At 40.2% G+C, this 144,179-nt stretch overlaps 4 protein-coding genes and 1 pseudogene across 4 annotated transcripts; 2 read left to right on the top strand and 3 right to left on the bottom strand.

Annotated features, from left to right (window-relative positions):
- The first annotated feature begins 8,250 nt into the window (after positions 1-8,250).
- LOC139449946 (uncharacterized) lies at positions 8,251-17,946 on the top strand. Its single transcript, XM_071231558.1, has 7 exons — positions 8,251-9,334; positions 9,589-9,840; positions 10,790-10,915; positions 12,610-12,758; positions 13,707-14,164; positions 15,854-16,091; positions 16,285-17,946. The coding sequence occupies exons 1-7, from the start codon at positions 8,345-8,347 to the stop codon at positions 16,688-16,690; spliced, it is 2,619 nt and encodes an 872-aa protein (XP_071087659.1). The 5' UTR covers positions 8,251-8,344; the 3' UTR covers positions 16,691-17,946.
- A 43,311-nt stretch (positions 17,947-61,257) lies between these two features.
- LOC139450529 (uncharacterized) lies at positions 61,258-67,820 on the bottom strand. Its single transcript, XM_071232260.1, has 2 exons — positions 67,681-67,820; positions 61,258-61,618 (listed from the first exon to the last, which is right to left on the bottom strand). The coding sequence occupies exons 1-2, from the start codon at positions 67,779-67,781 to the stop codon at positions 61,330-61,332; spliced, it is 390 nt and encodes a 129-aa protein (XP_071088361.1). The 5' UTR covers positions 67,782-67,820; the 3' UTR covers positions 61,258-61,329.
- Positions 67,821-78,376: 10,556 nt separating this feature from the next.
- LOC139449376 (neutral amino acid uniporter 4-like) lies at positions 78,377-139,952 on the bottom strand. Its single transcript, XM_071230733.1, has 10 exons — positions 139,853-139,952; positions 107,133-107,401; positions 97,428-97,518; positions 96,199-96,287; positions 93,531-93,623; positions 92,244-92,328; positions 91,024-91,299; positions 89,104-89,282; positions 86,167-86,339; positions 78,377-83,681 (listed from the first exon to the last, which is right to left on the bottom strand). The coding sequence occupies exons 2-10, from the start codon at positions 107,369-107,371 to the stop codon at positions 83,443-83,445; spliced, it is 1,464 nt and encodes a 487-aa protein (XP_071086834.1). The 5' UTR covers positions 107,372-107,401; positions 139,853-139,952; the 3' UTR covers positions 78,377-83,442.
- Positions 115,403-119,470, bottom strand: LOC139450987 (uncharacterized). Its single transcript, XM_071232807.1, has 3 exons — positions 118,405-119,470; positions 116,467-118,310; positions 115,403-116,023 (listed from the first exon to the last, which is right to left on the bottom strand). Exons 1-3 carry the CDS (start codon positions 119,468-119,470, stop codon positions 115,403-115,405), a joined length of 3,531 nt encoding a protein of 1,176 aa, XP_071088908.1.
- LOC139450986 (uncharacterized) lies at positions 137,120-138,498 on the top strand (annotated as a pseudogene).
- Positions 139,953-144,179: the final 4,227 nt, after the last annotated feature.

Below are 144,179 nucleotides of genomic sequence, written 5' to 3'. Positions count from 1 at the left end.
CCCCGCCAATACCACCTCCACCCCAAGTACTTACACAACACATGTGCACCCCGCCAGTACCACCTCCACCCCAAGTACTTACACAACACATGTGCACCCCGCCAGTACCACCTCCACCCCAAGTACTTACACAACACATGTGCACCCTGCCAGTACCACCTCCACCCCAAGTACTTACACAACACATGTGCTCCCCGCCAATACCACCTCCACCCCAAGTACTTACACAACACATGTGCACCCCGCCAGTACCACCTCCACCCCAAGTACTTACACAACACATGTGCTCCCCGCCAGTACCACCTCTAACCCAAGTACTTACACAACACATGTGCACCCCGCCAGTACCACCTCCACCCCAAGTACTTACACAACACATGTGCACCCCGCCAATACCACCTCCACCCCAAGTACTTACACAACACATGTGCACCCCGCCAATACCACCTCCACCCCTAGTACTTACACAACACATGTGCTCCCCGCCAGTACCACCTCTAACCCAAGTACTTACACAACACATGTGCTCCCCGCCAGTACCACCTCTAACCCAAGTACTTACACAACACATGTGCTCCCCGCCAGTACCACCTCCACCCCAAGTACTTACACAACACATGTGCACCCCGCCAGTACCACCTCTAACCCAAGTACTTACACAACACATGTGCACCCCGCCAGTACCACCTCTAACCCAAGTACTTACACAACACATGTGCACCCCGCCAGTACCACCTCCACCCCAAGTACTTACACAACACATGTGCACCCCGCCAGTACCACCTCTAACCCAAGTACTTACACAACACATGTGCTCCCCGCCAGTACCACCTCCACCCCAAGTACTTACACAACACATGTGCACCCCGCCAATACCACCTCTAACCCAAGTACTTACACAACACATGTGCACCCTGCCAGTACCACCTCCACCCCTAGTACTTACACAACACATGTGCACCCCGCCAATACCACCTCTAACCCAAGTACTTACACAACACATGTGCACCCTGCCAGTACCACCTCCACCCCAAGTACTTACACAACACATGTGCACCCCGCCAATACCACCTCCACCCCTAGTACTTACACAACACATGTGCACCCTGCCAGTACCACCTCCACCCCTAGTACTTACACAACACATGTGCACCCTGCCAGTACCACCTCCACCCCTAGTACTTACACAACACATGTGCACCCCGCCAATACCACCTCTAACCCAAGTACTTACACAACACATGTGCACCCTGCCAGTACCACCTCCACCCCAAGTACTTACACAACACATGTGCACCCCGCCAATACCACCTCCACCCCTAGTACTTACACAACACATGTGCACCCTGCCAGTACCACCTCCACCCCTAGTACTTACACAACACATGTGCACCCTGCCAGTACCACCTCCACCCCAAGTACTTACACAACACATGTGCACCCTGCCAGTACCACCTCCACCCCTAGTACTTACACAACACATGTGCACCCCGCCAATACCACCTCTAACCCAAGTACTTACACAACACATGTGCACCCCGCCAATACCACCTCCACCCCAAGTACTTACACAACACATGTGCACCCTGCCAGTACCACCTCCACCCCAAGTACTTACACAACACATGTGCACCCCGCCAGTACCACCTCTAACCCAAGTACTTACACAACACATGTGCACCCCGCCAATACCACCTCCACCCCTAGTACTTACACAACACATGTGCACCCTGCCAGTACCACCTCCACCCCTAGTACTTACACAACACATGTGCACCCTGCCAGTACCACCTCCACCCCAAGTACTTACACAACACATGTGCACCCCGCCAATACCACCTCCACCCCTAGTACTTACACAACACATGTGCACCCCGCCAGTACCACCTCCACCCCTAGTACTTACACAACACATGTGCACCCCGCCAATACCACCTCTAACCCAAGTACTTACACAACACATGTGCACCCTGCCAGTACCACCTCCACCCCAAGTACTTACACAACACATGTGCACCCCGCCAATACCACCTCCACCCCTAGTACTTACACAACACATGTGCACCCTGCCAGTACCACCTCCACCCCTAGTACTTACACAACACATGTGCACCCTGCCAGTACCACCTCCACCCCTAGTACTTACACAACACATGTGCACCCCGCCAATACCACCTCTAACCCAAGTACTTACACAACACATGTGCACCCTGCCAGTACCACCTCCACCCCAAGTACTTACACAACACATGTGCACCCCGCCAATACCACCTCCACCCCTAGTACTTACACAACACATGTGCACCCTGCCAGTACCACCTCCACCCCTAGTACTTACACAACACATGTGCACCCTGCCAGTACCACCTCCACCCCAAGTACTTACACAACACATGTGCACCCTGCCAGTACCACCTCCACCCCTAGTACTTACACAACACATGTGCACCCCGCCAATACCACCTCTAACCCAAGTACTTACACAACACATGTGCTCCCCGCCAGTACCACCTCCACCCCTAGTACTTACACAACACATGTGCACCCTGCCAGTACCACCTCCACCCCAAGTACTTACACAACACATGTGCACCCCGCCAATACCACCTCTAACCCAAGTACTTACACAACACATGTGCACCCTGCCAGTACCACCTCCACCCCAAGTACTTACACAACACATGTGCACCCCGCCAGTACCACCTCCACCCCAAGTACTTACACAACACATGTGCTCCCCGCCAATACCACCTCTAACCCAAGTATTGGTACCATGCTCCCCGTCAATACCACCCCTTCCCCAAGTATTGATACCACGTTCCCCGCCAATACCACCTCTAACCAAAGTATTGATATCACCGCTCCCCGGCAAAACTACACATACCCGAAGTCTTGATACCACGCTCCCCGCCAATACCACCCCTGCCCCAAGTATTGATACCACGCTCCCCGCCAATACCATCCCTTCCCCAAGTATTGATACCATGCTCCCCGCCAATACCACCCCTTCCCCAAGTACTGATACCATGCTCCCCGCCAATACCACCCCTGCCCCAAGTATTGATACCACGTTCCCCGTCAATACTACCTCTAACCAAAGTATTGACACCACACACCCCGACAATACCACATCAATACCACAGATCCCAACAATCATGTCAAATAACACTATACCAATGAACAACGAAATTGTATTTGAATAAACTGGTATACCAATTAAAAATAAAAGTTCACAAAGTAAATATATAATTGTGACGTATGTGTATAAGACCTATTTCATATCTGTATGCGTGTGTACACATATTGTCATAGATGGAAAGTACATTCCCTTCGTATCATATATTGTAATTATCTTACCAGGGCAATTGATTTGTTTGAAAGCTATGATATCAGTGGAAGTTTTTCAAAGACATTCAGTGGAAAAATAATACAAAATTGTTATTTCAGACAGGGCCATTATAATGCTTGATCATCATTCAACTATGCGTGCATATTCGGAATTTCCACGTATTTCCACGTGTGTAATGTAACATTCCTTCAGTTAAAGATCAGTATGTTATAAAGTTATAAAGTTGGGTGTTATACCCGGTCTCACATTGTTACTTTCAACATGGAGTCACCTCCAGCTACTTGTAACTTTCGGAACATTCGTGTGAAACGTGACCGCCACATTGTAAATGCGATTTTGAAACAGTGACAAACTTTGCCGGGTCGACCAGAATACACTGTTGACAGAAAATGTCAAAGAAGTGGATCTTAAACTCCACCTGAAACTATCTTCGTGTCTAAATTTTGGCGCCTCTTTTGGCAAAACCTCGCACGTGGTTCTAATTGTTACACCAGTAGTGTCGGATGAGCGCTAGGCAAACGAGGGGAATAAAAGATGCTTTGTGATTGTTTGCGCACACAAACTTGTGTCAATATTGGAAGGCTTAGTTTCAATTTTCGACACGCCTGCTGTTCTTTCAACGGGCAAAGTTTGTTTGTTTTCTGAAAGCGACTTGAATGACAAGTGGTTAAGGAAGGGGCACTGTTTGTTGTTGTGGACACAAGTTGTCTCCCCTGTGTACCTCACCGGAGGTGGCAGAGATGTAGAAGACTTGCGTATGTAGTCAATGAAATAATTAAATAGATGGTGTATCCCCAGCAGACATGTGGAGTGTTGCATCCTCTATGAGTGTCTCTACGGTAGGAATTTATACTTGACTGAACAACCAGCGCAGACAACACAATAGTTAACCATTGGGAGTGATTGTCATTGTCAGACATCGTCAGTGCCTCTATAGTCAGACACAACCAAATGACGCCGCTACAGTGAGACAGCGATGAGTCGATACGATCAGCTAGCCTACAGCGAGAAACAAACAAATGCCTCTAAAGTTAGATACAATCAAATGCTGCTATATAGTAAGACACAATCAAATGTTTCTATACTTAGACACAACCGGTGCCTTTATACTGAAACACAACCAAATGCCTCTATAGTCGGACACAACGAAATGCCTCTATAGTGAGACACAACAAAAGCCTCTGTAGTGAGGCACAAAGATAAGTCGGTAGCGAGAAACAAGCAAATGCCTCTATAGTGAGACAAAACCAACTACATTCAGAGTTAGACACAACAAAACGCGTCTACAGCGAGACACAACCAAACCCTCTATAGTGAGACACAAAGATGAGTCGACAGTGAGAAACAATGAATGAGCCTATAGCGAGAAACAACCGAATGTCTCTATAGTGAGACACAATCAAATGCCTTCATGGTCATACACAACCAATGCCTCCAGACACAACCAATGCCTCCATAGTGAGAGACAACCAGTGCCTCCATGGTCAGACACAACCAATGCCTCTATAGTGGGACACAACCAAATGCCGCTATAGTGAGACACAAACAAATGCATCTGTAGTTAGACACAACCAAATGCATCTAAAGCCAAGCACAACCTATGCATCTATAGTGAAACACAACCAATGCTTGTATATTAAGACACAACCCATTACTCCATAGTGAGACACAACCAATACCTTTATAGTGAGACACAACCTATTACTCCATAGTGAGACACAACCAATACCTTTATAGTGAGACACAACCTATTTCTCCATAGTGAGACACAATCAATGCCTCTATAGTCAGACACAACCTATTACTTCATGGTGATACACATCCAATGACTCCATTGTGAGGCATAACCAATGACTCCAACGGCCCATTACTTCATAGTGATACACAACCAATGACTCCATAGTGAAGCATAACCAATGACTCCGCAATGAGACCCGTGAACATTCCGGGGTAGAATAGGTCTTCAGCAACCGCAACTAACGGGATCGGGTGGTCAGGTTCGTTGACTTGGTTGATGCATGTCATCGATCCCAATGGCGTGGATCGATGCTCATGATATCAATCACTGGATTGTCTTGTCCAGACTCGATTATTAACAGGCCGCCGCCATATAGCTGGAATATTGCTGAGTGCGGCGTTAAACAATAAACCAAACCAAACCAAAGACACAATGAGACACATTCAATGCCTCCATAGTCAGACACAACCTATGCCTCTATAATGAGAGACAATCAATGAATCTGTAGTTAGACACAACCAAATGCATCTAGAGCGAGGCACAACCTACGCCTCTACTGTGAAACACAACCAATGCCTTTATACTGTAACACAACCTATTATTCCATAGTGAAACACAAGCAATGTTTTTATAGTGAGACACAACCTATTACTCCATAGTGAGACACAACCAATGCCTCTATAGAGAGACACAACATATTCCTTCATAGTGAGACACAACCAATGGATCCATAGCCAGACACAACCTACGCCTCAATAGTGAGAGACAACTAATGCCTCCATAGTGAGACACAACCTATGCCTCCATAGTGAGACACATCCTATGCCTTCATAGTGAGAGACAACCAATGAATCCACAGTGAGACACAGACAATGCCTCAATAGTGAGACACAACTAATGCCTCCATAGTGAGACACAACCTATGCCTCAATAGTGAGACACATCCTATGCCTTCATAGTGAGACACAGCCAATGCCTCCATAGTGAGACACAGTCAATGCCACCATGGTCAGACACAACCAATGCCTCCATGGTCAGATACAACCAATGCATCTACAGCCAGACACATTTGATGCCCCTATAGTGAAACACAGGCACCTGGTCCGTGGTGAGACACGCTGCTGGGACTATAGCTGGTACACACGTTACAACACGTACCAATCACCACACAAGACACTCAGTCATTCACCAGTGGTGTAGAGATGGAGAATGTGCTATGACAAAGTAAACTATGATTAATCATAACGCAACATCATGAAGACAAGAGATGAATCCTGGTATATCAGCCTGGAGAACAGAGATAGTACACTGGACGGACTGTCTCTGGGGATTTTATTGACGCTTCATGGGTTGTCTTCTGCTCCGTCTGACAGCTGGCATTGTGACACCCACTCCCCCTTCTCAAACACACACCGCATTTACTGCATTTTTCAATTTTTCTTAATTACTTGATAAACGTAGAGTTGACCGTCGACGTGAAAAAAATGGAAAGTCAAACATGTTTTTAAAATGATATCTGAAAGGATTTTTCCGCTGCATGCAATAATAATAAAAAAATGATTCTTTAAAACAAAATTTACTTCCTAATGTTAAATGTCTTCCTTTACTGAAATTAGCTATTAGGCAGCAAAAGACAACATTCTTTTTAAAATTTTAAATCTGGATCATCGTTTCCGTAAACCAAGTATTAAAAATAATAGTCCTTAGAATTTCAGCTTTATTGCATATGAAGAAACAGACTTAAATATATACAGCAACACCGTGGTCAGGCACAATAACATACAAGTACAAACGCAATAACTTGTTTTGTTTATCGCTTCAATTCCTTGCTATGTTTACTACTATGGTAATTGTGTCATCTTCCTTGCAAATATAAATTGATATGATACTTCTTTAACAAATAATTTTGGGGCTTTTTAAAATATGTTTTCTTAACTGTCCCCAATTAAATTACAAAGTTTAAAGTCTTATGCCCCGTTCACATGCACAACATTTACTAACATATTGTAATTTTACACATGTGTAACTATACGTACGTGCGTATATGTAAATTTACTATGCGTTCACGTGAAAAGCATCTTAGGTGTGTAAAGAAAGCATGTAAATTGTGTAAGGCACACATATTCGTCAGTCTGTTCACGACTTTCAACACAAAACAGGTTGTTTTCCAATCAAAGTTGAATGAGTAGAGGGTTACTTCACCGAAAAGCAACATGTGTTTGATTTAATTTGTACACAAAGTTTTGACTCCTTGAAACCAAAAGAAAACACCCTCCGCTCAACTCTGAATACACACATAAAAGTTGGCAACTGTTGACAATTTGTTTGATGTTATCAAAAGAACAGATATTAATTAGATCATCCTCTTACGTTGACATAAACGTTCACGTTGCAACATATACACACAGTGCAAATTGACATTTACATTTGCACCTGCTCCAGACATTATGCAAATTTGCTCCTGGTGTAAAAATACAGACATGAGTAAACGCGTTTACATGACAAGTATACTCACGAATGTATTTCTACACACGTATGCACACACACACACATACACATGTAGATGTGTAGAGGCGCACGTGAACGGCGTATTAGTCTTCTGAAACTTCCCTGCCTTCTTCCAGTTAACATTCTTTGCTGTCCCTCATAAGTTTAGGAGAGTTGTACCCATTATTTGATTATAGTCTTATGGTAACTTCTATATTGCAGTAAATCTAAGGTATACACAGAGAACAAACTTTCAATTTGCATGTCTTAAACGATGTACACGCCTATCTACTCTACTACTACTCTTTATGATAAATTAAAGGGTATTTAACAGAGAAAATTGGTCACAAAAGAACACTAGGGTATGTACAGTACCTTAATAAAATGTTATTTAGTTTATTCTTTTTAAACCATTTGTCTTTTTTGAGGCAAAAGAAAAAGATCGGTTCGATTGGCATTCTTTTTTTGTAAAGTTGAGACAAATAGTGATATAGAAAAATCAGGGATTCGAACTTGATTATTAGCTTGAATGTATTTCCGTGTCAGAATCCACGCAAGAAGCATCTGATGCTTCAGAGTTATCTCATCTTGGCTACTTTGTCATCACATATTTGATTGGTTGATCTGATGTTTCATGTTAGTTGATTGGCTGACCCTTTCGCGGAATATTCAACATGGTGGCCATGAGTTGTGTTCCGATTTGATGTGAATTATAGAATGCAATTTTTTCAGTCATCATGAGGTGATCGAAATATAATAACACAGTGAATATGTATATTAGGGGACCACACGCGTTCTGTTGGAATGGCGAATTGTATGAAGCCTTTATTGACGAGAAATCGCGAGTAAACATAAATGTTTATTACGTGACCAGGAGCAGGACTTCACCAGCTGGATTGACATTCCGTGAAAACTTCGTGTATATGTCGAAAGGAAAAGATCTCATCATTCAAGAAGTTGGGACTTTCATAGATTCAAACAGTGGAATGCAGAAACCGTTTATACTTGTTCGTGATGCTATGTCTCAAACTCATTACATATTAACCGTTACAAACATTCGAGGTGACACAAACACATCTCCTAAAAACACACTCTCAGCCATACGTTCATTGTTATTTAAGAAGGAAGAGTTAGTAAGTATGATAAAAGTTTTTGATGGTCCTCTGATTGTTTGGACGTGTGATAAAAACGTCAATATAGGATTTACTACGAAACAAGAGCAAACAACTTTTGAGAAAAAGTCATTTCCAGTTTTAGATTTAGATAAAAGACTTGCAAATTTCAGTGTAATCTCAACAGTATTAACTAATGATGAAATTTTAATGTTCATCAAATATTCATGTAAACAGCATCAGGGTGAGGAAGAAGATTTATTCCAAGGGCACGAAGGAGACGACATTGCATTCGAAGTTTGGTCAGTAAAGCCAAATACAGATAATAACACATGGACACAGAGAAAACTAGATTCCTCATGCTTTTTACCAAAACAGTATGCATGTACAGTGGTAGATTGTAAGGTGAAGATAAAATCAAACAATTCGTCAAATGGAGATGAACAGCCCAAGAGTGATGTTGTGTTGTTATTGGAGGGAGGATATATTGTAACACTTGCAAATGGATGTTTGATGAACTGTTGCCATGTGAACACCTCCTTAACAAGTTTCCAAGAATGGAATTTTGTTGGTGTATTTGATTCAACGACTGTTGTGATAAAGACGTCTCAATCCGAAGTGATTGTAGTGGATACTGGAAGCGGGAAGGTAATCAGTTGAAACTAGTTATGAAAGCCATGACATTTTTCATCAAGCAAATTTAAATTCATTTTGATGTCACCATATTATAATTTCAAGAAGACACATGTTCTAGTCTTATGTTTAAGCAGTAGAATGATTTTTTGTTAGTGAATAGTTTGAAGCTCATCTCAGTAACATTCAGACTTAATAAAACTGACTAAATCACACACAGATTGACTAAATGAACAACCAGATTGAAAAATTGTTGTATTTGGTTACAGGTCACAAAGACATGGTCAGAAGTGTCTAACATCATGATTGGGGACTTCCTCCAGTGCGGACATCATCAAATACTGGTCACCTTCACTGAGGAATCATCAGATGATGAAGGCAGCTCCTGGATGTTGACAGATCTAGCTATGTGTGAAATAGACTCCAGTCGGTGGGCATCTGGGATGGAAGTTGACCACAGTGATGACAGCTGTAGTAAAGGAAAAGCATCAGCTCTCAAGGCACTGTCTAACAATCTTCAGGTGGTTACATTCTGGATAATTTTACAGTTAATAAATACAAAAACAATATTTTATTTAAGTGATAGGTATTGACATCAGAATTAAGAAATGATTATCTGCTTTAAATTCAGTTTTCAGTAAGGGTGTCTTTGATTGGAAATTTTAGCATTGCTATCATGGCTATAGTGACTCAAAAGTATCACGATATATACAGCTTACTATACGAGTATGTGTGTCATACTGATTTTACGGAATGAGTGTCAGAATTCTTGTATTTCCCTTGAGAGTGTGTGGGTAGTACATGAATTCTTTCACAAGTTTTGTGAAATCAAATCCTTTTGATCTCCCCTTTTAGGAAAATGCACTGATTATGACAATAGTCTTAGAAAACCACAATTGTTGAATGACGTCAGCAATCTTCAGGTATGACGTCGTTTCTAGTGTGATGTCATTCCAACCTTACGTCAAAATAAGATTCGCATCACGTCGTCAATGTCATCCGGATCACGTAAACAATACACTGGTGTGCATGAAGTGATATTTAGCACAAGCGCACACACAAATTTGATGAATTCTGTTGTTTCTAAAGCTGTGGGTAATGAATTGATGTATCACTTAATGTTTGTGTATGTAATTACATTAATATCATGATATACGATGGCATCACTAGTTATCAGAGATAGATGCAATATTGAAGGAGGCATTAATCCACATGCACGGATGTACTGCATGATTTATGTATGTTTACCGCTGTATGGTGATTTTGTGCATACCCTAAACTGATCATGCCCACAAATTTTGTATCACAGTCTCTTAGATCATTATCATGATTATCAGACTTGGTGAATAGCCAATTGCTAAAATGTTTGATATGTTTTCCTAAAAATAATTATATTTAATATGAACATGAATTGGTAGGTTTGTTATGAAAATGAAGTAATTTATCGTTCTGTTGATGTTGACAAGTCAGAGTTCAACAACAAATCTGTGCAGTGCTGAGCAGCATCTGTCCAACAAGGTCAAGTTCCTGCACAGCACCTGGGCACATCTGCAGCACCTGAGTGAAGGAGGGGAGACAACTCTTCCCCTGCCAGAGGTAAGTTGGCCATATATCTTGTTTTAGGGCTAAATTTGGAAATAAAGTTTAGGCCCCTCACATGATAGGCATCACAGTATCCAGCGCAGTAGTTTCTAAGCGCGTGCATACAATTCAAAGTCTGCAGGGATTTGAAGACTGATGATATTGATGATAGTATGTTTTGTTTTGTTTGTTTGATTGTTTGTTGTTTAAGGCCGCATTCAGCAATATTCCAGCTATATGACGACGGTCTGTTAATAGTCAAGTCTGGACCAGAAAATCCAGTGATTGATATCATGCATGATGAGCATTGATCCATGCAACTGGGATATGATGACATGCATCAACCAAGTCAGCAAGCCTGACCACCCGATCCCGTTAGTTGCCTTTTACGGCAAGCATGGGTTGCTGAAGACCTATTCTACCCCAAATCTTTACGGGTCGACGTTACTATGTACAGATGCATATCAGATTGATAATGTTTGCGTGTATGTATCATTATGTAGAGCATGTCTAATTTCTGTACACTTGAGACGGCTGAGACACTCATGGGCAGGGTGGGCTGTACACATGAGACGGCTGAGACACTCATGGGCAGGGTGGGCTGTACACATGAGACGGCTGAGACACTCATGGGCAGGGTGGGCTGTACACATGAGACGCGGGAGACACTCATGGGCAGGGTGGGCAGTACACATGAGACGTGGGAGACACTCATGGGCAAGGTGGGCTGTACACATGAGTCGCGGGAGACACTCATGGGCAAGGTGGGCTGTACACATGAGTCGCGGGAGACACTCATGGGCAAGGTGGGCTGTACACATGAGACGTGGGAGACACTCATGGGCAGGGTGGGCTGTACACATGAGACAAGGGAGACACTCATGGGCAAGGTGGGCTGTACACATGAGACAAGGGAGACACTCATGGGCAAGGTGGGCTGTACACATGAGACAAGGGAGACACTCATGGGCAGGGTGGGCTGTACACATGAGACGCAGGAGACACTCATGGGCAGGGTGGGCTGTACACATGAGACAAGGGAGACACTCATGGGCAAGGTGGGCTGTACTCATGAGACAAGGGAGACACTCATGGGCAGGGTGGGCTGTACACATGAGACTTGGGAGACACTCATGGGCAGGGTGGGCTGTACACATGAGACGTGGGAGACACTCATGGGCAGGGTGGGCTGTACACATGAGACGCAGGAGACACTCATGGGCAGGGTGGGCTGTACACATGAGACGTGGGAGACACCCATGGGCAGTGTGGGCTGTACACATGAGACAAGTGAGACACTTATGGGCAGGGTGGGCTGTACACATGAGACAAGGGAGACACTCATGGGCAAGGTGGGCTGTACACATGAGACGTGGGAGACACTCATGGGCAGGGTGGGCTGTACACATGAGACAAGGGAGACACTCATGGGCAGGGTGGGGTGCATTGTGTGTCAAAATCTCTTGGTTGATTGTGTGTCAAACGTGGTGACTTGGTTGATTGTGTGTCAGACTTGGTGACTTGGTTGATTGTGTGTCAGACTTGGTGACTTGGTTGATTGTGTCAGACGTGGTGACTTGGTTGATTGTGTGTCAGACTTGGTGACTTGGTTGATTGTGTTAGACGTGGTGACTTGGTCACAGTCAAATATTGCTTACTAGGACAGCCTTCATAAAGCCCTGCTGAAAAGGAAGTTGTTTATCCCATAGGTTCCACTAACCACCTTGAAAGACGATGGTTCATTGACAGCCAACATGACAGGCAAGAAGCCTCTAGGCATAAAGACTACAGTCAGCTGGCAGACATCTGTGGGCTGCCATCGTGTCATCGGAGTTGATGTACACAATACCTCCAACAGGTTAGTCATTGTTTCCACATCCAATAGAAATCTCTGCATAAAGCAGAGTCGATTGTACGATTCTGACTATATCATGAGCATGGGTTTATGAATCACTATCACTATCCTGTTGGTGGCACCTGTCACAAACACATGCAAAAGCAAAGTATAAGGAACATGCAGTGTTTCTTTTCCGTTATAAAATTAGCAAATACAGGTCCATTCACTATTTTGCTTCAAAGGTTTCAGATTTAGATTTATGATAATGTTTTTTATCCCCCGCCCAACAAAGTTGGAGGGGGATATAGAAACGGGCTCCGTCCGTCCGTCCGTCACTTTTCGTTTCCAGGGCATAACTCATAAACCATTCAATATTTTTTCACGAAACTTTGGAGGTCTGTCAAGTACATGCTGAACTGGTGCCTTTTTCTATTTAGAAATTTTAGAAAGTCTTATTTTTTTACGTTTCCATGGCAACAAGATGGACTTAGGTTCTGTGAGGGTAGGGTTCGTTTCCGGAGCATAACTCATAAACCGTTCAATATTTTTTCATGAAACTTTGCAGGTCTGTCAGGTACATGCTGAACTTGTGCCTTTTGCTATTTAGAAATTTAAGAAATTTATATATTTTACGTTTCCATGGCAACAAGATAGACTTAGGTTTTTACAATTTCCATGACAAGTTCCACCTTGGTTAAAAAAGGTTAGGGTTTGTTTTGATTTGATTATGTCATAAATTCTGCAACAGGGGCAGGGGATATAGCCACGTTAGTGGCAAACTCTTGTTCCATTTGTCTTTGAAGTTTTCACTCTATCAATCTTTGAATACTATTGTCACAATCAATTATTTCTCAAAACTGTGGCAGGGATATTACAGAAACTGACTATGTCATTCCTCATTGACTATGTTCACAGTTTTACACATGACATTTTGGCTTCATAATCATTTTGCCTTTTACCATGTTGCAGAACTCTGAGTTGCTGCACTTTGTCACTGGTTCAACATTCAACAATGACTGAAACCCGAAGTATGTCATCACAATCAAAATGGCTGCCACATGAGTCGTTTGAGCAGACAGATGAGAAAAGAACACCTGAAACACATGCATCTAAGAGGCTGAGACTCAGCCCGCTTTTAACTCTGCCTACCGCGCAGCAGAAGGGACAGCCACTGAGACCAGGCGACCGAAAGACTTTAACAGTCAGCTTTGAAGGAGAGCAGGCTGGGGTACAAGATGGCTGGAAGCTGTGGGTGTTCCTGACCACCTTGGAACATTGTCCTACTGGTTCAGAGTCTGGAGATCAGGTGATGGTGGGAAGTCATAGAGAACGGACCATTTGTTGTGGATCTGTGTCCATGACAACAAAGGATTATCTCAAGGGGACATATTCAATTGCACCTGATTTGACACGTGGCAGTGTGAGAGGTAACATCAACTGTGACACAAGGGTTCAGGGAAATCAGCTTTTTGTCTAAACCATCTAGGGTACCGGGGCTGTGCATATTTAAGCCCCTTCCTATTTAGCCCTTGCACTTTCAAACGGAAAAATAAAACACTTGTAAGCCCATGGGCTTAAATTAAATTGAAAAAGGGATTGATCTCCCAAACCAGATAACAAGTGTTGTTGCATGCTTCTATATGGCCATTTACACTTATATGGCAGACATGCATAACTGAGATTTTAGTTTGTTGTTACATATTTGACAGGTATCATAGGTGTTCTTGACTCAAAATTTTCTAGTTGAAAAAGAAAATCCTTTCTTATGTTAAAGTGTTGCTCTCTCATTCCATTTGAGAGTAGTGTTTCATTACACATGGGATATTCATTCGTCCTTTTTTGTTTTTAAGCCCTTGGTTTAAATTTGGATAAAATGTTACTCAACTTCAATAGGCAAAATCCATAATTGACCAAACATGCAGTCCCGATATACTAAAAATAGAGAAAAACAACTGAAACTCATGTAAGTTTGGTTGGACATGGAATTGTATGTCGTTTACAGAAGATGCTAAGGCCAGACACATGTTTCTTTTTCTTGTATCACGGATTCTTTGAACCAAATTGGATGGATGGAGGCGGAATTAAATACAAAAAACAAGAAACTGAATTGAATATGAAAATGTTTGTCAAAATAAAGACAAGATAAACAATGATAAAAGGATTCCTGTCTGTCACCAGATTTTTGTGTATGTCAGTCACATGACAGAAATTAACCACTAGTGATGAATACATATTGACCCTTCATATGGAGCTGTAAGTTGACTATAAAGCATAAAAATACCGATCATATCAGAACTAAAAGTTGTATGGACAAAAAGATGGATGATATTTTATCAGTAGCAGATGGCTTGTTTTTTGGGCAGTATGAGTTGACAGTGGCATAGTACTTACTCTAAACTTGATCTGTGACTATCACTGTCAGTGTCTGATGATACTTCTTGCTCCCTGTAAACATATTTTCACCATATGATCTGTATCGCTGGCCAGCCCTGTGTATAATGGCTGCCGGAGCAGGAGGAAGTGTACTTTACCTTATATTACCTTCTGTACCAACCTTGTGTAGTTGTGACAGCTCATCTTAGTGTCATTGTTGTAGATCGGGGAGTGGGCTTGCATTAAAACTGGGTCTAGATTTTCGAAAAGATCTCAGCTGAGATTATTCTTAACACTTATGTTCACAGATAAGCTATCTTAAGTTTAAGATAAGATACATTTTTGAAACTATCATAAACCTGTCGCAGATCAAACAGAGCTATGAAACCTATCGTAACTCTGACACAGAACTTGTTTGTGTTGGAGATAGAAAAGCAGGGTGTTTCCCAGAGATGTCACAGAGATTTCCCAGCTGCAGACGACAAACAAGGAAATGGAAGACGCATTTGAGGACACAAAAAACAAGAAGCCCCGCAAGGCTAACTTGCACTGCCTCCGAGATGGAGATGCTAGTCTCGGAGGTCAGTTCTTAAAGCTGCAAGTACTGATGAAGATTATCTGCTTGGGCTGGTATCTTTATTCAGCTGCACCACTTGAAATTATTTATTTTGTGGATGAATTTGATTCACATGACTAAGAGAGAAACATGCTTTGTCATTAATGCAGTTGCTCTGATGTTTCAGATCCTGACATAATACAGGCATCGTTGTCAGCTGTCCAGACCTGCACCACTCTGCTGCTGACATCAGTCTTCACAGACCTCACCCATACTGCAGGCATCATTGAGGCTCAGACTGACTTTCAGCTTGCTGTCTCACTAGGCTGTCTGTGTCCTGTCAACTGTCCTCCTCTACAGTATGTCCGGATCACCTCTGTGTGTGTGCTGTCACAGACTAAAGTCCATCTTTGTGTCTGGACAAGGTAGGTGTGATGTGTCAGCTGTCCTCTACAGTATGTCAGGATGTGTGGGTGCTGTCACTTTATTTCTTTTTCTTTTTCTGTGTGATGTAATTGATGTATTTAATTATGTTTATACAGGAAACTGTCCATCCTTCCACCATCATTCTGTAAGACATTCTCCAACTGTTCCTTCATCCTGATGACTTTCTTTCAGAGACTGTAACCAACTGGAGCTGCTTGTGGACTACCTGTCATCACACCTCCCTTACGATGTCATCATCTCACACAGCGAGGATGCAGGCCTTCAATATGCTGTCAATGATACTGTGTCCAGCCTGAGTCAGGAGGTGAAGGCACTCTCCATGATGGTGAAGACACTGTTGGAAGACAGCAGCCAGGCTGTGAAGGAATTGATGAGTTCAAGTGCCTCGGTGGCTGGTGATATGCAGCAGGACCAACTAGCTGACTTCCAGCACAGGTTCCGTGAAGAGCAGGGTGCTGTCCACAGATGTGTCGACACCCGTGTGTCTGTAGGGGATGCCAGGGTGTTGACAGACAACATCCTCAGGCTGGAGAGACTGACAGACCAACACATCGCATGTATGAAGACTGTGGACTGATGCTGCCTTGGTGTGATGGGAACTGTGCGCTGTTGTAGTGACATATATGAGTGAACTGGGTCAACCGCTTTGAACAGTATTTCAGTAGAGAAGAGGCTTGAGGAAAAGCATAGGGCAATGAAATCCTGCATGTCATGAACTACTGATCGTTTTGTGGTAGCATTAACAAATCTTTAAACGATCACATAACTATATTTGAATAATATTTTCACAATAATTTTTTGATGCTAATTACTATTGCGAGTGGGCAATATAACCACCATGCTGCAGTAACTATTGCTAGGTTGGGCAGGACTAGAGAAATCAGTGGTTGACAGCGTGAGCAATAGTAAAGATATTGTGGAGAATATATATTGCCATGGTTTATTGTTGTTATATGTTGTTGTGTTGTATATATGATAAGTTAAATGCGTTGCTGCACCAACCATTGAAATGTGAAACTGCTCAGTTCAACAAAATATTTAATGAAGCATGGAAACCATCTTATATAAATGTACCTTCAACTTGATTTCATATTTTTACATTTTACTATTGATACTTTGGTTACTAGCTTGTAGAGCTAATGTTTAGCCTGATCAATTGAACAGTTTTAATGAGATTACATTGATTTTAGGTGTGATTTTGTGTGTACTGGTGGTGGTGGAAAAAGGTGCTGATTGACTGCTCTGATTCATAAATAAATTTATGCATACAGAATTGTAGTAGACACAACTCATTTCAGAAAAGTGAGAAATCATTCCTTAAAAAATCAGATTAGACTGTCAGAATAGTTAAAAAGTAACATTAATATATACTGGCCATCTGTATTGTATGAACTTTGCCTGATTCAGACTAATTTCTCTTCTGAATTGAACCACAAGAACCACAAGAATGTGTTTTCTTTCTCAAGAATTGTACTTCTTGTGTGGCCTAGGCATTCAGTTAAATAATGTTTTACCCTCTTGGGAGTCTCTTCACCCTTTAGTATGGGTTTAAATTTGGATATTGTTCAGGAATTATTGAGCCAGATTTTGCAAACTGAGCTACAATTTTATTCCTAGTAGTCCAACATGCGATGGAATCCTTGTAATATGCTTTTAGTTCAGATATGTGTCCAGCTTTAAGAGCTCTCTTTCAATGTTGTTTCTTGATCCTTTGGTACCAGATTTTACTGCTGCTATTTGCAGGTGGTCACATGCATTTACCCATCTTAACATTTCAGCTGCAGAAACTGAGATGGAGTCATTATACCTGAACATTGAATCCCTTGACGAATAAGTAAACAGCTTTTATAACATTTGGGTCAATCTTTTGTTGACTATGATCAGAATTCAGATCATACCAAAGTCCAGGTTTCAGAGAAGAGAAAAGCCGCAGAAGTATCCCGAAGTGAAGAGGAATCAACTGGGTTACTATTTGAAACTTCATGCTGTGAAGCAAGTTTCTGAACACCTAAACCAAAGGGACTTTGCCACGAAAACAAACACCTATGGCATTCTGTCATCAACTGCAACATCAGTTCAATGGTATTTGTTTTTAACCCTCATTTTGAGATAGTATTTGAGACATGAGTCTACAACTTGATTCAGTAACATTTCTGAGCCTTAGACCTCTTATAGTTGCCACAGTCATGCATATTCGATAAGCCTCTGATAATGTGATCAATTTTAGGAAGATGACAATTTGCAGCAGACGTCAGACCCTGGCAGTGATAGTCAAGCCTGGATAAACTAAATGATTTATCATACTTATAAACCAATAGCGCTGACGCTTTAACAGCCCCCAATTTGTTTTGTCAATGAGAGTATTTCACATAGTTGCATAAGGAAAGGACCAAATCAATGTTCCAAATTCAGGGTTCATTTTTTAATAGCGTAGCTTAGTTGTCTGTTTAGAGGAAGGCATTTTAAAGGACAAGGATGCCAGTGTAAGGTATTACTGAAAGGACAGGGGTCCCAGTGTAAGGTATTACTGAAATAACAATGATGCCAGTGTAAGGTGATACTGAAAGGACAGAGGTCCCAGTATAAGGTATTACTGAAAGGGCAGGGATCCCAGTGTAAGGTATTACTGAAATAACAATGATGCCAGTGTAAGGTGATACTGAAAGGACAGAGGTCCCAGTATAAGGTATTACTGAAAGGGCAGGGATCCCAGTGTAAGGTATTACTGAAAGGTCAGGGATCCCAGAGTAAGGTATTACTGAAATAACAATGATGCCAGTGTAAGGTATTACTGAAAGGGCAGGGATCCCAGTGTAAGGTATTACTGAAATAACAATGATGCCAGTGTAAGGTATTACTGAAATAACAACGATGCCAGTGTAAGGTATTACTGAAAGGACAGGGATCCAAGTGTAAGGTATTACTGAAATAACAATGATGCCAGTGTAAGGTATTACTGAAAGGGCAGGGATCCCAGTGTAAGGTATTACTGAAAGGGCAGGGATCCCAGTGTAAGGTATTACTGAAATAACAATGATGCCAGTGTAAGGTGATACTGAAAGGACAGGGGTCCCAGTGTAAGGTATTACTGAAAGGGCAGGGATCCCAGTGTAAGGTATTACTGAAAGGTCAGGGATCCCAGTGTAAGGTATTACTGAAAGGGCAGGGATCCCAGTGTAAGGTATTACTGAAATAACAATGATGCCAGTGTAAGGTATTACTGAAAGGGCAGGGATCCAAGTGTAAGGTATTACTGAAATAACAACGATGCCAGTGTAAGGTATTACTGAAATAACACTGGTTGCTGCACCAACCATTGAAATGTGAAACTGCTCAGTTCAACAAAATATTTAATGAAGCATGGAAACCATCTTATATACATGTACCTTCAACTTGATTTCATATTTTTACATTTTACTATTGATACTTTGGTTACTAGCTTGTAGAGCTAATGTTTAGCCTGATCAATTGAACAGTTTTAATGAGATTACATTGATTTTAGGTGTGATTTTGTGTGCACTGGTGGTGGTGGAAAAAGGTGCTGATTGACTGCTCTGATTCATAAATAAATTTATGCATACAGAATTGTAGTAGACACAACTCATTTCAGAAAAGTGAGAAATCATTCCTTAAAAAATCAGATTAGACTGTCAGAATAGTTAAAAAGTAACATTAATATATACTGGCCATCTGTATTGTATGAACTTTGCCTGTCTTACGGATAAGAGGGGGGTGCCAGTGTAAGGTATTACGGATAGGAGGGGAGTGCAAGAGTAAGGTATTATGGAAAAGGAAAGGATGGGGGTGCCAGTGTAAGGTATTACTGACATTCTTTCTTTAGCGTTTACATGCATCAAGATAGCATCCAAGTGTGGTAATAGCCAACAATTTCATTTGTGAATGTAAAAGTTTTTCGAAATCAAATTAATTAACTACAAACGAAAATAATATATTGTTAAGATTTTGTAAATTTGATACTTTGATAGGTTTCACTAAACATTAATGATGCCAAGACATTTCTGAAACTGATTCAGCGAAAGACTTCAGATTGCTGAAACATCTCTAAATATCCGTCAACAGGAAAAACCCAGTATTTTCACGATGAACAAACTCTCTGGAACATTTAACTTTACTAGTAAATACAGTAATCAGATGGCATGGCGAGTCGTAATTAACATAGGTTAAGGTGATATTACAAAGTTGTTGTTTTCCCCATTCATCTCAAAATCGACGTATTAGCTTGCCTTCAAGTCATTTCCATGTACACAACCGTGTCTAGTGAGATGAACTGACAATGACGAAGTTACACATTGACGTAAAACAACACTCCAAAGGAAAAAAACCCACTTTAATAAACAATACAAATAAATAAACAATGAATAATAAGCTCATTAATAACAAAGCCCCCAATAGCAAATATGTTGAAAACTACATCCTTGACATGAATCCTTGACATGAAACCTTCCTGTATAGTATGAAAGGTGGAGGTAACTGTGTTGGGAATGCTCTTGTAGAAAGCTAGAGAAGATGCAGATTAAGACACGTGGATTTACAAATAATACAGAAGTTGAAAGTTTATATCACATGTGAAATAAAAGGAAGTATGATCAACACTACAATTAAATTAACATTAAGAACGGGAGTTACGTATTTCACATGCTTCACGCGATGCTTTAATGACACTGCAAGCTAGGGATGCCATGCGTGCAGCAGATTTAACACATGGTGAGGTCGGAACACTATGGTCTTATGGGATTAGTTTCCCGTGGATGAGACATGTTCCGGGGTGGGTGGAGCTCCTGATGTGGACCCACTGAGACATTCCCATACACATGAGTAAGCAGTCTTCCTCCACGTCAACTCGGCACATTTCCAGGAGTTGGACCTCCTCCTCTAGGCCGTGGTAGAAGGTGCACACTTGAGTGCCTGCTGAAAAACACAGACGCCATTCTATACAGTATACTGGATCATCAACATAGGTGGCTAATGTCTTGTCAACATAGTGCAGTGATACTATTAAAGAAAGACAACAAGTCATATGCCATCTGCAGTGTACCTATTATTATAAACCATCGTATAAATCTGGATTCATGTCTTCTGAATATTCCGAAACTCAATAATCAAAGATAAGATACTGTGGCTTCTATTTATACTGACCCTATGAATCGGCAGATGTCTATTCTGGAATTTCCTTATTCAGGTTATCTGCAGTGAGTATTTATGACCACACGAACATTCTGTAACATTCTGCTTTGTTTTCTGATCTTGTGGGGGTTTATATATATATTACACGGAACTCTTACTCTGATTAGGTTCACAAAATCCATTCTGTCTGTTTCCTTTTGAAAAACTCCTGAAACTGCTTTTCTCGGATGCAGGTTGAGGTAGTTCTGCAGAGAAGTAAATCAACGTAAAAACTTACAAGGTCCAACTCACCGCAGGCACAGCCATTTAATGTCATTCAAAGCGTCGTTTATTAAGATTTGACATTGTCCAGTCAATCCATTCAATTTCGAACAACTCCAGTTTTATCTCTGCAAATTACATGTGACATAATACCTATATGTTTCCACCGTCGGTTGCTATCTTTGCGATATTAGCTCAAACCTATATCTGCAAATTGTATCCAATCAACTATCAAACGATTCAATCAGCTATTGTATTGAATCATTGTGTTGAATACTAGTATCCTATTTGTGACTAGTCGAATTGTAAAATCCTTTCCCACATAGGATCGACCAGCAGACACACTTGGCTTTCTTCATGTTAATCTTGTGGAAGCAGCTTCCTAACTTAAATCTCTATACCGCACAGAACCTAACAGCATTGCTAACAATTCATGAACCCAAATGCGATCAAAGCCAATGACTTTACTTCTGAAAACACATATTTTTCACTGAGGTTATCTTGAACAATGGGATTTGCGGAACCTTTGGGGAGACCTGCGATCCCAACAGCATAAGTTTTCCATCTCCATGATAACCTTTCAATATTTGCAGCCGAGTAAGTACCGCCCTGGAGGCACAGCGATGTGTAAATATATATAACCAGGATGCTATAACATTTATTGATTCTATGGCTGCTGATCGAGCAATTTTATCAGGAACAACTGGGCCAAGAAAGTCTGTCCAAAGTTCGGCAATGGAAGAGAAGGGAGGGCACTGTGGGATAAACGCGTACAGAAGTATCTTTTCCATCATGGTAGTGATAAGATTCTGGAAACTGTATAACACTATTTGTATTGAATGCCCTGCACACAATCATTTCAGACAAAATCTAAGAAGTGAAGCATTGGAGAAACAAGTTACATTTTGTCTTGCTGCAATTATAGGCCAAGTCACATGTATTGGTCGGCCCATAGAGATGCCAAATTGTGGATTAATAGATGTATTATAAACTACATATTTCAAAGGATTTTAATGCTCTTTGAGGATCACATTCTCTTTTATTGAATGTGAATGATAGACGGACAGACAGACAGTCAGAAACAGACACGCGCAGCACACAGACACGACACACACGGAAGGTTACATCCCATTAGTAAGACATCCCATTAGTGAGACACCCTTTGTAAGACAGTGGAGTAGGTGGGATTAATTAATCAAACACAGCCAGTCTACCCACTTAACAATGGTCACAGCCCATGATTAGCAGATTAATTAATATGAGTAGGCCAGTAATTCTGTTTGAATATTTTCAGGAAATAAATGAGTTTATCATGGCAGGTCTGCAGCAGGTTGAGTTCATTACCAGTCAAAGAGGTACTCTCCAGGTCCCCTTTCAGGGATATCTCCACTACAAGAACAAAGTAAGACAAACTGGTACTCACTGGCGATGTACCGTTAAGACCTGCATTGGCAAATGTACAACAGTTGGAAATTTTGTCAGAAATTTCACTGTACACAACCAACCACCAGAAGACACCAGCAGAATCCAGTTCCTTGGCATCTTAAGGAAGAGAGCAAGAGAAGAACCATTAGAGCCCTCCGGACAGAGTTTCAAGGTTCAGACATCAAGGGGTGTTTCTTCCACTTTACCCAGGCGATTTGGCGGAAAACACAGGAGCTTGGTCTTGCTGTTGGATACAGAGGATAACCCCCTTGTGGAACAGTGGATCCGACGAGCTGCTGCCTTGCCTCTGCTGCCTTTTCAACAGGTTCAGGATGCATGGATTTACTCCATGAACCAGTCTCCCGATGTACCGAATGCTGACGAATTCAACGACTACATAGTCACAAACTGGGTGGATTATGAAGCCAGATTCCCTCTTTCACTGTGGAACCATCACCAGACATTCGGCCCAAGTACCAACTTTCGAGTATCGACTTTCAAGACTGAAGGATCAGCTATCCCAGGGTGTCAAGACACCACTCCAGTTCTTGGATGCTGTTGGCAAACTTCTGAAGATGGATTAAGGTTGTGTCAGTGTGACAACATCGATGTGAACTGTGATTTGAACTGTGAAATTAACTTTAACTGAACTCTAAGTGGCGAATATTTTAAAACAATGGATTTAAGGGATGGATGAATTAAAATATTGAATGAAATAAAGTAAAAGAGGGTATCAAGCATCTTGAGTCATTTCTTTTGTCTATAATAAGACAAGTCCATTTTCATGATAGGGGTTGATTACCTGATCAACATGTGCAACCAGGTATGACATTGTTGTTTTAAGGTGTCTCACAACTGGGCTGTCTTACTAATGGGAGGAGACCACACGGAACACGCGCGCACGCATGAACTGTTTTATAGCGGCTGTTTTATTGACTCTTTGAGTGGATCATATATAATAGATTATGTTCTTTGTTTAAAAATACTATATATTCTTTATAAAGTAATGTAACGTTTTACGAATGTTCTTACCTGTTGGTATCTGTCAAAGAATTGGGCGCAAATAGACCTTTTCCCCGTGGCTCAAGTTCGCACAGAACCTGTACTACTACTACTAGAAATAACGTCACATAATGTACTCTCTTATTGGGAAGCCATAACAAAAATAGATGCACTGATTCATTATTGCATGTTATAATTAATAACAATAATTACCATCCTTAAAATATCTACTTTCGGTAAAGGAAATTGACATGCTATTACAGAATGCCATCTGCTGTTTGTCTTGCCATCTACGAGGCACAACATCTATTCATGATGCAATAGGCCTACCGTCTCCTTCACAAAGCACGGTCGAGAAGTTTGAACAGCTTGACATTTCATACACAGCGACATCTCCCGCAAGATTCAGGGTGACACACTCGTACTTGGAGGAGAGATCTGGCTGGCCGTTCGCCCACTGAAGTTCAGTAACGTTGACTGTCCCTCCCCATCCCTCCCACCAGAATGAAGCTTCTCTAATGTCGTAACGCAGACTTGACCAGAACTGCCGTGTCCTAATAAAGGCAAATGAATTGAAGAATTACGCACTGATATATTATCCATGGAGACATGGAATTTAAACGTGTTTTTTGAACAACCAACAACCAGACAATACCCTGCAAGCAGCTGTGTCGGACTCCAGGGACACCCGACACCGCGTCACCATTACTCGCAGGGTTCACATTGGATTAATCAGAAAACAAAAGCAATGAACCAGTGAGTGCTCCTTTTCGTTTGAGCTAGCTTAGACATAGAGCCTAAGCACGTCAAGTCAACTAATACCTCCTGTCAGTGCACTTAGAACCAGAAAACTATACACAAAACATTTGTTTAAAATAATATTATGCACTTCCGTTTTCGGAAGAACACATGTTGTACAGCATTGGATGTTTACTTCAACCAGATACATAGTTCTAGCTAAGTTTATAAACTAAATAGAATTGTATTGGTTTCTTAAACCACATTCTGCAGCATGAGAAGTATAAACCTGAAAGTCTCATGGTTCTAGCATAGTTTATAACAAAGTTATTTGTTCGAATTATTTGACACATCAGTGACAACAGTGATGCCTGGTGCAATTCCTATTTTGACCATCGTGTTCCCGTGTATTTTTAGGTGAACAATTGACGGTCTTTTGAAGGGTTCCATCGGTGTGTGAACCCATGATTTATGGTGAATGCGTGAGGTAAATGCTTCATATATAGCGAGTGCGTGGACCCAGTGTTTGATACATATACTGAGTATGTGCCATACATCATTGATTTGTTGTTGGTGTGTAAACTGCATGCTTGGGATATGGCGAGTGTGTGAACCCAGTGCTTGGGATATAGAGAGTATGTAAACTGCATGCTTGGGATATAGAGAGTGTGTGAACCCAGTGCTTAGAATATGGCGAGTGTGTGAACCCAGTGCTTGGGATATAGAGAGTGTGTAAACTGCATGCTTGGGATATGGCGAGTGTATGAACCCAGTGCTTGGGATATGGCGAGTATGTGAACCAAGTGCTTGGGATATGGCGAGTGTGTGAACCCAGTGCTTGGGATATAGAGAGTGTGTGAACCCAGTGCTTGGGATATGGCGAGTGTATGAACCAAGTGCTTGGGATATAGAGAGTGTGTAAACTGCATGCTTGGGTTATGGCGAGTGTGTGAACCAAGTTCTTTGGATATAGAGATTATGTGAACCCATGTGCTTGGGATATAGAGAGTGTGTGAATCCAGTGCTTGGGATAAAGAGAGTATGTGCAACCAGTCCTTGGGATATAGCAAGTATGTGAAACCAGGTGCTTGGCATATAGTGAATATGTGAAACCAGTCCTTGGAATATAGCAAGTATGTGAAACCAGTCCTTGGGATATAGTGTGTATGTGAAACCAGGGCTTGGGATATAGCAAGTATGTGAAACCAGTCCTTTGAATATGGCAAGAATGTGAAACCAGTTCTTGGGATATAGCGAGTATGTGAAACCAGGTGCTTGGGATATAGGAAGCATGTAAAACCAGTCCTTGGGATATAGCAAGTATGTGTACCAGTGCTTGGGATATAGCGAGTATGTGAAACCAGGTGCTTGGGATGTAGCAAGTATGTGAAAACAGGTGTTTTGGATATAGCGAGTATGTGAAACCAGTCCTTGGGATATAGCAAGTATGTGTACCAGTGCTTGGGATATAGCAAGTATGTGAAACCAGGTGCTTGGGATGTAGCAAGTATGTGAAAACAGGTGTTTTGGATATAGCAAGTATGTGAACCAAGTTCTTTGGATATAGAGAGTATGTGAACCCATGTGCTTGGGATATAGAGAGTGTGTGAATCCAGTGCTTGGGATATAGAGAGTATGTGCAACCAGTCCTTGGGATATAGCAAGTATGTGAAACCAGGTGCTTGGCATATAGTGAATATGTGAAACCAGTCCTTGGAATATAGCAAGTATGTGAAACCAGTCCTTGGGATATAGTGTGTATGTGAAACCAGGGCTTGGGATATAGCAAGTATGTGAAACCAGTCCTTTGAATATGGCAAGAATGTGAAACCAGTTCTTGGGATATAGCGAGTATGTGAAACCAGGTGCTTGGGATATAGGAAGCATGTAAAACCAGTCCTTGGGATATAGCAAGTATGTGTACCAGTGCTTGGGATATAGCGAGTATGTGAAACCAGGTGCTTGGGATGTAGCAAGTATGTGAAAACAGGTGTTTTGGATATAGCGAGTATGTGAAACCAGTCCTTGGGATATAGCAAGTATGTGTACCAGTGCTTGGGATATAGCAAGTATGTGAAACCAGGTGCTTGGGATGTAGCAAGTATGTGAAAACAGGTGTTTTGGATATAGCAAGTATGTGAAACCAGTCCTTGGGATATAGCAAGTATGTGAAACCAGTCCTTGGGATATAGAGAGTATGTGAAAAAAGGTGCTTGGGATATAGGAAGCATGTGAAACCAGTCCTTGGGTATGTGAGACCAGTCCTTGGGATATAGCAAGTATGTGAAACCAGTGCTTGGGTTATAGCAAGTATGTGAAACCAGTCCTTGGGTATTTGAGACCAGTCCTTGGGATATAGCAAGTATGTGAAACCAGTCCTTGGGATATAGCAAGTATGTGAAACCAATCCTTAGGATATAGCGAGTATATGAAACCAGTCCTTGGGATATAGCAAGCATGTGAAACCAGTGCTTGGGATATATCAAGTATGTGAAGCCAGTCCTTGGGATATAGCGAGTATGTGAAACCAGTGCTTGGGATATAGCAAGTATGTGAAAACAGGTGCTTGGGATATAGGAAGCATGTGAAACCAGTCCTTGGGTATGTGAGACCAGTCCTTGGGATATAGCAAGTATGTGAAACCAGTCTTTGGGATATAGCAAGTATGTGAAACCAGTCCTTGGGTATGTGAGACCAGTCCTTGGGATATAGCAAGTATGTGAACCCAGTCCTTGGGATATAGTGAGTATATGAGTGAGTGAGTGAGTGAGTATGGTTTTACGCCGCTTTTAGCAATATTCCAGCAATATCACGGCGGGGGACACCAGAAATGGGCTTCACACGTTGTACCCATGTCGGGAATCGAACCCGGGTCTTCGGCGTGACGAGCGAACGCTTTAACCACTAGGCTACCCGACCGCCCCTAGTGAGTATATGAAACCAGTCCTTGGGATATAGCAAGTATGTGAAACCAGTGCTTGGGATAAAGCAAGTATGTGAAACCAGGTGCTTGGGATATAGAGAGTATGTGAAACCAGTCCTTGGGATATAGCAAGTATGTGAATCCAGTCCTTGGGATATAGCAAGTATGTGAATCCAGTCCTTGGGATATAGCGAGTATGTGAAACCAGTCCTTGGGATATAGCAAGTATGTGAAACCAGTGCTTGGAATATAGCAAGTATGTGAAACCAGTCCTTGGGATATAGCGAGTATGTGAAAACAGGTGTTTTGGATATAGCAAGTATGTGAAACCAGTGCTTGGGATATAGGAATCATGTGAAACCAGTCCTTGGGATATAGCGAGTATGTGAAACCAGTGCTTGGAACATAGCAAGTATGTGAAACCAGTCCTTGGGATATAGCAAGTATGTAAAACCAGTCCTTGGGATATAGCAAGTATGTGAAACCAGTCCTTGGGATATAGCAAGTATGTGAAACCAGTGCTTTGGATATAGCAAGTATGTGAAAACAGGTGCTTGGGATATAGCAAGTATGTGAAACCAGTGCTTGGGATATAGCAAGTATGTGAAACCAGTGCTTGGGATATAGCAAGTATGTGAAACCAGTGCTTGGGATATAGCAAGTATGTGAAACCAGTGCTTGGGATATAGCAAGTATGTGAAACTAGTCCTTGGGTATGCAAGACCAGTCCTTGGGATATAGCAAGTATGTGAAACCAGTCCTTGGGATATAGCAAGTATGTGAAACCAGTGCTTGGGATATAGTAAGTATGTGAAACCAGTCCTTGGGTATGTGAAACCTGTCCTTGGGATATAGCGAGTATGTGAAACCAGGTGCTTGGGATATAGGAAGCATGTGAAACCAGTCCTTGGGATATAGCAAGTATGTGAAACCAGTGCTTGGAATATAGCAAGTATGTGAAACCAGTCCTTGGGTATGTGAGACCAGTGCTTGGGATATAGCAAGTATGTGAAACCAGTCCTTGGGTATGTGAAACCAGTGCTTGGGTATGTGAAACCAGTGCTTGGAATATAGCAAGTATGTGAGACCAGTCCTTGAGATATAGCAAGTATGTGAAACCAGTGCTTGGGATATAGCAAGTATGTGAAACCAGTGCTTGGGATATAGCAAGTATGTGAAACCAGTGCTTGGGATATAGCAAGTATGTGAAAACAGGTGCTTGGGATATAGCAAGTATGTGAAACCAGTCCTTGGGAAATAGCAAGTATGTGAGACCAGTCCTTGAGATATAGCAAGTATGTGAGACCAGTGCTTGGGATATAGCAAGTATGTGAAACCAGTCCTTGGGTATGTGAGACCAGTGCTTGGGATATAGCAAGTATGTGAAACCAGTGCTTGGGATATAGGAAGCATATGAAACCAGACTTTGGGAAATAGCAAGTATGTGAGACCAGTCCTTGAGATATAGCAAGTATGTGAGACCAGTCCTTGAGATATAGCAAGTATGTGAAACCAGTGCTTGGGATATAGGAAGCATATGAAACCAGTCCTTGGGAAATAGCAAGTATGTGAGACCAGTCCTTGAGATATAGCAAGTATGTGAAACCAGTCCTTGGGATATAGCGAGTATGTGAAAACAGGTGGTTGGGATATAGCAAGTATGTGAAACCAGTGCTTGGGATTTAGCAAGTATGTGAAACCAGTGCTTGGGATATTGCAAGTATGTGAAACCAGTCCTTGGGTATGTGAAACCAGTCCTTGGGATATAGCAAGTATGTGAAACCAGTGCTTGGGATATAGCAAGTATGTGAAACCAGTCCTTGGGATATAGCAAGTATGTGAAACTAGTCCTTGGGTATGCAAGACCAGTCCTTGGGATATAGCAAGTATGTGAAACCAGTCCTTGGGATATAGCAAGTATGTGAAACCAGTGCTTGGGATATAGTAAGTATGTGAAACCAGTCCTTGGGTATGTGAAACCTGTCCTTGGGATATAGCGAGTATGTGAAACCAGGTGCTTGGGATATAGGAAGCATGTGAAACCAGTCCTTGGGATATAGCAAGTATGTGAAACCAGTGCTTGGAATATAGCAAGTATGTGAAACCAGTCCTTGGGTATGTGAGACCAGTGCTTGGGATATAGCAAGTATGTGAAACCAGTCCTTGGGTATGTGAAACCAGTGCTTGGGTATGTGAAACCAGTGTTTGGAATATAGCAAGTATGTGAGACCAGTCCTTGAGATATAGCAAGTATGTGAAACCAGTGCTTGGGATATAGCAAGTATGTGAAACCAGTGCTTGGGATATAGCAAGTATGTGAAACCAGTGCTTGGGATATAGCAAGTATGTGAAAACAGGTGCTTGGGATATAGCAAGTATGTGAAACCAGTCCTTGGGAAATAGCAAGTATGTGAGACCAGTCCTTGAGATATAGCAAGTATGTGAGACCAGTGCTTGGGATATAGCAAGTATGTGAAACCAGTCCTTGGGTATGTGAGACCAGTGCTTGGGATATAGCAAGTATGTGAAACCAGTGCTTGGGATATAGGAAGCATATGAAACCAGACTTTGGGAAATAGCAAGTATGTGAGACCAGTCCTTGAGATATAGCAAGTATGTGAGACCAGTCCTTGAGATATAGCAAGTATGTGAAACCAGTGCTTGGGATATAGGAAGCATATGAAACCAGTCCTTGGGAAATAGCAAGTATGTGAGACCAGTCCTTGAGATATAGCAAGTATGTGAAACCAGTCCTTGGGATATAGCGAGTATGTGAAACCAGTGCTTGGGATTTAGCAAGTATGTGAAACCAGTGCTTGGGATATTGCAAGTATGTGAAACCAGTCCTTGGGTATGTGAAACCAGTCCTTGGGATATAGCAAGTATGTGAAACCAGTGCTTGGGATATAGCAAGTATGTGAAACCAGTCCTTGGGATATAGCAAGTATGTGAAACCAGTGCTTGGGATATTGCAAGTATGTGAAACCAGTCCTTGGGTATGTGAAACCAGTCCTTGGGATATAGCAAGTATGTGAAACCAGTGCTTGGGATATAGCAAGTATGTGAAACCAGTGCTTGGGATATAGCAAGTATGTGAAACCGGTCCTTGGGATATAGCAAGTATGTGAAACCAGTCCTTGGGTATGTGAAACCAGTCCTTGGGATATAGCAAGTATGTGAAACCAGGTGCTTGGGATATAGCAAATATGTGAAACCAGTCCTTGGGATATAGCAAGTATGTGAAACCAGTGCTTGGGATATAGCAAGTATGTGAAACCAGTCCTTGGGATATAGCAAGTATGTGAAACCAGTCCTTGGGATATAGCAAGTATGTGAAACCAGTCCTTGGGATATAGCAAGTATGTGAAACCAATCATTTCTGGAGACTCGAAAATGCGCTCTCAACTTGAGGACGTCGTAAACTGGCCGACATTATATTTGAGAGGGAAGTGTATTGTGAGTTCGATGTAGCTGGGCAACGCAGATGAACGCGGTAGTCGAACCATCGCACCCAAAAGTGAGAGACATATGATAATCTGTATTGTGCAAAAGGTACAGATAATCGTAATAATCAAATTGTGAGAATATCCGAGAAATATCAAACTTAACCCCCCTCTCCTTAGATTGGATATGCTAGACATTGCCGTGGTCGGATTGTATTCTAGGAGTAAAGCTTGTACATTTTATTAACGTCCTTAAAGAGACTGTGCATAATGTTGATGTCTCATATAAGATACAAACGAGTCGGAGTCGTTGTTTGTGTAACCATAAAACGATGCAGGGAAAATAAAACACTCGGGGCGGCGCCCATCACGGTTTATTCTCCCAGCAGTGTTTTATAATACGCTAAACATCTCCCACTCGTCGATAATGTCTTACTTAATGTAATAATCGGTCTTCACAAGTTTCGAAACTGACCGCAAGAAATCGAACCATTCTTTCTGAAAACGAATCCAAATAGCCAATCAAATCGATGTTCACTTTCGACAGGCCACCAGGTTGGAAATTGGAAATCCTCTGCATGCTCGTTGACCACGTGTTGCACCATCATTAACAAATTGACATATCCCAGTTAGAACCATAAAGTGTTTAGACATCTTGTATCTAAAAATATACCCAAGACACAGTTGAATGTGTTTAATCATACTGTATAATTTCTCATGTCCCGATGTGCTTAAATTGCATCTGAAATATATACAATATATGGGGAACATATATGTGAACCATTACGCAACGAGTTGACAATTGTTTTATGCATGCCCGTTTGCGCTAAGACGGAACACGGTGGCAAAAATTGCCATGAGAGGGGCACGAGCAGCCTGGGGCACGTGTCGCTATTCGGCTTGTCCCAAATGAGATTCATTGACTAAAGAACGGAGCACGTGCTTCATTCAAAGCATTCAATTATCACAAATAATGGACATTCGTGAGTGCACTTGCTTCGGAAACGTGAATGGACGCTGTTTTTAGCAGATGTTTCTTATGAATATGGAAAGGTTTTTGTAGTTCTGTATTTTGTAACAGGGCCTATCATTTATTGCTGCTGACACATATTTTGACCCATTGTATTGCCTTTGTGATTTTAATCAAAATCCTGAATATTTCAAAATAATTTGTTGATTTTTTATGGATCTTGTGTGGTTATTTGCTGATTTCACAATCCAGTTCTGTACGTCCCGACTTTTGGGTTCACCTTCGCGTTTCAAATTTGGAATGAACACGTATCAGCAGAAACTGGAGAAATCGCTGATGGTTTCGTGTAATAATTCAAGAAGAATCAAGAGTCACTCTTGACTTTCTAGATAGGCATGGATTTGTCTAGACGCGTCCTCCCGGACGTCATACCAACAAATCAGGGGTCGGTTTGCAGTGATATCGGTCACAGTGCCACTGCATACTATCCGTGGAAGGGTCACTACCGAGACAACATACTAGCGCCAGGAGTTGTGCCGTTCGCGAGCCACGCTGGTCTACGTTTTGTATTTTGAGACGTTAGTAACTGCCTGCTTACAGCAGTAAGTCAGCACCAGAATGCAATGGTCAGCCCTGATTCCCGACCTTTCCCCAACAGGGCAGGTCTATGGCATGATCGGGAGAAGTGTACGCCGACGTCAAAGGCAATCCGTAGCCGAACTGGGCCAGACTCCCTCAAATTGTCACTGGGAAATGCTATATAAACGAGTGTTTGACCAATCGTTGGGGGCATGACCGTTTATTGTCCAATTCATCTCAAACGGGCATTTTTTACAACACACACCTGTCGTCTTTCTTGGTTGTTTGCACCTTTTTTAACACACCGCCAACATGTTCTGTTGATTGTGATGTTACGCTAAGTCCTTTTTTTCTCATTCCTACATTATCATCACTCGATACCTCTTTAAATTTTCTGATATGTACAAATACACCCTAATTCTTTTTTCGAGAATATAACACGTAAATTAAATTTGTAGAGAATGATATGACATATGAGATTTTATGAAACATAATTCGTTCACAAGATATGAAAGACCCGAATTGTTTTGTATGATGTCTTATGTGGCGCATGCAAATGCCAGTATTGAATGGACGAGCGTTTCCCCAGTGTCCCCCGCGAGCAACTCACGTGAATTTTCCCAAGTACTGCCTTATGTTCTCAACAGCCTTTGGGGAGCGGGTGTCGAGGTATTTCATCCCATTCTGGTGACACTTATTCAGACCATGTCTCCACATGTATCTGTGCCAGGTTACAGCATAAAGCGAGGAGGAGGAGGAGACTAGAAGGAAATACAAAACGTCAATAGAAGGGAATAACAAATCTTTATTGTCCGCCGAAACAGATTCATTTGGGATTAAACTGCAAAATAGCTGCGAAAACTATTTGAATGGGCCACTGAAAATTAGTTTGTTTGTTTGTTGTTCAACTCAATTTTCCAGCTATATGACGGTGGTCTGTAAATAATCGAGTCTGGATCTGACAATCCAGTGATTGACATCATGGGCATCGTTCCACGCAATAGGGATACGATGACATGCATCAACCATCAGATCCCGTTAGTCGCCTCTTACGACAAACATAGTCGTCTTTTACGGCAAGCATTGGTTTCTGAAGACCTATTCTACCCCGGATCTGAAAATTAGCGGTGACACACGTCATTCCGCCAGAACATGACGAAACGAAAGAAAACAGTGCCATCACGTCAAAGTAATCAAACGCCAACGACGTCGTAATGCTAAGGCACATTTATTTATGTACAGTGTCACGGCATTGCCGAAACATCATCTGACATTTTGTTTCGATTGTTTTAAAACATGAGAGAGAGAGAGAGAGAGAGAGAGAGAGAGAGAGAGAGAGAGAGAGAGAGAGAGAGAGAGAGAGTATACTGACTCCGAGCCGACCAGTCCTTGTTTTAACCTCTTAAAGCCGAGCGCCAGGCAGGTAACAACAAGTACCATCTTTCAACGTCTTTTGGCATCACGCGGCCCCCGACCTTCCTCTGGTACCACAATGGTACCGTGTTAGAATATTAGAGAAATGGATCAGGTTTTCAGGCTCTGTGATTTGGTTGATTGCGTGTCATCGTACAGCTATGTCCTGGTTCGTTGCTCATCATGTCAAGCACTACTTTGTTTGGTACAGACTCAATTACTAGTATGTACAGGCTGCCGTGATATAGATGGAATATTGCTGAGTGCAAACAAATGAATACACTGAACATACTTACACAGGTGTTTGTGTACGAGCAACAAGAGGGCGGCCAAGAGAACTCCGTGTGCTGGTCCTGAGGCCATCTTGCCACCAGCTGGGTCTTCTTCCGTGGTGTGTCTCAACTGTAGTGACTGGCTCGGTGTAACAGCATTTAGTCTTTATCCGTGGTGTGTCTCAACTGTGGTGACTGGCTCGGTGTAACAGTATTTAGTCTTTATCCGTGGTGTGTCTCAACTGTGGTGACTGGCTCGGTATAACAGTGTCTAGTCTTTATCCGTGGTGTGTCTCAACTGTGGTGACTGGCTCGGTGTAACAGTATTTAGTCTTTATCCGTGGTGTGTCTCAACTGTGGTGACTGGCTCGGTGTAACAGTATTTAGTCTTTATCCGTGGTGTGTCTCAACTGTGGTGACTGGCTCGGTATAACAGTGTCTAGTCTTTATCCGTGGTGTGTCTCAACTGTGGTGACTGGCTCGGTATAACAGTGTCTAGTCTTTATCCGTGGTGTGTCTCAACTGTGGTGACTGGCTCGGTGTAACAGTATTTAGTCTTTATCCGTGGTGTGTCTCAACTGTGGTGACTGGCTCGGTGTAACAGTATTTAGTCTTTATCCGTGGTGTGTCTCAACTGTGGTGACTGGCTCGGTATAACAGTGTCTAGTCTTTATCCGTGGTGTGTCTCAACTGTGGTGACTGGCTCGGTATAACAGTGTCTAGTCTTTATCCGTGGTGTGTCTCAACTGTGGTGACTGGCTCGGTGTAACAGTATATAGTCTTTATCCGTGGTGTGTCTCAACTGTGGTGACTGGCTCGGTGTAACAGTATTTAGTCTTTATCCGTGGTGTGTCTCAACTGTGGTGACTGGCTCGGTATAACAGTGTCTAGTCTTTATCCGTGGTGTGTCTCAACTGTGGTGACTGGCTCGGTATAACAGTGTCTAGTCTTTATCCGTGGTGTGTCTCAACTGTGGTGACTGGCTCGGTGTAACAGTATTTAGTCTTTATCCGTGGTGTGTCTCAACTGTGGTGACTGGCTCGGTATAACAGTGTCTAGTCTTTATCCGTGTTCTGTCTCAACTGTGGTGACTGGCTGGTGTTTCAGTGAGCTTGAAGATATCAAATCAATATTCGATTATAAATCAGCAGACCATGTGTGTTTTGCTTCAGTTTTCACGCCACTAATTGGTGATAACCATTGAACACACTCCATGAACGTGGTCTCTTCACCTTAACGCAACCAGAAAACCACTCTTCCAGTGACAAATGTTAACACAACCATTGCTCCGGATAACGACTGGATCAGTTGTCATGAAACTTTCGCACTTGTTGATCCTGTGTAAGTTTAAAAGGGAACTGGAGAAAACGGCCGCTGGTCAATTAGAGAGAACGGCCGCCGCGTTGGAGAAAGAGTCCTCTGGTCACCCTTACTGAGCATGATAAAGTAACATAAAGTGAATTTTATGACACTTAATGATTTGTACACTCGGCTTTGATGTTGTTTTAATGTTGTTTTAAGAGATTATCAAAAAAGACTCACTAAAAAAATGGTTTCCAATTAATGTGTAAATACTTGTTTTATGAAAAGAGATAATCAAGATGAGATCTCAATTAATAAAGGATAAAAATATTTCTGAATGAAGATCAAGGTAAATTAATTGAAGCCAGATAAAATGCGAAGTATATATAAAACTCTGAGGGTCAGGAGACGGATAACGAATAATGTTTTTAATAAATGTATTTATTTTATTTTAGATCACTTGCTGATGATACCATTGCCGATCCAGTCGACACAAATGAGCCTCCAAAATAGACAATTGTAGATGTTGGGTCACAGCAAAGGAAGAAAACACTCGTCGACTCGGTTGGATACACATATGTAGTTAAGGTAAACGAATTGATCCATTGTGAATGTGTAATCATAAATGATGATCATAATTGATAAATTAAAGATTGATATATCTTAACGTTATGCTAATAATTGCTTGACCTAAATAAACTTTAAATCTTATCTTACAGGAAACACAGAACTCCTCAGTTTATTGGCGGTGTGGCGTCAGAAGGAGGAATAACACATTAAACAACAAGATGAGAAGTTCACACCTGGTAAACACGGCCACAATCACTCCTCAAGTCATGAAGATACTCAATTGTTTACTACGGTCATTAATTAAATATTTAAATGAACTCACTCTACATTGTATAATGTTAAGGCTAGTATCTGTAAGTATCAAGGACTGATGCAAACTGTGGAAGGTTCACCCATAAGCTACAACAGTATGGAAATGATCGATGTTATTGAATATTTAATTCGGCCTCCTAATTTATTTGAGGTTATGACAAAAATAGAAAATAGATACATACGAACTTCCAACCCGTACACCGACACGACCTGATTGCGCAGAAAATGGAAAGTGAGGTTATTAAAATGTTTCACCCTAAATAATTCAAGACTGCTCCAAACAGCCAGAAGTGATAATTACATTATTGATTTATTCTAAATTAACGATGTCATTCTTGAACATATTTATGTACGCCCTGCTATGGGCATATGAATATTTTGCACCGATGACACCATTCTTTAACTGGCCTAATGACATTGTTTATAGGAGTTTACTTCTTTGATTGATTTGAGGCCATATAATACAGCTGTAGTCAACCGTAATGTTTGTTTTTATCACTGAAACCATCTCTCTAGGCATACTGCATATATCAATGGCCTTCCTTACATTTGTTCTGACAAATAATGCTATAATTATGCAATCCCTACCTTAAATTGTATGATACAATATAACTTACATGTCATATGGAGTTGACCCGTAAAGATCTGGGGTAGAAAAGGTGTTCAGCAACCAATGGCTGCTGTAAAAAGTGAATATGCTTGTCGAAAGAGGCGACTAACGGGATCGGGTGACCAGGCTCGCTGACTCTCATCTCATCTCGTATCCCAGTTGGTGTGGATCGATGCTCATGAAGTCAATAACTGGATTGTCTGATCCTGATTCGATTATTCACAGACGCTGTCATGTAGCTGGAATATTGCTGAGTACGGCGTTAAACAACACACAAACAAACAAAAAGACAAAAAGACAAACATCAGTAAGACGTTTCAGTCACCAGGCGGCCAGTAGGCTTGCTATGGCGCTGTCATCAAGTATCTCCAACTCCAACAGTCATCCATTCAGACATGATGACCCGAGATCAGGAAGACATTCTACTGCCACCACTGAGACAAGTATTGATAACATATATCATATGCGTATGGATGATCGATGGATGACATAGCTAACACAGCTGCCCTCTCCCATGGGAGAGTTGACAACATTCTGAGGAATGAACTGGGCATGGTCAATGGTTTAAGAACTCTGGGTACCAAGGCGTTTGACACCAAATCAGAAACAGTCCAGGTTCATCATCTCTGAGAATTTACGTACAGTCAAACACCGCTTTGTCGAAATTGAAGGGACCCGCGTAAATACCTTGTGTTATCCGAGGTTCGACACAACCAAAGGTGATGAATAATAAAAGGATACGCAGGGACCAATATTTTACCTCGAAGCAACCGTAAGTTCGACACAACGGTGTTTGGCTATAGTTTTGATGCAGATCAAGCTGATTTTGTTGAGTGATTTATAGCAATGGATGAAATTTTGGTTCACTGCTATCAGAGACTGAACAGTAGCCAAAAGACATACGTCTCTTCCTCCGAAGTCTGTTCCATAATCTGGAAAGTTGATGGCTCCGGTTGTCTGGGATTCCAAAAGAACCCTCCAAGCGTCATTGGCAGAAGTGTGTGGGCCATGGAGCGGGAGAGGATTACTTTGAAACATAATTCGCAACCACCTCCATCAACGCAGTCCATCATAGTTATGCTCACAGCTTACTTTTCAGTCTACGCGCGTGTAGCGACGTGCATACGCATGTTTATGTTTGTGTGCGTGTGTTAGGAGTGCGGGTGCGGGTGCTTTATATAAGCATCTGATTTCACAACACACACAAACATACACACCATATATATTTCATCAGGTGTATAAGTATTAAATATACAAAACAGAGTCCAGATATTCGTGCTTGTCAAAATTACACTTTTAAATTAAGTTTAGGTTTCAAAAGCCCGATGAACATCTGCTCTTTTCCCGTCCGTAAATGTTTGTCATTGTTAAACAATTTATGAAACGGAAAGACAGTAAAAGACCACTCCCGCATTCATCAATGTGTTTGCTTACATTTATACAACACACATTTGGAATTTGTTGTCTGTGTACAGTGATTCGGTCTTATAGTTGCATACCAGTTTCTCCAATATAATGCTCACGACATCACGCACATGTTAAAACATATATTACATCTTTACTGCTACAGTTCATGTTTTTAACAGTAAATAGTTCATCTTCGCAAAATTGGAATTTGCAGTCTTCAATTATTATTGGGCAAGTTCCACATCGAGGTGTGTTATATTTTGTTACACTGACGGTATTTGTATTTTGAGAGTATTTGGATGGACAGAGAATTTGTTTGAGATTTTTAGGCAGTCTGGTGCTGCGTATAAGTTTACACTTAGGTAAACATGTTTTCATAGTTTTACTTTGCTGTAAAATTGAAAGATTGGCTTTTATAAGGGGCATAATTTTACAGTTTCTAGCATTGTAGGTACACACAAATGGAAGAATGTCCGTGTCTGTATCTGTTTCTTTTGTTTGTATTAATGTTTCCCGTGGAATTTCCATTGCTATATTTACAGCGTCTTTAACCACTCCACATGGGTATCGTTGTAGTTGGAGATATGGCTTTAATTCTTCTAATGACAAACATTTACGAATGGAAAAAGAAACTGGTATATGTAGGGCAGTTAAAAAGAACATGGATTTCATTCTCGACATCATTTTGGCAGGCGAAACAATACCTCTTACTGCATGGATGGTATATTTTCATATCTTCCTGTGTCTCACCGCAAAGTAGCTACACCATAACGAAACTAAGCTGGTGCACGTCGGCTGCTTCTAGCACATATTTCTTACAACAGAGTCCTCAGCATGGTGCAACTCCTTAAATGTTCTGTAGTTTCGTAGTTGGTTGTGACCTCCCCCCCCCCGGCTGCTTGTTTCCCTTTGTTGACTTAGAGACCCTGACTTCATAAAAAAAACCACCCCGTCCGTGGGATGCCAGACATACTCCGAACCACAGTCCTCGGTAAACCAGCCCCCCTACAGTCCAACCGCCTGCTTACTGACCATCGTAAACACCCCCTTTCTGTGCTGACCTCCCATTAAGTGCCCGAATGACGGACAACCAGCCCAGCCTGACCACCGTATGGATACAATCCATCACTAGGGAATTCCAGAAGTCTGCGAAAAGTTCCTGGCATTGTTTGTGTGATGACTGTACGATAAGTCTGTGACAGAGCTGACGGAACGAGAGGGCCGGCTGTAAAGTCGAGCGTTATGGCGTGCTCTGTCGAGGTCGAGGTCGGTAATGGCGACGATGAAGACAGCCACAGATGTGGTTGCTATCATCTGTAAATATACTAAACAATGGCAATGTAAAACACACTTGTATTGTTTTGTTGATGCAATGATGTGTCTCTGATAGCGGTACATAAGGACACTGCAACAACAAACAACATCTGTTATTTTCTGCGCACAAAACGATTGTAATAGCTGTACCTATGTCAAATATCAACTTGCGATTGCGCTTTTTGGGATGCAGAAGGTGGTGAATCATCCTGACATCCTTCAAGGAAATCATCAGTTTATCCCAAGAAGATTCGCCAACACCTTCTTCGTGACGATAGTACATTAGCCGTCCAAGCTGAAGGTCGGGAAGGTCCTTACTTTTTATCTCAACTCCAAAGCTTTTCCCAGACGATGAGCGTGGGGTGGGTGGGTGAGTGAGGGTGGTATGATGTTATATTGTAAATTTACGAACAAGGGAAATACTTTCTGCACAGGTTTAGATCTAGCTAGTTTAGAATATGTTTTAGCTATTTATCCAATTAGAAAGACGGATGGATCTAATCTCCCTGATTCAGAAAATTGTTGCGAAATATACTTTCCTAAGAGAAGCAGATTTAAAATGTTAGCATTCATACCATAAATTCCTGCAATATGAATATGTATATCAAATGGTTTCTTTCGATTTCTACAGCTAAAACAAAAACAGGAGAACTACAGTCAACTGAGTAACCTGTTTTTAACTCTCACAAATGTCACGTAAATTCCAGAAATATTTAATATTATAAGTCATTGATTAAATAGAAGAAATATATTAATCAGAATGTCTTGAATCGTCTTAAAAAAAATATCACTAGATGGAAGTACGCACATTGTGTTGATTTTTGATAGTTGTAACTGCCAGGTAATTATGGCTACCCTATCGGTTTAGTGTATATTTGTATGAAGTATGAAGTGACAAAATATACGTCCGAATTGATGGGTTCACAGTGAATGTTACCCAATTGGCTCAGTGAACTAGGCGTATAGGTTGATGAAGGGAAGCTTGATCAGGTTGTGCACGTTGAAGTCAAGCGCTCCGTGGAACAATGTCACTTCAACTCTCCTGTCGCTGAGAGATTCACTGGAGGTCGTAGTCAGGAGTTTCCCAGAGTGTCCCAGAGTTTCCCAGAGTTTCCCAGAGTGTTGTTGTGTCTGCCTCCACGACCAAGGTGTCACACCAACCCCGAGCTGCACAAGTAACAGATAAGTCGGCCTGTACCTGTGATTATCACTGTCGCAGGTTTTCATGCCATGTATTTTCTCAAACATCGGCACAGCTCCTCGCTTTATATGTAAACCTCAGTGGAAGCGAATCCTGTATCGTATCACAGAAATAAAAGTAGCCAAGCGTTGCCTCCATTCCAAGTTTCAACACTTCACTGTATGTACTGTCTTTAGTATATGAGAAGACTGGCCCCTTGGTAGGCACACCGACAGACCCATGGGCGTAAATATGTTCCTTTACTTAAAACTCATGTATTTGTTTCGCAAATGCATAAATGTTTTTCTTTTTAACTTAATTCAACGATTTTATAGCGATATTAAAATATTTCGCCCATGGGCGAGAAAAAGGTTTGGCCCATGGGCGAGAATATTTTCCTTTGCTCAACAGTTTTAGTTTCGCAAGGTATTATAAGCATGACACAACTCATTTTAACTTAATTCAACTAATTTATGGCGTTATTAAAATATTTCGTCCATGTTTTCGGCAGTCCCTTTAAAGAATTAACTATATGTGTACAAAGTATATTGTATCATGTGAAATATACTTTATATTATATCATTACATTACAATTTAAAAAGGGCCTTGGTTGGATGTTTCCTTTACAGAAGTTTTACAAATTTCACCTTTTTTACATATTGCAATGATCTTTAATGAACCCGGCCTTACCTCCCAAAACGTTTTGACAGTTTATCATACGAATTCATGCGCGTGTACACCAATTCATTGGCGATATTTTCCAACGAATTAAAGTTCAGTTAGTTTCTTTTTCATTTCCCATTTTATGTCTCGTTGATACATCACACTGGGAAATTAAGTGACACTAGGTATGCAATATACAGGTTAACGTGCGCGTATTTTACTGGGGAAAAAAACCGATTCGTCTTTCATTGCATAACGTCTGGCTGAATATCTCACATTCTAACGAAATCTCGAAATAACTATTTAATTATATGCGGTGTCGAACTGACAAATGGGAATTATGTTTACAGGCGATTGAGGAAAACTTGAGTAAATATTATGACACTAAAGCAACTTTTAAATGCATCGTCACTTTTGGTATGGAAATGGTAACAGTTCAGAAAAAAAGCCTTCTTTTGATAATTCTCACATTCTCATTAGTACGTTGTATCTAATTACAGTGTCGGCATTATTTACAGGTGATTCTACGATACCTGCTCTCGGTCAATTACGATCTACCACACCTTGCATGAATAAACAGTTATGCAGACAGACAGACAGACAGACAGATAGACAGACAGACAATAGTTTATTAACGTCTCACTCCTGTACATAAAACAGCTTTATACAACTTGACATGGATAAAATGTACAGAACCATTCAATAGAATTATGAGAGACGAATTATCACAGAATTTATACATAAATGATATAAAGATGATATAGTAAAAAGTTATCCATATAAAAGATGTTTTCTACGATTAAGAATTAAAAAGCAGACTTAGGCAAGTATAAAACACACACTGGAGTCACTGAAAATAAAACAAAGTTTGTCGACATCAGGCATATCTAAAACATTATAAGATTTAGCAATACATTCATTAAAAAGAGTTGCCCTGATATCATCATATAATGCGCAGTGAAACAAAACATGGACCTCGTCTTCTACGCTGTCATTACAGTGAAAACATCTTCTATTATTGACAGGTACACCTTCGTATCGACCGGTTTCCACTCGAATAGGAGCCACACCACATCTAAACTTGGCTAGTGTCGATCTATAGTTTCTGGGCATCTTATTTGAAACATAGTATTCTGTCCCATATACTTGTTTGTAACATCGATACATTCTCAATTTATTAAGCCCATTTCGCCCCTCTTCCTTTCTTAACATATCGCTCCAACGGGTAACATATTCATTTTTACACCATTGTTCCACCTGTGTACAAACAGAAAATTTATCAATAAAACCTGTAGCGTTTAATAGATGTCCTAAATCCATATTATTAAACTTCTTTCTTACCCTACCATTCCAATTTTTACAACCATTTACAGCTTATCTATCAGCCCAGTTAAACACATGTTTGTTTAACCTACTAGACATATTCTTAAGGCGACACCATTGTCTTGCTACACTTTTCCACTGTCTGACAACAGGCGGTATCCATCCCATGTCCCCATTTATAGCGACGTTAGGGGCGTATTTGCCGAGTCCCAAATAAAATCTAATGGCTCTATGGTGTACAGCATTTATTGCTGACACATCATAATTACCCCATATAGCCGCCCCGTAGTCAAGAACAGACCACACCATACTATCGTACAATTTGGAATAGGTTTGGAAACGCTGTCCGCCTATTGTCTTAACTTTGGATATCAACAGACCCAAAGCCCCATTAGCAGACTTCGCTGCTGCACGTGCCATTGCAGTAAAATCTAAGTGGTCTGTGAACAGTAGACCAAGATAATTATACTTAGCAGCAATGTCTAAAATCATATTTCCGACATTAAAAACATGCTTCGTCTGTATGACAGACGGATTTCTAAAATGGACAATTTTAGACTTTTCCTTATTGATCTCGATCTTATTTGTGCAACACCAAGTATGTAAAACATCTAACAGTAGACTGAGATCAGCTTCATTCTCAGCTAGCAATGCTAAATCATCTGCATATGCTAATGCTGCAATATTAAAATTGTCTACAGTTACACCAATATTAAGACTGTTGAGAGTATATAATAAATCATTTATGAACAAGTTAAAAAGCAAGGGAGATAACAAACACCCCTGTTTAAAGCCACGGTTTACCGTGAACCAGGAAGTAAAGAAACCATTCACTCGAACACTGCATTTAACACCCTTGTATAATGATTGCAAGGCAGGCAACATTTTGCCTCCAATACCATGGTGAGAAAGTTTATCCCATAAAATGTTTCTATTAACGCAGTCGTAAGCTTTCTTAAAATCTATGAATGCAACAAATGTAGATTTCTTTTTTACTTTTCTGTTTTCTATAATTGCTGTTAGCGTTTGGACGTGATCGATAGTAGATCTTTTTTGTCTGAATCCGTTCTGTGAATCATGGAGTACATCGTTAGCTTCTGCCCACAGTTGTAGTCTGCAAGTGTTGCTGTGGGCATATACCTAGCCTGTATATGAATATTTTTGTGTGGATAGTACCGGATACATGTATTACATAGTTTCGTTGATATGTGGATATATTAAGCACAAAGACACAAAAAAGGTTTATGAAAGATGAATTAGTGCCTTGATATATTCAACGAGATGTGTATCATCGTTTAATGGGTCATTCAATAAAAGTATGTTTGGAGGAGAAAGCAAAGGAGCCGCCCAATATACACAGTGTCGTCCGGTGAACTACCACCCCACCCTGTCCGTAAGAGTTATGTAATCGGTACACAAATATATTTGATGCGGTGTCAGTGTGGAAGGAGTTTGAATTACGTCCGCCAGTGGCCACAGAAATTCTCAAAGTATAGTAACAATCAACAAGGTCAATGCCGTACTAATTACCTAGCTAGTGACGCGCGTAACAACGACTGTCAATCTGTCTGCTACAGCTACCATACCATCATCCCTGTCACAACTGGCATATTAACTGCTTATTCAAAATATCAATGGAAGAAACGCCGTTAAGAGACTAACGTATGCCGTATACAGTCCTCATATTTGATAAAAAAAAGTAAGTACGTCAACTGGGAATTCAACTGGATGTTACTTTCCTTATATCAGCTAACAGCCCTGTTTGTGAAAATATGTACTAGACATGAGATTTAAAGACAAATAAAATCAATTGTAAGACCGCATAGACCATAAAACCGAATATGTCTTGGTATCATCTCTTGAGTATTAGATGATGGTAATGACCTGAAATGTTTTAACGTTAGATTAGGAAGGAGAAACATTAACGTGTTTTATAATACTTGGGAACATGAGCAATAAGATGTAGCAACATAAACATGCATGGAATGGAATAGGGAAAATGGTGAAAACAAATTGAAAAGGATTTAATACCAAGTTATTGAAATAAATAACTTGCCTGAACACAAGGGGTACCCAAACTTGTTTGACAGTTATTCGTGTGTTGAAGACTGTCGAATGGGATTCATGTGTGTGCGTAGGGCACACATATCTAATGCAAGTTTTAGTACTCATACACTTTCTCTTTTTGTGTTGATATGATTTCTATTTCCGTACATGATATGATTTCATTCTTATCTTTGGCTGCTCTGTTTATATATGTTCGAGTAGTTGTCTATCCCTCATAAATTGACATAGTTCTGCCTCGCTATTGCATCTCTTGACTACAGGAGATCAACAACATATAGCGGATCTAACTGCAATTCTTGTTTTAACCAAGCCCGGGTTTGACATTCCAGTCACTGGATTCAGGTTGATTGCAAGATATGCGTACCTCGTCATAATTATTGTTATGAATTCCTCAAAGTTTGTTTGTTAGTTGTTTAACGCCGCACTTAGCAATATTTCAGCTATATGACGGCGGTCCGTAAACAGTCGAGTCTGGACCAGACAATCCAGTGATTGACATCATGTGCATCGATCCACGCAAGTGGGATACGATGACATGCATCAACCAAGTCAGCGAGCCTGACCACCCGATCCCGGAAGTCGCCTCTTACGACAAGCGCTGTCGCCCTTTTACGCCAAGAATGGGTTGTTGAAGATCTGTTCTACCCCGGATCATCACGGTTCCATTGACGCAGGGATTTGTGTTAAGTCATTCCGAAAGCATACAATGCCAACTCAAAAATTATACTCAATGTCTCCTCAAGGTAATAAAGTATGGCACTTAGAGTACATGTGAGATTATACTCTAGTTAGGGAGATATTTAATCTATATAACGCGTTATTATTCTACCTAACAATGTGTTTAATGAAATGAATGCAAAACAAACTCAACGTTTAAAAGGTTTCATTTAAAAAAAACTACCCCTCGTCTTGCCTAATAAAACAACTGCAATCCGACACAGATCAAACGCAACAAACAAACACAATCATAATCTGGTTAATTGTATCACTCAACGAGTTGGAGTAGCTTACTCTGCCCACAGTATGACAGTATTGGGCAGCTCAGTAATTAGGAGGGAAGACCAGGCAGGTACACTGGTCATACTTGACTGGTCGGTCTGATGATTAGGTGGTCTGACAATTGGGAGTGAACTATAGCAAGTATCTGCGAAACTAGCTGCTCCTTTTATTTATGGGACCGATTAGTTTTATGACCACGTGCCTCGACACAAGCGTGGTGCTGGAAGACACGTTATACATGTACATCCCATATGGTGACTTTACAATCACCATGTACAATAGATTGAACGAGAACAAATGATATATTGCAGATTATTCAATCATTGTCTCTATCAGCCGCTACGCTTGTATCGTTTGCATTGTACAAAGAAATATTTTGTCTGTCCCTTTGCAGATTTAGTCTCAGAATGTGCACATTCGAATAAGGAACGAAAATAATGGTTATCATGAGTATATATGATACAGTTAAAAGTTACTTGTACACTGTAGATGTATTCACGTTAAAGTCGTATACGACCTTCGCGAGCGAGTTGAATGATCCAGGTTAGTTGGAACGAAGTCTAGAAAGGGTTATAAAATTTTGTATTTGGTAATGTGTAGGTTTGTTATATATGATTTTTTAATTCCTTTTATTCAAAATGTAAAAAAATGTGTAATAATGTGCTGAAAAATAGAGCTGACTTGATGGGAGATATGGCCTTAGCCACCTGAGATTGTCTGGTGGACACGGCTTAACCTTACTGTTTGTTGTTGTCGTTGTCATAAGGGATCAAGAGCTTCAGCTCATTGAATTTATGGTTACAGTCTGTCTCACTAAAGTGGACATGTGCAGGTGAACTCTGTTCAATTAGTATATGAAATGCCCAAAAATGTGAACTCCAGACAATAATAACCTAAAAGTAAATCCACGTGCGTCTGCCTTTCCCCTCGTTCACCCTCGAAATCCTTGATCATGCCAGAGTTCTGAAATTAAGTGTCAATGTTGCTGAACATAAGACGTATTGTGCAGAACCTGTTTGACAATATGTGTTCCAGGACCACTAACACTGGGAAGAGTGGCACTCTGAGCTGAAAAAGTTTGGTCCTAACCGCCCCAACATCTACAAGTTTGTTAGCTCGTAGACATCATTAAGAAGAAATTAACAGTCCCATGCTGAGGCCTTTCTCAAAATTCAGGCCGGTGGCAGGCTGCCAACAAAGAGAAGAAAATATCGCAAACCCGACACAAGTGTGCTCAGTCAAACAAAGAACTTACGACCGGCAGAAAACAACTCCAGTTGAGTACATTGTATGCCGATGCTGTATCTCAACCGTGTTGGCCAGAAAAATTAAACATGCTAATTAAATGCATAATCATATAATCATTTTTAATAGAAACCGTATCTGAATTTGTTCTTGCACTGTATCATTTCGTGGTTTCATCTGTATATGTGTAATGTGTATATGTATATATGACTACACTTATACCGCATATTCTGCAACAGACTATAATTAATCACCTTATTATTGTCTCTCCATTTACCATGGCTGACTGCACTAATACCCTTTTAACAGTGGACATCGATTTCAGTATACATGTAGGCTTTTTGTTCAAAAAGGAATATGCAGGAAATTATATGTAACAATTAACTGTGTACTAATTACATGTTTGAATGTTTTCAGTTGTGCGTTCTGAGATACAGTGATATAAGCATCTTCTACAATTAACAATACATACATACATTATACATGTACATAATAAAATAAATAACTCTCTGCCGCAATTTTTCGTGGAAATCATTCAATCAAGTAAAAATGACTGCGTGACATGACGTAATTAGTACGGCATTGACCTTGTTGATTGTAACTATACTTTGAGGATTTCTGTGGCCAGTGGCGGACGTAATTCAAACTCCTTCAAACACCGCATCAAATATATTTGTGTACCGATTACATAACTCTTACGGACATGGTGGGGTGGTAGTTCACCGGACGACACTGTGTATATTGGGCGGCTCCTTTGCTTTCTCCCCCAAGCATACTTTTATTGAATGACCCATTAAACGATGATACACATCTCGTTGAATATATCAAGGCACTAATTCATCTTTCATAAACTTTTTTTTGTGTCTTTGTGCTTAATATATCCACATATCAACGAAACTATGTAATACATGTATCCAGTACTATCCACACAAAAATAAACATATACAGGCTAGGTATATGCCCACAGCAACACTTGCATAACTGTTTATTCATGCAAGGTGTGGTAGATCGTAATTGACCGAGAGCAGGTATCGTAGAATCACCTGTAAATAATGCCGACACTGTAATTAGATACAACGTACTAATGAGAATATGAGAATTATCAAAAGAAGGCTGTTTTTTTCTGAACTGTTACCATTTCCATACCAAAAGTGACGATGCATTTAAAAGTTGCTTTAGTGTCATAATATTTACTCAAGTTTTCCTCAATCGCCTGTAAACATAATTCCCATTTGTCAGTTCGACACCGCATATAATTAAATAGTTATTTCGAGATTTCGTTAGAATGTGAGATATTCAGCCAGACGTTATGCAATGAAAGACGAATCGGGTTTTTTTCCCCAGTAAAATACGCGCACGTTAACCTGTATATTGCATACCTAGTGTCACTTAATTTCCCAGTGTGATGTATCAACGAGACATAAAATGGGAAATGAAAAAGAAACTAACTGAACTTTAATTCGTTGGAAAATATCGCCAATGAATTGGTGTACACGCGCATGAATTCGTATGATAAACTGTCAAAACGTTTTGGGAGGTAAGGCCGGGTTCATTCTGTCGATGTCTACCTCGTCCATCGTGTCTCCGTCAAATGAATGTTCTAACAGGACACTTGATGCTGCGTAACGAAAATTCCATGCAGCACGTGCGGCCGTGCGCGCTGTTTTAAAATTAGACCATGCTCCTCGATATACCAGCTGGGTACCACCCAGCGCGGTATAAACAATGCAGGGTTAGGACCTGTCACGAAATATATTCGCCCCCAGAATAAAATCTCTCCCCGGCGAATTGATACCGGTACAGTTCCGCCCCTCTCGAAATAAACCCTCCCCCACCCTACGAAATAAAATCTCTCTCCCCCCCCCCCCGAATATTTCCTCCCCAGGTCGTTTTATAAATACTTGCCATGCAGTTCAATAGTTGATGTTATTTTGGGTTAGGTAATGTTGTAATCTAGTTTTAGCCATTGATTCCATTACTTTGCAAAAGTTTGAAGTTAGGGATATTGGTCTATACGAGTGATTGATTAGCTGGTTTATTAGGTTTAGGGATTGGTATGACTAGGGCCTGTTTCCAGGGAGTAGGAACCTGTCCGTTTAGGTAGATGAGATTGTATAGTTTGAGTAGTGCCTGGAGTAGTTTTTGGGGGAGTTTTTTAATTATTTGGGGAGAAGTTAGGTCTAATCCTGGGGCTGTGCCCTTTTTCCTATTTTGGATAACGTAGATGAGCTCCTCCATTGCGTAGGGTTGGTTTATTTCTAGATTGTCATTGTTTGGTTCTTTTGGGGGTCTGTTTTTTGTTTTAAGTTTATCTTTTTGGCTGAAGTTGGTGTTACTGCTAACGGTCGAAAAGTGGTTGGCGAGATTATTTGCTTTTTGGGCGGGGTTGGTTGAGTTGTCAATTTTAGGTTTTTTTATGTCGTTTTAAGCCTCTAATGGCGTGGATTTTGCGCCAGACCGTTCTGGCATCTGTACGGTTATTTATACCTTCGCAGAATTTTTTCCAGTCTCTACTTTTGGCTATTTGGACTAGTTTTTTAACCTGGTGGTTTAGTTCGTGAGCTATGTTTAGATGTTTGTAGTCGCGTTTTGCTTTATTGAAGGCTGATTTACGTTTTCGACTAGTCTGTTCGTCTAGATGTTTTGAAGGGGATGGAGGTTCTGGCTGCGTTTATTATATAGTCTGTTAGGTTTTTACAATAGGTTTCTTGATCATTATTTTCTCTTTCGTTTAAGTTAGCTTCGTTGCAGATATCTTGGAATTGGTCCCAGTTAGCTTTATTGTAATGGAATTTTGGTTCTTGGTTTTCTGTTTGGATTGGTACGTTTGGATTTCCTATGGTTATGTTTATGGGGAAGTGGTCACTACCTATCGGGACGTCGTGCACTTCCCATTGAGTACTTTGAGCTAGATCTGCGGTGCATATGGTTAGGTCGGTAGCCCACATTTTTTAGTTTATCTTATCGTACCTCGTGGGTTGGTTGTCATTCAGGAGTACTAGGTCGTTTGTTTCTATCCATTCGGAGATTAATTTGCCATGATTATCTATTTTATCATCTATGGTCCATGTAGGATGGTGAGCGTTAAAGTCTCCTAGGAATATAGTAGATTTAGTAGATGCTCAGGAAGTGTAAAAGTAAGACCTCCCGCTTCGCGGTCGGTCTTACTTTTACACTTCCTTCGCACTGAGGTCCTTACTTTTCCAATCATGACCTCGGCCTCGTACTTTATCCTACCCATTAAAACCTATTGTGAGGTTTTACTTTCCAGTCGGGTTAAGTCTCATATTTCATATCTCATTTTATATAATATCCCAGGGATTTCATAGGATATTCAAGTCATATTTGCTATAATATCCCAGGGATTTTATTTATTGTCCTGGGTATTTTATTAATGTAACTTCCGTTCAGATTGTTACATGTAATGAAATGTAAAATCAAATGACAAATGTTTTCTTTATATTCCTGAGGATCGATCTCACAACCTTCATATCTGTAGCCCAGTGAGTGTACCACGAGGCTACAGAGAGTGTTAAAAAACCATACTGGTTTTTAGAATGTCCTTTTCAAGATCCGTACGCCAGCAACAGATATTTTACCCGCGTTTCCTAAGGTTCATGGAAAGTATGTTCGAAACATAAAAAAAAAGATAAATGTTGTTTTAAGTTTCTTTTTTCGGTTTATAAGTATGGAAAAACACTTTCTGTCGGTTTGCTACATAATGTGCGTCATGTGTTATAAAACAATTCCAAGTTTTGTTGTCCTGGTTGATAGCCAAATGGGGTCTCGACAGTGTTCGACTTATGAGTGATAATACAATTTGAAAAAAAGATCATTCGAAACTATTCAGAGTAGGTCAGTTTCGTATACATATTGAATATTGCGTTAATTTTAATGTTAACGTTAACGTTAATGTTAATGTTAAGAACAAGCGAATCAGCAAGTAATAATAGCTATAATATCCATCGTGGCTTGGTTTTAACTTGTGGCCTACAATGGTACTTGTCTCCGGACGTGGTTGTTTATATGTAAAGTCTGTATGTGTTTGTCAACCTATTATTCTTAATTTGGATACTTTGGACTTCCAAATGAGTTCCAGACAATCGGGAATTCGACACATCAACGTTCGACACAACTCGATTCGACTGTATATCAAACATGCATTGGCCAAAACAAGTGAACTATTTAAATATGTACATTTGTAACAACGTGTACACTTGTAACATTTATAATTTTATTTGTACGTATAACTCTCTCGCGGGATGCCTTTCGTAGAATACGCGTCTTTTGACTTTGACTTTGAGTGAGTTATTTTTGCGAGTTTGACTGCGCCTACTTTCATAAGGTAGTGGGAGGTGTGCGAACTGGACAACTGAACAGAAACAACTTCAGTGGCTATGTGACAGTGCATGGACTCCCTAGTTCCTTGTTCATCGTGAATCCCAGATACAAGGAGAGAGAGAGAGAGAGAGAGAGAGAGAGAGCGAGAGAGAGAGAGAGAGAGAGAGACAGCGCAGTGGCGCATGAACCCCATGGCTACGTTGAATTGCATCATTATCAAACAGGTCCCTGTAGCTCTATCCACCCTGTCGCGACACAATCAATATACTGATGGACAAACAAGTCATGGAAGACATAACACTTTTTGCAGGAGAATGTTTTCTACTTTGTTCTATAGACATGTATATTATTCATATCCACAAAAGTATGACATGAACGTGGTGTTTTCACTAATGTGGCCAGACAATCCCGGGGCATAAAATCGTTACAAACATGTTCCTTGCCATTAGTATAGCTTGTTTCATCTGACCTATATGACCAAACCCCGTGAATATTATATTGGTCTTCATGCTTGTCGTAAGAGGCAACTAACGGGATCGGGTGGTCAGGCTCGCTTACGTGGTTGATGCTTGTCGTAAAAGGCAACTAACGGTATCGGGTGGTCAGGCTCGCTGACGTGGTTGGTGCATGTAATCGTATCCCAATTGCGTCAATCGATGTTCATGATGTCAATCACTGGATTTTGCAGACCGCCGTCATACAGCTGTAATATTGCTACCGGCGTTAAACAATAAACAAACACGAAATATATTCCCAAACACCCTGTGGCAGTCAAGCAATTCAAGCACCTGTTGATGAAGAGAGTGATAAAAGGGACTGTCGGTGTAGTCCTTTGAAATGTAAATTTGCAGAGGAGTTGGGATAATTCTTTATTCCATAATCTGTGGTAATATGGATGCTGGTGGCACAATTGTCTAAGGCGCAGGAAATCCATGTTCTGTTTTGTGTTCATTAGGTGTGCCAGAAAAAAATGATTGGGGATACGATTACCAGATTCCCCCTGATTGTTTTCTAGGGTGGTCAGCACCATACCTGTGTTCTTGGGTTACACTAAAGTGGTAAACGCCTAATGCATACATCACGTTCTCTCCCACATCAAGCTGACAGGCTGTAATGTTAAGGTAGCGCTATTTTTCAGGGCATTATCTTTTGCAGAAGCACGAGGCCTTGCATTAACTGCCCGACGAAGGATGGCAGTTGAAATGACCGAGGGCTTCTGCTAACGATAATGCCCTGAAAATAGCGTTACCGTTATTATAGCTAAATGGATGGAATTTGTTATCAAATAAAACGAAACAACAATATCGGTTTTGAAACATTTACTGCAATCAACATGAATGTCGCTGACCCACTTTTACAAATATGGAAACGTAATAAAACAAACCAGATGACGTCACTATTGAACGTGACGTCATCTATCTCTATCCTATGACGTCACCTAACAACGGGTGTGATAATGGCCCGTCGTCAAGCAATATGAGGGCATTATCAAGTTACAGTGGCCCTCTCATTTTTGATAACATGTAGGCGGTTTAATAATAATTCTATCCACTTTATCTATAATACTTGTATAACGTGGCGTTGAATCAAACTCGATCATATCATTGTATGTGCTTTGTCATGGTCACTTACCGTGGTTTATGTCAGGGAGGAGTACACCACATCTCCTCATTTTCCTGCTCAATTACTGCCCGGGTCACCTAATCACCATAGAGTCCAGAGTGATCATTGTACGAAAGTTCCTCTCCAGAACAAGTAAAACGGATTAGACAGGGGTGCTTTCGGAGTACACATTCATTGTGAGACAACTTATCTCACTGACGATTGATTCTTAAAACAACACCGTGATACCCCAAGTTAAGACATAGAACAATGTACAAATATATATCTTTTAAATATGTTACATGAGAGATTACTATGAACACTTATTCCGGGATACTGGTGCTATAAATGACAAATTCATTGTCACCGGCTCCAACTGGGGGGCCTCCAAAGATACTCTACTCTCTCTCTACACATCACTAATTAGGTCAAAATTAGATTACGGATGTGCGATCTATGATACGCTTAGCAATAACCTAACCAAAAAACTAGACTCAATCCAATACCAAGCTCTTAAAATAGTCACACGTTCCCAACATGGCACCTCTCTCACTTCACTTCAGGCCTTAACAGGAGAAATGCCACTAAACCTACGTAGGCAACACTTAACCCTTAATTTCTGGGCCTCGTCCCAATCAAACCCTCTCATCCAAAACCTCATAAACGAAAATATCCGCCCTCGTAACCAGGCTCTAACTAGGAAGCACCCTTTACTTACTCCAATATCTCAACGAATTTTCAACTACCTAAACGAAAACCAAATAGATAACCTCCAACAAAACTGCAAACCATCAAATATATTTAACCAAAACTAAAAATCCCCAAAATAGACACATCTCTGGCAAACTCAATAAACAAACAAACCGATCCAAACATAGCTAAATCCACCACACTAGCTTACATACACGAAAACTGGCCAAATTGGTGCCACATCTACACAGACGGATCTTCCGATCCGATCACAAATCGCACTGGTTTCGGAGTCCACATAGCACAACCAAATAGGAACACTCAATCTTATCGACTCCCAAACAACCAATCCATCTTCACTGCAGAGTTAATGGGCATAGCATCCGCCCTCCATAACCAACATGCTAAAAAACATAAAAAAATCCTAATACTCACAGACTCACTAAGTGGACTACAGGCCCTCCAAAATAAAAACACCAAAAACCGCCCTAAACTCATTAACCAAATACTCAAAAGCGCAAATAACTTAACAGAGGCAGGCAAACAAATAGCATTTATCTGGATCCCAGCCCACGTAGGAATATATGGAAACGAAAACGCCGATCAAGCCGCCAAAAAATCCCTCAAAATTCCTGAAATAAGCCTTAATCTACCAATATCTAAAGCAGAGATCAAAAGCATTAACAAACGTAAAATCACCCAAAAATGGCATAAGACATACCTAAAAACAAACACACAGATAATCAAAATCCTCAAAAAACCTCTAACCAAACCTAAAATCCTCCATCCATCCAAGAAAATTGATAGAATAATCACCAAACTCCAAACAGGTCACACTAAACTAAACAGTCAACTCTTAAAAATAAAAAAACACGCAACCGGAAAATGCCCACACTGCCCACACCTGGAAACAATAGAACATGCACTCTTACACTGCACGCACTACCAAACCCACCGAGCAACACTCCAAACAAATCTAAAACTAGATAAAGCCATAACCCTAGAATCAATCCTAAATCCACATAACAATATGGAAAAATTTAAAGCACTAGGCGTATACTTAACTAAAACCAATCTAATGATCCGCATCTAAAAACACTCAACCACACCACATAAACAAACAAACACACACCAACACACTCCCTTAGTACACTACCACACCCCTAGGCATGCATTCCAAATTTCAAAATCTCCAAAACTTATATAAGCAACCACTAAAACCCCCCTCTGGTTGCAACACCTTTATTTTCCCTTCAAAACCACGCTAAATGGCCCGACCGGGCCCGTGTGCGAAATACGCTCCAGTCGGAAAGCGCACGTTAAATCTCCAAACGTAAGTAAGTAAGTAAGTCTGCCACTGATTTTATTTCGTCTTCAAAATTGTGGTTTTATGTGGTCAAAACGATTGCTGGACTATCAACAGTTTTAGGCTAGACATAGATTTATGCTGCTTTTGTCAGTTTGAAACTACACTCTGCTTTCCCTGCATGATGCATAACTAATTTAACAAAGTAAGACAAGTTCTATGGATGAACAACTTCTTTAATACAATTAGTGCGACGTTTCGGTGTAGATCCGAACACCTTTATCAAGCAAGTGATGACCAAACGCTATATTGTCGATGGCTGAATATTTATCCAGTCATCAGTGGATTGTGACGACTGATAAGAAACTAGCATTCTCATTGGTTTGTAGAGACGAAGGAGTGTGATCGTACATAATAACAATTATGTCACCATCAGGTGTAGTTAAACTAAATATCTCATGTTCGGCTTCAAATGATCACCCTACTCTGTTACTTTAGTACCATATTGACAATAAGTTAGGATCTACACCGAAACGTCGCACTAATTGTAATAAAGAAGTTCTTCATCCAGAGAACTTGTCTTACTTCATCACACCAACTTCTAAATGCCACTGAAAGAAGATAATTTAACAAATACGACCATTCATTAGAAATTATAAAATAAATCCCATAATAGCAAAGGTTAATGACTAACGAAGCGTGATTTGTGGTTCATTTCCCCGTGAAACATTGTTCTATCATGACGTCATTTCTAGAGATTCGAACATGCGCTCGCATCTTGACGATGTCGTATATATGACGACGTTTTGTTTGAGAGGGGAGTGTCAGGTGAGTTGTTTCCAATAGATGAAGCTGGGTACCGCAGATAAACGGAAAGGCCGAATGAACGCATCCCAAAGCGTGAGAGATATGTCAAAAGTTATCCTGGGAGAGAAGGTACAGGTAATTGACGCGAGGATTGTGAGAATATGCGGGAACTACCCACCTGTGCATAAAATGAACTTGTCCGACATTGCCGAGGTCGGATTTTATTGAGGGACTCATCATTATTTAAATACGGGTAAATATTTTGTGAAGCTTGTACATTTTATCATCATCCTTATACGGGTTGATATCTCATTTCAAAGCGTTTGACAACTAGTCGTGAAAATAAGTTCATATTTATTGCGAAAAACATCCTCGTGTATCCAGGGCATTATTTCTCCCTTCTGTTATGGGGGCGAATTTGTCCAGGGTATATATCATAGTGTAATGAAGGCAGATTCCCCTGGATATTCAAACAGCTGGAATTTAACAGACTGAGTTACACAATGAATACTAATTTATTCACAAGCCTTTAAAATCTGATTCACAGAGTAGCGTCCCTGAGTGGCATCCCTGTCAGAATTCTATGATCGTGGGTTCCGATTTCAAATTATTGGACATTTGTGTATGTCTATATAAGGGCGGCTTTTAAGCCATCGAGGTTTGGCCAGAGAAAACAGTAAGCGATTCACGTCATTGCGACACGATGTCCAGCAATAAGCCAGGTGACATACTGAAGCCTGCCAATCTTTGGGGTTGTGAAACTGATCCTTAAATAGGATATGTACAAACAGCTCTATATGAATAGCAATAAAACCAGACAGCTCCATATGAATAGCAATAAAACCAGACAGCTCCATATGAATATCAATAAAACCAGAAAGCTCCATATGAATGGCAATAAAACCAGACAGCTCTATATGAATATCAATAAAACCAGACAGTTCTATATGAATATCAATAAAACCAGACAGTTCTATATGAATATCAATAAAACCAGACAGTTCTATATGAATATCAATGCAGGAAGCGTTTTACTCATGTGTAGCAACTGGCACTACTCAGAATCTCATTTCGAGGTAAAAAAAAAGCTTTACTTTTTCACAATATTTCCAATTTCTATTCTTGATTATTCCAAGGAACGAAATACATCATATAAGATTACAAGATATTACACGAATGCATAACGCATGACAACATAAGACATACTCACAAAGGACCAAGTATCTCCAACAAGTCACAAGTAGTAGTATATGCAACACTGTCGTGTTTGTCATAGCCTTCATCTGTTGGATGGAGAGGTAGGTGAATCACGTCTAGCGCTGATAAAGTCTAAGTCGAATCACCCACAATTATACACAACCTATTGTTCGAAATCTGAAACAGGCACAACACACTTGAACCATTTCCTTGTGTATTTGTTCACGGGCTATTTATTGGGCGTTGCATAATTTGATGTTATCATGAAAATATGCTTGAATGGGGAGGGGCGCATTGGGTGTACTGTTGGAAGGGGGTAGGGCGTGGGTGGATGGGGCGTGGGTGGTCGGGTGTTTGTGGATGAGGCTTGGAGGGATGGACGAGGTGTGGGGTGGGAGAGATAGGCTGGGGTGGATTGTTTCATCTCCGATTGTGATGTTCAAGGGGCAGAAGGATCAATAGTGTTGCTGCATGTACAATATTGGTCATGAGTTGTCATGTGGCACGGTAACAATCACGGTCAAAACCAGTTACACTCAAACCCGCAATATTTCCTGAAATGGATACGAGGACAGGGTGGGTGAAAGCTGAAGCCTACCACAACTTCTTCCCTGTAGGCGTCAGCTGGAGGTGTATCAGATGAGTCTGTGTATAACTTCCGATTACTGATGCCTAAACGCGTTAAGATCCGACATGAAATAATAATTCATATTATCACTTATTGCCCTTCCCATTGGTGGAATGGGTTTGCTGCTGGCAAACAATAATCAGGTCGAATCTTTGTTCGACCCTAGATCATAGGCGCCTGGCACGGCCAAGGGACGTAACTCTCCACGGAGAGTAGCGGCATATTACACGAGTGGGTCATCCGTGCGCCTATATTATAATATTATCATGATATTATGCTATTGTTACTCTATGATGCTGTTTTATGATTTGCTAAAATGGGTGTCCCGTTTTTGTCTTTGTGGCTTAGATTATATTTCCTTTCCACCTTAAAACGCTCCCTGTTTTAGAGAAGAAACAATTGATTTAATTGATATGGAACTGGTGTAGTATTTGATGCTGTGGATGACGCCGCTCGTAACATACATGGCGCGGACGTCATACCACAGGACTTGTGCGAATATTCTAAAGATATAGAACAATTGCAAAATGATATACCTCTAACAAGAGTAAATAGAGGCACGAATCATGGCATAAAACTTTAAATATTTAATTTGAATATTTGTAAAAATAACATTTTGTTGATAGTCAATGGAAGAGTGGGCTCTGACAGAGAAGTGGGGAAGCCGACACGCGAGGATGAAAGCACTGTGGACTGAATGGTATACTGAGGGGGAAAAGAAAGTATACCGAGTTTGTTTTTTATGTAATTGAAAATTGGAAGAACTGTTGGTAAATTTGATTATGTCTATTGAACCATTACCCATTCCTGCAACAGTTTGATTAAAAGCAATCTGTGACTGGGTAATTGTGTGTAAAATATGCTGGTTCAATGAAGGCTGGGGTAAAACCACGAGACCCCAACCTTGTTTGAAATGTTGTAAATGTGTGCCGAAAGAAGCACAAAGATAAGATGTCTAAGAAAGGATAATTATTAAAATATATAAATCAAATTATAATTTAAAGAATAAAACAAACCATGTAGAAGTATTCTTCGAGTGCTGACTAAGCGTCAGTGCAGTTCATATCTTGGATTTAATATCGCTAACTTGTTTCTAGGTTTGTCAGCACCATACACATGCTCTTGGGTTTCACCGAAGTGGTAAACGTCTGAGACTTGCATCACTTCGGGCTTTCCTCCCACATAAAGCTGACACGCCGGGATATTACTGTAATTATGTTAAAAGCGCCGTTAAACCCAACTCACTCACTCACTCACTAATATTGCTAACCTAAGATATCTTCAAATGAAAACAAACGTGATCAAATCAACTGAGAGGTGTAGTTTCCATTGTTCCTTTGTTTATTACGGCTGATTTATTCTGCAGCATCAATGGTTTTGCTGGGTGCGGCGTTAAGCGAGGATCACACCTGCCCGTCTCTCGAACGTCCACAATGCCTTGTTTATCCAACTATCAGTCACTGGCGAGGAAGTCAGTGTAAACTTGCAGATGACGCGTCATGTGGATGACATGTGGATGACACAGACACTTGGCATAGGTTGGACACTCGACATACAGGGAGTTTTCGAGACACATTCAGTGTTGATCATACTAACAAGATATAGGCAGTTGTTCACCGCGTATCTCAAAACAAACCGTGCAAGGATGATATCAATGTCATTGTTGTTGAAGAAAATTAGCTATCGGCCTTGTCCCAAGAACAACTTTGACACGGCGAAGGAAGCGTACAAGTCTGAAGTATAATGGAGCATGCTCTTTTTATCAAATTACAAAGAGAGTCAAACGACTTGCTCAGATGTTGTCTGATCATGGTTACAACATTTAAGGCCTCAGTAAAGCTTTCAAAAGGTTTTATGGTAGACATGTGGAGGACATTTCTAAATTTGACTAATCAGTGACCAATCTTATATCCGGTGCATTTACCTATTTAGTATGTTCCCGTATTTTCTTCAGGTGAACAATTGATTTGTCTTTGCATGTGTTTGTGCTAATCCTTTCGCGAACACCTGGCATCGTCCCTATTACATAATAGTTCACAAGCACATGATCATGAAATAGTCGGAATCGTACAATCGACTCTGCTTATGAATATGGAAAGGGTTTTGTCGCTTTTATTTACATGTTGACCGTGTCTGGTCGTTATACCTTGTTAGAGAGTAACTGACACTTTACATGATGACTATGGCTGGGAGTTATAATGTTTGTTTGTTTGTTTGTTGTTTTACGCCACCCTCAGCAACATTCCAGCTAAATGACACCGGTCTGTAAATAATCGAGTCTGGAGACCTATTCTAACCCGGATCTTCACGGGTCTTACACATTTTGAAACGATTGCATTAACATCATTGGTTTCCAAGTATGTTAATCTTAGAGATACAATTATTCCTTCACTGTGTGAAACAACACAATCAATGTTAACGTATGAACAATACGGCTTTGAACTACATGATAAAGACTTTTGTTGCATATGTGAAACCTAATCGCTAAACAAACGCGACAAAGCCCTTTCCATATCCATTCGAAATATCCGCTGAAAGCAGAGCCAATTGTACGACTCCGACTATATCATGAGTATGTGTTTATGAATCACCATCGAACAGTGATGCTACAAAGAGTTCGCATGTGGAATGTGATTTTTACATTGCCGCATCACAACATAGGATCCAGACTGTCATATGGATTCGATCTCAAAGTCACCTCTTACGACAAGCACAGTCGCCTTTTATGGCAAGCATGGGTTGCTGAAGACCTATTCTTCACGGATCGTATGTTACTGTTTGTGTGTCGGGCGTGTTGAGGCACATTTCCATATTGCGGGGATAAGAGTAATCCTGTTCAGTTCTTTGCTTGTCTTGTGCGTTTGATATAGATGTGTTTTTGAGGTGAGGTGAAATGGGGTTTAACGTCGTGTCCAAGATTATTGCACTTATATAGCGACGTGCATGCAGGTGTGTGTGTTTGTGTTTGTGTGGCTGCTTGTACTAGTCCGGACTGATGCCGAGTTATAGTGCTCGTGGGTTTAACATGAATATCCCACTCAGACACAGTATACTGACTCCGAGCCCTTCAGTCCTTGTTTTAGCCCCTTAATGCCGAGCCCCAGACAGGGTAACAAAAAGTACCATCTTTTAACATCTTTTGGTAGTACGCGGCCGGGGACGCTCTACCACTAGACCACGGAGGCGGTCTTGTGTTTTAGATTTGAGAGGCAGATGAGGTTGTGGATGGTTGGAGTGATCAGTAGGTTCGACACCACCGACTTCCCCTTTTAAAATATAACACGTGAACCGACGTCCCGTTAAATAAAGATAGTTTCCTCGACATCACCATTGTCCGATGTGATTTCATCTCAACCCTTCTGAAATGCATTCTGTTTAAAAAATGGAAAAGGGATACATTTACAGTTTAGGATTTTATTTCTTAGTCTTTAGACGTCATCAGCCGTGTTTTGCGACAACGGACGCATTATCATCTAGTTCAGTCAGCCCCGATGACAGTTGTTTTGTTGGCCACATACGTAGACGTCTGATGCAGTGCCGGTGTTACAAACGCTGGCTTTGTAGGATGCCCGGACCTTTGTACCGGCCGGAAGTCCACCACACCCGTGGTCACACGCCCACTCCTTGACCTTCCGGTCACACTCCGTACCACATGTGATGAGTTCCCGGGCACTGCACGGACAGTGGACAAGACGCCGGCAGTGTTGGATGGAGCGAAAGTCTTTAAAGACTTGTCCGTAGTTGTGGTTGTTGACAGCCTTGCAGAAACAACTGAAACGAAACAACAGAAACAACTGAAACAATGAAACAGCAGAAACAACGAAACAATGCAACAGAAACAACGAAACAATGCAACAACAGAAACAATGAAACAATACAACAGAAACAACGAAACAATGCAACAACAGACACAATACAACAGAAACAACGAAACAATGCAACAGAAACAACGAAACAATGCAACAACAGAAACAATACAACAGAAACAACGAAACAATGCAACAGAAACAACAAAACAATGCAACAGAAAAAAACGAAACAATGAAACAAGTAAACAAAAGAAACAAGGAAACAACAGCAACAACGAAACAATGTAACAATAGAAACAATGAAACAACAGAAACAATGAAACAATACAACAGAAGTTACGGAACAATGCAACAGAAACAACAGAAGCAACGAAACAATAAAACAAGTAAACAAAAACAACAACGAAACAACAGAAACAACGAAACAATGTAACAATGAAACAACAGAAACAACTGAAACAATGAAACAGCAGAAACAACGAAACAATGCAACAGAAACAACGAAACAATGCAACAACAGAAACAATGAAACAATACAACAGAAACAACGAAACAATGCAACAGAAACAACGAAACAATGCAACAACAGAAACAACGAAACAATGCAACAACAGAAACAATACAACAGAAACAACGAAACAATGCAACAGAAACAACGAAACAATGCAACAACAGAAACAATACAACAGAAACAACGAAACAATGCAACAGAAACAACAAAACAATGCAACAGAAAAAAACGAAACAATGAAACAAGTAAACAAAAGAAACAAGGAAACAACAGCAACAACGAAACAATGTAACAATAGAAACAATGAAACAACAGAAACAATGAAACAATACAACAGAAGTTACGGAACAATGCAACAGAAACAACAGAAGCAACGAAACAATAAAACAAGTAAACAAAAACAACAACGAAACAACAGAAACAACGAAACAATGTAACAATGAAACAACAGAAACAACTGAAACAATGAAACAGCAGAGACAACGAAACAATGCAACAGAAACAACGAAACAATGCAACAACAGAAACAATGAAACAATACAACAGAAACAACGAAACAATGCAACAGAAACAACGAAACAATGCAACAACAGAAACAACGAAACAATGCAACAACAGAAACAATACAACAGAAACAACGAAACAATGCAACAGAAACAACGAAACAATGCAACAACAGAAACAATACAACAGAAACAACGAAATAATGCAACAGAAACAACAAAACAATGCAACAGAAAAAAACGAAACAAGTAAACAAAAGAAACAAGGAAACAACAGCAACAACGAAACAATGTAACAATAGAAACAATGAAACAACAGAAACAATGAAACAATACAACAGAAGTTACGGAACAATGCAACAGAAACAACAGAAGCAACGAAACAATAAAACAAGTAAACAAAAACAACAACGAAACAACAGAAACAACGAAACAATGTAACAATGAAACAACAGAAACAATGAAACAATACAACAGAAGTTACGGAACAATGCAACAGAAACAACAGAAGCAACGAAACAATGAAACAAGTAAACAAAAACAACAACGAAACAACAGAAACAACGAACAACATGCGGTTGTGAGTGAATGTTGTTTTGCGCAATATCCCAGGTGGTCTTTTCACGAAGCTCTCTTAGTTTATCTTATGTTAATTTTCGACAGAAATTAAGTCAGGGTCAGACATGTGTCGGAGTTTACCGAAGTTAATATGGTGGCCAAAAGATGGCATGTTGCAGAAAGCGAATCTACAATGTGGGTCGACTGTATCATTCCTGACCACAAAAACGAGTGGTTTCAACTTGAATTTAAAAAAATAGAACAGCTGATGGTAGAAAACACCACTGATGAAAGTTAACAATTATTCCATACAAAATGTTACGCGTTACAGTCTTTGGCTCCCAAAACAACATACCTGTATCTGTCTCGTATATTTTGGTTGAAACACCAGCAGGGTTTTTACATGCTATCGCAATGACCGTGACCTTTGCTTGTCACGGGCAGTAAATTTATATAGAATGAGAGTGGTTTCCCATTTACTACGAATACAACGTATGAAATATATAGCGTCTAATGGAGTGAACACCTTGTCGATTATGTACAGCGGGATCACATGCTGTTTGAAAATCATTCAGTCCGTGAAGGAATGTTCCACTGCGGATGCTAAAAGAAAACGATTAAAGTTTAATCTTCTGTGTTCTTAAGATATATAAAGTCGGTTTACAATCTGGGTTGGTTGGTTCATCCCACATCCCTTCCCAAATGATCGGGGGGCACAGGGGGCCCAGTCGTCTAAGGCGCCGCAACTCGCTGTGCAGAGTTGCCTCCCTTGGGCACGCCAGAAACCTATGATTGTGGGTTCGAATCCCGGTTCGCCCCGATTATGTTTCTAGGTTTGTCAGCACCATAACCGTGCTCGTGGGTTTCATGGAAGGGGTAAACGTCTGAGACCTGCACCACTTCGGGCTTTCCTCCCACATTAAGCTGACACGCCGGGATATAACTGGAATACTGTTAAAAGCGGTGTTAAACCCAATTCACTCACTCACTCCCAAATGATCGACTTTACAGGCGGGGAGCGTTAATATTTGATCAACTGGCATTGTGTCCAAAGGCTTTTTTACTTGTCACCTTTGCATGATAGCTTAGTTATCGCACGCTGCAGTCTAACATAATGTCGTAAACAATATCAGTTGAATGATGTCCCTGTGCAACATATAGACAAGTCGGCGTTTGAGTCAGACATTGTTCTTTTCTAAGGTTAACCCTCTAGGTGCCACGGGACCATATATGGTCCCTGACTTTTCGCACATCCATAGTGCCACGGGACCATATATGGTCCCGGAGAAATGTCCCTTTTCAACTGTGAATTAAGATGTCAAACACTGAGTGCGCAAAATCCACATTATAACCTCAATCATCTCAGCTATAACATCGTGTAACTCAAATGTTACACAGTGCTAAATAATGGTTAAATTAGTAAAGAGGTTACCTTTTTCTGCCCTGTTTGAACTATTTGCGGATGACGACGAATTTTACTTCTGCACCCATGCCACATACACGTAACTACTTTAGTACCAGACAACCAATTTGAAAAAGAAATCTGATCAGAAGGGTCCGACAGATTTACTCACCGTCAGATTGTCGTTCTGTTTATAATGTTGACTGAGAGAAATATTCAAATCTAAGATCTGGAAAGACATCTATGATCGTTACGTTTAGAAGCAGAAAGTTCGTGATCAACACGTACACATTGCATGGCCAAGCTCGACGTGATAGACATTGCACGTTCCTGTTACAGCTGTACGGCGATCCCCTGTCTACCAGTTGTCCTACATGAACGCCCGTTCGACAAATAATTGTTGCTTTTTTTTATTAAATGACTAAGCGTCACTTTTGATTGATCAAACTACCGTGTCAATGAGTAACCCGATTCGATTTCGATTTGTTTTTCCTCTTGTTGAAACTGTGATACTAGCGGTATGATTGGTTTTGCCGAAGCAGTATTTTCTTTGTGTCTACTGTACATAGTACATGCTTGTAAAGATTCGCGTGGTTTGACGTCACGTCAAACAGCTGATCTAATGTTGTGGTCGTATAATGGACACACCTAGTTTCAGTTTCTAAATAATAATATTCTCTTTGACTGAACCGATCTTAACTGGAAGGTAGATCTAGTACATCACGATTCGGAAGATTCTACACTGACCGACGAGTAAATGAGACCGTTTTATCGCTTTGACCAACTGCGTTAGAATTTGGTGCAGCTATTATGCATTATGTTGACAAAATGGTTTACTTTTATAAATATCGGTTTTAGGGCTCGATATTCCAAGACACTGATGTACATACAGCTGAGTAAGGGAATGGAATGAAGTGAGAAAGTTGTCAAAATGTGTGCAAGATTAAACAGCTGTTTTAATATTTCAGGCACGCATATTGATCTCGCTGTAATAAGAATGTAATAGTAACTACACACAATATGGATAATTGCTTTCTAAATGACAAAATATATTCATTGTAAAAATGATTTCGTTTTGATGTTTTAATTTGTATTCATTATCTTTTTTTTGTACACTGCATTATTCAAATTATCAAATAGTTCGACCATTCACATACGTATGTCATATATAATATATTTTTTGTCGTCTATTCTAAAATAGAATTTGTAAAAATATAAATCTTGCCTAAGATCAAAGTGAATGCATTTTGTATGTATTTCGAAAAAGGTCATAATACAAGTTATTATAGGTATATACATTAAACATTATTAGTATTTCACATTTTCGTATTTTTCACTTTCATTTAATCTAGATATTATTTATAATTGTACTCTAAAAGCAATGATACTGCCTTCTTTCACAAGCGAATGATCGTTTCCTTGTATTAAACATAGCCTACTCTACACTTCTTTAGCTTTCAAATTCAACTATCAAGTGTCCGAAAATATAAAGTTTCAAGCTTTCTTATAACTTAGATTCAAACCATTTACAACACCTCGGAAGTATAAGTGGGCTGGGTGATTTCAAAACGAACCGATTCTTGAATCGCATGGCAACCGAGTTACGAGTGATCGAAAATAAGTTTGTAGAATAGATTTTCTAATAATGAAAACATTTCAACTATATTGACCGAATCTACGTGTACTTATATTTGGGTAAAAGTACGTTAGTATAATCTTATTAATTATGTAGAAATAATAATGATGTCCGATATTGAGCGATCTCCATTATTTATTTTTTTCCTTTGAAACTTTCCGATGTCATTTCACCCCGAAGTTGTTTCTATCACTGAGGATTGGGTGGTTGGTTGGTTTTATTTAACACATTGTGCTGCTGCCATAGTACGATTCATGTAGAAAAGTAGTAAACGTACAATACCGGTAGGTTTACCGACAGCTGGGCGGTGCATTTATCTTTTGGATTTGCTGCAGAGATACTGTTGGAAAGACAATCAACTCAAGTTGAATGTTTTTCAATTTGATTTCACTGTGCGCATAAAGTAGAATGGTGTAACACTTGTGATACAATGTATACGTATTTCAAACGCGACGTCCTTCCAGTGGGGCACAGCAGTATGCAAAGCCAGCTGACGGCCAGGCACCATGAGTGTTAGGAAGTGCGCTCCTATCGCCCAAACTTCGTTGACAAATTATTTCAGACATATTGCAAGTTGCAGATGTGTTTCTGATACAAATGAAGAGAACACTGCAAAATGGGCGATCCCATATAGTGATCGCAACGTTACTACATATTGCACCGTGGTTTTATGCAACGCTCACCTGACAGTAAATTCGGTGTTGCAAGCGTTTATGTACATGTGTCTGTGTGTGCGCGCGCGTGTGTCCGTGTATGTGTGTGTCCGTGTTTCTGTGTGTGGCCGTGTGTGTGTGTGCGTGCGTGTGTGTGCGTGTCTGTGTGTGTCTGTGTGTGTGTCCGTGTGTCTGTGGGTCCGTGTGTGTGCGTGTCCGTGTTTCTGTGTGTGGCCGTGTGTGTGTGTGTGCGCGTGTGTGTGCGTGTCTGTGGGTCCGTGTGTGTGTGTGTTTCCGTGTGTGTGTGTGTGTGTCCGTGTGTTTCCGTGTGTGTGTGTGCGTGCGTGCGTGTTTCCGTGTGTCTGTGTGTGTCCGTGTGTGTGCGCGCGTGTGTGTCCGTGTGTCTGTGGGTCCGTGTGTGTGTGCGTGCATGTGTGTGTCCATGTGTCTGTGTGTGTCCATGTCTATATCCGGATTACACACTACTGATCCCCAAAACGTCAACTTTGAAATCTCCCATCTTCCCCCTGTCATCCTTCAAGATAGTTGACGGTCATAACATCTACTCTCATGGTTCACTACCGGTTGTAATTTGTTCCCACTTTGTTCATTATTATCATTCAACTATAACTAGAAACTATTATCTCTTACAAATACATATTACAACATATCTCATAAGGCTGTAAGGTGAATTCGCACGATACAACCAATTATACATCGTCAACAAGTTGTACCGTGTGAATGCCCCTGAAGAAACTTACTTCTTTGTGTCGTGGACGCTTCTGATGAGCCAGCTGTGGGTTGAAGAGAGAACAGTCACAAAAAGGACCAGGGTTCCAAGCGCGCGGAGACAGGCTGCCATGATGTCCAGTGCCGAGCGCTCGCTATGTCATGCTCCGAACACAAATGGGTTTTAGTATGATCAGAATGCTTTGGTTTGACACCAGCACATAATTCATTTCCACACCTGTCCTATATTGCTGATGGAGTCTTTTATGTTGCAAGTACATTGACTTCACACATGATGGTAAAGGGTAAGTGGGTTTCACAGATATACAGGCCTTATCAGTTGTGATTAATGGCTTTGTCGCCTTTGCTGAAAGCCATGAACTGGGCAGGCGAGAATACATACTGGCGGCGACATGTGTTTGACGCCCGACAAGGATGTGGTGGTTCATTGGTTCTATTTATCATTGTCTGTATGTAATTGTCGATTGACAAACGATAAATATCCATCATTTCATAGCCCCGAACCCACGAATATCGGAAAACATTTGCTGATTGTTGATCAACTAGACGCACTAATAAAACAATATAGGAAACATTGCTTTTTACTGAACACCTAGACGTGGATATTGCAGAATATTGGAAACTTGCTGATGTTTCAACAACTAGACGCACTGATAACACTATATAGGAAACATGCTGATTGCTGAACAACTAGACATACTTATAACACAATATAGGAAACATCGCTGATTGCTGAACAACTAGACGTACTGATAACATACGTATTTTCGAGACGTTCTTCACTTCAATCAAATATGAGAGATGTATCGTCTGCGAAATGGGAAATTCGATATTCTATCTCATCAATACTTATTCCGTCAATTGCTTTATTAGTGCGTAGCATTACAGCCAAAATTCAAGAATAACAAGAATATATAAATAGATAAAGGATCACCTTGTCTACATCCTCATGTTACTTTTAAAAAGATCTGAAGCAACAACTTTTACTAAAACACTAGATTTTATAGCGTGATAGAAGGTTGTTATCCAGGGCATAACTTAAGGTCCAAATTAAAAAAGTCTCCGCTTCTTGAATGAAATCCCAATCCACTAATAACAATCTTGGGATTTCTGAACTATCGTAAATTAATCTAGTTCATTTTCTTTTTAATTATATTTATCAAAGGAGATATTTAATAGTAAAACTGGTCCTCTCACATACAGCCCAAGTTGCGAGCGCATGTTCGAATCCTCAGAAATGACGTCATGATAGAATTATGTCTTATCGTGAAATAAACCACGCTTCGTTCTTCATTGTTCTTTGCGATTTATCGCGTAGCTATCTTATATAACTTGATAACGACTTCATATTGCTTGACTACGGGCCATTATCCCGCCCGTTGTTAGTTGACGTCATCTGGTTTGTTCTTTGACGTTTCCATATTTGAAAACATGGGTCAGTGACATTCGTTGTGTGTTGATTGCAGTAAATGTTTCAAACACGATATTGTTGTTAATTTTATTTGATGACAAATGCTATCCATTTTAGCTATAATCACAGTAACGCTATTTTTCAGGGCATTATCATTTGCAGAAGCCCTTGGTCTCTCCAACTGTCCTCCTTGCCCAGCGTTACCTTTATATTATTGCCCCAAGTTCCTAGAAATAGAAATATCGCTAATATAAGTGTTCCTACTTTCTTTACCTGATGAAATACTCCAAACACGTAGCCCCACTGAACACGCATTATGCATGTGAATCGCACCCTTCGACAGCAATTGTACACAGATGTCTTAAATAGTTCGATACTAACAAAATAGAATGTTAAAAATAAAATGCCTCCCTTCTCCCATGATTTTAAAAAATCAGTTAAACTGATTTTATTAATTTATTGCGGCCTTAGCATCTACATGCTAGGCAAGCTTATACTGGAAGTGTACCTCAATACACAGCCTGAGGGACCGGCATGGGTCTGAATAAGTGAGTGAGTTTGGCTAAACACTACTTTGAACAGTATATATATTTCAGTTATATCCCGACTTGTCAGTTTAAAATGGGACGAAACCCACCATCATAGGTTTCTGGCACGTCCAAGGGACGCAGCTCTACACAACGAATTACGACGCTTCAGACGAATGAGCCACACAATGACAGTGTAGGTAATTAGCAGAAAAACGCTAGATTGCGAGATCGCGACATTATTCAGGTGTCGCGATCTCGCGTTGTCGTGTTTTTGAAAATATTTACAAACAACGGTATGGGCAATTGACACAAAAGCACGGGAACGCGAGATCGCCACATTGGTCCTGTGTCGCGATCTCGCGTTCTCGTGCTTTAGTGCTAATTGCCTATACAGTTATATGTGACTATGTTCAAGACGCAAGAAAGCGAGGTCGCGACACTTGACCAAAAAGTCGAGATTGCGAGATTTTGCATCATGTCTAAATGTCGCATTCTCGCGATGGCGACTTTTGACAAAAAGTGGTATGTACCAAAAACACGAGAATGCGAGATCGCGAGGATGTCCCTTTCAGTATTCCATAGCTGACAGAGTAAACAGGTCTTCGAAACTGGGATTCGAACCCACGATCAGCGGACCCATGCACGACTAAGGCAATGCAACTCTACACGCTGAATTCAGCAGAGACTTGGCCACCCGTGTGCCCTGTGGTATCGTTGAGCTTGGACAATATATGTTCTGAAAGATATTTTCCAAATACACTCTGCCGCTATGTAGTGTTTCCTAATTCATATCTTGTAATAGTACTATCATCATATTGTTATGCAAATAATCACAATGTACACATTATCATGCGTTGATGTCCTGTGTCAATACATGGAAAAATGATAAAACATTGTGTTACTTTATGTCAGTAGTTTGACTTCCGTTTGACCTGTAGGCGCATAAAAGGAACACCAAGCTACGCTAATCCGATATAACAAGTTTTTTACTGTGTACAAGATTGATCAATACGTGCCGTTCTAATTTTCGCGGGGGCACGGGTGGCCCAGTCGTCTAAGGCGATGTGCAGAGTTGCATCCCATGGGCACGCCAGAAACTTATGATTGTTGGTTCGAATCCCGGTTCGCCCCGATTATGTTTCTAGGTTTGTCAGCACCATACCCGTGCTCGTGGGTTTCACCGAAGTGGTAAACGTCTGAGACCTGCATCACTTCGGGCTTTCCTCCAACATTAAGCTGACACGCCGCGATATAACTGGATATACTGTTAAAAGCGGCGCTAAACCCAATTCACTCACTCACTCACTGTTAGGAGTTAGGTAAACTAACTGACATTTGGGTGTTCTGTATACGATTATGGGAATAGATAATAATTAATGTCATTTTATAGCGTGGCCTTCTGATACATGCCCTGGAACTACAGATGACGGTTCGTCATATTTGTGTGTGGTTGTTTAACATCCAACTCCAATCTACATAAATGAAATATACTTGCATATGATAATTTGCATTACATAGATATCAGATTAATAGCTTAAGGGAAGAACAAGTATAGATTATTTAGTGTGTTCTAATCTTTAAGAATGAAAGTTTTCTGATCACAAAATTCAATCTTGTCTCTGTTTTATTAAAAAAATACTCTGTGTGATCATCATTCTCTGAAAGATACAAAACATATCCAACTGTTTCAAATAAATATAAAACGTCAACGCCAGAGAATATTCAGATTCCATCGGGTGTAAAAGGCAAAATAGCGGGGAAAATTATTAGGGATGTCACAATTCACCGATTGTACCGATGCATCGGTAGATAATTCTCACGATACGATACGATACGATACGATACGATACGATACGATACGAGATACATGTTAATTTATATCGATACGAAAGTTGATTGAAATCGGTATCGATTTTGTCGCGTATCGATTGATTTTTCTTTTCGAATCCCGTCAAGGTTCAATTTTAGATTCATTTTCGAAACTTAGCCCGAATTCAGAAGTTGTAGACGCGTAATGAAGATTGTAAGTGAATGAGAGAGAAGTTTAGATGTCATTGTCTGATCACACTGTTTACCAGTGTTTAGCGTTAGTATTTACTGCTTGGGTTAAGCAGTGTTTATATTGTGTGCTTTTGATTTTTAAATTAAGATATAAGAACATTTGACATTATTTGTGTTTATGCTATTGAGGCTGAAACATTTTAATATTCCTTCTTCCTCTTAGTAGTTTACTGGAGGAGCTGGTTCAGACCAGTGTTGTTAATTATCAGTGACACATAAAAGTAGCTGATGCGAGTATGACAATAGGTGACCGATACATGATTTGATTATGGTGAAGCGCAGCTTGATGTTGAGTCAATAATGATGTATGGTTACTATTGTTTTCCCAAGAGTTGGTCACAAGTGACATGAATACATTGAACACTTCCCTTCATTTAAATGACAACAAACAAATGTCGGACTGTATTCACTTTTCAGCATTTATTTCATGAAAATACATTTCAAGTTCAACTTAACTTGTTAGTGTCTGACACTTGTTTGAATAAACAGAATCAAACTTTTCAAAGTATTATTATTTTACAAAATAATCTACTGATAGTGATAAGAACACATAATTGTAAATGTGATATGTAATTAAATATGTTTGATTCTAAATTTACACATAAAAGGGTGGTATTGCTGTATCGAGATACGTATCGTATCGTGACCTCACAATCGAGATACGTATCGTATCGTGACCTCACAATCGAGATACGTATCGTATCGTGAGGTACCTGTATCGTTACACCCCTACAAATTACATAAATAGATCTCTGAAAACCAGTGTATCATCCTTGATTACGTCAAACACATTATTTGAGAGGATCAGTTGTGGAACAACTGCAAATGACACTGAAATGTTATTGAAAATAATACATGTAACTAGAAATGATCTTTGCTTTTCCATTATGCTATTTCTACACCATACAGGAATATGCATGCATTTCGTGACTGTCGCTGCCACTGTCACTCAAGCCTTCACGTTCATCATCATGTGGGGGCGGTCGGGTAGCCTAGCGGTTAAAGCGTTCTTTCGTCACGTCGAAGACCCGGGTTCGATTCCCGACATGGGTACAATGTGTAAATCCCATTTCTGGTGTCCCCCGCCATGATATTGCTGGAATATTGCTAAAACTGGCGTAAAACCATACTCACTCACTCATCATCATGTGTAGAGTTTTGGCAACCAGAGCTGGAGCAGTGTAGTCAAGACATGAGGCAAGGCAACTTTCTGGAGACGACACGGGATCTGTCAGTGCAGATGAGATAAGTGATGTATCGGACTTGGACGGGTGCTTACGGGTTGACATGTTGTGTCACAGACACCCATCATCACCTTGGTCCCACTGGATTCTCCAAACTAGGGTTTAGTACATGGAAGTGCAGCCATGTTGTCGTCTGAAACATAGCTCTCAACATCAGTTTCTTATTTAGATCGAAGCTTAAAGAGTCAGAGTGACAAAACATTCTCCACAAGATTTTTTCACAAGAGGGATGACGTCAACTTTCCAATAGTCAATTTTGCCTTGATGTCGAGCAATATTCCTGCAGCTCCAGCCTTTGGTGTCTACATTTCACAACTTTTGGAGTACAGTCGAGCTGCTCTTTCTACCAAGATTTCAAAGAATGCCAAACAACTCTTGCTCAGAAGTGACCGCCTCCGTGGTCCAGTGGTAGAGCGTCCGCCCAGACAGCGGAAGGTCCGGGGTTCGATCCCCGACCGCGTCATACCAAAAGACGTTAAACGATGGTACTTGTTGTTACCCTGGATGGTGCTCGCCATTAAGGGGCTAAAACAAGGACTGGTCGGCTCGGTGTCAGTTTACTGTGTCTGAGTGGGGTATTCATGTTAAACTGCGGCATGGTATCTCAGTGAGCTAGCACTATAAATCGGCATCAGTCCGGACTAGTACAAGCAGCCACACAAACAAACACGTGCATACACGTCGCTAAATAAGTGTAATTATCTTGGAAGCGACGTTAAACCCCATTTCACCTCACCTCACCTTGCTCAAAAGTTGTTTAATCAAAGTTACAACATTCAAAGTCTCACTGAAGCTTTCATGGTAGACATGTGGGAGCAATTTCCATATTTGAGGTATCAGTGACATAAAATAATATCCGATGCCATTCCCTAGTTTCACGTGTACCATGTGTCCCCGTACTTGTTCAGGTGGACATTTGACTTGCCTATGCATCTGTTTGTGACGGGTGCCACCGCGGGAGCAGAATACACTCACCTGGTATCATCACTATTTGATAGTGATTCATAAACAGTGCTTATGATATAGTCAGAATCGTACAATCGGCTCTGTGTTTGGCAGAGATATGTTATGAATAAGGAAAGGGTTTTGTCGTTATTATTTGCTTGAGCGCATCTTCTTGTCAGTGTTGGAAGCCTGGACATGGCCTAGGGCACCCCGGTGTTTGATGTTTTTTAAACTTGCATAGCAGGAGGAAGAATGCTGTAGCAGAGTTTAGGGACACTTCAGGGACACCAGGGGGCTCAATCCTGTAACACTATTCAGGGTATTGAAAGGAGGGGACGGCCGACATATATTTTGAAAATCTCTGTCTGTCAGCCTTGAAATAATATACTCAACAACAAAAGACCCGCCAGACGTCCCATTTTGACAGGAAACCACCGTCAAGCACGTCTACAGTGGTGCAGACAGGGTCTACACTGGACGGACATGCAGTGGGGACAAGCTCTATTCACTGACGAGTCTCGTTTTCACCTCAGCCACAGCGATGGACGGATTCGAGTGTACCGACGTCGAGGTGAACGTTACGTCAATCATTGTATCATGGAAGAAGATCGGTTCGGGGGCGGCAGCGTTATGGTATGGGGTGGGATTACAGCAAGACATAGGACCCGTTTGATAGGGGTAGTGGGAAATCTAAATGGACAGCGCTACCGTGACGAGATCATCGTCCTTGTAGTTCAACAAAACAACGCGAATGTCATCCCCTGGCCGGCTCGCTCCCCTGATCTCTCACATGTGCGATGAGATGGATCGGCGCCTTCGACGTCAACTACGTGTTCCACAGACACTCCAGGAACTTAGAAACATGCTCCAGAAGATATGGACAGATATCCCACAGGACTTTGTGCGACGCCTGGTCCATTCCATGAGACGATTGTGTTGCTTGCATCGCAACCAAAGTGGACACACACGCTATTGATTTGTAAATTGACATTTTGGCATGTTCATGGGTTTTTTCAAGAAATCACGCATTGTTTGAAGTCAGTATAGCAAATTAAACCATTTGAACACTCGCAGGAGCCTTTTATCTGTTGCAAACCAAATTGTTTCAGATTTGGTAAAAAACATAACTTTACATTAAATCTTATTCAATGTCACGGGAACTTGTGGCTGTGCTTTGTTCAACTGTAGGGAGGAGTTACCCCAAGATTTAGCTGGCTATTTATGTTGAAAATTGACCGCTACTCTTGAGCACAGACCCTTGAAGATCCGAGGTAGAATAGGTCTTCAGCAACCCATGCTTACCATTAAAGGCGACTATGCTTGTGGTAAGAGACGACTGAGGGGATCGGGTGGTCAGGCTCGCTGACTTTGTTGATGCATGTCATCGTATCCCAATTGCATGGATCGATGCTCATGATGTCAATCACTGGATTGTCTGGTCCAGACTCGATTATTTACTGACTGCCACCACATAGCTCGTTAAACAACAAACAAACAATTTATAGGTGAACTAAAAAAACAAGACGGACATTCATAATATATTACAAATCACTTTATTGTTAAATTTCTCAATAACCTGGCGCAATGTCTCCAAGTTCTGTATCATAATAGGGAATATTATACAATTCTTGCGAGATCAAGGTGATTATATCATACAATAGACCCTCCAGAAATAAGACAAAATAACATATCTGGGAAAGTGAGCTGGGCTTCCCTGTTCCCCAGGAGTACCACGACTTGAATGCGGGAAGCAAGTGGATCAAGCAGACTGATGGTGGAGGGCGGGCTCATGGTATTCCGATACTCGGTAAGCTCAAGTTGAAAGATAAGATAAAACAAACTTGAGCATATTAGGATTCTTTAGTGAAGCCGACTGTAACTTCAATTTGTTTGAGGAATTTAATGGTATCTCATGTTCAGTTTTAGGCACAGCCCTTCGTCAACACAAGACGTAAATCAGTGCAAGATATTTGCAAATATCCCAGCAATATCGGGGCGGGGGACACCAGAAATAGGCTTTACACATTGTACCCATGTCGGGAATCGAACCCGGGTCTTTAGCGTGACGAGCGAACGCTTTAACCACTAGGCTGCCCGACCACCACTCAACAATCTATAGAAATATCTTATTCAATATAAGCAGTTGGAAGGAAACTGAAAGGAATCACACAGATTTATGGTACAAGACTGTTATCACGTGGTTTCACATTAGTGTTATATGTGTAAGAATTACATGGCGTAGCAGCATTGCACACAGATATATACAGCCAACATGCATGCAGTGTGGATTACATACTAACTTAGTCTCACAACTAATTCACTACATCATACCCAGTAGTCAATGTCAGGCTTAAAAAATAAAAGAATTGGTTCTCAGGCAATGACTTCAGAAAATATAGTGCGGACGGGTGGTGTTTCTTTTTTATTGCTTGTTCAAACTACATGTAGTATGTGACACGTGAAGATTCCGGGATAGAATAGGTCTTCAGCAACCCATGCTTCCCGTAAAAGGTGACTATGCTTGTCGTAAGAGGCGACTAACGGGATCGGGTGGTCAGGCTCGCTGACTTGGTTGATGGATGTCATCGATCCGAATTGCATGGATTGATGCTTATATTGATCGATTATTTACAGACCGCCGTCATATAAGTGGATAATTGCTGAGTGCGGCGTTAAACAACAAACCAACCAACCAACATGTAGTATGTAACCAAATAAACAGTTGTGTACCATCAACCTGGGAAAGCGTACAAACCCCTAATGCCACAGTGACCATAACACAGATACACAGTAAATAACTACACAGTAAAGTAGTGGGCATGTAAAGGGAAGTAACTGTATTATATTGGATCGCATTGTTTATAAGTCTCAGGATAATTTTCTTTTTTTTAAATGTAACAGAAAAGAAACGTGCGCCAGACTTTATGATGACGCGGGCTGTCCCTGAGAACCAAGACTATAATTTCTTTAGCTGTAAATATGCTACAATTGGCATATGATGCGGTGATTCCTGTTACTGTGTGTCATGAAACAAGTCGCCATACAAAGCAACTCAAGTTGAAACCCAAAAAGCATGTGAAAGGTTATGATAATGAATTCAAAATACTTATCTCCATTATCGTTTCAAGAGTTCTCAGACCTCTGTTACCTCAACTGACTCACATGTTGTACACATGTCTGATGATGGAATACTTATCTTGTAGGGCTGGGACGGGTCTGGTGCTTACTGAGGAGGTCACGGGTACCCACAAGACTACCTGGACCCGTGGTTAGTCGCGTGATATATTGTTTAATGATAACAAAATCACTACTATAACTACAGGGTAACCCACAACTCGTTAATGTTCCGATATCTTCCTGACTTAAGGCACATTCCTTCGGACATTTATCCGTTTTGGACAATGATACAGCTGCAGATGACCAGAACGTTTTATAGGTGTATCTCAATACTTTTTACAAGGGGTACGGCAATACAATTCCTAATCGGACATTGTGTACCCAACTTTGATACCTTCAATGAGTATCCGGGTAGGGTCGGGTAATAGGGGGTAGGGTACCCGGGTAGTAAATTTGGACACGTCCCAGCCAGGTGTCAGGGGATAATATATTAAATCACATCAACATCTTTATTGACCCAATACCATCAGATATGTATCCTATTTTGATAAAATGTATTGCAACAGCTGTTAGTCAATGTGTGGTTATAACATGCAATTGTTTAATTATTTAAAGATATTTGATTTAATAGTACAACTAATATGACAAATAATAATTCTGAAAATACAATTTTTGCATCTTTTCATATATGACTAGTTACTTAATTGTCATATTTTAAAACTGCAAAGATACATTTGGGGAATATAAAACATTTCATGAACACAGTGCCATTTAGAAAGTGGTCAAATATAACAAATGTTATATTAGGGATAACACTTTCTGCAGATTCTCATACTTTTTAGGGTTGAGTCCCATCCGGGACTTGAACCCACACTGCCAGAGTGAGGCATCTAATTGCCAGCACACATTTCAGTTCAAAATTACATGTAAATTAATAGTATAAATTCTTATTCAAGATTACACATACATCATAATAAAGACACACTTCGGGACAAACATGTTCAAACCAAACATATGGAAGTCTCTGTATTTACAATACTGTTTCTATAGCTACAAGGCATTGGAAATGTGGTGTTTTGGAGTAACTGCCATCATGTATTCCCCATGACAGACATGTCAGACCACTTCATACATAAGATCTTAATTCAAGATGGTTCACAATCCAGCCTTGACAGAAATATGATGACACAAATTCCTCTGGGATTAAAATTAATATCATTAATCAAGTTGCTACTGGATGTGGAGGAATTTAGTGAGTGAGGCTTTACATGGTTTTAGTGTAATCACATAGGGAGGCAACAATGTGAAAAGACAATGTGATTCTGTTTAACCCTCTGTGTGTGTGTGTGTGTGTGTGCGTGCGTGGGTGTCCATGTGTGTGACTGTGGTGTGGTGTGGTGTGGTGTGGTGTGGTGTGGTGTCTGTATGCGTGCGTGAGTGAGTGAGTGAGTGAACGAATGAGTGCAGAGAAGCCGTATTTAGTCATATGGAAAAGGGTCAGTGTCTGAGATGACTGCAGGTAGTACATGTTCACAACTTTCATGACCCTACATCATACATTTGGTGCTGACAGACCAGGGACCTTACTCATGAATCTGGGATTCAAACCATGACCAATTGATCGTGGCAGCAAAGCCTGGCAAGCAAGTCTGTATGACTAACAATCTACCTCACAGACAAAATACCATGGAGGCATATATACACGGATTAGTTCCAAAAGCTAATCACATCTATATATCAATTACACACAAGTCGGAGGCTCTTTCAAAGGCATATCAATATTTACATGTCAGCAGGATTAATGCAGCGGTAGCAGAGAGCGATATAACAAGATATTCTAAGTGGTATGCATAGTACATGGGTTAAAGAATTATCTCCCTTACTAAAAAGACATTTTGCTGACAATTTGTTGTGATGGAGACATGTCGGAGAAGGGGAAAAGTGCGATGTTTTGATGCAAACACCATGGTGTTCACGGAGTCTAGGATGTCTATGAGTAACTATAGATGTTGCATGACGCGCAATGGCTCCCGTATCTTGAAGACTTGAAATTTGAATCTTGTGTTTACAGTGACTTGCATGTGTGAATGGCGAAGTACCACTATAATCAGCCATGGAAGTTTGTCTGTCACGGAACAATGACAACAGCAGGTCGGTACACACACAGTAGGAAACAAACAAGTCTGCAACATTTCATAGCTGCACCATGAAATAAGCAAAGAAGATTCAGTAACACAACATGAAGACATATTTAAAACAATAATTGAGCATACACTACAAAAATTACCTGAGATGCTACTAATACTAAATTTCTAAAACATAAACAACTAACCAAGCAAATTAAAAGACATTTTTGAAGCCCTGACAGAGTAGTAACACTGGTCAAATGAACACCTTGTTGGTAACATTGCTGCAATTGTTTAATGTCACCATGATCAGCAGTAACAAGCACACACCCAATCAAACATATGTTGCCAATACTGCTGTTTTGAAAACCAACATGCGGCACTAATACAGAATTCTATGGCATATTTAAAATTACACAATTCCAGATCAGTTTCATGGTGGAAGTAATCATTTTTGGCACCATATCAGAATTGGAAGGTTGTTTTTTTCAAATATCGCATAAAATTCAAAACAATCATGCCAAGCAACATCTAAACTGAACTTGGAATGGAACAGCATGGACAGTGCAGAGCTTGGATTACTACCCAGAAAATACGAGAAGCAGTAAGTGGTTTGCAAACTTCATTAAATAAGGATGGTTGTGTTGACTGGCAATTGCCACATTCTCTGTGGTGATGAACACCTTTTCGTAATTAAAATGCTTCTTTCAATGGCAAAGAATTCTTTAATTTGTTAATTAGAGAGTGAGTTGGGTTTAATGGTGCTTTTAACATTATTCCAGTTACACACGGCGTGTCAGTTTAATGTGGGAGGAAAGCCCGAAGTGATGCAGGTCTCAGACGTTTACCACTTCGGTGAAAAACACGAGTACAGGTATGGTGCTGACAAACCTAGACACATAATCGGGGCGAACAGGGATTCGAACCCATGATCATAGGTTTCTGGCATGCCCAAGGGACGCAACTCTGCACAGCGAATTGTGACGCCTTAAACCACTGGGCCACCTGTGCCCCCTATTTTGATTATAAACTCAGTGTAATTCGTGCAAAAGCTATACACTGAAATTTAATAAACTGAAATATCAAGAACAGGAATTAAAACAAGCAGAAAGAACATAAAAGTCGCTTTAGTTAGCCAGACAGTTTTCATTATGCATGGCAGTGAAAGACAAGGGCAATATGTGGACTTTTCACAAAAATATGTACATCGATGCATGAGGCCAATATGTACATTGGAATTAATATTATGTAAATCACATCCTGAAGACCTTTATCATATGACATGCACACATTACATATGTAACATAGCCAAAAGAAATATTGTAGAGCTACACCTATTCAACAGGGAGATAACTAATAGGTTTAGTCCACTAGTCCTTTAAATGATAACATAGTAAAAAACCCTAAAAAGGGCAAATCTCAACCAGTCCTCATACCAACCTATTGGACAGTTTGGCAAGGACAAAAGGACTAGTGCCTATTTCTAACACTGTATTGTAAATCCCATATTCTAACACAGCTGACCACAGAACATGATGTCTGAATATCTTCAAACCGTGGAGTCTGTGAATATGATTTTTATGTGCAATAAATATGATCATGAAAATATGCCCGATGAATATAAAGAGAGTATTATACCTGTCTTCATAGGCGGGATTTCTCAACATCACAAAAAAATTCAATTACAAACATCATAAATTGAAATTTGATCTTATTCTTCTAATATGATTTGGATTATAATATGACTGATTTCAGGCCAAAAAAAAAAAAAGTTTTATAATTATATACTTTTGATCTTTATATCTTTTGCTCTAACTGAATCTCATGAATATTTCATGCATATATACATATATACACATTTGCAATGGTGTTTCAGTTCATTGCAATGGGAATATGTCAATCTCAACATTAATCACTTTCATATCAAACTGCGTCACCTTGCCATACAAACTGTCGTTCCCTCCGAGGTATATCAATACACCCAAATGACACAATACTTACAATAGTAGCCAGTAGTAGCCAGTAACCATCAAGAGTAGGTTCACCCCTTCTTCAAATTCTTATGACATAGACTGGGACAATGAATGCATCTTTCACAAAAGGACAATGAATGCTCCCTTCTTTACACAACAATGAATGCCCCCTCCACTACAGAACAATGAGTGCTACCTTCAGTACACAACAATGAATGCTCTCTTTACCTTTCCATCATGAATGCTCCCTTAACTATGGAACAATGAATTTTCTCTTCACTATAGAACAACAAACTCTCTTTGTAACTGTTGACTTCTACAAATAATGGCAAATATTTTGACATTACTTCTTACATTAAAAACCTGAGAGTAGTTTGATTTCGAAATCACAATTCATTGCATTACCAGTTCTTACTTTGTCCAGTACACATTTTATGAAAAACCTCAACAAAATCTGTACACTAACAATACTCTAAAATGAACACAAAATTACAAGATTCAGTCAGACAAAACCAGAGGAAATAATGTTTAAAACAAACTTTGCAACCTAACTGGAACATATTACAGTTTTAAAAATATATTCACAAAAACGTACAAAAACAGTACATGATTTTTGTATTTTAAAAGATTGCACATTTCAAACAAAATCATGAAACATGAAACTAAATACTTGGTGAATGAGGAGTGAGTGAGTATGGTTTTACACCACTTTTTTCAATTTTGCAGCAATATCCCGGCAGGGGTACCCATGTCGGGAATCGAACCCAGGTCTTCGGCGTGACTAGCCACCGCTTTAACCACCAGGTTACCCGACCGCTCCCTTAGTGAATGAATACTCAGAGGTACTGAGCTGCAAGGAATGACAAATGATGAGTCCTAAGGTGGTAACTGAATGTCGACATTACACACACAATATCACTGAAGTCATCGTATTGTGCCGATGATGTCATGAGTTTCCATGAACAATGATTGTTCCCAACAATACACCTGCATGACATCATATCACTTCAACTGACCATGACTGAGAACCACAAAATACAGTTATAAAAGAGACATGAGGGTGAATGACACTATTGGTAGTTTCAACCTTGACCAAAACCCACACAATAAAGGAGGTAGTGGCAAGTACAGAAATAAATGTTGATAGTTCCTGTTTCTTTGGAAGTAACCAACCTGAGGCCGAGACAATGAAGAAGAAAGTTAACTCTCCTAGCCATATGTCTCTACCAACTAGGGTAGGAGTAACTGTAGGGACCAGGTAGCTTGTTCAAACGTTTTATCGAACCTGTTATTTGTAATTTACTACTTTACTTCATGCAGACCTACACCAAAGTTTAGAGAATGTCTTGCAAAGTAATATGGACTGGTTCAGAGATAATGTAGCTCTCAAACTTTAATTAAAAATCTTTCTTGTTTTCATGCAAAAGTTTAATCTGACAATGAAAATTGTACAACTAAGAACTAAGAGTGTTGAGTGGGAATTAATGAAGAAATATAAAAAAATTATTTTGGGTAATGTCTTGAATAAATGGCCAGAGATTTAGGAACATTTATGGATGCCTCTCCTATAGCAGCAACCCAGTACATTATGCATCATTTTGGCACACTGAAATGTCTTTGTTAGACAACTTAAAACCTCCATAATGGTAAATTGAGCAATAAAACAAAGCCATGGCACAACAGTTCACCTGGGTATATAGTTTAAAATGTCGACAAAAGAGCCACTCCTCAAAAATTGCTGTCAGCATTGATATTCAAGTAATATTTCCTGCATAAGATTGGACGACAAAAACTCTAAAACATAATGTGAACAAAATATGCTGGCATCATCATATCTCCCTCACAGAGCTAATAATGCATTTTGAGATCATTTTAAAATCAGTTCAAAAGTTTTCTTTTGCAACAAACAACAAATACATGTAGACCAAATATCCTTTAAAATTTTGAAACAAAATAACTGAGTAATGACCTTAAGATGACCCAGCTTTCAGCTTTCGTACAAAGACGAAATACAGGTAAAAATTCAGGTAAATCTCACATTAAACAGAAAAATGGGAAAATATATGTTGAGATGCATTACTAACTGAACATATACAATAATCTCCACACTGTGACGAAGAGCCATTCATTCAACGGACTTGGTTTAACCTTATATCACAAAGTTATTGAGAACATCAATTCATCCAAAAGCATTTCCCACAAATCACTCTTTCTCTTAAGACAGGAGGGAGCCATTTATACAAATATTTTGCAAGGAAGCCAGACAGAATATTATATCAGTACAACTATTCACATCATTTGATACAAAACATGGTCCTCTGAGTCACAAACATAAACTAACAATAAGACATACGCAGCCACCAGCATCAAAATGTTGCAATGATTTCCTTTAGAGAACTGTACGTTCCTGTAGCGAAACCTATAACACCAAACACCATAATGAGCATGTTCTTGACAAACATCAGCTTGGATATGGACTCATCCTCGGCTGAGTATGTGATGATCTCAATGAATGCCGGGAAAATCAAAGCAAGCGAGCAGCTGGCAAAGGCCCCGATCAGCGAGATGAGGAGGTCAAGATGAGGGATGAGTATGGCAAATCCAACTGGAAGAAACAGAGAAGTGAGTAAGTGAGTGAGTATGGTTTTGCACCGCTTTTAGCAATATTCCAGCAATATCACGGCGGGGGACACTGACAGTGGGCTTCACACATTGTATCCTTTGAACCCGGGTCTACGGCGTGACGAGCGAACGCTTTAACTACTAGGCTACCCGACCGCCCCTCAGAGAAACATGATACTGGTAAGTCTTTGAGTGGCATTTAGAAGTGATACACAGACGGGAGAGAAGTACCAAACGTTGTGTTCCTCATAATAATGAAGTTGACATCCATAAATTCTCTCCCTTATGATACTTATAATTTTTTATATTAACAAATATTTCGAACACTGTTTGGTGTCTGATGGGGATATGCATCAACGCATTTGATTGGAAATCATTTACCTGTTTTTTCAACTGAAATATATGATGTGAGATGATCGTAGAGGACTTATTCATAATACTATATGTTGCTGTGTGTTTGTTTGTTTTGGTTGTCTATTGTTTCACGCCCCACTCAGCAATATTCCAGCTATGACGGCTGTCTGTAAATAATCAAGTCTGGACCAGATCGGCTGACCACCCGATCCCGTTAGTCGCCTCTTATGACAAGCATAGTCCCCTTTTACGGCAAGCATGGGTTGCTGAAGACCTATTCTACCCCGAATCTTCACAGGCCGCTGTTTGTATGTAAATGTCTTGGGGCTGAATCAGGCTGATTTCCTAGGTACATCACTTTCATCAGTATGATGTGTCTGAAGGACATAATAAGATATATTGTATTGGATTCATGTGCTGCGTGTTGACATAATGTGCTGTGTGTTGACATAATGTGCTGTGTGTGGACATAATGTGCTGTGTGTGGACATAATGTGCTGTGTGTTGACATAATGTGCTGTGTGTGGACATAATGTGCTGTGTGTGGACATAATGTGCTGTGTGTTGACATAATGTGCCATGTGTTGACATAATGTGCCATGTGTTGACATAATGTGCTGTCATAATGTGCTATGTGTTGACATATTGTGCTGTGTATTCACATGTGCTGTGTATTCACATAATGTGCTGTGTATTCACATAATGTGCTGTATGTTGACATAATGTGCTGTGTGTTGACATAATGTGCTGTGTGTTGACATAATGTGCTGTGTGTTGACTGTTGACACTAAGTGTGCTGTGTGTTCACATAATGTGCTATGTGTTGACATAATGTGCTATGTGTTGACATAATGTGCTGTGTGTTGACATAATGTGCTGTGTTGACATAATGTGCTGTGTATTGACATAATGTGCTGTCATAATGTGCTGTGTATTGACATAATGTGCTGTCATAATGTGCTATGTGTTGACATAGTGTGCTATGTGTTGACATAATGTGCCATGTGTTGACATAATGTGCTGTGTATTGACATAATGTGCTGTGTGTTGACATACTGTGCTATGTGTTGACATAATGTGCTATGTGTTGACATAATGTGCTGTGTATTGACATAATGTGCTGTCATAATGTGCTATGTGTTGACATAGTGTGCTATGTGTTGACATAATGTGCTATGTGTTGACATATTGTGCTGTGTATTGACATAATGTGCTGTGTGTTGACATAATGTGTTGTGTGTTGACATAATGTGCTGTGTGTTGACATGTGCTGTGTATTGACATAATGTGCCATGTGTTGACATAATGTGCTGTCATAATGTGCCATGTGTTGACATAATGTGCTGTCATAATGTGCTGTATGTTGACATAATGTGCTGTGTGTGGACATGTGCTGTGTGTGGACATAATGTGCTGTGTTGACATGTGCTGTGTGCGGACATAATGTGCTATGTGTTGACATAATGCACTGTGTGTTGACACAAAATGTGCTGTGTATTGACATAATGTGCTGTGTGTTGACATAATGTGCTGTGTGTTGACATAATGTGCTGTGTATTGACATAATGTGCTGTGTATGGACATGTGCTGTGTGTTGACATAATGTGCTGTGTTGACATGTGCTGTGTGCGGACATAATGTGCTATGTGTTGACATAATGCACTGTGTGTTGACACAGAATGTGCTGTGTGTTGACATAATGTGCTGTGTGTGGACATAATGTGCTGTGTGTGGACATGTGCTGTGTGTGAACATAATGTGCTGTGTGTTGACATAATGTGCTGTGTGCGAACATAATCTGCTGTGTATTAACATAATGTGCTGTGTGCGGACATAATGTGCTGTGTGCGGACATAATGTGCTGTGTGTTGACATAATGTGCTGTGTATTGACATAATGTGCTGTGTGTGGACATGTGCTGTGTGTTGACATAATGTGCTGTGTGTGGACATAATGTGCTGTGTTGACATAATGTGCTATGTGTTGACATAATGTGCTGTGTATTGACATAATGTGCTGTGTACTGACATAATGTGCTGTGTGTGGACATAATGTGCTGTGTGTTGACAGACTTAATGTGCTTGGTCCTATTCTGCACTGAAGAATCTACTCACATGTGATGAGCACAAGAACTATCCTCAGCAGATACTCGCCGTAGACGATGAGTCTCCGGGACACAAGGTGGGACTCAATGACCGGCCAGATGATCTTCATGGGGACATAGAACTGCACACCATAGGATATGAAGATGGATATTGCAAACATGAGCTTCACTGACAAGTACAGCCTGAAAGTGAAACAGAACAGAATCAGCCTCACATACTCCATGGAGTGTTAGAAAGGGTTCATTCTCGGGAGTGTAATATACTCACCACCAAAAGAAACATGAACCATAGAAACATATGGAAATGTATGTACGTTAATATATGTTATCAATGTGTACCAATTAAAGACAATCATTCAAGTGTTACCACAGTGTCTTTATTCTCATCACGATATGCTGCATGTGATTTCCAAACTTTACTCGATAATCCTGCACAAAACAAATGGTGCATCTTGAGTCATGGATCTTTGATGTATTATGTGATTCGTTCTTGAACATCGGTTCACACATCACACCAGTATGTCTGTTTGTGCATCAAACCAATCTAACAACTCTTGAATATGAGTTAGTCTTCATAACTTAACCAACATGTATGGTAGTCGCGTTTCTTTTGGCAGTGAGTATACTACAAGTTTAAAGTTTAGTGGCCTTTAGGTCTAAATCCTATGGTCAAGATCCTTCAGAATGCTGAACCCTGTTGCTTTCTAACACTGAGATGCTACATATTCATCACAAACGGGGAATAGGCATGCTGAAGTCAAGGCCACCTGTCGTGGCTCAAGGTCAGGGTTGCCTAGGTGGTACTGCCACATCATAGCCCGAGGAGACCAGGGGTCCGGAAACCGTCATATGCGCCGGACATGTCCGATTGGGAATCTCAAATGTCCGGTTTAAAATTTTGCTTACCGGACATTTAAATTTTTCTGTCCGGACATTTTAAAAAGTATTGTCCGGACATTCTTAAATTTTGACCGGACATGATCAACAGTTAGGACTGAGTAATTTCTGTCTGCAGTTGTAACACAAAGAAGATTATCTACACTGACAAGCTTTGTTTGTTTTGATTGCTGTAAATACATCGTACTTAGAATGATAGTCCAATCGGTCAATCACTGTAATAGGCAATAAACTGAGTTGACACTGATTAATCGAGGATTTATTACTGAGAACATCTTGTTAATTTGAGTAAAGTGTGTTTACAACTGTACATAAATACCTTGCATCATCGATGTACCTCATTATCCTCACAATGCTACGATACGTAACCTCAGACAAGAAGCGAAAGCGTGACGACAGCCAGTCGACCGATGCAGATCAGTCGAGCGGATCTGCCAAACCCTCAAAGTCTGAATGATCATTTTGTAAGTCGTGGCTAACGACTTTCACTTGGTTGACATACAACGAGGATTTGCAGATTTTATTGTTTTCAGTAGCTAGTCGTATATTGAATCTTGATTGACCGCCATTTTGCTTTCTGTGACGATCGATATCAATTTTTTTTATGGTCAATAATTAAGTACAGATGAAAAAGTATTCAAATAACTATTGCTATCAACGACAGTTTAGGATTTATGATTATATTATCTGTCTTGTTTTTAAATAATCTTTAGTTTAAAAAAAAACATTTCCCATAAGGTCACGTGATAACCAAATATGAGATAATAGTCTCGATCCAAATGTTACAATGCGTACACTTGAGCAGACTCATGAATATTAATTAGACCGTTCACAACGTTGACAGATCGTTATTATAACAGAAACAAACGTATGTTTTCCATATATATCTAAAATGATATTATTTGTTATTAATTGTCCGGTGAATTAAACAATTTAAATTGAAACAATTCATAATTCATCATATTATGAATACGTAACAACTTGTAATTTGTGTGTAAAAAGTCGTACTAAAACACACTGTTTTAAGGGGGCGTGGCATAAATGTAAATGTCCGATTGGGATTTTAAATTTTCCGGACCCCTGGAGGAGACCCCTTGACGTTGGTCGGGAAACATGGCACTCGGTAATTACCAATGTTCTGGTCTGGTGTTCCTGATGTCTGCTTTGTTCCTTCTCTATTGACACATACCAAGGGTCTGTTGGTTGCTCAATTGCAGGCGTGGACACGGGAGCACTGGGGACAGATGGCTAGTTCGATATGGCAACTGAAACGGTGGATGGGACTGCCGGCTTGGTGACACTTTGGGGCTTCTTGGCAGAGGAAGGCCTGTGTTCCACGTCCGTAGACTTAGAAACTGAATGGTTCCTCCGATAGGTGAGAACACTGGTAACATCTGTGTTACCAACAGCTGCGACAATCCCAACAATGACCATGAGGATCAGCAGTTGAGTAAGTATGTCTGTACTTTAGACAGGCAAGCATTTTTCATACACATCCTCTTCTTGAAGTAGTATTGTAAAAGTTGATACAAATGATGAGGTAGCTCACGCAAAATACAAAAAAATGATTTCTCTAACACTCAAAACATCAGCACAGGGTGGCTATGAAAAAGAGAATGATGTGGTAGGGTTGTCAGGTGATCAAGCCATGAAAGGTCACACACGTAGGGATTTCAGTCCTTTTTGTTTTCATTGGTGTCCATTGTGATGATGGGGGAGTTCAGGTGAAATGTTTTTAGAAGCTGGAAACTTTGTTAAAGCACATTTCCACAGAAGGATCAAAAGAAGAAGTTAGAAATACATAGAGTGAGATAGAAGTCTCGAAATGCAGCTTTTCAATATGGACGCCATGGTAGCCATATTATAAATCCAGATTCAAAGCTTTTGAACACAATCAGCATCCACCAGTCGTGGGAACAGTGGTGTGGAAAGTTGAATTATCAAATAAACATATTGTGTTAAGCCCCACTACCAACTACACATATACAAAATATCGAACTGAATTTCCAAAATTGTAACGATCGGAATCTGAGTGTAAAAGTCCACCTACCAGTCATCGGTTGGCAGGTTCAGTGTTATGCTGCCCTTAGCTTCGTCTCCGTATTTCAGATAGCCATAGAAGCCAACAGCTGTGTAGAGACTTGTAACGATCACCATGCCCAGGTTCAATACGCCCGTCCACCCGGCGAAGTCCTGGGGGTTCCGCATCTTGTTCTCTAGAGGAAGCACCTGCAGAGGAGAAAGAGTGAGTGAGTGAATAGGTGATATTTCAGAACGTGCCAAAAGGGATCACAGGCTGTGAAAGATGTAAAAAATATTTGGTAGTTAATTAATTCAGATAGAATCAAAACAATTACATGCAAGTAAAAAATTATATTGATCTTCGATACCTCGTTTAGATAAAGGACAATTTCTTCTGTATATATTGATTTTCTTTTGCCACCTACCTCCATTATTTCTCAATAATAATAGTCCCCCTTGAACTGTTATTCATAGTAGATATCCAATTTTGTCGAAACATTAACAGCACAATACTTCAACATATTTATTAAACATATTTTTCCTCCAACTGTTTGTGACAGCCTAACAAAACCAAAGCCATGAGAAAACAAGAAAAGTGTTATCACTATTCCCCGCCATGGGGCACATTAGAATTTTGTTTGTTCATTTAGTAGTGAATATAAGCTATGAAAAAAAAAGGCCTATAAAGCCTTGAGAAGAAATAGGCACTTGGGCCACTTTGTGTCGTCAGAAAATAATAATTGAATACAAAACTAATACACACAGAAGGACCCTTCTCTGGAAAAAAGATAAGTATCTCTTAGATATGCTAACTTCAGAAGTTTCTGAGTAAACATGTCCCCATTGCACATGTTGCAGACATTATGCACCAAGTAAAATAACATGGATCAAGGGCCATATTCCGTAAACAAATAATTTACCGGACCAATTTCGAACTCAGGTTTGACAAGTTTCATGGAAAGTTGACCCCATTACCCCATTATTAGCCTTAAAGTGAGATTGACCAATCAGAGAGCAGAAATACTGACCCCACATGAGCCCCTATACCGTCAGTAAAAATCCAAGACGTTTGATACTGACCTGATATGAGACCATATTCCTTCAGTAACAGCCACTTTGTATTTTCCAACACCAATCTCACATATTTCAAATGAAAATTGTACTATCTAAACATTTTCAACTCAATTTTGACAAGTATCTCTGGACAGCCGATGCGATCTGACTAATGGTTGCGGGAAAAATTCCAAACACACAGAAATATCAAGCGCTCAATTGCCTTGAAACTTGAATCATTAATAAAATGTCCTTGCTGATAGAGAAAATATCGGCTTTGATGCATTGTGACCCAAATACAAACAAATTTTAAGGCCACAAAACAGCAAAACTCAACATGAGATAATATTCATACATTCAAAATTTGAAAAAAGGTCATTCCAAGGTAAAATGTTTAAATAACAAATATGTTATTTCTCTTGTCGATTCAAACAAAATGTCAAAACATGTTTGTTAGTTTAACTCTGCACTCAGCCAGATACATAACATCAAAAGGATGACAGTCAGTCATTAAACCAGGGATCGATATAATGAGCAACTTCCCATGTAATTGGGTGAGTGAGTGAGTGAGTGAGTTGGGTTTAACGCCACTTTTAACATTATTCCAGTTATATCACGGCATGTCAGTTTAATGTGGGAGGAAAGCCTGACGTGATGCAGGTCTCAGAAATATACCACTTCGGGATTCGAACCCACAATCATAGGTTTCTGGCGTGCCTAAGGGACGCAACTCTGCACAGCGAATCGCGGCGCCTTAGTCAACTGGGCCACCCGTGCCCCCACCCATGTAATTGAGATACAATGACATGCAATTCACCACACCAAGCCTGATCTGATCCACAGTATCGACTCTGCAATGGTTGGAGGAATCCGACAGGATTGTTATTTCACCTACCAAACTAATGCCCTCGTAGGCAAATATTGCTGTGCCGAAGTAGAGTGGGAGCTGCTCAAAGGACGAGAAGGCTGGCCTGGACTCCACACTAGGCAGACCCTGAACAATGTAGACGAAGATGATGGCGAGGCCGGTGATGGTGAGGAGGTTGGCGAAGGCGGAGAAGGGAGCGAGGGCTCGGAGATTCTTCACGAATGTGTACGGCACGAGTAGGACCATGACGATCACCTCGTACACTCGGATGCTGGGGTCCTCCGGGTGGAAGTGGTGAATTACCTGTACAACACACACACATAACCAGGTGTCGCATCATTCGTGTCTAAACACAGGGACTTAACATTACTACCTTTGACTTTCATTCATATTTTCAAGACTGGGATACGATGACATGCATCAACCAAGTCAACGAGCCTGACCACCCGATCCCTTAGTCGCCTCTTACGACAAGCATATTCACCTTTTATGGTAAGCATGGGTTGCTGAAGACCTATTCTACCCCGGATCTTAACCCTGTCCTGCATCACCTTGTCTGGATGCATTGTTTACATACAACTTTCATTCTTATTTTTCAACACTGCCCTTGAAATAAACATTTTTCGGCCATTACAATATACTGCCTAAATGTATATTCCTGGGCTACAAAAGTAAAATTATCCCGAGATGCCGAAGCACCATCATCTGAAACTAAAAGCGTGGAGTTATCAGCTGAACATTCTCTTGTGATATTATGTCATTTTGAATCATGTATGGAATACTAGTATGAGAGTTCAGTTTAATGCCACTTTGAACAATATTTGAGACCCACCAGGACAAAAGGGACCTTATGGGTGCTAGGACACAATTGTGCTATGACGTCATAAAGAAAGACATTTGACGTCAACTTACTGCAATAGAAATCACCATTTGTTCTGACTGCACAAAAATATAGTATTTTCTCTTGTTAGTTTGTAATGTAAATAAAAACATTACTTCAAAACATTTCAGCATACATGTCTAGTTTCAATTAATCAGACATTATGAATAATAGGTGCAACCATTACATAAACAGTTATTATTCTGAAAACAAGTCTGCGGGAAATGAGTCCCAATATTTGATGCCATGTATCACTGTAATAAATAGGAATTAGCTCCAATATACAATACGAAGACGGGCTCTCCCTTTTTCAACCTGATGCTGTACATTTATCTGTTTCAGCAGGCGATGTAACATGTTACACTACCTGTTGTATTGTGGTGGCGACGAAGACAATATAGACAGAACAGAAGCCAAACTGGGTCAGCATGAGCATGGTGTTGACAAGGTATCTGAAACACAACAATGTCCTGTTTGTTTGCTTGTTTGTTGTTTAACACCGCACTCAGGAATATTCCAGCTATATCATGGCGGTCTGTAAATAATCGAGTTTGTACCAGGCAATCCTGTGATTGACATGAGCATCGATCCATGCAATTTGGATAACATGACATGCATGAACCAAGTCAGCAAGCCTGACCACCCAATCCCGTTACTTACTTTTTACAGCAAGCATAAAAGGCTTAAAAACATAGAGAATCTCACCATTGTGTCTTTTCGTATCCAAAATATCAACACACTTCAAAAGTTGAAATCATTATCTCTGAGGCTTGCTGAGGAGTTTAAGACTTTTATCAGCTTGTGTTGATATATTTGACATAAAAAGACAATGAAGAGATTCTATTTATCATTCAACATTTTCCTTAACACTTTCTCAGTTTGTAAACAGTAATACCCAGTGTCCCCAATGTAAGCAGTAAAGCTGACCAGCTTCAGAGGCAGAGATTAGTGATGTCATTTCAGTGTGATGTCAAAGCAACCAATGATGTCACAATGGTCTGCAAAGCAATGTGGTGCAAATTCATTGCATGGAGACATCACTGTATCTCTCACCCCTGGGGAAGTCCATTTGAGATGGTAACGAGCTTCACATTACATTATATAGAGGATATTCAATGTCTCCTGTGAAATATCTCCTTTCCCCCTTCAAGAGGAGAGAAACAGGATATTTCACAAGACAAATGGAATATCGTATTTATCATATGGTACTGTAGTTCCGAGTTTGCAAAATCTTAAAAAAAATAAACTAAAGTAATAAAAAATGCTGAGCAAGTAACAAAAATGGCGCTTTGCAACACAAACAGTCTCAATTGATGAGATAAATGAGAAAATTACAGTTAATAACGGAACATTTTCAAGAGAATAGCAAACAGCAAGAAGCAATATCAACTCCATCAATGACCATCTGGTATTATTTTTCCTTGTCAATGTGGAACTAACGTAAAACAGAAGTCAACAGTTTGTGTGCTGGAGACACACTTATGACAAAGGGAGACAATTTGCTGGGAGCTAGCTCTTGAATGACAATAGTTCCAGCAAAGTGTGATGTTCACTGCAGTGAAAGTATCACTTTTCTAAACTCTGTCTTCCACACTGAGGTATATAATAAAAGCTGTGTAAGCTCAGTCACCTTTCTTCCACTTGACTCACTCACCTGGAGGCTGTGGAAAACCTACGAAGTCGTTGTGGTCCAGTTTTAAGGCAAATCTCGGCGACATCTGCATAATCTAATGCTATACTTGATGTTCTGAAAAGTAACAAACACGTCAACACTGAATAAACTTGAGTGTGTGAGTGAGTTGGGTTTAATGACACTTTGAACTTTATTTCAGTTATATCATGACATGTGAGTGAGTGAGTTGGGTTTGAATGCCGCTTTTAACAGTATTCCAGTTATATCACGGCATGTCAGCTTAATGTGGGAGGAAAACCTGAAGGGATGCAGGTCTTAGACGTTTACCACTTTGGTGAAACCCACGAGCACGGTGCTGACAAATCTAGAAACATAATCGTGGCAAACTGGGATTCGAATCCACAATCATAGGTTTCTGGTGAGCCCAAGGGATGCAACTCTGCACAGCGAATCGCAGCGCCTTAGACGACTGGGCCACCAGTGCCCCCTCATGACATGTGAGCTCAATCTGGGAGGAAAGCCTGAAGTGATGCAGGTCTCATGTGTTGTTACTTTGATGAAACCAAAAAGCATGGGTATGGTGCTGACAAACCTAGAAACATGATCAGGGCGAACCCATGATCATAGGTTTCTGTCACACCTAAGCAACACAACGTTTCACAACTAACTAAGGCCCCTTAGATGACTAGGCTACTAATAGTGTGCGGTACATAGCAACATAACACAACAGATATTTTTGTATATATATGGCAACGTAAATAAAAATGCTTTTTGAATATGCTTTATGCAATAGATTTTTGTATATAGCAACAAAATGCAATAGTTTGTTGAACATATCAATAATGTATAACAATAGACAAATGATAGAGGGTGATATATATCAATATTACATTATATACACTGGTATATACAGACATAACTATTGTGGTATACCGACATGACACAATATACTGTGGTATATACCAACACAACACAATATAATATACTGTGGTATATACCAACATAACACAATATAGTGTGGTATATACCAACATAACACAATCAGGCAATATACTGTTGAATATACCAACACAACACAAAATACTGTGGTATATACCAACACAACACAATATACTGTGGTATATACCAACATAACACAATCAGGCAATATATTGTTGAATATACCAACACAACACTATATACTGTGGTATATTCCAACACAATATACTGTGATATATACCAGCATAACACAATATACTGTGGTATATACCAACACAACACAATATACTGTGGTATATAGCAACACAACACAATATACTGTGGTATATACCAACACAACACAACCAGGCAATATACTGTGGCATATTCCAACACAACACAATATACTGTGATATATACCAACACAACACAATATACTGTGATATATACAACAACACAATATACAGTCAAGTCTTGTTAATCCGACATCGTTGGTTGCACATGATTGTGTCGGATTAACAAGTATGTCGGATTAACGAAATTAATTGATTTGTGATCGAAAATCGGACGTCTTCACGATAGATAATAAACGTGGATACCTTGTAATAAAATCATTAAAATCGAAATATTAATATTGTTATGTTGTTTATTCATTCCTTCCTTAATTTATACTTAATGACAGTGCAAAAATAATAATTTTCCCATTTATACATAATAGAGACATTACTCACTGAATTTATCACATCAACGACACGCGTTTCCTCGTGTAAATGCAAGTGCTACTGTCTTAACAACTTGCTTCATCTACTTAAAATAGTCTGTCAGTGTTTTCTGTTTCTAACATTTTGAAGGCACATTTCTCAAAGTCCCTTGCTCGCTTGACGTCTAAGGCTTGTGGTTGCGAGGTGTAATTTCGTTTGCTGTTTCTTATAATAAAGCTTGAAATTCTTTATGATCCCGGCATCTAGTGGCTGAATGTGCGATGTGGTGTTTGGTGGCAAAAAGTGACATTTCACATTAGTTATGTCGACAATAGCATTGGATGGGGCGTTATCCAACAGGAATACCACGTGGCATTGCTCCAATCGCATTTGCCGATCCAAGATCAGTAGCCAGGCTTTGAATATTAATGAAGTCATCCATGCTTTCTTGTTTACATACCAGTCGACTATGGTGAGTCGACCATGTTTTATATACCTGTTCGTATTTTAAACTGGCTTCATGCACATTAATCTGGCTTCAATTTGTAAACTACATTTGTATAGCTTTGTACATACAGGTTTGAATAGCTTTTCCTGTTAATTGTTAAGTTAATCTCTGCAGCCAGTGCCTGTCAAAACACGGGGTTGTGTACTCGCGGGCAGATGACCATGGAGTACGCTGACCACTGTGTCGGATTAACATGATTAACGAGACTGATTAATGAGTGTTTTCGGTAATTCGTTGCAAATTAGGTGTGTCGGAGTCGGAGTGAGAGAATGTCAGATTAACGGGACTAAATAGCACTGAATCAATCGGTTCCCATCATTTGTGTCGGATAAAGCCGAGTGTCGGATTAACGAGTGTCGGATTAACGAGACTTGACTGTACTGTGGTATATATCAACACCACAACACAGTGGTACATACCAACACAACACAATACACTGTTGTACACATCACACAACATGATGCAGTGTACACCTGTATATACAACAAGCCCACTTCTCTAAACACTTTTGTTGGCTCCTCACCTGCGACACAGGAGATGGCTGCACTTGACCAGCAGGTGCATACAGTGGATGGCCACCACACCAATCAGCAGGAGGCCAATTGTCCCCGTCTACAACACAATCAAGAGATGCCATTCAAATTACAGGAGGAATATCATATTTATCAAAATGTCAAGAGAACTTATGGATGTCAGCTTCTTTATTATGAGGAACACAACATTTCGGAGTAGGAGTAACTATATACTCCGAAACATTGTGTTCCTCATAATAAAGAAGTTGACATCCATAAATTCTGTTCCTTAGGCAAAAAAAAAAGAAGTCCTGGTTCTCAGGCACCGCATGTATCATCATAAAGTTCGCTGCATGATTTGTTGTTATTTCCAATTTTTTTTAAATATTACAAATCCAATGGTAGTCAAACACTGTATTCCAGTATTTTACTCATCAAGGAACACATTTTGTAGGGAGGCCCTTTCCCAGGTTGATTGTACAAAATTGTTTATTTGGTAACAAGGTAAGACAACTGTTTATTTGGTTACATACCAGTCTGAACCGAAAAAGAAGAAAAAAAGACACCACTCTCCTGCAATATATTTTCAAAAACCATTGCCTGAGAACCAATTCTTTTATTTTTTTTAAGCCTTATGTGCATCACTACTAAATGCCTTTCAAAGACTTGAACAATTAACATGATTTATAATACAATAGACAGTGTTAAACATTTTTAAAGAACACAATTCCGGACTTATTATAGAGTTTTCTTAGCTTGACATATTTCTTTGTTGGTTCTTTGGTTTTTCAAATACTTTCTGTAAGTACAGTTGAAAGATTACATCAAGCATTAGTATATGTTTTTTCGTTATGTATGCACACAGTAATGTTAACAAATGCTTGTTTCAACATTACCGAAGTGCAGGGTTTTATGTGACACACAAATGTGCATCCAGTGAAGAGAACTGACGCACAAAAATATACACTGTGTCCAGAGGGACACACAATGATATTCATTGTACCGACATCAAGAGCATTTCACCCATCAATTACAACCACTATCCACATGATCATTGATTCATTCCAGGTTCTGAATTAATTATCAAATGGTACAGTACACTACACCATTTCATTACTTTACAGAACCCTCATATTGCTTGTAAGGAACCTTGAAATTATATAAGATCCCATGGACCCCACCTTCTGTAAGTCAACCTGATGTCATCTCATCCTATTCATCAATGTGTGAGACAACCTACCCACAATCCTGCATTCTTCACAGCGATTGGCATGGCCAGGATTCCTGTCCCGATGTTTCCCTTGAGGAGATGCATGAGGCTCTGCAAGTTGCTGGAGAGAGAGAAGCACATTCATCACACACACAACACTGAATGTCCGACTGGAGTGAAACAGGGAAGTGTCATCAGCCCTATACTGTTTCCATATTTATTAAGGAACTAGCTGCTGATCAAATTCTATTTTGTCCAATCTTACATTAATTTGATCAAATGGGTACTTTGGGATGACGTTTTCTGTCAAAGCTAAAAGTTCAGCATCAAGGACTATATTATATGTGTCATTATTACAACAGGTACCGGTAGTTGGTAAGCATTTGTCAAAGCATCCAGTCCTCTCATTAACAATCCATTCAGACCTTTCTTGACTTGTGTGTTGGAAACATGTGACTCAAGTTGACACTAGTTACACTAACACTCTATTTGTTCTTTTGTGATTTATTATTCAGATTTCGAACACGACGATTTCAACTCAAAGGTGCAGCCACTTTTTCAACCTATGTGCTTCTCTTAACAGGAAGTCATGTGACTAGACTAGACCTCCTAATCATTTCATTAGCAGTCATGATGTAGGGCCACTGCCCAAACTGTCAGTAATGATTATAACTCAATATACACCCTTATACATGAGGCACTATTAAACAGAAACATTTATTTCATGGCCTGGAATGCTTACTAAATATACAGTATTGACAGGTACAGTTATCAGCATTATCTGAAATATATAACTGTCTGCATTTAATCCCAGGTATGTTATAAATATATCAGTACTGGCTGAGCCAATTACAGCTTTACTAGTAGTTTAGACAGACATGTTTTACTACACAAGTGAGAATGGTGAGCAAGGGATTGCTGATTAGAACCAAGTCTGGACCATGCACTCCAGGAATTGCATTAGCAACATTCCACACTGTCAGCCAGCCACACATTTGTAAACACCCAATCATTCTTCAGCTTTTACGTTTGTTTGTTTGTTGTTTAAAGTCGCTATATGAAGATGGTCTGTAAACAATAGAGTCTGGACAAGACAATCCAGTGATTGACATCATGAGCATCGATCCACGCAATTGGGATATGATAACATGCATCAACCAAGTCAGCGAGCCTGACCACCCGATCCCATTAGTCGCCTCTTACGACAAGCATAGTTGCCTTTTAAGACAGTGATGGGTTGCTGAAGACCTATTCTTTACCCCGGATCTTCACAGGTTCAGCTTTTATGACAAGGATGTAGGCTAACGAAGCACTAGGGACCTTTCCTGCACTGAATGCAGGGCATGTGGTGGCACAAGGTCCACCGTACAGCGCACAGGTCACAAATCAACACTGGTTGTGGAGAGTCCTTGGATGGTCAGTGTGTGTGGCAACAGCTCCTGAGAGTTTCCATGGCTTCAGTCCTGCCCACACTGCCTCTGTTCACCCAGCAACGAATGGGTAACCGGTAGGATGAGATGGTCGTGTGAATGTTAACTTTCTAGCTCCTCAGAGGCAACTTGTGTTGTATACTCCCCAGGGAGCTGAGATTGTCATTATTAAATAAGACATGATTACTACAGTGATATGAACTGCATCTACAGGATGCCATCAACCACAAATTTCAGTATCACATTCAACACGTAGTAATCCCAGAGGTAGCAATTGTCAGCACTGTAATGTTTCCTTTTGACAAAACCACATTAGTAGAGCAGTTGAAGGCAATAGCTGAATTATTTGTTTTATAAAACACATATTTCCACTTCCTCTTCAACAGTTTCACATGTTATGACTTTCCCCAACTCTTCAATAATTCACTTATATCATGTCATGTCTGCTCGATGTGAAGGGAAAGCCATTTACCACTTTGGAGAAACCAAACAGTACAGTAACGGTGCTGACACAAAAACAGAATAACAAGAGTTTGCCACTAACGTGGCTATATCCCCCGCCCCTGTTGTAGAATTTATGACATAATTAAATGTAAACAAACCCTAACCTTTTTAAACTGAGGTGGAACTTGTCATGGAAATTGTAAAAAAAAGATGAGTTTGGAACCTAAGTCCATCTTGTTTCCATGGAAACGTAAAAAATAAAAATTTCGTAAATTTCTCAATAACAAAAGGCACCAGTTCAGCATGTAACTGACAGACCTGCAAAGTTTGATGAAAAAATATTGAACGGTTTATGATTTATACTCCGGAAACGAAACGTGGTGGACGGACGGACGGAGCCTGTTTCTATATCCCCCGCCAACTTTATTGGGCGGGGGATAATAATCAGGGGAAATCTGGAATTTCAACCCATGATCACAGCATTCTGGCACAGCTAAGGGATGCAACTCTGCACATCAAATTACAGTCAGAGAACTAGGCGTTTCACATCTGTTGCAAGATTACTGTCAACCACTGCTTTGTACATGTTGTAACACAATAAATTTAATCCCCGACTAATCACGTGAATAATTTCCTTAAGATTTATTCTATATCTCATGGAGACATTGTATCTCTTTAAAGAACACTCTCAGATTCACTCTCAATGTATTGTGTGGTTTTGTGCCAAATATCTTTGTATATTACCCAGTAGGGAATGGATATGGGAACTAATCAACTTACAGTAGATCTGGATACAGTGATCAACTTACAGTAGATCTGGGTACAGTGATCAAGGTAGATTTGGTCCAAAAAAAAATATGCTTGTCATAAAAGGCAACTGAAATAGATTGGACGATCAAGCTCAGTGATGGCAAGTCACAGAACCCAAACAGCATGGGTATGCTCACAACATCGACCACTGGTTTGCCTGGCCCAGGCCTGATTATATCCAGACTGCTGTGATAGAGAAGGATAATATTGTCGACTGAGAAGTTGAACAACATTCACTCAATCACTCATGATCCTGTGGCTAGTTCTACTCAAGTCTCCAATCTTGTCTCTCTGGTCAGATACATTATTGTATTATTCTGTGTATTGGCTCCAGCTGAGACTTAGAAGAGATGATACAGTTACACCCAATACTCAGCTCTTACAACAAGCCAGCGTTAGAAAGTGCCACTACTCCTGTAGTCCTTGCCGAACTGCCCAATAGTTAAGGTATCATAAGGTCTAGAAGACATTTGCAATTTTGAACGGCTTTGCTATATGATATCATTATAAGGACTAGTGGACTAAAAATGTTACTTCTACCATTGCAAACATGGGCCGCTGGGAAATCTCCACAGGGAGACAAGCATGGGGTGCTGGGGACCTATTCTGACACAGAATCTCCACAGAGAGACAAGCATGGGATGCTGGAGACCTATTCTGACACAGAATCTCCACAGAGAGACAAGCATGGGATGCTGGAGACCTATTCTGACACAGAATCTCCAAGGGGAGACAAGCATGGGATGTTGGGGACCTATTCTGACACAGAATCCCCACAGGGAGACAAGCATGGGGTGCTGCTGACCTATATACCAGAGACCATACAATAGAGGGACGGCCCTCATCAACAGTTTATCATAAACCATCAGCGCTACGGTCTGGCATGTAACTGATACACCCCAATCCCCCGCTGTTAACCGCTGTAGATGCGCAATAGATGCGCAGACATTCACGACTGACCATTCTGGTAACCACGTAAACAATATTACATAATATCCGGGGTAAGAGTTAATTCCCTAAGCCGAGATTTCTCCGACTACGACCAGCGACAATCCAATTAAAGGACGTCTCTTAGCGGATTACAAAGATTTTTTTATGATATCTCTCATTAGCACATGTCAGTTGGCTGCAAATTGTTCGCTGAACATGTGTGTCTTCCGGGACATTTATTTCAATTTACAATCGCCACAGCCATGGACGACTTCATTCAATGGGACGATTTCGTCTTGGACCTAGATATGCCACTTGAAGAATTCCCACTCTTCGACCAGGGGTTGGTTTCGAGGACTCTTGGTCCAAATAGAATGACAGTGATGTTACTGCTACCAAGCCATTGGTAAATACCTCCCAAAAGGTTTCACTCGAAGAAAAAGATAGGAAATGAAAATATGACGTCTGTTCACAAGCGTAAATTTTCAAGGGCGTGTGAAGGAAAAGCTGTTCCGATATCAAAAGTATTTTATAATGTATTCTATTTGTTTTAAAAATCAGGTAATATATCTCATTTTATGCTGCAATTGCTAACTATTATAAATAAACAAATATACCAAATCTACTACGAACGCCACAGAAAACTACGATCCGGTAAATTGCACAGGAACTCAGGAAGTGTAAATAAAACTCATCCAGAAGCAAGGAAGACACTTGTAACATGTCACCATATTCCCGATGTTCACCATGTTCACAAAATATATCTCCAGATTAACTTTATATCTTATAATAAGTCCAGACTAGATTTACTTGCAAAAATGCATGATCACCGACTGGTGTAAATGCTTTACTGTTAGCCAGAAACAAATGACGCCATATTAATGTTTTTATTTCACGTAAATTCGCTACTATTTTGTAATGCTAATACATGTAGTTCCAATGAATTAAAAATACACATTAAACTACGAGCGTTGTTCAATGAATTTTCTATGTGTCCGACAATGTGCTTTGAAGGAATCAAACGTTATTGGTTAATGCCAGTTTGGGGCTAGCAGTGATAATCGGGTTTGCCGGAGCGAGATAAGTTTTTTTCAAAGGGAGGCTACTGTTAAATTCCAAAGCAAAAAGGACGATTGTAATTTTACAATCGTTATTTAATATTAACCGATTATTTTGATATTTCAGCATACAGATAATAAGTTATTTCAGGTAACAATATAGCTTCAACAAGCATGGTACCAGATATATACTAGTATATCGTAAACTGTAGTAGCTTTTGTAGTTTTCAAAATTGTTTCATAATAGTTTTCTATTTATATCTAATCAATGAAAAACAAACTTTAAACTCTAACCTTGAACGAGGCATGCAACTTTACTATTAAAACAAAACAAAACATCACAAACTCTCACATATGTAAATGTATTTTTCATAGAAAAGGAGAATAGACTATTTATTTTTACTGCCGATATAATCCTTTTTCTTTCTTGGCATTTACAAAGCAAATGATAATTTTATGATACAAATATTTCATGTAACAGATTTTTATTTTTGTATGATGTTTTCATTGTTGTGTAAATACACAAAGTAAGTAGTACCTTCATCATATTTACATTATTATAATTGGGTTTAGCCCCATATCATGTAGCTCATAATCAATATTTACACGGCATAAAATAAATAATTGATCAAATGTAGTTATGATTAATACAGACACAAACTACAGAAGATAACAAATATGTAGTATTGTAGTATGTATTATATGCGCGATATGTGATAGAAGCCTAACTGAAACAAAGTTAAACTTACGAGTAAATGGCGAAATCAATGGTAAACAAGTATTTGTCACAAAGTGACGAAATGTCCCCCGCCTGTATATACACCATAGTACCAAATATGAAGACAATCCAGCAATTTGCCTGCTGTGACCTTGAAAATAGGGTCAAGGTCACCAAAACCGACTGGTGTCTGCGGTGTCTGTATATACACCACAGTACCAAATATGAAGACAATCCTGCCATTAGTTCTTGAGATATCGCGGCAACACCGTTTTCCAACTCCAAAAGCAGATTTGCCTGCTGTGACCTTGAAAATGGGGTCAAGGTCACCAAAACCGACTGGTGTCTGCGGAGTCTGTATATACACCACAGTACCAAATATGAAGACAATCCAGCCATTAGTTCTTGAGATATCGCGGCAACACCGTTTTCCAACTCCAAAAGCAGATTTGCCTGCTGTGACCTTCAAATGGTGTCAAGGTCACCAAAACCGACTGGTGTCTGCGGAGTCTCTATATACACCATAGTTACAAATATGAAGACAATTCAGTGTTCAGTTCTTGAGATATCGCGGCAACACCGTTTTCAAACTCCAAAAGCAGATTTGCCTGCTGTGACCTTGAAAATGGGGTCAAGGTCACCAAAACCGACTGGTGTCTGCGGTGTCTGTATATACACCACAGTACCAAATATGAAGACAATCCTGCCATTAGTTCTTGAGATATCGCGGCAACACCGTTTTCCAACTCCAAAAGCAGATTTGCCTGCTGTGACCTTGAAAATGGGGTCAAGGTCACCAAAACCGACTGGTGTCTGCGGAGTCTGTATATACACCACAGTACCAAATATGAAGACAATCCAGCCATTAGTTCTTGAGATATCGCGGCAACACCGTTTTCCAACTCCAAAAGCAGATTTGCCTGCTGTGACCTTCAAATGGTGTCAAGGTCACCAAAACCGACTGGTGTCTGCGGAGTCTCTATATACACCATAGTTACAAATATGAAGACAATTCAGTGTTCAGTTCTTGAGATATCGCGGCAACACCGTTTTCAAACTCCAAAAGCAGATTTGCCTGCTGTGACCTTGAAAATGGGGTCAAGGTCACCAAAACCGACTGGTGTCTGCGGTGTCTGTATATACACCATAGTACCAAATATGAAGACAATCCAGCCATTAGTTCTTGAGATATTGCGGCAACACCGTTTTCCAACTCCAAAAGCAGATATGCCTGCTGTGACCTTGAAAATGGGGTCAAGGTCACCAAAACCGACTGGTGTCTGCGGAGTCTCTATATACACCATAGTTCCAAATATGAAGACAATCCAGTGTTTAGTTCTTGAGATATCGCGGCAACAAACAGGTGGGACGTACGGACGGTCGTGAAAACTATATCCCCCGCTTCGCGCTTTCGCGCGGCGGGGGACAAAAAAATATGTGTCTCACAAAAATAATTCTAATATCATACAATATAAGTCACTTTGTAGCATGTTTCAAACGATATATGTGGTTGATAATCAAAGACAAAATGCATGTTATGTCGTCTGCTATATGGTAATTTAACTTAAAATATGTGACGTAAAATATGGCCTTGCGCCAAAAATCATACAAAAAAACCTACCGATCGTACCTTAGTAACTTTGGTACCAAGCCAAAGGGGAAATCGTGATGAATGTAAAACTTTTTAATTCAGGACCGATAATAGGAAGACATTCGTCTGAAAGCATGCAAAAATTAGGAGTTGGGGTGTAATTATTTTGGGAAAATTCAGATTTAGTCCCATTTCTGGAGTCAAAATCTGAAATATCGCATCCGCCCTAAATTTGTTAATGGCACCAAGCCAATTTTTAACATATCTCCTTTTATACATCTTGGTAACCAAGGACTTTCATTGCGAATTAGAGGCCATTATTGAAAATCAAATTCTGCACTTTTGCCGATTTTACATGTGCGCCATTTTGTTCTCTCGGACAGAGACAAAGCGTGACCACAGTCATCAAATACAGTGACAACGACATGCTTTAGGGCACCAACAAATCTCAGTAGTAATGTTAACAATGTTAAGAAATACATTAATGTAAATATGTATTGTGAAATATATCTTTTGCATGGGAAAAAAAGGCGACAACGATGACTGCAGTAAACGCGTTTCTGCTCGCTTCCAGACAGGCTGCGCAGTACAAGCCGTAGCAGTGATGGTTTCACGCATAGGCTAGAGGGCCGGCCCTCTATTATATGGTCTCTGGTCATACTTATGAGGGAAGTCCCTGATTACATCATTACACTTAAGCTCCGTACAGATCAGTGTCAGCTATCTGGCTACAACCTCTTAACCTTGAAAGCAGCATAACAGTCTACAAAACGGAAACTGGTGAATCAGTCAATGATGCACATACAGGTCCAACAGTCTAGGTCACATAATTCATTTATCTCACTTGATAGATGTTTCTCATTATGGGCCTCATTCATCCAGTGAGTTGGTTACAATCTCTATTGGTGATCATTATATCTAACATATAACATGCCTCTTTCTTCGAAAATGGAAACACGTTACAAATATTGTTAAAATGTAGGATGTTTTCAAGCAAGTTACCATTAAACCTCAAAATAAATACATTGAGGCCAGGGGTTGACAATATTGGCCCTATCCAACATGTCCACAACTCATTTTAGACAGGGGTGTTAGGTAAAACAACTAGACAAGAGGACAGTTATCCCTCTAGGTTACTACTACTGCCATAAACTGTCAACAGAGCTCCAGATAGGTCATGTAAAATATGCAAAATAAATACAATTATCTAATTACGTTTGAGTTGCTGGCATAAACATATGCATGAAGTTTATTTGAATAAATTATCTCTTAACGTCTTTTGTAGTTCTGCACCATGACCGTGGAATATACATTTATTTTATGAAAAAATAATAATCTAGAAATGCATACAAAAGCAAGTCTAGCCAGCTCAAGCTAGCTCTACTCCACATCTGAAATCAGCATAGGGAATTTTTTTCATTTTTTTAGAGTCAAGAAGGATATTGTGTGATATAAGATTTCAGAGACTAAATGTTAGTCTATGTCTTTTGGTATGACACGGCCGGGATCGACCTCCGGACATTCCGCTCCCCAGGTAGAGGCTCTACTTAACCACGGAGGCGGTCTTACTAGAACTAGAAGTATCCTATGGAAACTGACACTGATGTGTTTCCAGTCCCTCCTCATGACAGGGATCCAGGCACCTGCACCGAAATCTTGGAGATCAACACAAACAAACTCTCAGTCAATTATGCAGCTTGACCAGGACAATTGATGCACCTGGACCAATGGAATGATCATGCCTTTTGTTCATTAAGTTAGATTAAACAATAACAATCTTAGAAATACTTTTAATACTCTTAATGCAGACCACAGGACATCCATGATGATCACTAACCATCTCTCTCTTATGTACATGGTGAACTGTGCCAATGCCTACCGAGTATAATAAACAATATCAGGCACCAGTGATTTTCTCAATTACCGTATATCGGTGTGTATAAGGCAAGTTTTTTCGTACCTAAAATGAGGGGTTTAAGAAGGGGGGTTGTCTTATACACGAGTCGAAGATCTCACATTTTTTTTCCACTGTCGATGTCAACCGGCGTCCGATAGCCAGCCCAGCATTTGACAATAAAACTTCTCATATCATCCTAAATAACTGTTTCTATAACTATTTCCATACATAAACATGATTTGTATCTCTTTTCCTTGAATAAAGTTTAATAATTTCTGCAAATAAAGTTGAAATGACCCTCGCCTCGATGCAGATTGTCAAACCACAATACACGGTAAAACAATCAACATCTGTGAGTAGAGAGCCGGAAGTACTGGTAAGCATTTGCATATTGCACATATGACCTAACATGTGATAACCGGTGAAGCTGAAATCAGTTTCCGCTGTTTTTACAGTTGTATTAACAACTGTTGGAGACAGTGTGAATAAGTGATTGTGGAATTAACACGCTGAATGTGAAGCAAATATAAGCCTAGTTAGTTACAACATAGTCAATTGGCGATTAAATTACTCACCATTGTCTCTTATATGTTATTACTTCATAAATGAATTTTATTTTACCTTGTGGTGTTTTCCATCATCGCTCTGCTGTTTGCAATACCGTCAGAAACTGATCTTACCTCGTGGTGTTTTCCATCATCGCTCTGCTGTTTGCAATACCGTCAGAAACTGATCTTACTTCGTGGTGTTTTCCATCATCGCTCTGCTGTTTGCAATACCGTCAGAAACTGATCTTACTTCGTGGTGTTTTCCATCATCGCTCTGCTGTTTGCAATACCGTCAGAAACTGATCTTACCTTGTGGCATTTTCCATCATTGCTCGACTGTCCTCAACCGGGATTTGAGACTGCACTTGGTAGGAATGGCTCTCGACTTCGACTTGAATGACAGGTAGAGCTGGGTCATTTGACGGGGTCCTGCCAATGATTGGGGGCGGTGGAACAGCAGAAGCATTGCCAGACAGCTTCACATTCTCCTTCTTAGCATCCAGCAGCAGGGGTGTGGTCTCCCGACACACTGGCGCGCCTGTCTCCATTTTGATGGTGGACAACTCTCTAGCCTCACTCTGAAAACAAAGCACAAAAGCGGAAATGAATTAAATTCTCCATGCTATTTCATTAACATATTGTCAAAAGATCTCTATTTTAGGGTGATTATTTGGGCTATTTTCACTATTAAGACACTATTGAACACAACTAAAACATGTTAAAGGCTTGATATTTTTATTAACATGATCAATGTAACTGAAATGATTAAAGTATTCATTTCTTGTTCTGTTTCATTGTCTTTTTCAAAGAGCAATATTTTATCAATAACTAGTGATTGTTATGCATACTCTCAACAATATCACCAGTGTTTTACATTACTATCTGTATCGTACTACTGAGGGGCAAACAATAGCAAAAAATTGATAGTTGGCTATATTGTTACACTTCTACTGTATTTCACCTGTTTTTGTGGTAAAATCCAAGTGGACTAGGAAACATAGTAACCATGGTAACAGCTACATGTATTAGGTGTTGGGAACAAGGAGTTGATAGAGCTCTACTAAACACCCTGGGTATGTACATGTATAAATAATGGAAGGAATGGTGGATCAGGTTTGCAATTGACAAAAAGGTTAGTTAACCAATATCTTACCGACTATGAGTCCGAAAAGGAAAATGTTATTTGGAATTTTCATATTTTTTTTTAAAAGATTAAAATATGAAAAATTTATTTTGCTGACTGAATGTAGCTTTAACGATGATTATGGGGACAAAAATCAATTTCAGAATTGAGTACATTGGCTGCAGACGACTAGGAGAAGAAAAAGCAGAAGCATATTTCTCCACATTGTCTGTAGCATTGTACATGGCGTAGTTGAATGCCAGTCCTTAACTTCAGCTTCCTAGGCCTTGTTGATCTTGAGCTAAAAACATTAACACGTAAATAGTTAAAATTTGGATGAAATTGGATTTGTTCATATTTGTTACAAAAATACTAACATGACTAACAAAAAAGTCAAATGACTCGAACAAAACATGATATCTCTCTAAGAAGGAACAAGTACGACAAACCCTTCAGCTTCATCAGTGTCAGAGGTGTGGTTGGCTGGTTGTTTTATGCCGCACTCAGCAATATTCCAGCTATATGACGGCGGTCTGTAAATAATCGAGTCTGGACCAGACAATCAAGTGATTGATATCATGAGCATCAATCCATGCAATTGGGATTGATGACATGCATCAACCAAGTAAGCGAGCCTGATCACCCGATCTCGTTAGTCGCCTTTTACGACAAGCATAGTCACCTTTTACAGCAAGCATGGGTTGCTGAAGACCTATTCTTCCCCAGATCTTCACGAGTTCGGAAGTTTGGAGGAGATCATAACATCTACGGCACATAATGTATTTTCCTGGCTTCAAGTCCATGGTTCAAGTGTAAAAATTAAACAAAGGTTCTTATTAACTATATACTACAACAAAATATCCCTACAATAACAGAGGAATGACAACTGATGTAAATATGGCTAACCTCCTCTACAAGTTCAGGCGTCAACATGGTGGTCAAATCAGGTAAAGGTGGCTGATATCAGAGTGCTTAGTGGACTTGAATAGGGCCAGGGACACATGGGCTGTGATTATCTAAATAACGTAACTATTGAATCAATAGCAAAATGTATTACTTTCCTTCAAGGCAAATGTTTGACAGATACCACATTCACCGTAATAAGAGCCCCAGGCGCTCAGAAAATGTACAAAAGGGCGCAGGTTACAGCCATTCTCAAGGTAAATTTGTGGTCAGAGGTTGAGCAATAGTGAACAAATAAAGTTAAAAATGACAATCTAACTAAATGTTTTGATAGCAGTTACGAGGCAGTGATATTATCTTAACTGCTGTCATGTACATCATCTGCACTATAACAATAAAGGCTGCCATGTCAATTTCCAGTCTTAGTTGGGGGCTCTTGTAAATATTACTTACACATTGGTCCAGAGTAGTTGGTCAAAGGAGTATTTGAGCACAGGGTTTCAGTTTGTTTGATTGTTGTTTAACGCCGCACTCAGCAATATTACAGCTATATGATGGTGGTCTGTAAATAATCGAGTCTGGACCAGACAATCAAGTGATTGACATCATGAGCATCGATCCACGCAATTGATATACCATGATATACAAGTCAGTGAGCCTGGAGCACAGTGAATAAGGAGATTACGGTAAATTATAAAGCGGTCATGCATTACTGCTCCTATCGTGAATTCAATACTGCCATAATAATGATAATATTATCGAGCAAGCCTATCAACGTTTAATGAAAATGGCACCATATTGAAATATATAGATAAATGCAGAAATATTTCCATCTTTCATGGGACACCAGAAATTGGTTTCACGCATTGTACCATGTGGGGAATCGAAACCGGGTCTTGGGTTGAGAGCAAACGCTTTAACCACTAGGCTTCCACACACCGCCCCTTAATAATAAGTATGCTATGTGTGTGTGTGTGTAGAGGGGCAATACTGGGCTGTGAGAGTTTAATTTTGATCCTATATTCAAGTAGATGGCAATCAGAACCAAATTTACAGATGCGATGAAATGATTTGCATATTTGCAGGGTTTTAGTTAGCATGGTTAGTAGAGGAGAGGTTAAATAGGTTTTAACGCATTCCCAAATCTTGTTTTTATATACCGACATGCATGCATGTGCGTGTGTGGCTGCTTGCACTAGTCCGGATTAATGTGGTTTAAAACATAACTCTGAAATTACCTGTAAATATGCCAGCGAGCAAGGTGAGTTTGCAGGTAATAAGCAGGTCAGACACAACTCTACATGGGTATTTCTCAAACTTATAATCTAGTTAGACCCCTCCGTGGCATCTTAGGAGGTATTTCAGTTAACCAAATACTGTCATACTCTATTTGGCCCCTCTTGACGAAATAAAAGGGGCGTAAGTCCAGTTCATATTTCAACGGATATTAAAAGCAGTACTTACCAACTACCAGCAAAAAAACACACCTAAAAACTTATATTTTGCATGAGTTTCCTGGTGACAATACTACAATGCATAGTTCGTTATTGAGACGACGATCCTTTGAGTGAGTGAGTGAGTGAGTGAGTTAGGTTTAACGCCGCTTTTAACAGTATTCCAATTATATCCTGGCGTGTCAGCTTAATGTGGGAAGAAAGCCCGAAGTGATGCAGGTCTCAGACTTTTACCACTTCAGTGAAACCCACGAGCACGGGTATGGTGCTGACAAACCTAGAAACATAATCGGGGCGAACCAGGATTCGAACCCACAATCATAGGTTTCTGGCGTGCCAAAGGGACTCTGCACAGCGAATCGCGGCGCCTTGGACGACTGGGCCACCCGTGCCCTCGACGATCCTTTGAAAATAGATGACAGTGAAACAGTTTGATTTGATAGAGAGATTCCAATATCTGCAAGTTTGTCACACCAAAGAATCACTTTTCTTTAAAAAGGCTGTGAAATATACATGATTATCCCGAGGTCTGATATCTGCGAGGCCCTGGTGAACTGGTTCCATAGGAGCAAACCTAGGGAACTGCCTTGTACATGTATTCAGAGCATCAGATTCAAAATGCAATAAATGACAATCTGTGACAGTAGAATCAACTGAATCATGATGGTTATCTCCTGTGTGGATTATTAGATAAAAAACTATTGGGTGGTTATATATAATGGCCAGCTGCAGAAGAGATCCGAAATGATACGCTGATAGTGGGAATTGAGTGCATCTAATTTCCAATGTCTCTACCGACTGGGCTAAACATCAATTATGACGAAATACTTCACGTTAGTTTGAGAAAGCTGAGTGATACCAATACAATAAAATAAGTTCACAATTTTAAAGAAAGTGTATTCCATTACAAACAAATTTCTAATATTTAAAGGGAAACAACACTCCAACTTTGAAAGTATTGAAATATGGATCGGCTTTTTCTTCGCAGATTCAAAAATTATAATGGACTGGTTTGACGTGTGAGGCACTATTCTCGCCGCGCTGCACAAAATGACATCTATCAGATGATCAAGCATGAAAAGCCGTATTATCATGACAAAGGATATACAATTGAGAGCTGAAGCCAAACTGACCTTTTTTTTGTTGATTAATGCACACCCGACTTAAACATGTTGAAAGGGGGGGAAGCTGATCGGTCAACCTCATCAACATCTTATTACCATATTCGACGTAATATACGTCCCGCTCTAATAAGCGCCCACGGCGATATATATTGGCAAGTGAACAATCCCAATTAGCACCCCTTCCGATTGATCAAAGTACACAAGACTTATTTATTCGTGTATATTATGCACTAGTGTGTTATATGCACCCTTAATTATGGGCAATTAAATTCTGGAAAAATATATCTGTCGTATATAAACAGTTCAGGCCGTCAGCATAAACCACAAAATTTATCTTTCAACTCAGTTTTTTCTACCAAAATAATATTCTAATAAGAGCCTCCTATTTCTAATTTTGAGAGCGCCCTGGGCGCTTATTACGTCGAATACGGTATACACAATAGCAAACTTCTTCACAGAATTCAGGTAAATGAACAGGTGATAACAAACTTGGTCAATAATATGTGAAATTTGAGATAAATAACCACTAGACCATGTAGGCTAGACAAGATGATTTATGTATTGTACAATGTTGTATGCTCTGCTAGGCATTGGTTTATACGCAGAAATACAGATTACGGTTATATTTTCTCGTAAACTAGGCCAGAAAATCTACCGGTGCTTCAGTTAAAAAAATACCCAATAATATAACTTCAAAGAATCTTTGCGCAATGATCCAATGAATTGTATCTGAAACTATTATTTTATCAGAAATAATACGTTTCAATCATGTCAATATCGAGATATTTTAGTTGCAGCTTTACCATGTTTACTATATATATATCTGAAATGATATGAACCGTAAGCTTGGCACTAAGGAAAATTTGATTGCTTTTGCCAGATATGTGTTATGTATGGAACAATTTGATCAGTCACCATTGAGGCCTCCCACATTCTTGCTACAGCAAGTGAATGAAAACAAAATGCAAATGTCGTAATTACAACCGACTAAAGTTACCGGTATATGCTTTCAATGCCTATCATATGTCTGAGTGAAGTATAACGGTGTAAAGAAAATACGGTATATGCTAATATCAAGCAATACCCTTGGTCGCAGAATGTTTCCCTCAAAATCCACATAAATGAATAATATCCAATATATCTGAAGCTATACAAAGAAACTAGTTCGATGTCAATTGTCTTTGTCCAATATTTTGAAATATACATAGCATTTCCGGATATTATAACCCGTGTTCATCTCTCAACTGATCACGTAAAATTGTTTCGGGTGTTTCACATAGGTGTCAACATGGTCAAGTCTCATTGGTCAGCTAAGATGGCACACATGACAACTATATTCATGATGTCCACAGTTCTTTAAAAGAAATGCACTAAGTTAGTAAACAGTGAGAAATCAATCAATGCATTATCGGCTAATCCTTTGAACACCCAGATATGGGTGTATTCTGTCTATATTAGTAAACCTACATATATAAGCACTTACTTTTGACAAATCCACTCTGCAAGATTTCAGTAATTACTCAATAAACATATTATTGGTTAAACCTTTGATCAATGCTTTTTGCAACTCAGCTGACAATTCTTCTCATAACATGTAATACACTCACCACACCAGACCTGGATTTATAACCCAATCTTAGATTAGATAATTACCCCAGCCACAAGAAATGCCAAATGCTAACCACTGATTGCTGTATATCCTTGGCACCTTCAGCGGCAGGGGAGTAGTAATTGTGCAATTTGCCTGAAAAATAAAGATCTTTGCTGTTTTGAGTTTATAATCTGAACTTCATTGTACACAAAGTACGTGATCTAGACTACCAGTTGTAGGATTTTCATTTTTTGTGGAAGCATCAGTGGCTGAGTGGATTAGATCTCTGACTTTGTGTTCTGGCGATTTGGTGCCTCACCCTGGCAGCATGGGTTGCTGAAGACCTATTCTACCCCGTATCTTCACAGGTCTCTTGTCTGCTGATACAAATAGGTCACAATGAGACTTGATTGTGCCTTTGGCTTCAGCTTCTACTCATATCACTGGAGTGAGTGAGTTCTTGTGTCACGTCCAGTCAGCAATATGCCAGCAACAGAGTCTTGGCCCAACAAACCAGTGGCTGATGTCATGAGCAACATCTTGGCCGAAGCGATGGCATTCCATCAACTGTCACCAAGCCTAACCACCCAACCATGTTAAACCCCTCTTGCGAACAAGCAGCAGAGCCAAACATGGATGCCGACAGCTGGAGAGTCATCTCATCCATAGAACATACCTTATAACTGGTCAGAACTCAGTATGCAACCAATTAGGCTGGATAATTTGCAGAACTCATAGCCGAACTGCAATTGAATCATGGACAATCATCAACAGTTAACATGAATCACACCTGTGCATGTAATACATTATTGGTTATCCTGTCAGCGAGTGTTGATTTATTTAATATCAAAAGACACGAGGGTGAGATATCATCCAACATCATTCTACCAACTTTTTCAGTTTGTAGACAGTAATATTGTAATAAGCAGTGTCAGTACCAGAGCCATTAGTGATGTCATTTGATTGTGGCGTCTGCAAGGCATTGTGAGGCAATTTCATAGCAGCGATATCTACAATGTAGATATCGCTTGACCTCACCCAAGCCATATCTCCTGATGTGGGAGCCAGTTTTGGATGATAAAGCCATTTCACAGCCAATCAGAGTCATTGCACAGATATTTCACAGTTTTATCACTGTTATTAGGGTCTTATCACTGTTAATCATAGCCTTGATAATATCGATCACCAAGACTACATTCAAAGCATACATGATACAGTCCAGGCAGACAATGACACATTATGATATAAAAGCGGATGGCTGATGTTATTAATATTAAGAAGACTATAGTAAATAATGGTAAAAGGTGCTGCCTAGTTCCAGCAGTTGAGTCGCTGTCAAGTGAGTGAGTGAGTGAGTGAGTGAGGAGAGTATTAATGAAGCTTAGCTCCCAAACCAAAATACGAACTCAGAGGGATGCCTTCAGTACTGAAACTCTAAGTGCAAACAATTGTGACAAGCAAGTGACATTACAAACAGTATGAAATCCATACGGCTGACTTGTCGACTATTTTTTAAGGATCTTCAAGGACCAGTCTGATAGCTAGATTCTATAACAAGTAATCATAAAAGCTGAGGAGGGCCGGGAAACTATGACAACATTGTTCAGGCATTTGGTCTTAACATGCTATTTGCACACAAGTACCTTATTAACGTACAAACAGCAGTTCTTGATTCACTTTGAGACCCACAGCCAAAGAATGAATAGGGTTTGGAATCAATTTCAAGAATGTATTTTAGGTCTGACGGAAGCAGAAGACTAAAAAAAGACCATAATGTCATATAGAGATAGATCATCAGACTAAACATGCTGATTAACTGACTTCATACAATAACTCTCATCAATGAATACAGGACCATTAATTTTGCAGATGACTAAAATAACTTATGAAACAATTGTATGTATGCCATGTGGTATACAGACTGAAGCATATAGCATATGAGTCATTATCAACAGATGTCACTATATTTGCCCAAACCCATTACAAAATCAAAAATATATATATATTTACATTGCAATTTTTACAGATTATCACAAAGAATATATTGTTATTATACTGACATTTTGCAATTGAAAAGTAATAAAAAAACAAAGAAAATTACTGTTCTTTTTCAATACAGTATTCTAATTATTTATTTCAATTCAGCAATTTGTAGGATAAACTTGTACATGTGTTTCAACATTTTATGCAAGATTATTGAAAAAAACTAATTTCTATAAGAAATGTGTTACCAAAGACAGTTTTCCTTCGGTAACGACATTCTTCATTTCCGTAAGTCAATAAAGCAATAAAGTAACTACTCTCTGTTAGCATTGATGACATATTGTACTATAGGGATCAATGAGATTTTAGTTTCTTGTTCCTAAGCTTGCTAAGATAAGTGTTTATAGTTTCTGAGTTAATATGGTGAAGGCTGAAGATGAGGAGGCTAGTGATGAAGAGATGGTGAAGGCTGAAGATGAAGAGGCTAGTGATGAAGAGATGGTGAAGGCTGAAGATGAGGAGGCTAGTGATGGGGAGATGGTGAAGGCTGAAGATGAGAAGGCTAGTGATGGAGAGATGGTGAAGGCTGAAGATGAAGAGGCTAGTGATGAAGAGATGGTGAAGGCTGAAGATGAGGAGGCTAGTGATGGGGAGATGGTGAAGGCTGAAGATGAGGAGGCTAGTGATGGAGAGATGGTGAAGGCTGAAGATGAGGAGGCTAGTGATGGAGAGATGGTGAAGGCTGAAGATGAGGAGACTAGTGATGGGGAGATGGTGAGGGGTGAAGATGAGAAGGCTAGTGATGGAGAGATGGTGAAGGCTGAAGATGAAGAGGCTAGTGATGGAGAGATGGTGAAGGCTGAAGATGAGGAGACTAGTGATGGGGAGATGGTGAGGGGTGAAGATGAGAAGGCTAGTGATGGAGAGATGGTGAAGGCTGAAGATGAGGAGACTAGTGATGGGGAGATGGTGAAGGCTGAAGATGAGAAGACTAGTGATGAAGAGATGGTGAAGGGTGAAGGCTGAAGATGAGAAGACTAGTGATGGAGAGATGGTGAAGGCTGAAGATGAGGAGACTAGTGATGGGGAGATGGTGAAGGCTGAAGATGAGGAGGCTAGTGATGGAGAGATGGTGAAGGCTGAAGATGAGGAGACTAGTGATGGGGAGATGTGAAGGCTGAAGATGAGAAGGCTAGTGATGGAGAGATGGTGAAGGCTGAAGATGAGGAGACTAGTGATGGGGAGATGGTGAAGGCTGAAGATGAGAAGGCTAGTTATGGAGAGATGGTGAAGGCTGAAGATGAGGAGACTAGTGATGGGGAGATGGTGAAGGCTGAAGATGAGGAGACTAGTGATGGGGAGATGGTGAGGGGTGAAGATGAGAAGGCTAGTGATGGGGAGATGGTGAAGGGTGAAGATGAGAAGGCTAGTGATGGGAGATGGTAAAGGCTGAAGATGAGGGGACTAGTGATGGGGAGATGGTGAGGGGTGAAGATGAGAAGGCTAGTGATGGGGAGATGGTAAAGGCTGAAGATGAGAAGACTAGTGAGGGGGAGATGGTGAAGGGTGAAGGGTGAAGGGTGAAGATGAAGAGGCTAGTGATGAAGAGATGGTGAAGGCTGAAGATGAGGAGGCTAGTGATGAAGAGATGGTGAAGGCTGAAGATGAGAAGGCTAGTGATGGGGAGATGGTGAAGGCTGAAGATGAGGAGGCTAGTGATGAAGAGATGGTGAAGGCTGAAGATGAGGAGACTAGTGATGGGGAGATGGTGAGGGGTGAAGATGAGAAGGCTAGTGATGGAGAGATGGTGAAGGCTGAAGATGAGGAGACTAGTGATGGGGAGATGGTGAAGGCTGAAGATGAGGAGGCTAGTGATGAAGAGATGGTGAAGGCTGAAGATGAGGAGACTAGTGATGGGGAGATGGTAAAGGCTGAAGATGAGAAGGCTAGTGATGGAGAGATGGTGAAGGCTGAAGATGAGGAGACTAGTGATGGGGAGATGGTGAAGGCTGAAGATGAGGAGACTAGTGATGGGGAGATGGTGAGGGGTGAAGATGAGAAGGCTAGTGATGGAGAGATGGTGAAGGTTGAAGATGAGGAGGCTAGTAATGGGGAGATGGTGAAGGCTGAAGATGAGAAGGCTAGTGATGGGGAGATGGTAAAGGCTGAAGATGAGAAGACTAGTGAGGGGGAGATGGTGAAGGGTGAAGGTGAAGATGAGAAGGCTAGTAATGAAGAAAAGGTGAAGGGTGAAGGCTGAAGATGAGGAGGCTAGTGATGGGGAGATGGCGAAGGCTGAAGATGAGGAGGCTAGTGATGAGGAGATGGTAAAGACTGAAGATGAGGAGGCTAGTGATGAAGAGATGGTGAAGGCTGAAGATGAGGAGGCTAGTGATGGGGAGATGGTGAAGGCTGAAGATGAGGGGACTAGTGATGGGGAGATGGTGAAGGCTGAAGATGAGGAGGCTAGTGATGAAGAGATGGTGAAGGCTGAAGATGAGGAGACTAGTGATGGGGAGATGGTGAGGGGTGAAGATGAGGAGACTAGTGATGGGGAGATGGTGAAGGCTGAAGATGAGGGGACTAGTGATGGGGAGATGGTGAAAGCTGAAGATGAGGGGACTAGTGATGGGGAGATGGTGAAGGCTGAAGATGACGGGACTAGTGATGGGGAGATGGTGAAAGCTGAAGATGAGGGGACTAGTGATGGGGAGATGGTGAAGGCTGAAGATGAGGGGACTAGTGATGGGGAGATGGTGAAGGCTGAAGATGAGGAGGCTAGTGATGGAGAGATGGTGAAGGCTGAAGATGAGAAGGCTAGTGATGAAGAGATGGTGAAGGCTGAAGATGAGGAGGCTAGTGATGGGGAGATGGCGAAGGCTGAAGATGAGGAGGCTAGTGATGAGGAGATGGTAAAGGCTGAAGATGAGGAGGCTAGTGATGAAGAGATGGTGAAGGCTGAAGATGAGGAGGCTAGTGATGGGGAGATGGTGAAGGCTGAAGATGAGGGGACTAGTGATGGGGAGATGGTGAAAGCTGAAGATGAGGGGACTAGTGATGGGGAGATGGTGAAGGCTGAAGATGAGAAGGCTAGTGATGAAGAGATGGTGAAGGCTGAAGATGAGGAGGCTAGTGATGGGGAGATGGTGAAGGCTGAAGATGAGAAGGCTAGTGATGGGGAGATGGTGAAGGCTGAAGATGAGGAGACTAGTGATGGGGAGATGGTGAAGGCTGAAGATGAGAAGGCTAGTGATGGGGAGATGGTGAAGGCTGAAGGTGAGAAGGCTAGTGATGGGGAGATGGTGAAGGCTGAAGATGAGGAGACTAGTGATGGGGAGATGGTGAGGGGTGAAGATGAGAAGGCTAGTGATGGGGAGATGGTATTGGCTGAAGATGAGAAGACTAGTGAGGGGGAGATGGTGAAGGGTGAAGATGAGAAGGCTAGTAATGAAGAAAAGGTGAAGGGTGAAGGCTGAAGATGAGGAGGCTAGTGATGGGGAGATGGCGAAGGCTGAAGATGAGGAGGCTAGTGATGAGGAGATGGTAAAGGCTGAAGATGAGGAGGCTAGTGATGAAGAGATGGTGAAGGCTGAAGATGAGGAGGCTAGTGATGGGGAGATGGTGAAGGCTGAAGATGAGGGGACTAGTGATGGGGAGATGGTGAAGGCTGAAGATGAGGAGGCTAGTGATGAAGAGATGGTGAAGGCTGAAGATGAGGAGACTAGTGATGGGGAGATGGTGAGGGGTGAAGATGAGGAGACTAGTGATGGGGAGATGGTGAAGGCTGAAGATGAGGGGACTAGTGATGGGGAGATGGTGAAAGCTGAAGATGAGGGGACTAGTGATGGGGAGATGGTGAAGGCTGAAGATGACGGGACTAGTGATGGGGAGATGGTGAAAGCTGAAGATGAGGGGACTAGTGATGGGGAGATGGTGAAGGCTGAAGATGAGGGGACTAGTGATGGGGAGATGGTGAAGGCTGAAGATGAGGAGGCTAGTGATGGAGAGATGGTGAAGGCTGAAGATGAGGAGGCTAGTGATGAGGAGATGGTAAAGGCTGAAGATGAGGAGGCTAGTGATGAAGAGATGGTGAAGGCTGAAGATGAGGAGGCTAGTGATGGGGAGATGGTGAAGGCTGAAGATGAGGGGACTGGTGATGGGGAGATGGTGAAAGCTGAAGATGAGGGGACTAGTGATGGGGAGATGGTGAAGGCTGAAGATGAGAAGGCTAGTGATGGGGAGATGGTGAAGGCTGAAGATGAGAAGGCTAGTGATGGGGAGATGGTGAAGGCTGAAGATGAGGAGACTAGTGATGGGGAGATGGTGAAGGCTGAAGATGAGGAGGCTAGTAATGGGGAGATGGTGAAGGCTGAAGATGAGAAGGCTAGTGATGGAGAGAAGGTGAAGGGTGAAGGCTGAAGGTTGTTGAAGATGTTGATGAATCTGAAGTTTTTGTCAAATGCATGCATCGGGTTGGGCAGAAAGGAAGGAATGTCTTTTTCAGGCCAAAAACACTAAAGCACAAAAACTGGTATGACCATGCCAGTGTGCTGGCAATCATCCCCGAGTTACAGAGGATTCTAGGATCATCTCATCATGCTCATTGTGAGGTTGACAATAAGATTTGGTCTACAGTTAAAAGCCACTATGAAGGGGTGTAACGTCTTGAGAAGGCAGCTGTAATCTTTCAACTTTATTCTTAGATGGCTTGATGTTTAAGTGTTGCATTCCAGGTTGTAGTTTTAGATTCTACCAGTACTGCAGTTGAAAGTTGTGTTCTTCTAATTATAGGTCATGTGTTTTCTGACTATTACTGAATTGTTCATTCTACAAGTTGACTAAATCTTCATTGTAACAAGTCACACAATATTAGAAAAATTAATACTCAACCACAAACACTTTGGATTTGATTGATCACAGAAACCATGACATGAAAACTATTCTCTAAATGTAACATAATGTTGTCTTCAGCATAACTGTCTTCTATGACATCAATCTGGAGATTTCATTATGAGATGGAAATATAACTACACCTAGAGGTATGTCATGGTGACTGATTTACGACACCCATTGTCTGAAGAACATTTGATTGCAAAGGCTCATTACCCTGGAGCCATGACAACTATATGCCTTGAAAGACTTAATTGCTGTTATTTATTAGATGCTAATCCTATTTGTTAATCCCCATTTTTGTGTACATCGACCGTCTGCCATCCTGTACAGGATGTGCAAGTATGTCACTGATGATTTACTGTTTACATTTATATTTATTACTTACTAAATGTCAGGTGACCTTGGCTATATAAGCCTTGGTCCAGAGAGAGAGAATAGAGAGAAAGAAAGGTCTTACCCTTAGCCTAGCTAGGGTTAGGCAGGGTGCTCCGGAGCACCTAGACAACAACCACTACCACTATGTGCTGACCAGGCACATAGTGTCTTTTGTATGTATATATCAACATGTATAAAGTATAACTGTATATACCACAAGCCATCGTCTCCAAGTTGTCACTTCCTACTGAGAACCATACGTCGGCCCCTTGCATACTCGTATATGCAAGGGGCCGACGTATGGTTCTCAGTAGGAAGTGACAACTTGGAGACGATGGCCAAATTAACAACGCGTGTCAGTCTGACGTTGATTAATGAACAATTTGCATACTCGTATATGCAAGGGGCCGACGTATGGTTCCTGTAGGAAGTGACAACTTGGAGACGATGGCTTGCGGTATATACAGTTTTACTTTATACATGTAGATAAATGCATACAAATGACACTATGTGCCAAGTCAGCACATAGTGGTAGTGCTTGTTGTCTTGGTGCCCCGGAGCACCCAGCCTAACCCTAGCTAGGCTAAGGGTAAGACCTTTCTTTTCTCCTTTTCTCCTGGACCAAGGCTTATATAGCCAAGGTCACCTGACATTTAGTAGTAATAAATATAAATGTAAACAGTAAATCATCAGTGACATACTTGCACATCCTGTTCAGGATGGCAGACAGTCTATGTACACAAAAATGGGGATTAACAAATAGGATTAGCATCTTATAAATAACAGCAATTAAATGTTTCGAGGCATATAGATGTCATGGCTCCAGGGTAATGAGCCTTTGCAATCAAATGTTCTTCAGACAATGGGTGTCGTAAATCAGTCACCATGACAACTTCCCTCCGTTACGTGAAGCTTGGACCCCAAGCTTATATGAGTCCAAATTGATATGTGTGAGTTTTTTCACCAAAAACAACCATGCAAATGTGAACAAAATCAGTTACATGAAATCCTTATGCAACAAATATATCTATGCAGTGACGGTATGAAAGTGATCATCTAGCCAATTTGAATTAGTGCCAGTTTGAAAACTAACCAAGTGATCTTTATAATGTGCAATTTCCCTACAAGGTAATTACTGCTTTTCACAGATTCAATAAATATATCACTGAAGGTTCTTTGAATTCAGGAGTCTGGCTTGGCGGTGCGACTCAGTACCGAATAATGATAATGAGTAATGTCATAAAAAGTACAAATTAAACATCTCAGCAAATATTTCGCATAAAGAAATTTGAAACCAGGAGTCTAGCTTTACCGCGTGACTCAAACGGTACTTGTGGGTAATATTGCCCTTTTAAGTACAATGGGTGCTCTTCCCGTGTCTTTGACGGAGCTTGCCCATATATTGTGGGTGCGATGCCCAAGAAAAAAAATCCTTAATTCCGACATCAAAATTCTGAAATGCTGAATACTGCTGTGCTGTTAATTACTTAATACTGACATACAATAAACATATGTGTAGGGGTGGCTCACCCAAGAATATCCCTAATCTGAATTCAAAGTCCTAGACAATACATTCAATTTTGTACCAAACTGTGCACATTAATTACTTGTAACAATTGACAAATTTTATCGTTTAGATTTTTGAAATTACGAGTCGAGCCTAGAAGTGTGACTCGATAACCCTACAGCTTAGGTTTGTCTGGGCCCTAGCTGCAACTATATGTCTTGCGTGGCCTGGAGACATTTCAAAGATTCCCTACACATTAACTTCAAAGATCTAGCTGACTAAAGATGTAATTTGGAGTATATTGCACATATACAAAACTGAATTTTGGAAAGACACATTTTGGCATTAACATACTGGCTTTGATTAAACATACCTGGTTGCACTATTCAACAGTCACACAATATATATCCTTGATTGAGTCCATGTAAGTAAACACAAATTAGTAAGTCCAAATGAGATATCTTGTACACAGTGTCCATCTTGTAGGTGCCTGTGAGGCGGTTTCTGTATTGTGCAGGGTCTGCATGAAGATGGCTGTGGTCGGGTCTCTGTGGGATAGGCGTGTATACTTCGTTTCTTAGGTCATGTGCAGGAACGACATCTTGAAGGGGAAGTCTTAGCAGTGTTGCTAAGATATTCGAGCAGGGAAGGTTTGGGATCGGAGAACTTGTTCTTGATCGGAGAGGTTCTTGTTCTTTCTTCAATCTTGTTAAAGGCCATTTCTTCGTTCTTGGTGATCGGCCTCCAGGTAGCATATCCTTTTAATAAGAGATAGTCACTTCCTACAGTTTTGTGAACCATATGCCATGCTGCAAAGAGGTACATGAAAGGACAGACTAAGAAGTATGTCATACCCGATAGCTCCACCAAATTAACAACGCGTGTGGGTCCGGCGTTGATTAATAAACAATTTGCATACTCGTATATGCAAGGGGCCGACGTATGGTTCTCAGTAGGAAGTGACAACTTGGAGACGATGGCTTGTGGTATATACAGTTATACTTTATACATGTTGATATATACATACAAAAGACACTATGTGCCTGGTCAGCACATAGTGGTAGTGGTTGTTGTCTAGGTGCTCCGGAGCACCCTGCCTAACCCTAGCTAGGCTAAGGGTAAGACCTTTCTTTCTCTCTATTCTCTCTCTCTGGACCAAGGCTTATATAGCCAAGGTCACCTGACATTTAGTAAGTAATAAATATAAATGTAAACAGTAAATCATCAGTGACATACTTGCACATCCTGTACAGGATGGCAGACGGTCGATGTACACAAAAATGGGGATTAACAAATAGGATTAGCATCTAATAAATAACAGCAATTAAGTCTTTCAAGGCATATAGATGTCATGGCTCCAGGGTAATGAGCCTTTGCAATCAAATGTTCTTCAGACAATGGATGTCGTAAATCAGTCGCCATGACAGGTACCTCTGTATGGTAAAACTTTGTTTACTTGTGATAGTAAACTAAATAGGCTGACTGACTATAACTTCAGCTGAAAACTTTTATTTCACATTGTCAGTAGTGTAACGTCTTAAGTCTTTCCTGTAACAGTTATAATGTGGATCATAGGTAATATTCTTAATATTAGTTATTTATAAACATAACTATCACAAACATGTGCATTGCTATTCAAAGTAACTCATTTTCTATTACAGTAAAATGAGGAAACTGCTTCATGATCTAAAATGTCATTGTATGGTAATTTGTAACACATTCATTTTAAAAAAAATATATATCTGAATATGTCTTTAGTTTCCATTGTCTTTGCTTATCAAATAAAAACCTCCAAGAAATCTTGAAATTTAAGAAATCATAATAATTATGTTGAAGGGGTAACACTATTTAATAGAATTGACACTGAGTACATATTGGTCATTAAGAGACTTAATAAATGCCCTGGCGAAACCGCATTATCAGTGGTTCATCTCAAGCTCCTCACAGCAATAGCCCGTTCGCGGAGCTCTCTATACTTTGTTACCGAGAGTGTAACGAAGGTGTCACGTGCTGGGAAGGAGCTTGTGGTTCATCTTGGTAAAGGGAGGTCACTCTAATTTCAAACAGGAGCTATCTCCGTTGTTTTCGTATTTGCGAGAAATGGCGTCAGTCAATGGTCCAGCAATTAAATGCCCAGCTTATCACTAAGGTAAAACATATTCTAAATTAAATGTTTGAATGCATTATATTTATGTTTCCATCCGTACATCTTCTTAGATTGGTTAAGTGCTGTTAACCATTTTCTAAAATGTGGGCCCACATTTTTCCCGTCATATATGGTGATCAAAACAAGTGTGTATATCGCCTAGCTTCGTTAGGTTGTTTAATTAGTTCTGATAATCACATTTGTAAATCGCTGGGCTTCATTGGGTTGACTGAGTCATTTAGGCTAGTGGGCTCACATTTGTCATTTCTTTGCATGGGTATGTGACATTATATATTATTCTCATTTTGTAATATTGATGGGAAATATGCACACAAAGTCTTTGAAGTTTGAATAACGTCATCATAGCTGACCACACTAATTTTTTGCAAAAATAGTTACAAAGCAAGAAACTTAGATCTGCTTCAAATTAAATTTACAGAGGCAATACCACTCATTCTACTTTTTCCAGTATAACACATCAATCTAATTATAAGTTTGCCTCGGGAAATATGTCTACACTTGAATTGATCTTGGACATGATAGTCATGATACAAGCCTCACACTCTTCCCAGAACTTGTTCCATAAGAGGAATAACTTATGAATATTAATGACCCCACGACCTAGTTTGACGATGTTCGTAGAAGTGAGTTCTGCTGTATTGTCATCGCATTTGTACATTCTAATCCAATAATAAGTCATAATACTTATTTTAAATAGACAAAATAGCAGTTCGTAATGCGGGTTTGTTTACGTTGTACATATTCTCAACAACAAGTGCGTTTAGTTTCGAATGTGGGCCCACCTTGAACTTTCGATTAGGCAAACGGAGTTAGCTCCCTTCTCGAACCACTGATAGTGCGGTTTCGCCAATGCCCTTCATCCTCACTTCAAGTTTAGAATACAAAAACAGGAAGAAATAAATATGTTTTAGATGTGCTTTTTGCATTTTCATGAATTTCAAACCAAAATAATTCCAACGAACATTGTCAAGGGAAAGACACACCAATTTTCAGTTGCCATGGTAACTGGTTATTATAAGGGTAACGCTATTTGTCAGGGCATTATCATTACGTTACCGTTATTATAGCTGAAATGGATGGAATTTGTTCTGAAATAAAAAGAAAGAACAATATCGGTTTTGAAACATTTACTGAAATCAACATGAATGTCACTGATGGTAACCCACTTTTACAAATATGGAAACGTCACAGAACAAACCAGATGACCACTATTAAATTTGACGTCACTATCCCTACCATATGACGTCACCTAACAACCCGCGTGATAATGGCCCGTCATCAAGCAATATGAGGGCATTATCAAGTTACAGTGACCCCCCCGATTTCTGATAACATGCGGGCGATATAATGATAATTCTATCCATTTTAGCTATAATTGATGTTATTGACAGCTTCAGATATGTGTTACTCCATTTGAAAAAAAAAAGATACATGTATTATATCAACCATTGGATTTTGTAATTTTGGAATCTCATATTTCCTTAAGATGGCATTTGGACATTCAAGATACATTTTGATGAATTTATTCCATTTTGATAGGCCGCTGCTCTATCATGTCAACATGATTACCAATCTTGAAAAAGAATTTCACAACTATCAGTCAATATCCTTCCAGAATATGAACCGATGTGAAACCCAGCATTATCCTCCAGCCCGTCACAAATCTCCTGGAATATGTAATGGATGGACAAGAGGATTTAACCTAAAGTTCTGACCAATCCATCTCTTACCGTTACTCCCTGCTCTGCCATGATCCAGGTATAATCCACAATATCAACCTACATGTATTCCCGGTAAGCATGTGACTGCCCAACATCTGGGAGGTCCTTCACAAAAGGACACCATGCAAATAACATATGCAAATAATACTGAAAATACAGAAATTGTTTGTTATTTTATCTTGTGTTATCTTTGCAACTGATCGAAAGTTGTTAATGAAACATAAACAGAGACTAACAAATTGGTACCGTACACAAGTCAGTGTCCCAAGCTGTTTCAGGGAAGAAGAATACTGATGTTCATAGCCATGGTTTAGGTATGGTTACATCAGAAAGCTTATCATCTCCCAACACTGTTGAAACTTGGATACTTAAAATAATAAGTAAATAAGGAAATGAAAATACTAGTTAACAACAGCTATGTATAAATGTCTATCAAAGAAAAAATACAACAAGACTTCTGTCAAAATGATTATTGAGGAGAGATAATTAAAAAAATGACCAAATAATATAAAATACATTGTTTCGGTTCATGTGACATAAACAATTTGTATAAACATCTGCTTCGCAGAAATAAGATCAAGGCATTCGTTTCATATGCTGAAAATGGATTCTGACATTTATCAAAATGACTGAACAGGGCTCAATTTAAGGAACTTGATCTTACTTGCACCAGGTGCATGTTGACATGAAAACCTAGTTGCACCAAACAAAATCAGGTTGCACCCCAGGCTCATAAATTCATCTGAGTTAAAACTTAGGCCGATCTGGTGCCAGTCACATGACTTACTGATGCATTGGTGTGAAAGGTAATAGGACAAATCAATGCAATACAATTCATGATTGGATGAATATATATACAAACGTCGGGATAAGAAAAGTGCTTGACTAAGTAACTATAGCTCCTGACAATATTTCCCTTTGATACAGAAAGTATGATGCAAAGACATGTGCTGCTCAGAATTTCAATTACCGTATTCAACGTAATAAGCGCCCCGCTCCAATAAGCGCCCACGGCGATATTTTCCAATATATTGACTAGTGAACAATCCCAATCAGCACCCTTCCGACTGATCAATGTACACAATTCGTGTACATTTATTCGTGTATAATACGCACTCGTGTGTTATATGCACCCTTAATTACAGGCAATTAAATTCTGGAAAAACATATCTCTCGTGTATAATACGCACAGACTTTTACTTGTGTATCATTTCAGGCTGTATCATTTACGATCTTTCGACTCTTTCACCAAAATTATATTCTAATAAGAGCCCCCTATTTCTAATTTTGAGAGCGCCCTGGGCGCTTATTACGTCGAATACGGTATGATTTTTGATGGCTGTGCATTGTTTTATTAAGTTGATACCGTAAGTAGGACTAACCCTTACTGTTCACTTGTTAATTATGAAATTATGAAACGTGGCACCTTGCTTATGTAGCGGCCATAAAATTTCCGAGTCCCATGAGGAGATCCGAATCATGAACCTTCTGATCAGAGGTCGGACGCCTTGTCCACATGACCAAAGAGGTTAACCCCGCCAGCAAGCTGACAAGGTAAGGATGTCATCTGTGGGATGACTCCACGCCCTGCTACATACTTCCCCATCAACAGAAGGCACGTCCCGGGCCGCATCGTAGGGTACTGAGACTTATTTTGCTCAAATTTAATATGAACATGCTCAGCCCCACGTGGGGCACGAAATTTGTAGCCGGGGTGGTGCATTTGATCCAGCTCAGGAAGATACCTGTAGAGGACCAGGGTGGCCAATTAGAAGATAGATTGCATTAAGCATCAAAAGAGGTGCTTAACGCAAGAAATAAATAGGCTTAGGGAAGGAAAAAATGTCTTAAGATGGGCAGAAGGTTGAAGGGGGAGATCTGGTGAGATTCACCCAGAGAATGAAAAGGGCGTTAAGTAGTTTTAAGAGTTATTTACTGACATGCAACTGTAGACAAGACAAAGAATGAACATATAGACGATGATGATTATGATGATGTATGAATAATGATGTAAATAACAATAATAAAATAAAGGTAACAAATTACCCTGCTACACTAAGCACTTCTATAGGTCAAAAGTCGGACTATTCAACATGTTCAAATAGTTGAAATGTTATCGGTCTATGACCAGTGACCGACAGCCATCTCTGCAAACGCCTCTTCCTCCTCCACAATAGCAGTGATACAACAAGACAAAGTTATCCATCCATGCCCCTGCATAGATAGGATTGTGTTGGTAAGGGTGTGAAGTGCATGGCAGCTAGCACGTTACTTCACCAAACAGCTGTCACAATGCCAACTGTTTTTTTTTATTTCTGCAAATTCTATAGGTCTTTAAAACCAAGAGGCTGCTAATACAATAACTATTGTAGATACAAACATTAGCCACTAAGAAAGCAGCTTTCTTGAGCTTTGTGGTACCAGTTTCATTCCAGACCATGCTTTTTTAAAGTATTTTGAATCAGTCATACCGTCCGTAATAGTTGTTTTGTGTTAAGCTTTAGAGGTTGCATGATTAGAAAACATTTTTCGAAATTAATGTAACATAACAATATGAATATTTCATTTTTCATTTTACTTTTTTTATTACGTGTTTGTATCGTTATCTATCATGTAGTTGTCCGATTTTTTATGACGAAAGTTGATACTACTTAATTTTGTTTATCCGACATACTCGTTAATCTGACAATCATAAGCAACCAACCATGTCGGATTACCGGAACCTGACTGTATATCACTTTAATATTATAAAAAAATCTTTATGCGACAGCACTCTGACAATTCCACAGTGACTTGGTTGACAAATATAGTTTTCTAGATACAGTCCATACATCACCTAGTCCATGGCAACCATGTTTAACCGAGGAAAGCATCTGTGCAGAACCGCCTATGTCTCTTACTGTCTTCAAACATCAGGCTTTTAACAGTTACAACATCAAAGGGTCATGTGACCTTCATGCATAATTTCAAACACTGAATTGTTTTTGTGAAGACTCAGCACCTCGGCCACATCAACAGTAAATATAAACTGTGTACACTGCCACATCCATTTTTATCTGTAACCATGGTTACATAATGCATGCAACCATATCCATGATAACTTTCAATGTTTATTATTGTGCAGTGTCTACAGATGAGCCTAACATGCCGACCTGAAAGTTATTAGCATGATTACACTGGGGTAAATGAAAATGTTTTAATACTGATTATGGTAATCATGGTAATGCCAAAGATAACATTCCACCATTCTGATAAATATCCCAACCTGCTGAATTGCTAATGATGCATCTACCCTCTGTTTACCTGTAATCGAAAACAGCTGGCGATGTGTTGACAGGTATACAGGCTATAAGTGTACTGACCCGTGAAGACCTGGGTTAGAATAGGTCTTGCGACCATGCTTGTAAGAGGCGACTATGCTTGTCGTAAGAGGCAACTATGCTTGTCGTAAGAGGCGACCATGCTTGTAGGAGGTGACCATGCTTGTAGGAGGCGACCATGCTTGTTGTAGTGAGTTGGGTTTACCACCACTTTTAACATTATTCCAGTTATATCCAATAAGTCAGCTTAATGTGGGAGGAAAGCCCGAATTGATGCAGGCATCAGACGTTTAGCACTTCAGTAAAACCCATGAGCACGGGGGTGGTGCTGACAAAACCTAGAAACATAATAAGGGCGAAAGGGGATTCAAACCCACAATCATAGGTTTCTGGCGTGCCGAAAGGGACACAACTCTGCACAGCCTTAGACGTATGCTTATTGTAAGAGGCAACTATGCTTGTTGTGAGGGGAGACTATACTTATTATAGGAGGCAACTATACTTGTTGTAAGAGGCAACTATGTTTGTTGTAAGGAGCGACTATGCTTGTTGTAAGGGGAGATTATGCTTGTTGTAAGGGGCGACTATGCTTGTTGTAGGAGGCAACTATACTTGTTGTAAGAGGCAACTATACTTGTTGTAAGAGGCAACTATGCTTGTTGTAAAGGGCGACTATGTTTGTTGTAAGGGGCGACTATGCTTGTTGTAAGGGGCGACTATGTTTGTTGTAAGGGGCGACTATGTTTGTTGTAAGGGGCGACTATGTTTGTTGTAAGGGGCGACTATGCTTGTTGTAAGGGGCGACTATGTTTGTTGTAAGGGGCGACTATGCTTGTTGTAAGGGGCGACTATGCTTGTTGTAAGGGGCGACTATGTTTGTTGTAAGGGGCGACTATGCTTGTTGTAAGGGGCGACTATGCTTGTTGTAAGGGGCGACTATGCTTGTTGTAAGGGGCGACTACGCTTGTTGTAAGGGGCGACTATGCTTGTTGTAAGGGGCGACTACGCTTGTTGTAAGGGGTGACTATGTTTGTTGTAAGGGGCGACTATGCTTGTTGTAAGGGGCGACTACGCTTGTTGTAAGGGGCGACTATGTTTGTTGTAAGGGGCGACTACGCTTGTTGTAAGGGGCGACTGTGCTTGTTGTAAGGGGCGACTACGCTTGTTGTAAGGGGCGACTGTGCTTGTTGTAAGGGGCGACTGTGCTTGTTGTAAGGGGCGACTGTGCTTGTTGTAAGGGGCGACTGTGCTTGTTGTAAGGGGCGACTACGCTTGTTGTAAGGGGCGACTACGCTTGTTGTAAGGGGCGACTAGTGGGATCAAAAGTGAACTGACCCACCATTATCATCATCATCAGAGGTATATCGGGATACCATTTGAAACACCCATCATGCTAATGAATATGCATCACAGTACATTTGGAGAGGACCAGCATATAATATTGCGTTTTTCAAAATCATGCACATTATAATCCTGTTGACAAAGTTTCCACAACTGAGACCCGTAAAGATCCAGGTTAGAATTGGTTTTCAGCAACCCATGCTTGTCTTAAAGTCGAGACTATGGGATCGGGTGGTCAGATTCATGTCATCGTATCGCAATTGCATAGATCAATGCTCATGATGTCAATCACTGGATTGTCTGGTCCAGACTCAATTATTAACAGACCGCCGTCACATAGCTGGAATATGGTTGAGTGCAGTAAACAAAAAACAGACAAATAAAACTGATAAGTCAAATTAAAATCATGAAATTCAGAAATTAGCAACTGATACCAGTGATCAAGGAAGCAAACCTATTCATGACCAGCTTCCCATATATAATATGTCTATTATGTATGCGTTGTGACCATAACAACATCAAACAAACTGGCGGATCACTTTGCAGTTGTCAAAAATGTGCAGTCAAAGCCTGAGGCGTGGGTCCATTTCAGATTCATAACACATAACAGAAGAAAGAAGACATGTTTGTTTGTTTGTTTGTTATTTAATGCCACACTCAGCAATATTCCAGCCATATGACGGTGGTCTGTAAATAATCGAGTCTGGACCAGACAATCCAGTAATTGATGTCATGAGCATCGATTCACTCTGTTGGGATGCGATGACAGGCATCAACCAAGTCAGCAAGCCTGACCACCCGATCCCGTTAGTCGCCACTTACGACAAACATGGGTTGCTGCAGACCTATTCTACCCAGGATCTTCACGTGTAAGAAGACATGTAATGATGGAAATATATTGTGGTACGTATTGCAATACATGAATCATTATTGCAATACATTTGCAATAAATTGCTACGAACAATAAAGAGGTTATCCATAAAAGTGTCATGTCTTTGAATAGTTCCAACTTCTTAATGCCTGTCAGCGACGTTAACAACATGTCAGCATGTTATGTGACAACTGTGTGAGTGAGTGACTTCGGTTAAGCATTCGGCTGTAATCCAGTAATACTACCCCGAGAACAGAAGGAAATCGGCAGCGTTTCACACATTGTAGCCATGTTGAGAATCCAACCTCAGCCTTCACTAGGACAAACAAATTCTTTAACCACCAGGCTACGGGTAACAGCTCAAACAGTTATACGAATGTGTACATGAAATGTTTATATGAACTAAGAGATCTGGTCAAATATCATACTTCATTCATGCCAAAAAGAACTCAAACAGTGCGCGACACTAACACTGGCCCGCTGGACCGAGTCTAGCATATTTTCTAAAGGATCAGTAAAATTAAATAAATGGTGGTCCAGTGTTATTTTGGGGACGCACAAACTAACCTAAGTTTGTATGACTTTTAAAATCAGAGATATATATCATGCCTAAACCATAAGCACCATTATCATTATGATTATGTCTAGCAGAGATCCAACAGGACCAGTGGGTCTTTTGGAGTGTTGGTCCTCTGTACCACTGACAAGTTTGGGTCAATGTCAAGGGTGTTAAACCCACAATTTATTGTCTTCAATTGATAATGAAATAGATTTCTTTAAGAAATGACTTTCACTTTGTGCAAGTTCATTGGAAAAGGAACCTTCATTGAATACAATGTCATCCCTCAGTCAATCACGGTTCATACTCCAATGAACTCAAAGTGAACGTCGATTCTTTTAACTTGTACAAACTGTAAGGGTGAAACGATACACCGATATTCCGATGCATCGCGATACTTGACCCACTGTACGATATACGATAAACGTGGGCCCACTTATCGACACGCCACGATACAGAGCGCAAATTTCAAGTACAGCCTTTCCTCACTATTGTGCCTTTCAATAAACCACTAATTTGGTTATAGCAAGCGGTAACACATGGCTCCCAAAAATGTACTTACATTTTTTATAAGCTCAGGTTTTACACTGACAGATGTTTTTTCCCCATCTCAAAAAACATTATCAGCTGATCATCGCAAGCACATAACACCGGAAATACCAATCAGCAAAAACGAAATGACGTACGCAATTCAATACCATCATTAAACTATCTTGTTATTAAAACGTGTTCATTGTATATCTGGACATGTGTTTGTAATATGTTTTATTAATTTTATTCAAAATTTTATTTAATATTGTTTTCATTAACATGTGATAAAGTTTGGTGAAATCGTGTGTGAAGAGATACAGCAACCACGGTCAGATTACCGCTTTTGACGCATTGAAACGAACTTTAGTTGCTAAAGAATGGATACATATATTAAAAATGACATACCTTGACTTGTTAAAGTCATATTTGTGGCAATTTGGCAAATATATTTCAACATAACATTTTCGCAATCGAAATACCTGTCGCTGGGAAGTCCCTATGGTGACTGGTCAAATTGTTCCATACGTAAAAATATCCCGCAACAGCAATCACCAGTACCAAAATGCTACGCTTGTGGTTTTTATAATTTTAAATACATATAGAGTAAAAGCTGCAACCAAAGTAACACGATATTAAAATATATTATTCCTGATAAAATAATAATTTCAGATACAATTTCTTCGACCATTGCATACAAATTCTTTGAAGTTGTATCACTGGTGAAGTACATTAATTATTTTCTGGTGTTTGAACTTTGAATTGTTTTGAAGGAAAGTTAGAGAAAGTTCCACTTTGAAGCTTAACAACTTCAGTAGTCTTGTTATTATAAAATAATCTTGACTGTTCCTAAATCATGAAAGGTTCAATCTTGACATGCTTTAAGTCTTGTTTTTGTATCACTGCGTATCGAGATACATATCGCATCGTGACCAGAATATCGAGATGCATATCGTATCGTGACATTCCTGTATCGTTGCAGCCCTAACCATGCTAACTAACTGTATCGCAGAAAAACATAGTTCCCCAAAACAAGATGACACAAGTGAATGTATTCTCAAATTGCTCTATAGTAACCATGGTAACAACTTTTGTATTCCAAAAATGTTACAACAAACAGTTTCTTCCCTGAGAGACATTTAGAGGTAAAACAAATAGACATTTACAACTAATATCATCTTCAGATGAGAAATTAACAACCATCTCAGTAGGTCAGTGACTGCCAATACATTGGAATTCCCTAAACATGTGAAAATGTACAGGACATCAAAATGGCTGACACAATCAATATGATCATGATGATGGGAGAGATTTCCAAAGTGGTGATTATCATGATAAGTGTCAGTCATCATTGATTAATTGGCTGACCATGAAGAGATGTTGAATAGATACTGAAGTAAATTAGACAGCTGTAAAATCCTGCCGTCATCGGTAGTCTATGCAGGGATAGATTGTGCGTGCTTCAATTTGCTCACTGGGATGGGCTGTAGAGGATATTGAATAACAGACATGCAGTTATTGGTTAATCACTGACTTTCTCCAGTGAATGCAAAAACGTGTTCATGTGTCTAAATGATCAGAAACAATGTTTCTGTATTTTTTCGCGCTAAAGATTTCCCAGGGGTTTCCCAAGGGATGCGGAGTAGTCCACAGTGATTACATCATTTCAAGGATAGTCTTGTGAAAACAGTACAAACGTAAAAAACAATTTCATGTGCTCAGTCTCTCATTACAAAAATACTAAAATGACTGCTGAGACATGTATGAACAGTCTAGGTTAGTTTCTTGTTTTTTCTGTACATTATCATCACAAATGTTGATTTCTTTGTTTTGTTTGTTGTTTAACACCACACTCAGCAATATTCCAGCTAATATGACGGCAGTCTGTAAACAATCAAATCTAGACCAGACAATCCAGTGATTAACATCATGAGCATCGGTCCATGCAATTGGGATACGATGACATGCATCAAACAAGTCAGCGAGCCTCAGACCACACGATCCCATTAGTCGCCTTGTATGAAAAGCATAAGGGCCTTTTACCAAGCATGGGTTGCTGAAGACCTATTCTTACCCGGATCTTCACGGGTCTTTCTTTGTAATAGTGGTAACATTCTACATCTACACTTTTCAACATTTACTATGCTTTGATCATGTTGATAAAGTGTGAGCGAGTGAGTATTGTTTTACACTGCTTTTAGCAATATTCAAGGAATATCACGGCGGAGGACACTAGAAATGGACTTCACACATGTGGTGAATCGAACCTGGGTCTTCAGCATGACGAGTGAATTCTTTAACCACTAGGCTACCCCACCAATAATAAATAGAAGATAGTGGAGGAATTAATTTTGACATCATGATACATACATATAATATTGATTGAATAATTTTTAGCTCATCATGCTAATAGTAACTAATGCACATCATAAATGAATATGACATCTATAGTACTCTTAACAAGGTGTAACAATTCTAATAAAATCCATAAAAATTTGCATTTTGTATGTATTTGCAAACTGCTGCTGATGTTGTGACAACAATGCTTTAAATTTTGTTGAAAATTCAATCAATTCATGTGGAATTCATTAGTATGATAAGTGGTAAATATGCTAAATCAGTAGAGTACTTCTGACCAGATGCATGTAGAGTTTTGTTTATAAAGACTTTGGACAAGGTGAATTTTATGGAGGCCACTTTTTTCAGTATTCCAGTGAGTGAGTGAGTATGGCTTTACATAGCTTACCGGTATAGCAATATTCGGGCAATATCACAGCGGGGACACCAGAAATGGGCTTCACACATTGTACCAAGCCCATTAACAGTATTCCAGTTATAGCACGGCGTGTCAGCTTAATGTGGGAGGAAAGTCCGAAGTGATGCAGGTCTCAGACGTTTACCACTTCAGTGAAAGCCACAAGCACAGGTATGGTGCTGACAAATCTAGAAACACAATCGGGATTCGAACCCACAATCATAGGTTTCTGGCGTGCCCAAGGGATGCAACTCTGCACAGCGAATTGCGACTGAAGCATCTAAGGTCTGGGGGTCCTGTTGGCAGCAGGGCAATTGTTTTATATTTGATACACTGATCAACATGATCAGGAGAATAGGGACTCGAAAATCTGTTCATCCTTGAAGGAATGATGTCTACATTCCAAAGTCTGGGATCATTTTCATCCTGGTCTACACGCTGTTATCGGAGTGACTTGTATCCAACAGAGCCACTGTCGCTGTGTATTTGTGTTATCACTATGTCACATCTAATACTTCATACACTGACCTAGCCATGGGGTCATGTCAGAGGATATCTTCTGACACACTCATACTATATTTACTAATGACTACTGTTGTTCCAAATAATCAATTTTATCAATGATTAGTTTCATTTCAAAGCCAAACAACCCAGCATGAAATGTGTGGTAGATGGGTATGTGTTGTGGTACTGGTCATTGCCATTTTTTCATGTTATTTCAGAAATATTCCATGTAAAGTTGACTGTATCAATAACTTTGGTTTTTGTTAAACTATGACCACATACATGTATTTCTGTCCGTGAAAAAATAAGTTTCAATAGATTTCTCCGGTGATCGGGAATGAAGACAGTGGAAATAGAAGTTCCACATCGACCATCGTCTAAACAGCATGTGCCATGTGATCATGCGCCCCATTTCAGGTATACAAATTACATTTTCTCTGGTGTCACACTCAATTTTTGTATTCATTACAATTAATAAGAAATGCTTTTATCAATTTGTTGTCTGCAAACTACAGTCAAGTATGAGTGCTTATCCTTAACACTATGTTATATGTTCTACAGATTTCATGATATATTCAGGGTTATGCATTCTTGGAAAAGCAGCTCAATCAGGTCTTTTCTAAAGTTGTATTTGAGCAAGATGATTATATGGTGCATATTGTAATATTTCCTCACAAGAGTCAGTTTTGTTCATCATTTTTGGATAAAAATTTCTCTCTTGCAAAAAAACGAGCAAAAGTAAAACAAGATGCGATCATGTGCACGCTGTAACAGGGAGTTGGCGGTACTTTGTCCTCCTCATTAACTGCTCACTAGCCAGTAGAGATACAGTAAACTATGGTTATAACGAACTCAAAGGGAGCACTAATTTTAGTTCGTTATAACCGTAGTTCGTTATAAGCATATATATCGTCCCGTCTCCATTATTCGACGTTCTCCATTTTTCGACGGCCGATGTTATCGCGTTATTTTCCGAGAACACGTGCGAGGTCAGAGGTCACAGGGAGTTGTAAAACAACAACCCGACCCCCACATCTCGCAAACAAAATTTTGCCGATAATGGAGATTCGTAAGGTAAGTTAAACAAAAAATACACACCACACAGCATATAAAGCCAAGATTACTTATTCCCAAAAAGTCTTCACTTTTAATGTCAGATTTCATCAAGTCAGTCGGTCAAAATCCCACCAAAGTCAATCGTCTGCTAGCACTTGTCAATGGCCTCAGTAAATACACACTTTCTAATGACGTCACGCTCAGGCCGCTAAAAAAAGTACGGAAGCTTGACTGGGCCATCCTTACTGAACTTAACAGTACGTTGTTGACTTCCTACATCAGTTAGATTTACTTTTACGCGACCAGTGTTCTTTGTAATTGAAAAGAGTCACATAGCAAGATATAGCAACAAAAAACAGTAAATATTGTGTACAATAAATGGGTTTAATTACTTGCAGCCACTTCCTTCAGCTCGAGGGTCATATAGGTCGTCTTATACACAGGAAGACTTACACAACTCATATGTGACAGTTTTGGAGGAGAATGTCCCTGTTCAGCAAGCTGCAGTACGGTGGGGGGTTCCTATTACTACCTTGAAAGATCGTGTGAGAGGCAGAATCCATATTGATGTCGTTAAATCTGGCAAAACCACTATGTTCACACAAGAGGAGGAGTCCCTGCTTGTTGATCACATTAAAGTCATGAGTGAGATTGGGTACGGCTATACCAGACATGAAACAATCAATTTGGCAACTGATTATGCTCACCATCTAGGACACAGGGACAGAATCACGCCTCTCAGTTTACGTTGGCTGTATAATTTTCTTTCACGTTGGCCTGATATTCGTGTGCAGAAGCCCAGGAAACTGGAATACGCCAGAGCTAGATGTGCTACTCGGCAGTCAGTTGATAGCTATTTTATCGAGCTAGACAAGATTATGAAAAAGCACAGTTTCCAAGACAGACCTCAAGACATCTTCAACATTGATGAGAAAGGTTTACAGACCGATATCACACCTCCTAAAATATAGTATCATCGTCGAAGTGTAAACCCCAGGCAATAACCACTGGAAAGTCCAAAACAGTAACTTTGATTGGTGCCGTGAGTGCGACTGGCAGTTCGATCCCACCATTCTTCATTTTTCCTGGCCAACGGATGAGAGAAGATTTGATGGCAGGAGCTATACCAGGTGCTGATGGAACTGTTTCAGAGACTGGATGGTCCAACACTGATATCTTCAATAGTTACATGAAGACTCACTTTGCGAAGTATGCTAAAAGTGACAGTGCTGATTCTCCTTTGCTTGTTCTGTATGATGGACACAGAAGCCATGTTTCACTGGGACTCATCCAGTGGGCGAAAGAGCACAACATAGTCCTATTTGTGTTGCCACCTCATACAAGCCACCTGCTGCAACCGCTCGACATTGGGTGCTATGGACCTGTCAAAGCTGGATGGACAGCTGCATGCCACAGACATCTGCGAGAGTCAGGAGGCAAAGCTATCACCAGATACGATGTTTGCAAGATTGCCTGCAAAGTTTTGGCCTGCACATTAACACCAAACAACATGTTGTCTTCATTCAGACGATCTGGCATCTTTCCATATAACAAAGACGTTGTGACAGATGAGGCAGTAGCACCAGCCATGACATTCAAGCAGCAGACACTCTGTGAAGTAGCAGGAGATTTGTCACAAGCCCGTGATTTCTTAGGGAAGAGAGGGGGTGAGGTTCTAGAGAATGTCCAGACAGCCAAAGTCAGAAAAAACATGAGTAAAATCGTTGGAGGGAAGCCCATTACTGAAGATGAGTTTACTTACAAACTTATTGAACATCAGGAAGCACAAAAGAAAATAAAGCCCACTTCAATCAACAGTCATCAAATAACAACTGAAAAGGAAAGCACAGCGCAAAGGAAAAGGAAATGGATCGAAAGGAAAGGGGAAAAGAAAGGCTAGAACACCTAGACAAGTGCCAGTGATAACTGAAGATTCACAATCCTCCGACAGTGACGACAGTGGAGATGGTGAAACGTGTTGTGTTTGTGACAAATTCACGCCGGATGAACTTAGGCAATGCACAAATGTAACTTTTGTGAATTGGGCTCAGTGCACGAGACCTACATGTGGACATTTGGTGCACTTGAAGTTCTGCACGCATGTACGATTTGTACGAAGACATGGCGAATTCTTTTGTCCCCACTGTCAGCCAACATCACATGAGGAATAAAGCCTAGATGGTGTTCAGACTGTATATACGTTGTTATTTGCAAAGTTTAGTTGATTTTGAAGGGCTACAAGTATTCATATGAAGACAAACACTCAGTGTCTGCATTCCCGATTTATGGTGAGTAAATATTTCCATACATTACTCGACAATACCAACTTTTCGTGCGTAACACGTTGTCAAAAAATGGTGATGTCACATGTGTGTACACAAATATAGGTCGGCCATTATCGATCGCTGCACCGGCGGAGAGAAACATCGAAAATATATATAAACAAATCAAAGGAAGCTGTTTTAAACACTTGATTAATGGATTATGAAAGGATACGTTTTGGTTTTGATTAGTCCGCAATCGATGACATTATTCTCTTACACCGTCGAAAAATGGAGAAACCAGGGTATACATCATACCTAGAGGAAATAGTCGGGACCAAAAAAGTAAGTTTGTTATATCCGTCAGTTCATTATAAGCATGTTCATTATAACCGTAGTTTACTGTAGTTAAAGGATCATATAATTAAAGACAGGCACTCACCTGGAATATGTGGAAAACTGGCAGCCCCAGCTAACATAATCATGATAATTCAAGTTGTTAAATTACCACTTTGTCAAATCAAATTTATCATGTATATAAGTCACTCAAAGTGGGGATGAATGTCCTTTCATATAAACATTGCAGTAATGTCTCAGTGATGCAAAGGACAAAAGCTACAACGATCAGACGAAACTGGGCCACAAATGGTGGGGTTTTGCCACTTATCACTGCTTATGTCTTACTCTTAGCTGCTTAGGGGTGGGCTATTTTGTATGGAGTTATTTTCAAAATGTGTGAAGGGTAAGGAGAGATGATTAATCGATCATTGATGCCTAAATCAATAATCGATCTTGATATAAGTTCTCAAAAATAATTCATACCGAGTGGGACAGTTTCTAGAAAGTTACAGTTAACAGGACATTGTCTGACAGTACAAACAAACCCCACCAGGTGACACAAAAACTTGGGTAGAATGATTACAGAGAGATACTAATTCCAACGAAACCATAAAACAAATCAGGTAAATAATGGATTGTGGGCTTTCTCTTTACCTTCAATTGGGACAAAGCCTGATATGTCAAACTCTTTTCATATATCTTCTATCGGAAAGTATCCCCTGCAAGTGTCGTCGGAGGCCTTCTGAAAGTTGCCATTTACAAGTCATGTGACTTACGTCTTACTCAACAAGGGGAGGTCACTCTAATATTTAGATGATAGCGGTTTCAAGTTGATACATGTGTTGTGCAAGTTCGAATCGTGCAAATGTCGCTGGCTTTGCGCAATGACTGGATTAACAATACTTATTTTGATTGTTTTATAACGTAAATATTTGTAATATGATTGTAAGAAATATATATTTGAATCATTGGGAATCTCACGGTATCAGGAAAATATTGTTTCTCTCTATAATGAACACCTTGAATTCGTTAGAAAGGACATATTATACCTTTCATCTGGTCATACACAAGGAGACACACACGTACAAATTCACCGTCCCATATACACGAGTTATCAGTAAGTAGATATCTGGCTTACTCATACACAAATAACCTAACCTGTGAAAAAAAAGAAAAGAAAATACCAACATAACAGCTGATCAGATAACGATTTCAAGACTACCAGTTACCATTGTGATTACACGTTTCTTTCACGTAAGACTCGTAGATTCACATATAATCACAACAGTCATTTCTCAACAAGTTTCACAACATTTAGAACTAATTTCCTCAGTAGCATTTATCCTAAAGTCTTTCAGTTGTCTTATAAACAATGGACCGCAATCGACACTTCTCTGTCAAAGAGACCCTGAAACAAATATATCCAAGACAGCCCATGCAAGTCTATAATATTTGGCAAATCTAGATTACTGTAGTATCTGACAATGAAGTAGGTCTCTGAGCTACTTTTTATTATATATTATGACTAATTTAACAAATGTTTTTTTTCTCTGAAAAATAGGTCATTTCAGGAACTAGATATTAGTCTACAATCGACACGTGTTGTGGGGAAATCGAATGATATGAACGACGACCCACATTTTCCCAGGAGCTATACACAGAGTCAACATATGAAAACGGAAGATCCATATCGTCATAAACAAACTTGTGATTCGTCGTTAAGTACACGTACACGAAGGAGTGAGTGAGTTGTGTTTAACGCCGCTTTTAACAGTATTCCAGTTATATCACGGCGTGTCAGCTTAATGTGGGAGGAAAGCCCTAAGTGATGCAGGTCTCAGGCGTTTACCACTTCAGTGAAACCCACGAGCACGGGAATGGTGCTGACAAATCTAGAAACATAATCGGGGCTAACCGGGATTCGAACCCACAATCATAGTTTTCTGGCGTGACCAAGGGACGCAACTCTGTACAGCGAATTGCTGCGCATTAGACGACTGGGCCACCCGTGCCCCCTGTTCACGAAGGAATTATCATAACCTCCCAGTATTCACATGTTCTTTGTAGCTTGCGATACTCCCCATGGAGTTGAGAATACGAGTGCATGTTGTCAGGCTCTGATTTGGTCGATTCCGTGTCATAGTACCCCGATGGTGTATAGCGCTGCTCGTGTTTTCAATTACAGTCCAGACTCGATTATTTACAGATGTAGCTGGAATATTGACTGTGCCGAGTGACAATAGTCACTCACCTAAATGTTGGTCAGCATGATGCTTGGTCACGACATGCTATGGGCACATGCTGTTACTATACGTGTATTCGAGGTGCAAGGCAGCACGTTCAATACCTAACATACCTCTAATACAACAGGGAAGTTTCTGGTACTTTTTGGGGTATGGGAGTAGCCTGGTCCAGACTCGATTATTAACAGACCGCCGTCATTTAGCTGGAATATTGTTGAGTGCGGCGTTAAACAACAAACAAACAAACAAACACAATAATGCGTTAAACATCACACATGCAAAATCATCATCAAAGTTGCAGTAATGTTTTGTAAAGTATTTATATCTATAATTGAAAGTAAAACTTCCCTAAAACTTAATTATAAACTGTTTCTATGCATGATTGAATCAATAAATGAACCTAAATAGCATTAACGATGACGTCACTCGGAGGCATCAGATCAGCCTGCCGCAGCCCAAGGGTTCAGAGGTCAACGGAAGCATGACTTAAACATGTAACATGTGCTAACATTGGTCAACGCTAGTTCAGTTTGATTGCACAGGTTTTGAAATCGAACGCCAGGTGCATAGGCGGACCCAGAGAGAGAGAGAGTGTGCGTGTGCGTGTGTGTTGGGGAGGGGGGGGGGGGGGAGGGGGGGGGGGGGTCCAGGGAGTCCGGATCCCCTAAGCCACCGAGGCTTCCACAAAAATGTAAGTTCGACAACTGATAGTCTAGATCACGTGCTCTGTGTACCCCTCTGACAAGTGTTAATAGGCACGGTTTGTCGCCAGAGGCGACTAACGGAATCGGATGGTCAGACTCGCTAACTTGGTTGATGCATGTCATCGTATCCCAATTGCGTGGATCGATGATCATGATGTCAATCACTTGTTTGTCTGGCCCAGGCTCTATTACATGTATTTACAGACCACCTTATATAGCTGGAATATTGCTGAGTGCGGCGTTAAACAACAAACAAACAAACCAACGGAAAGCTATGAACACACAATGTCTTTAAGAAAGTGGTCAAATGTAACATATGTTATATTTGAGATAACACTTTCTTAATAAAGTACAGATTCTAGTACGTTTTCTACCCGGATGGTACTCAACACACAACAAAAGTCCTAGAATCTGTACTTTACTAAGAGATGACATGTTAGTGCATCATTAAAGTTTGATATAACCGGATCCAGGGCCCCGTTCCACAAAAATCATACAGCTACGACTGTCGTAAGCCTATGCTAAGGAATGGGAGTTACGATCATCTAGCGCTACGATTGCTTTGTTGAACGGGGCCCTGGCAGGTAATCTGCAGTATGATCTGATTGAAGTCACCTTTCACTCAGCTCTACTGTTAAAGTCTCCTGCAAGAATATACACCGCATTCTGTCAACAGCATTTTTCACTGGGAGATCTGAACTATCTCTTTGTTCATCATGACTAACATGCAGTGATTTCTTTCGAAACTGAAAGAATGTCGTCAGTATTATGTTTCACACTGTACGCTTTTGTATCATATTTCCTCCATTCATTACTTCATGTGTTTGTCCTTTGTCCACAAACAGGCTGCAGTTCAATATTTTTGAACATTTTGTACGACACAATCAAGAAGACCTTACATATTTATTATGTCTCTACAGCGCGCTTAACATCGATTAGTAATATTCACCAAGCCAATTATCAAACACTTTGACAAGTTCATTAATCTCTCCCAATTAGGCAGTGATTGACATCATGACGTACAGGGCGACGATTGAATTATTTTATAATAGATGTATGCCAACTTACCTCAGGCGTCACGCTTTTACCAGTGAAGTATATATCCATTTCAAAATGCATTTCACGATGTACATGCTGCACTTGTGTCTTGTCTTGACGTATGGCTTGTGCGTGAACATGAAATTAATCTCTCTCCTTCTGTTGATCATTGCTGGTGATATTCATCCAAATCCCGGCCCAAAAGAATATAACACAACCAATCATATAAGCACAATACACTTGAATATCAGAGGTATCCAGCATGAACTGACTAAAGTCTACGATGATATCTGCGATTTCGATGTGTTATGCTTCTCTAAATCTCACCTGGACGTCAACATTCAGTCAGCCGACCTGCTCCTTGATCTCTTCCATGAACCCCACAGGAGGGACGGGGATTGTTTCGGAGGTGGTGTAATTGAATATTTTTCTGTAACCGGGGGTGTTCATGAATAACACAGGTCGTTAACTGTCGTGAGGATTTATTATCAGAACAGACAAACGCCCTGAAACATATTAAATGTAAAGATATATATAAACGTAAATATATATGTATGTTAATATACACAAACACAGACATATAAGAGCACATCACATAATATATGCATTCACATCGTCACACCGACGACATCACAGAAATAGATAGAACTCTTGCTTTCAACAAATACATTGAAGGATGTGTTATAACTTACAATAACTATATATACATTTGTATCCCTATACATGTGTAATAATATGATAAATACAATTAATTAATTTCATTAATACACAAGAAAATACAAGCATACCCTGTAGGTGAAACTGGGGCGGGAACTGCGTTCACCAACACAACTGACAGGACTTATGATGCCTGCATCTAAATACAAATACAAAGACAAATATACTTACTTAGGTAAAACGGGTTACCTCAGAAAACATGAATTATGTGTTACACATAACATACCAATGAATGCTTTACATTATACATAAATAACATCGTCATAAGCAAACACATAC

This window comes from Haliotis cracherodii, unplaced genomic scaffold (assembly GCF_022045235.1).
Source record: "Haliotis cracherodii isolate W230 unplaced genomic scaffold, xgHalCrac1.p SCAF_8, whole genome shotgun sequence".
NCBI lineage: Eukaryota > Metazoa > Mollusca > Gastropoda > Lepetellida > Haliotidae > Haliotis > Haliotis cracherodii.
The sequence above is the reverse complement of the archived record's forward strand: the minus strand, read 5'-3'. Positions and strand labels throughout refer to the sequence as shown.

What these genes read in the sequence shown, in the direction of transcription:
- LOC139449946 (XM_071231558.1), top strand. Translation starts at nt 8,345, where the DNA reads ATGTATATTAGGGGACCACACGCGTTCTGTTGGAATGGCGAATTGTAT. An exon ending in CAACTCTTCCCCTGCCAGAG is followed by an intron (nt 10,916 to 12,609) that starts GTAAGTTGGCCA and finishes TTTATCCCATAG; the next exon opens with GTTCCACTAACCACCTTGAA. An exon ending in CATCTTTGTGTCTGGACAAG is followed by an intron (nt 16,092 to 16,284) that starts GTAGGTGTGATG and finishes ACTTTCTTTCAG; the next exon opens with AGACTGTAACCAACTGGAGC.
- LOC139450987 (XM_071232807.1), bottom strand. Translation starts at nt 119,470, where the DNA reads ATGCATGCATTTGACAAAAACTTCAGATTCATCAACATCTTCAACAAC. An exon ending in TCACCATCTCCCCCTCACTA is followed by an intron (nt 118,311 to 118,404) that starts GTCTTCTCATCT and finishes CCTCATCTTCAG; the next exon opens with CCTTCACCATCTCCCCATCA. An exon ending in TCACCATCTCCCCATCACTA is followed by an intron (nt 116,024 to 116,466) that starts GTCCCCTCATCT and finishes TCTCATCTTCAG; the next exon opens with CCTTCACCCTTCACCATCTC.
- LOC139450529 (XM_071232260.1), bottom strand. Translation starts at nt 67,781, where the DNA reads ATGGCAGCCTGTCTCCGCGCGCTTGGAACCCTGGTCCTTTTTGTGACT. An exon ending in AGCGTCCACGACACAAAGAA is followed by an intron (nt 61,619 to 67,680) that starts GTAAGTTTCTTC and finishes GTTTCGTTTCAG; the next exon opens with TTGTTTCTGCAAGGCTGTCA.
- LOC139449376 (XM_071230733.1), bottom strand. Translation starts at nt 107,371, where the DNA reads ATGGAGACAGGCGCGCCAGTGTGTCGGGAGACCACACCCCTGCTGCTG. An exon ending in CCTACGAGGGCATTAGTTTG is followed by an intron (nt 89,283 to 91,023) that starts GTAGGTGAAATA and finishes TCTCCTCTGCAG; the next exon opens with GTGCTTCCTCTAGAGAACAA. An exon ending in AGTTCTTGTGCTCATCACAT is followed by an intron (nt 83,682 to 86,166) that starts GTGAGTAGATTC and finishes TGTTTCTTCCAG; the next exon opens with TTGGATTTGCCATACTCATC.